The following is a 144,179-nucleotide window of genomic DNA, read 5'->3' as shown; positions in this document are numbered from 1 at the left end:
TAGCCCCGAAAGATATTCAACTAGCAATCGATTTAACACCAAAGACTTTTACCCTTTTTTGACCTGCAAAGAACAAATTAGCAAAACTAAAGTTCAAAAGATTTAAATATCACAAAACTAATGACTTTAGGAGTGCCATTATAGAACTTGCGCTTGTTTGATATTTAAGTCTAAGGACAATTTTGTGTGTGTGACGAGTATGAATTTGATCAAAAAGAAAAATTGACAAGTATGACTTTTTTGGTTGAACTTTGATTTGAATTTAAAGAATCAAAAACTGTCTTAGTCTGGAAGACAGAAGAACTGGTACTTCTCAAATGAAAAGATGTTTGCTAAATTTGAAAACCTACTTTTTGAGCAAGCATAATTTAGCAAATTCAAAAAGCAATGAACCGTGCGTTTAACAGAATCATCAGTGAAATCCAGATTGATGTTTTTACTAAAAGCAACGCTGTGAAAAGTTTATATTTAAATGTTGCAAAATTTCGTTTCCAATTAAGGGTTACATCAGTGAGTTAAGGCCTGGGATCACATTCCTCAAAAAGTGACGATATGACGTTTCGACGTAACTCCGTGAGGACGAAAGGAGGTCGCCAACTCAAATTTATTAGGATCAATTTCAAAATTAAATTAACACAAAAACACAAACATAATAATATTTCAAACTCATAACTAAGTCAAACTGGCAAGATCTTATAAAACAGAACATGAGTTTATTGCTCGCAAATTTCCATCAATTTCTGCACCTTTCTATTCCAGCTCTTGTACTTCCTCTTCTTTGGCTGCTTTTGCCCGAATGAGGCCATTAAAAAGTTTAACTTTTACACCGGAGCATCTTCTTGCAAGTTAGCCAAAATTTCCGAATTCCAGGGTGGGATCCACTGAACAAGGCCTGTATCCTAAAATTCCAGTCCTCAAAATCATCGGTTGTTTCTGCAATTCCCTCAATAGGAGGACGGTTCAATAGTGGACAATTGATAGAAATTGATTGGAAATAAAACAAAAACTCTAATTTTTTTATTGGAAAACACATTTCTAATTTGTCAAAAACGAAACTATCTAAAAGTTGTTGATCCAATCAATTCAAAAAAAATTCTATATGCCCATATTATTCAAAAGCTGGAGCAGGCAAAATTCTAAGTCCCAGGGTCCGTTCACTATTTTCTGACATCAGCTTTTTAAGTCCAATTTCTCCAATTCTTCTAACAAATCTTTGGGTTAATTAAAAACATAAGCCCAATAGCAGTGAAGTTGTATGGTAATTTTGGAATGCATTGATATGGGATATTTCAAAAACTAACGAATTGTTATCGGTTTTACAATCTTGGGCAAAGGTTTCTAAGGCATCAAGCAATCGGTTGTGCGTTTTTTCCGTTTTGTTTGGAAGGAGGACATACAAGCAAGCAGAAGCAACATCGATAATGAATACATGAAGCGTGTAAATGTGGTAGAAGTTTTTGGGTGATAATTTTAGGTTCTATCTGCCAGCCAAAACTCGGAACCTTGAATAACCGATGTCCGAAACAATTCATCAAAAATTAAAATATGCTATTGGTCAACTTTGACGCTGAAATATCGCAAAAAACTGTGAAACGGGTATGTTCAAATGCCGGTCTAAAAGTTCTTGTTTGGACACTAATTTTTTTCTGGTATATTTAATTCACAAGACGAAAGAGATCAGTTTTGTTTATAGATATTTAACAATAGTGATGAACGATCTATTGTTCACATACTTTTTTAATGTTTCACTCATTGTGGAGAGGGGAATTGATAATAACTGAAAATTGTCCTATTGAAACTCAAAAATTGTAATACGCACAAGTTGTTTCATAGAAAACATTCATCCAATGAGAAGTGCATTGCAAAACCTAATGACAATCAACCACCAAATATAAAAAAAAATCTAACTCTAAAAATGGAGTATTCAATCTCGTTTGCATGTGGTGCCGCCTTTTTTATTTAGAGCCTGATTTTTATGCTTCTGTGTTTGCGTGTGCTTGTAATCAGTGGTTCTACTTCTTATTGCCCCAATTCATTTAACCCCCTATAAATTAACCCCGTATATATTCACCACTAAGTCATTTAGCCCCGAAAAATATTCAACTAGCAATCGATTTAACACCAAAGACTTTTACCCTTTTTTGACCTGCAAAGAAAAATTAGCAAAACTAAAGTTCAAAAGATTTAAATATCACAAAACTAATGACTTTAGGAGTGCCATTATAGAACTTGCGCTTGTTTGAAATTTAAGGCTAAGGACAATTTTGTGTGTGTGACGAGTATGAATTTGATCAAAAAGAAAAATTGACAAGTATGACTTTTTTGGTTGAACTTTGACTTGAATTTAAAAAATCAAAAACTGTCTTAGTCTGGAAGACAGAAGAACTGGTACTTCTCAAATGAAAGGATATTTGCTAAATTTGAAAACCTACTTTTAGAGCAGGCATAAATTAGCAAATTCAAAAAGCAATCAACCGTGCGTTTAACAGAATCATCAATGAAATCCAGATTGATATTTTTACTAACAGCAACGCTGTGAAAAGTTCATATCTAAATGTTGCAAACTTTCGTCGCCAAGTAAGGGTTACATCAGTGCGTTAATTCCAGGGTGGGATCCACTGAACAAGGCCTGTTTCCTAAAATGCCAGTCCTCAAAATCATCGGTTGTTTCGGCAATTCCCTCAATAGGAGGACGGTTCAATAGTGGACAATTGATAGAAATTGATTGGAAATAAAACAAAAATTCTAATTTTTTTTATTGGAAAACACACTTCTAATTTGTCAAAAACGAAACTATCTAAAAGTTGTTGATCCGATCAATTCAAAAAGAATTCTATATCCCCATATTATTCAAAAGCTGGAGCAGGGAACATTCTAAGTCCCAGGGTCAGTTCACTATTTTCTGACATCAGCTTTTTTAGTCCAATTTCTCCAAATTTTCTAACAAAAGTTTGGGTTAATTAAAAACATAAGCCCAATAGCAGTGAAGTTGTATGGTAATTTTGGAATGCATTGATATGGGATATTTCAAAAACTAACAAATTATTATCCGTTTTACAATCTTGGGCAAAGTTTTCTAAGGCATCAAGCAATCGGTTGTGCGTTTTTTCCATTTTGTTTGGAAGGAGGAAATACAAGCAAGCAAAAGCAATATCGATAGTAAATACATGAAGCGTGTAAATGTGATAGAAGTTTTTGGGTGATAATTTTAGGTTCTATCTGCCAGCCAAAACTCGGAACCTTCAATAACCGATGTCCGAAACAATTCACTAAAAACTAAAATATGCTATTGGTCAACTTTGACGCTGAAATATCGCAAAAAACTCTGAAACGGGTATGTCCAAATGCCGGTCTAAAAATTTTTGTTTGGACACTATTTCTATAATCTCTGTGGAACGCGGAGCGATGTTTGTATTAAGTTTTGTTGTGACAGCAACAAATACTGGGTCAAGAGAACGTCAATTAGGGGTAAAATTGAGGAAGCTACTTTTGCTGCGGGCGTTAATTTTCCCTCAGGGCTTTAATCTCTTTAAACAAATATCGTATGGCCAGCTTTCCAATCGAAGCAATATGATTGTATTCAAGGTTTACGCTTTTAAACTAGCCATTTTGTGTAAATGCGAAAAAGTGGCAAATGTAGCTTTGATATTTCGAGCATTTCCAGGCAGTGATAAACTTATTTATTCTTTTAATATAAAATTCATGACCTTCTACAACCAATAGTTCCGTGCTCTTAATTGTCCCCATTAGGGACTACTAGATGAGATAACTAATCGGTAATTGTTATAGTTTTGCTTTAAGTTATTGAGTCGTTAGCTCAATGTCCCTGACAATTATGATCCATGAGTTTACAGATTATAATCGGGGTGACAAGATTGAGCTGTGAAAAGTAGATTCTTACAGCAATCATTTCTCCCCAATTTTAGTCTATTAATTAGACTAAATTGAATTGACTGAGACCTAATTATCCTATGTTATAGGAAGCTTAAAACTGGGGTGATTTAATATAGGGGTTAGTTAATGGAGGTGCTAAATGATATAGGGGTTACAAAATCAGGGTTAAAACATAGTGGATTAAATGAATAGTGGTGAAAAATAGGACACTGTAAATAGCGTCGTGTGGGCTTGTTTTGTGTTATGTGTGTTTTTGTGTCTTTGAATGTTTGTGCACAATTTGTTAGCACTCGTGGTTGTGTGTTCTTATTCTCTATATTTTTAGTCTGTTTTCTATATATATATATATATATATATATATATATATATATATATATATATATATAAGAATTTTGTGTGTGTGAGTGTGTGTGTGTTGTGTGTGTTGTTTGATTCTCAGTAGATTTATTTAGGCAACATTGTGTTCTATTATTGCCGGCGAGTTGTTCTAAATGTATCATGGGGATAATTCCGAGAAAATTGTAAAATTGTACACGATTTATTCGTCTGAGCAGGCCCTCTCGTGTGTCTTTCTTTCCTCATAAATCGTGCGATAAAGCACTTTTTGGGGACTCACACGAGAAATTTTATTAACCTCTCTGCTTAATTTGACCTTCTTGTTTCTTCTCTATTCCTCTTTAAGTTAAGAGAAAACCAGGTTACGCATTACTAATTAAATTAACAGTGTGTAGGAATGTGCTTGTTTAAACCCATCACAAATCAAGCTGTTTTCGAGCAAGATCTAATGCAATCTACTTGCAATTATCTTATTCTATGAATGGCTGACTTAACCCTAAATTATGATGTAACTATTTGCAATATACTTTGCAATTTGTTAATATTGTCTGGATATCCTTTTGCATTTGAACATCGTCCGTGACGCCATTGGGTTACGGGTCCAGAGTTGTTGGCGTGAGTTCCAGGATAACAACTTCGCGGAAGCACCCCGAAAAGGGACCGGTTCCATTCGAAAACTCAAAGCATTAACCGGGCTCAGATCATCTTCAGTTTGGCAGCTATTCGCAATACATGAACCCGCAACAACTCAACTGCCGCATGCGTCAAGTTGCACCCTGAAAAATCCACAAGACTGAGTCACTTGTGATTTAACTGTTAGGCCATGTTTCCATTTTCAGACCCTGTAATTTGGGTCGCACTTACCCCCCCCCCCCCCCATATCCAACAGCTGGCTAAAAAAATAGTTTAATGCTAAGTTAATTAGTTTGTAGTCACTGTTTTTTAATAAAAACATTAAAAAAGTGTTCACCTCTAAGTTTCTGATTGGTTCGCAAAACGTTTTTTAAGGTAAAAATAGCAGTAGGACTGAAGAGTGGGAAATTTTTTTATTAAACTTAACCTAAACTTTGGGAAACATAAAAAAGTGCTGGGCATCGCTTGATAAATGTGTTGTTATCTGATCCAGAATTTGTATTTTTGTTTTGTTTCAGTTTAGTAATTTTTGTAGAAAGTTTTTTCTGTTTCATTGCTGAATGAAATAAATTTTTTTTCAGGTAAGTACACCTGAAATCGTTTAGGTAAAAAATTTAACTGAACTACAGTTCAGGTGTGTTTCAGTTGTCGTTACACCTGAATTTCACCTGAACAACCGGTTACCTGAACACGGTTCAGGTAAATTTACTTGAACTTTTTTTACAGTGTATTTTGTACTAAGCCTATGGTCAACTTATGTTGGATGAGTACTGTTCTTATCGTCTTATTAGTTTCCTAGGCCAAAACGCTCTATTTACAGCGGCCTTTCTACGAGCAGTTATATATTTATTTTTTGGCATGTACAACAATGTTTTTTTCTATCAATGTCTTCTGCACTCAATTTATGCTAGTAAAATTTTACAAAATCACAATAGGACCTAAAACTATTATTATTGCAGTTTTTTGCTCCTTTTACTAAACAATTTTGACCTGTTTTAAATTAAAGATTCATGGTTCATTTATATGACCAAAAAAGTAATCAGGAGCTTGACTAGGATTTTTCGTCACAGAAAAGGGCATCACCTCATTTTAAAACTTGCACACCTGACGGTAACAGAATTACCAAGGTCAGATTTTTTACCTAAGATTCTCCAACTTAGTAACAGCGAGGGTCTAATTTGCCGAGGGGTTAAAATTAATGTCACTGTGACTATGCAATAATCTGCAGTGGGTTGCAATTGCATTATGGTACCCCGTGTAAAAAGGGGCTACAATTGTTTCCTCTGAGGATATTTTGAAGAATTGAAAGCCAACAGAAAAAAGTCATTTATACTAGTGAACAGAAATATAGTATTTTTAAACACAGCATCATGAGAACAACAAAAGTACAGAAAACAAACCTTTTTTACATTTCAGTAGTTATTGTTATTTTTGTAATTCATCTTAGGAGCAATATTTGGAAAACGCAAACTGCGCCTACAATTTTGACTGAACAGGTTGAGATATAAACAATCAGGAAAAAATTTGAAATAATTGTGTGCTCTCTATACATGCAGCCAAAGCTGAAATTTCTTACTATTGTGTAGACTGAATTTTGATAACCTGATAAATAAGAACTTTATGATAAAACTCGCATTACCAAAACCGGTACTTATGTTTAGGGTTGTCTCAAATCCAACCAATTGATTAGGGTAACAAAACCTTGAATACCAGAGCTGCTAATAGAGATTTGCTGATTTATTTAAATGCGTATTTAAATTTTTTGATATCTTTTTGTGTCTCCTTGTCAAGTTTAAACATATTGTTTAAAAACATCCAGTCATATTAATTTTTCACAGATCTGAGAACAAATTTGGGTACATAATATGCGGCAAAATCTTGCAAACAGTTTATTTAAGGTAGTAAATTTCTTGAATTGTCATCACCGTAAATTGACTATTTTGGCATTCCTTTTCAATCCAAAAATTGTTAGCTAATTTTTGATGTTCACGTTTAATGTACCTTGGGCGGCAAAAACTGTTGAGGTATCGATGGAATTCTCCACAAGGACAATTGTCATTGAATGCCATGCTAAAAAGAACCCCACAAATGTCAAGGTCAAAGACTTGTTCAACGTTTCTCTCCTGCTGAAACACGTTGACAAATTACTAAATTTTTATTACTAACTAAAAAAATTCCAGAAGAACTACTATCGAATTCTCAGAATTGTTCAAACACAGTATGGCATGGTTTTTGTCACTATATTTTCAATATATTTCAGGAAATTATTATTTAAACATAAAGAACTTAAAAAATAAAAAAAGAACTTTAAAAATCAATTGTCTTTTCAAAATGTGAAAGAAATAAAGTTACCAGATGTTTGAAGTCTCATAGGCTTGCTTCTAATCGATTGAAGAAAAATTTGAAGGAAGTTTAGAAATTGATTTTCAAAAGTTCTTTTTTATAAACTGAACAACAATAAAATCATCAAAGCGGAAAACTATGCTTGCATTGGGTTACGTTTGGTTTTAATTATTGCCGTGTGGTTCATCCCAATCGATTACTAATAGTGATATGGAAGTCAGGAAAAATTACCCAAACTATCCCCAAGATTTTATTATAATATTGAAACTATCAGAGCGATTGTTTAGCATAATATTTAGCTAGTTCATTTGGTCATGCCTTGCGGGACATGGCCTTGCGGTCCATGTCCATGCTTCAGTGGCCGGTGGCCCTTGATAAGAAACTATCCCAACCGAGCAGGTGGTTAAATTATCAACTTAATTATGAGAGCGCTTAACTATCAGGCTTGTAATACCGAGAGTTAATTTGTAATTGGATTATAAATGTTGAGATCAAAGGCAACAAATTGAGTATAATTGCATTGGGTATTCTGACATTGAGCATTTTGCCATCAATCATGTCATTTTACCGAGATGACGAAAAAATTTATCGGCCGATCAAAGTCGAGAACCAATTTCGGCAATCTTATAAAACTTATTGTTTATTAGTATAAGAAAATTGCAGAAAGACAAACATTAAGTAAACAGGAGTAATTGCGGGCAATGGCCATAGCTCAGCGGCCCGTGGGACGTGATATGAATCTATCACATCCGAACAAGCGATCAGCGAGCCCTGAATTCACTGAAGAAAGACTCTTTGCATGTTTTCGGCAGTCTTGAAATAAGTTTCACTTTCGGCACTCTTAAGCGTCGGCATAGTATTACGTCGGCATAGTTGTACGTAATCCTAATCTGCTGAAGCCAGTGTTGGGGCGGGGGGGGGGGGATTGGAGAGTCATAATTTGTCTGAAAGTTGCGAGCAATATCCGAGGTGTAAACTCAAATCAGCAAAAATAAAAATAGCTCAAAGTTTTTTTGTCAAACAAAATGTTATCACGTGTCGCGTAAATGTCTGCACTAATCATTATGATAAGGACCTCCTATAGCATTTGTGGCCAATTTTTGTAACAATTTGCAGCTTATATCAAAAGATCAAAGGATGGTTGTAAACGCAATCCTTAAAAATGAGGAAAATATCTTCCGACCAGTGATTGTTTGAGATATCTGTTGCCACTTCAAGTCACGGAATTTTTAATTGCTTCAAAATTCCGACTGAAATCTAAAATTAGATAGAATCTCCTTTGTTTACAACCTTTTTTCTTGTTGCGATTTTTGTGCTGGAATTTGCCGCGTGTTATTGTAAACAAAGCCAGATTTTGTAAGTTGTACAGTCGTTAGCAAAAATATATTATTAAATGGTAGGTTGCACTAAAAAAAATCAGCGTAGGCTGTTGTTGATTAAAAGGAGACCTAGCTACAAAAAGTCTTGAAAAATGTTGCAACAAAGTGATTGGTTCTATTCTGTTTTTCTATTCCCAGTGTTTTTATGCCCCCACTTACAAATTATGTGTTGTTATATAGCACAATGTAAAAAATAGAACTGGAAGAGGCGGAGGGGATATAGTATATGCCCACTAATCAGGGTGCGCTCGGGGGGGGGGGGGGGGTATATCCAAATGATCATACGCAGAATTCTTCGGGTTTCCAGGCTCTATAAATTTGAACGCACTGCACCCCCTTGTGCGTTCATTTTGGTCGGCTGGATAAATTTGGATCTGAGACCAGATTGGGTGACACTAGAATCAGTACATAACAATTGCTGGTCATTTTAGAGTACAATTTAGGAAGTCTTAGGTGCTGTTGTACTGCCTAGAAGTTCAAATTTGTAGTTGACAAACCGAGTCTTCCCCTCATAGTCACCTCACTAAATTACAGCCCCTCCATTGATGCAGCAAATTTACGGTAACTGGGCGTAACTACACGTATATGAAAACTAAGCTGGGTGGTGTGTGTTTGTGGGGGGGGGGGGGGGGGGGGGGTTAAGGAAAAGATCCCAAAAATCTAACAAGGATACTCCTTAATGTCCGAGCGCAAATGATGTTCTATATAGTTTGCGGATCAGGTTCCACAAAGCCGAATCATCCTGAAACCTCAGCAAAACTTCCCACAAAATAAAGCACAGAAGAGGTAATTTGCTTAAGTCTTGCTAAAGAAACACAAGAGCAAATTGTCAGATGAATGAAAACGTCTTCTGATATTCTAGCAATCCGTTTAATTCGTGAGTTATTAATACGCAACCTTAACTGCTATTTAGAGTATATCTCAAGCTGGCTCATTATAGATTTGCCATGTACTACTTTAATTGCCTACAACTCTGAAAAGAAGTAATTAGGGATCAAGCAAATAATTACGAAAGATTGAAAGGAACTGAGCACAGTTTAAGGGTGTGTTCCATAATAGAAATTATTATGGGGGTTTAATTGTTAAAAAATATATGCTGGATGATTTTCAATTTCTAGCTTGAGAAAAGCAGACTTAGAATTCTGCTACCGCCCAGGTCGAGGTGTCACCGCCATTCTACGCAAAATTATGTAAAATAGGCGGTGAATGTGGAAAATTTTGTAAGATAAGCGGTGAAATTACATAAATCAGGCGGTGAATGCGGTAAACAAAAACTTTATCGCCTGGTAGCGGTGAAATTACATAATTTCACCGCTGAATTTGGCAGTAAAATTACATAAATTCACCGCTCTGAAAAAAGTGTCTCAATTATGTGGGATAAGCGGTGAATGCGGTGAAATTACATAAATTCACCGCTTAAATTAGTCGTCAAATTATATAAATTCACTGCTTAGAAAAAAGTGTTAAAATTGTGTGAGATCATCAGTGAATGTGGTGAAATTATATAAATTTTACCGATTAGCTTAGTGGTGAAATAACATAAATTCACCGCTTAGAAAACGCTTCGAATTGTTTCTTGTCCAACGAAGTTAAGATACATTTATTGAAAGACGCGCGGAAAATTTATCCACGAATAATCATACATATTTTTGAAACTTTTTTTAAGCGGTGAATTTATGTGATTTTACCACTAGAGTAAGCGGTGAAATTACAAAAAATCACCACATTTCATCACTAAAATTTGAAATTTCACCAATGATCTCACAAAAATTCAACGCTCATGTTTTAAAGAGTGTAGAGTCAATTTGATTTAAATTCAAAACAATTATGCTAGAAGTTAGTGAGAGGTCGCGCAGTGGAAAAAGAAGTGTTTGACATTCAGGGGGTGAGAGGTTCGAATCCGTGTAAGTCTGGTAATTCACAGAAAATGGTAAAATTTGGTGCAATTTTGTAAGTTCATTGCTTACTCTAGCGGTGAAAAAACATAATTTCCCAGCATTTCACCCCAAAATTATGTACAAAATTTGCGGTTAAAAAAACTTTTCATCGCTTATCTTACATATTTCTCCGAATTTTCCTCGACGCGGCTGTACTACTGGAGGAGATAGAGTGATGCTGCTTAAAGCAAAAACGCGAGGATGAAGAGGGCGGCCTACGCTTCGCTCGTTTTTGACTGTTTGATTTCCTTCAGCTAGCAACCTCTAGTTTTGTATGTTTTCTTAAATTATATCATTAAAAATTTTTATCACGAGACATGATTAGCTCCGAATCAGCACCTAGGTTTTTCAAATGTGTTACTCTGAAGAATGGTCTGGATAGTTTCAGAAACCTGCACTAAGTTTGCACATTTATGTTGGCAGTGAAAAAGCCCCTATTACTTAGTCAATATTGTTTTAATTATTTCGAAGCAAAATGGCCTAGGAATAATAGTGTTTTGCTCTAAAGTATCAGGAAGAGGAGCTCTTAATTTGAATACTCCAGTTAGCTTAGACTAGGTCTAATATTTTTAATCTAATTGGCGTGTAAATAAAAAATTATTCTACAGTATCGGTCATTGCAGCGGCATTTATTCATTTAGCAAATTTAAAACTCTAAAAGGGAATATATTTTGGCCAGTTCGCATATATCAAATGATAAAAAATTTTTGGAGATTCAATCCATGTGATAGAGAGCAAAACAGATAGAAGAAACATTCAAAGATATATAAAATCAAACTTTACTTCATATTTTGCTGCTTGAATTTAGAAAGATTAATAACTTCAAAAAAAGTCATTTCTAATTACTTTAATATAGCTTAAATATCAATTGGTAAGGGTGCGTCAGCAACTGGTTTATTTGCTTTCCACAGTCAGGTGTTCTCAAAAACCCATTCTAAAACAAAAAGTTAATATCAAAACAAAAAAACTTTGTATGCAACCACTGGACGCAAAAAAGGAAAACTAACGATAATTGCACACCTATCCAAAATTAAAGTTTAAAATTAAAATTTCATGTAATCTAATTTTCTCACTTCAACAAATTGATAACTTGGAACAACACTTTTTTGAATAATTTCTTTGTAACGAGCAACAGCACGTTTAATTGAAATCCAAATTGACAATCACCATTTTTAGTACAACAACTATCAAGGCCAGAGCTTACTGTATATCAAAGTTTTCTACCATGTCATTCGATTTTTTCCAACAGTTAAGTGGAATTTTTTTTTAATGGTGCAGTGGCATCCTGGTTTAGGAAATCTCTGTAAACCCTCACATCCAAAAGTATATGATTGAAATTTCACCAAAATAATTAATATTATGAATTTAAGAAAAACTGAAAAGCTCACAACGGAAAAAGCTCATTTCTTCTTAGATTTTAATGATACCTGTGGTCTTTTTCTTCAGAAAAAGCTTTAAAATTTTTATGAGCCTGAACAAAAAAAAATTGTAAATTGATTAATTGCTATAAATCCTTACAAAAGAACTCAAACAGTGAGAAAAAACCATTAGTATTACCCTGCTCATGAGAAGCCATGAACTGTTCCTTTTCTTAGGCGAATAAGCAATAGACAAGATAAATTAGATAGTTTGAAAGAAAAATAAGCAAAATTGAGAGGAAATGACCGAATACGTCCAAATTTTGGAACCCATATAGTTCTTATGTTCATTTAAATAAGTTGGATTTTCTAAGGAAGAGATTGGATTTAGAACTTGTGTTTCGATCCTCGCTACAATTTGAAGAGATACTTTTATAGGACACTTTATATTTGCTGTAATTTCAAGGCTCGAAGATAACGCATCCAATCATAGAAAACAAGAATCTATCCCCCCCCCCCCCCCCCCCCCCCCAGTGGTTTATAGCCCCACTTTCAAACTATTTACTGAAATTAAACAAATAATTATATAAAAATAGCTTGTAATATTGAGGCAATTTTTTTTACAAAATAATCGAGAAGTTGAAATGAAACAATTAATTGTACGGCCAGTAAATTTCATGAGGAAGTTAGAAATTTAAATATAATGTTTTTTGCCGACGATTACTACTGAACTGATTTTGTCGCTTGTTTCTGTTTTAGCAGCTGCTAAACGTTTAAGTGTTTCTTTGAGTGTTCTCGTAATCCCAACATAAATGAAAATGCGTGTCTAATTGTAATGCAGATGGTAATTGTACTATTTTCTCAAAATAATTTTTTTCAAAACAGTTTTTAGTGGACAACTAATGTACAGCTTATGAATTTTTTTGCGAATATAATGATCTTCAACACTGAAATTTATAGACATCGTATTAAAAAACCATTTATATGACGTCTGTTGAACAAGTTGCTGTTCCTTTTCTACATATTTGACCCATTGCTTGGCAAAACATACACCTGTTGCAGGAAACTTGAAACTAAAGTTATTTCGATTCAAATAGGCTATCTAAACGCTGAAAACCTGAATGACAAAATTGACATTAATGTTGTAAACACTAAAGATTCTGTAATGGTTGAGAATCTAGGTGTTAAATTGCACCAATCCCTCAATTTCTATGAAGAGCTGAAAAACAGTCTTAGAAAAACAGCAGTAGCAATGAAATCTACCAGATCAATTAGCAATGAAATCTACCAGAGAAGATATCGTTAATTTCGCGGCTTTTGCTGTTACAAGGTTTAATGAGGTCTCATTTGAACTTTCGGCCCTCCTTCTGTCCATTATAAGCGATAGGAACCTGTTATACTCAATCTTATTGAATAGTTTAGGATTCGCGTTGCGAATATTTTATCTCAAGAATGTGTTAGCACTTGCAGGGCGAATACACAAGAATTCTGATTATTGGAAACGCGGTGCGGATCCACTGCTAAGTTTAACTTAGGATTATGAAGAGCGTTTGCAGAGTAACTTGAATTCAGATTGACTAAATGAAATTATGATTACTTATAATAAACTAGCATGAACAAAATATGAAATAATTTAGTAGACTTAACGGGAATATTAATATAGGTGAATAAATAGAAGTCATAACTTTTAGTTATAAAACACATGATATAATTATAGATATAGAGGTTAAAAAATTTAGTACACATAAAGGTTTCGATATATATTTAGGTATCAATACGTATCACATTTCCCTCGTGACAAAAAAAATTTAATGTATTTACAATTTTTTAGAATCAACACAAAACATGAAATTGAATGGGATGAACATAACTTAACTCAAAATGTAGAGGTACTACAATTGTTAAATAATTTTGGAAGCGTAAAGCGAATACGCGTCAAATTCTCAACATGTAAACTGAATACATTATACTGAATAATTTAAATGCACACACAGAAATAAATGGATTCGCAGGGCGAATACTGGAAGAAATTAAAGACTAACAATTGAAGAGTAACTGTAATAAATTAAAAGCAAAGTTAACATTAAAATTGCGGGAACAAGACTAAATAAATGATTGTAGTTTAAGACAGTTTTGCTGAGTTTTTGGACTTAAATTTCATTCTCTGCATCCCAAACCGACATTTCCCGTTCTTGCTCATATTCAAAATATCTAACTCTGGGGTCTGGTGGTGAAACTTGCCCCAATTGTAAGTCGGGTCGGGGTGGTGACGGGATTCCTGATTGTTCGGCAGTTTGAATAAGAGCTACCACCGAATCTGTTTGTTTTGATATTTTCTTATCTTTTTTATTCTTGCGCTTCTTTGGTTGAGCGGAACTTGATGACGACAGGGAACTTTTTGGGGAAATGTCGGCATCTGTGAAGCCATAAAATTGGGGTCGATTGCGCTTGCGGCCTTTTGTTTGGTCGTCCTGTGCCTGTGCGGGGGGTACTTGTGATGCAGGTGTAGGTGGAGCCGGTACAATCGAAATTAAGGGTTGGTCTTGAGCTGGTACATCTTCGTGCATATCATCTGTGAGAACATTATGGCGTCTTTTGAGCTGCGGTTTGGTCGGTTTGCGTACCGTTAGCGCACGCGATACATTCGAGTTTACAGATGATACTACCGATGTAGTGTCCCGTTGACGGTGTCTGATTTTTATTTCGCCCTTCTTCTGTTTCTTAAGATCGTTACTATGTTTCGCGATCTTGAATTCTGTGGTCTTTTCGTAGGGAGCAGGGCGTCGCTGAGCATATACCCACAAATTGGTGGATCTTTCGGCTTTGGTTCCAAATTTTGCGAGATCACTATCTCGAACCTTTACTGGGGCTCTGCCAGGCTCGTTGATGATCGTCGTTATTGATGACGACTTTGTAACGAAAGATCCAGGCTTTAGTACTTCGTACAGACCCACCAACTGTCGTTTTGCTCTTTTCTTTTGTGGTAGTTTTCGGGCCAGTTTGACTTTAAGGGACTGTTCTGTCCTTGGTATAGGGTCCGTAATTTGCGGATGAGTAATGAAACGGGACTCTTTGATGTCGGATTCCCGATAGCGCTGACCTGCATCTAAAGAGGCCTGACACATCTTTTGCTCAATTTCAATGTCACTTCTGTTGGCACTGATCCATCCATTTTCGTCCAGCAAGTCCTCCGCAGAAACTGTTTCAGCATCTAAATAGTGATTAACAATTTTTTCATAAGTTAGATTTTGACTTGATGGAAGTTTGCTAATATTCCTTAAAGGATCATTTGCAGGACGACCGAAATGAGCTTCAAAAGGTGTTATCTTTGTTGTTTTTTGTTTAGTTAATCGTAAATCAGAGACTATTTGTTTTATTGCTTTAGCTGTGGAAGATGTATCTTTATTTTCGGCCTTCATGCAAGATAAACGTCTTTTAATTGTTCGGATCATTCGCTCCACCAATCCAATAGCTCTATGATCACCGACCGGAGCGTCGAGAATGTCGATATTATTTTCATTATTTTCGTTACAGTAGTTTGTAACTTGTTTACGTACTAGACAAGTTGCTCGGTCTAAGCGTATTGTTCGCGGGATTCCATGAGTATATGCATAATCACGAAGAAATTTTACTACATTTACCCCATTAGCATTGTCGAATATTCTAACTGTTGGATATTTTGAATAACGGTCAATACATGTTAAGAAATAAATGTCTTTATCTTTATCATTAATTATTGGACCCCCAAAATCAATCTGTATTTCTTCGTTTGGTTCTTGACAAGCTTTGTGTGGGTGCCATTTAGACTTTGGTATGATAGGTTTCAGATTCTTACCAATATCTGTACACGGGACGCAATCAGATGTTTTTGCTAAAATTTCCCTATGCATGTAGGGCCAACATGCATATTGAGAGAGGGAGATCATCCCCCAACTACCCGGGTGCGTCATGTGGATGGATTCGAGCACCGCCTCCTTAATAGAGTTTGGAATGGCCACGCGTTGATCAACACACAGACACCCAGATTTCACATGTAAGTGCTTCCAAAAGGAGTGGATGTATGTGCTCACTTCTTTACAACGGGCCTCATCATCCTGCAGTACACAATCGCGAATCTCTTTCAACACCGCGTCTTTGCTAGTGAGGACCGCCAGGAAAGATTTGGTGAAGAGCTGGTTGAGGTTATTTTCAAATACCTCTTCCCGGGAGAGCTCGATGTCATATTCCCCGGGTGATAATGATGCCTGGGTGTTGCTGGGTCCGGCTCTTGTAGATGAGATGGGGGTAGATTGGGTACGGAATGTCACTCTTGGGGTGTGTGGTGAAGTAGGTGGATTGTTTTGTGGTGCCTCTTTTGCTGACATTTTGATGTGGAGTATTTGCTGTGTGGGGCTAGCTATCAAATGGCAATTAGAATTTTGCGACTGGATTCGCGATGCGAGTGTGTTATCAGATTTAAGCAATTGATTTGCACGGCAATTAAAGTTAGAAATGAATTCAGAATTGTAATTGTTTACTTGTGCTCGAGGAATGAATGGATTAATTGAGGCATTTGAATTATGCGTGCTAATTTTAGCAGGTTTGCAGGAGTGGACGCGCGTCGTGTGTACTTGTTGCTTATAATTACTGGTTATGTGCCGCTTTTGGAAAGGAGTTTTATTCGCGTGACTAAATAAAGATGTAATTGCGTCGTGGATACGGGAAATTGTTGCTACCATGAATTCCTCATCGTATTGATTGACACCTTTAGCGTTTTGATTTGGTTGTCGCGATATATAATCAACTAAGCCCATTCTGGTATCAGGAATATGTTCGATGTTAAAATCAAATGGTAACAAACGGTCAATCCATCGTGTTAATCTACTGTTGTAGGATTTATTAGAGCGGTGTGATTTTAAGACTGAAAGAAGTGCTTTGTGATCTGTTAAAACCGTGAAAGTTTTCCCAAATAGATAATATTTAAAATATTCAATGGCCCAAACCACCCCAAGTAATTCGAGTTCATTTACACTGTAGCGTTCTTCATTGCTATTAAAAAAACGAGATGCAAAAGCTATTGTTTTCCACCCTTCGCAATCTAATTGTTCAAGCGCAGCGCCTAAACCTTGGCGGGATGCATCGCATTTGATGCGCGTTTCCAGTGTTGGGTTATAATGAGTATTTTCTGTAGCGTTTGCAATGACAGTTTTGATGTGTTCAAAATGTAATTGATGATTCGCATTCCAAATAAATTTTTCGTTTTTCTTTAATAAGGGCCGAAGAGGGTGGCATATTTTGGCAAGATTAGGTATAAATTTGCTTAAATGGTGAACGCTACCTAAGAATGACCGTAATTGTTTCAATGTTTTTGGAGCTTTGATTTCCGCAATTGCCGCTGTTTAAGATTCGATAGGTTTAACACCACTCTGTGAGAATGTGAAGCCAAGCCAATTTATTTGATGTTTTGCGAAGTGGCATTTGCTTAAGTTAATTCTAAGATTATCCGCTTCAAGTTTTTGGAGACATTTGTACACATATTTGAGGTGCGATTCCTGGGTGCCTTTGCTAACTACAATTATGTCATCCAGAAAAAAGTATGTGTTAGTCAGCCCAACCAATGTGTAATCCATTGCCTTTTGAAACTCGGCCGGCATATCCGTAAGGCCATAAAATCCCGTTTTAAAACGATACGTACCTGTTGCTTCGCCGCAAATGATATTAAAATTACAATGACGTGCGGTATCCGGATGCAGCTTTAGTAGGCTATAGGCATATTTTAGATCGGTTGTTGAAAAATAGACATTATGTCCCAGATTTGAATTATTAATATGTTGTGAAATTGAATCGATAAGACTATCTATATTTGGCATTTGATACATGTTTTTGTGGATCGCTTTGTTTAATATTTTCGAATCAAGAGCTAATTTTACAGATTTGTCCTTTTTGACCGTACTTACAATGGGAGAAATGATGTATTTATCTGAACATTCTTGTAATTTTTCAATGTGTCCTTGTTCAGAAAGTTTCTTTAGCTCAGCGAATACTTTGTCGAATAAGTTTATAGGAACACGGCGGCCTTTTTGGTGTGATGGGGTATAATGTTTGTGGAATTTTGAACGAACTGTATGTACGTTGGACTTACCAGTTCTGGAGATTAGGTCGGGATAATCAATAGCAATCTGTTTTTTGATTGAGCAATATTCTTGATCTACCTGATTGATTGTTACATGGTTACTTGATTGATGTATTGAGAGTCCAAGAGCTGGAAACAAATCTCTACCCAAAAGAGAACGATGTCCATCCGCCACTACTTGAATTTCTATTGGATTCGCGTACCAATTGCGGCTTTGAATTGAAGTTTGGAGAATGCCCACCGTATGAATAGGCTCATTTGAAAATGTTTTCAATTGTTTAGGATTCGCTTCGCGTATCCACTTCAATTTTGAGTCATGGGAAATGATTGAGTTCGCCAAGGATTCATTTATTATTGTGCATACGCTGCCCGAATCCACCAAAACATTTGTTGATGTATTGCCGAAAATTACAGGAAGATTGGTTGCGTCCACCGAAGTTGCAGAATCTGTTGAAGATATTACTGCTACACAATTATCTTCATCTGAAGAATAGTTTGACTCCAAATCAGGATCAAAATTGGCTGAAATTTGATTGACATCTTCATTTTGATCATCTTTTTCTACGTTATTGACTCGCGGCTTAGGTTTTGGGTACGAATTGGGATCTTTAGGTTTGCGACAAACCTTTGCGAAGTGGTTTTCAATACCACAGTTATTGCATGTTTTTCCCCGAGCGGGACATTTATTACGGTGGTCGGAAGTCCAACTAGATCCACAGAAATGACAGGTTGTAGGCTTTTTCCGTGCTGTTGTATTCATGTTGGAGAAAGGAGTAGCATTCGCGATGCGCATCCGTTGTACTTGGTTAACAGTTGAATGTGACTCGGTTTTGCTTGCATTCATTTTTAGTTGGTTGAGCGTACCCATCTCGATATTAATTGCTATTGCCAATGCTTTTTCCGGGTCTACTGTTTCTTTAAGAAGCTCCTTTTGAATGTCTTCATTTTGCATATTCACGATAAAGACGTCCCGGATGATAGTGTCTCCTTTATCTCCTAGATCACAGTTTTCCGAAAGCTCTTTGAGATGTCCATAGAACTTCTCAATAGGTTCTCCCTTTTGCTGTTTTCGTGTGAGGAATAGGTATCTATCGAAGGTTATATTATGGATCCGAATGAAAGTTGTATTTAGAACATCCCAAAGATCCTTCGTTGAGATTGTTTCGAGGTTGATGGTTGAATTCTTTGAGTTGAATACGCGCCGCCCTTCCATGCCTAAGCTCAAGTACATCAAAGAAGATGCTTTTCGATCACATAACTTCCACGGTTTGTCACCGTTGAGTATGCCGACTGTAATAACACGTTGACATTGATTTTTCCACGCTGTTTTTGCCTGCTCCTTGCGGGTACGTCGATCTCGCTCTGATTGTGCCGTCGGGTTGTCAACTGCGTAGTCAACTCTGCGGGTTGTCAACTAGTCAACTCTGCGGGTTGTCAACTGCGTAGTCAACTGCGTAGTCAACTCTGCGGGTTGTCAACAATATGCTGGTTCAGGAGGTAAGAGAACATGTTCTGGAGGGTCCACCAAGAGAAGGTCCACTTCAATTCCCTCTCGGGCGAGGATTGCGAGTTTCAATTGTATTCTCCAAAACTCCCAGCGAATTGGGGGTTCTAGTGTCGCCTTCTCCCAAAAGGGTTGAATTCCAAGTGGGGATTTGCCGCTGTCCTTTGTCGCTGACTGCGCCATGTTATACTCAATCCTATTGAATAGTTTAGGATTCGCGTTGCGAATATTTTATCTCAAGAATGTGTTAGCAATTGCAGGGCGAATACACAAGAATTCTGATTATTGGAAACGCGGTGCGGATCCACTGCTAAGTTTAACTTAGGATTATGAAGAGCGTTTGCAGAGGACCTTGAATTCAGATTGACTAAATGAAATTATGATTACTTATAATAAACTAGCATGAACAAAATATGAAATAATTTAGTAGACTTAACGGTAATATTAATATAGGTGAATAAATAGAAGTCATAACTTTTAGTTATAAAACACATGATATAATTATAGATATAGAGGGTAAATAATTTAGTACACATAAAGGTTTCGATATATATTTAGGTATCCATACGTATCACAGAACCTGTCGAAATGAAGGCAAACGCATACCTGTCATAAAGTTAAAAATCAAACGCGAAACCACAGCAGTGCAAGCTCAAAATGAAAAAAACAGCATTAGGCATTTTGGCAAATCAATAAATGGTTATTGCTAGCTTTCAGAAGTCTAGACCTACCTGAGATAAATCAATTTAAAAAAAATAGATCAGAACATACAAAATCAGCCTTCAGAGAAAGCATTATAAACGCCCTACCACCAAATCAATTTTCTCAAAAACCATTGCATGGTGGATTGATTTACCTATTTCTTTGAAGTCAGAAAACCTATTTTTCGCAACCTCCTAAGTTAGCAAGCTGCTATATAATCAATTGTTTTGGTTGACATGTTTTCAGTCTGTCATGCGAGATAATTCATGTGTTTATTCGCGGTGCAAATTCACTTCTATTTTTCTAGAATCAGCACTCACTATTAATTTGCGTATTTTTATTGTGGTTAAGCCAAAAGAACAGTTTCAACTTTCTTCAATTCAACTGTACTTGATAACGGTTAAGGCAAAAAGGGTGATTCATTCACAGTTTTAGAGAAAAAGAGGCACGACCAGACAAAACCTGTCAGCGTTATGTACAATTAACAAGAGATGACACAATTGCAATAACTTGATGACAGATAGATTACTGCACAAGAATGAAGTAGGTAACTAAATTTCAGTCCGAGTGGGTGAAACTGCTATAAGCGCAATTGGTCCGAATGGGCCATTAGTATAATAACATGTAGTTTAACAGTGTTTATAATTGTAGTTGAGTCTTGGTTTCCATCTAGAGGTACTCCCGTACAACACTTCCTTCTCCCAAGCATTTTCGACGACTAGTTGTCCAAAATGTTGTTCAATTGTTCAATATCCTCGATGTCGAGGGATGATATGGGGCTTTGTTCCTGGCTTATCCGTTGTTGGATCTCCGACGGGGCCGTACTATGTATAGACATTGGGCTGTCCTGGGGTGTGTCCTGCTTTTGGCAGTTCCTTTCGTCGTCCGAAAAGATTTGTTCTACTGAGATGTTTAGTGCGTTTCCATCGATTCTAGTCAAATCTCTTTGCGTTTCAGCCTGCGGGAGGGGTTGACCATCTAGATGGGGATCTTCCTGATTATCACTATCGGTGGGCTATCAGGAAACGTAATGGCTGTTGACTGGCATGTTGGTTGCCTGCTCCGAATGGGCTTTTGCGGGGATTCTGCTGAGGCAACTTGGTTAACATGCAGTTTCTGGACTATCAGTTCGGGCTTTTCTGAGTTAATAACACGTTGACATTGATTTTTCCACGCTGTTTTTGCCTGCTCCTTGCGGGTACGTCGATCTCGCTCTGATTGTGCCGTCGGGTTGTCAACTGCGTAGTCAACTCTGCGGGTTGTCAACTAGTCAACTCTGCGGGTTGTCAACTGCGTAGTCAACTGCGTAGTCAACTCTGCGGGTTGTCAACAATATGCTGGTTCAGGAGGTAAGAGAACATGTTCTGGAGGGTCCACCAAGAGAAGGTCCACTTCAATTCCCTCTCGGGCGAGGATTGCGAGTTTCAATTGTATTCTCCAAAACTCCCAGCGAATTGGGGGTTCTAGTGTCGCCTTCTCCCAAAAGGGTTGAATTCCAAGTGGGGATTTGCCGCTGTCCTTTGTCGCTGACTGCGCCATGTTATACTCAATCTTATTGAATAGTTTAGGATTCGCGTTGCGAATATTTTATCTCAAGAATGTGTTAGCAATTGCAGGGCGAATACACAAGAATTCTGATTATTGGAAACGCGGTGCGGATCCACTGCTAAGTTTAACTTAGGATTATGAAGAGCGTTTGCAGAGGACCTCGAATTCAGATTGACTAAATGAAATTATGATTACTTATAATAAACTAGCATGAACAAAATATGAAATAATTTAGTAGACTTAACGGGAATATTAATATAGGTGAATAAATAGAAGTCATAACTTTTAGTTATAAAACACATGATATAATTATAGATATAGAGGGTGAATAATTTAGTACACATAAAGGTTTCGATATACATTTAGGTATCCATACGTATCACAGAACCTGTCGAAATGAAGGCAAACGCATACCTGTCATAAAGTTAAAAATCAAACGCGAAACCACAGCAGTGCAAGCTCAAAATGAAAAAAACAGCATTAGGCATTTTGGCAAATCAATAAATGGTTATTGCTAGCTTTCAGAAGTCTAGACCTACCTGAGATAAATCAATTTAAAAAAAAATAGATCAGAACATACAAAATCAGCCTTCAGAGAAAGCATTATAAACGCCCTACCACCAAATCAATTTTCTCAAAAACCATTGCATGGTGGATTGATTTACCTATTTCTTTGAAGTCAGAAAACCTATTTTTCGCAACCTCCTAAGTTAGCAAGCTGCTATATAATCAATTGTTTTGGTTGACATGTTTTCAGTCTGTCATGCGAGATAATTCATGTGTTTATTCGCGGTGCAAATTCACTTCTATTTTTCTAGAATCAGCACTCACTATTAATTTGCGTATTTTTATTGTGGTTAAGCCAAAAGAACAGTTTCAACTTTCTTCAATTCAACTGTACTTGATAACGGTTAAGGCAAAAAGGGTGATTCATTCACAGTTTTAGAGAAAAAGAGGCACGACCAGACAAAACCTGTCAGCGTTATGTACAATTAACAAGAGATGACACAATTGCAATAACTTGATGACAGATAGATTACTGCACAAGAATGAAGTAGGTAACTAAATTTCAGTCCGAGTGGTTGAAACTGCTATAAGCGCAATTGGTCCGAATGGGCCATTAGTATAATAACATGTAGTTTAACAGTGTTTATAATTGTAGTTGAGTCTTGGTTTCCATCTAGGGGTACTCCCGTACAACACTTCCTTCTCCCCGGCATTTTCGACGACAAGTTGTCCAAAATGTTGTTCAATTGTTCAATATCCTCGATGTCGAGGGATGATATGGGGCTTTGTTCCTGGCTTATCCGTTGTTGGATCTCCGACGGGGCCGTACTATGTATAGACATTGGGCTGTCCTGGGGTGTGTCCTGCTTTTGGCAGTTCCTTTCGTCGTCCGAAAAGATTTGTTCTACTGAGATGTTTGGTGCGTTTCCATCGATTCTAGTCAAATCTCTTTGCGTTTCAGCCTGCGGGAGGGGTTGACCATCTAGATGGGGATCTTCCTGATTATCACTATCGGTGGGCTATCAGGAAACGTAATGGCTGTTGACTCGCATGTTGGTTGCCTGCTCCGAATGGGCTTTTGCGGGGATTCTGCTGAGGCAACTTGGTTAACATGCAGTTTCTGGACTATCATTTCGGGCTTTTCTGAGTCACGAAGTCCTTTGGGGAGCTGGATGTGACTATGGTGATTGGGCTCTGCTGAGGTGAATTGGACACCAAGTTGATTACGTCCGCTGTGTCGGAATTATGCCACTGGTAAAGGAGGAGCTTCTGCGTTGTCCTCTTTTTGCCTGTTCCAGGTTGAACTGGGCCAAAGAGGCTTGATTCGGCTTTGTGTGGAATTGGGAGTTTGCTTTGAGTGTGTTTGTGCGTTTTGTTGGCTGCTGTGGCTTCTGTTTGGGGCGGCCTGTAATGCCCTTTCGTGGCTTTTGACGTTGCTTTCCAGTTGAGGTGCTTGCTTGGCTTGTCGGGTCGTTGTCCCATTGGGATGGTCATTGTTGACGATTGCCCGAATGAGACGGTTTCTCTTGTCTTTTGGCCTTTTCCTCCTGTGCTATCTTCTCCTTTTCTTTTTGTTCATCTAAATAGAATTTTCGAATTTTTGCTCTGTTTCGTTTATATTCGCCCACTGTTTTACATGCGACAGATTTGATAAGTCTGGGTTTTTTCTCAATGTTTTCAGTAGCGATTGCGATGTCGCTTTTTCGTATTTTTGCATCCTTTCTCTTTGGGGTGTCAACTGTTATGGTGTTGGGGGATTAGTTTGTTACTTTTCGCCTGGGATTATGATCCACATTCGTTTAAGTGTGACCCGGAATTCTTCGGCTCTGCACATTTTTGTTTTGAGCGCTACTTGATTTTTGTTGATATTACGATAACAGCGGTTTTGTCTTCGAATGTTACGCATAGTTTATCTGGGGTAAGTTTTATAGGTGAGATTTTCTCACGCTTTTGCGCTGTAGTTGTGCGTTTTGTTATGAGGGGCAGTTCGTTGGATTCTGTATCCGAGTTTCTTGGGGATTGGTACTGGATATCCAGCTGTGGCTCAAAGCCTGGGTCTGTTTACAGATTGCAGCTTCATTCAGCATGGCCTGCTTCAGCTTCTTCTTGCCTAAACAGAACTTTTTTATTTTCTTTTACGTGAGATTTTTTGTGTTAGGTTGTGTTAGTTTGTTAGAGAGATGCGTGTTCGCATGTCTGCCGAAGTGTGCTTCAAAAGGTGTTACGCGCGTGGTGGCGTTTTGGATTAGTTTAATGTTTTCTATGATGGATGTTATTTTGTCCGCTAGTGTTTCTTTTGCCCATTTGGGATCTATGTTTATTACTGAAAAACGTCTTTTTAATGTTTGTATTATTCGTTTCACTAGGCCAGTGCCTCTGGGGTCTCCTACTGGTGCTAATATGAGTTTAATGTTGTTGTATTTACAAAAAAATTCGAAGTTTTTTATTTGATTGCCTTTGCTTGGTCGCACCTGAGTGTTCGTGGTATGCCGTGCAATCTCATATCGCTATTTAGATATTCTATAGCTGTTTTGGTGTCACAGTTGTGATATGCCTTCTGTATACTTTAGTATATTTCCGAAACAATTTTTTTGTTCTCATCAACACTCTATCTCCTCAGCTATAGCGTCAAAGGCAAGCTCGTTGGCGAATTCTTTTCACCACTCTTGCGTCAGCAAAATCGTTATTTTACCCTTCAAAATCATCTCATAAAAACGGTATGAGAAACTTGGTCAACTGGTTCCTTGAAAACTGGCTCGAGCTTATAAGTTTCAACTCAAATTATTCAAAGTCTCATTAAATTATACTTGTAATTTATCTGATTACAAGAGGCTGAGTTTACCCAAAACCGTAATTGTGCCACTATGAGCTGCATTATACACAGCATGGTGGTCAATATTTTATTGTTCTTCTGATCTTTATTTAGTAGCCAGATCCGGTTACAAATTTAGAAAAAATGGATCTTTTCCGTTGCCCCCAAAAAGCATAGAGGGTGCATATTATTTGTACCACCAATCAGCACGTGGCATACTTTACATAACTATTTATTTAGTAATGGCAAGTTCTGTGTAACGGGGGCGGTTGTATAACTTACTGGGTGCACAAAAAACGAAGAATCATCAATTATTTTAATTGATTCAAACGAGGCCAGCAATCTAAACCATAATTAGGTGGTTCTAAAAGTCAGTACTCTAATTTAATTAACTACTTAGTTGACTTTTACTTCCAAATTTTTTCCAAGAGTTCAAGACACCTTATCATCAAAGAGTCCCACAATTGTCTTTTGCCGTGGTTTTATTTGGTGGCCCTTAAGGCTAAATGTGAAATTGAGTGCTGAATTTTACAAATTGAGAACGATATCACTAATGATTCAAAAGCTGAATCAGATAACATTTTGCACTGAAATTGTCTGATTCAGACTGTGGGTATTAATGACAACGTGTTATGTTCAGCTTTTTTTAAATAACTGCTACTTTAAACTGAGGTTAAAAATATTGGTTACAAATTCAGTACCGGAAATATTATTCTATCAAATGGCTTCTCCCGTGTTGCCATATAGATGTCTTGTGCTTCTTTGCTTTTTTTCGTTGACTCCTTGTGGGTTGGTTTGGTTAGTTTGGCTAGTTGGTTGGTATCGATTAATATCCATAGCCATGGCAAGTTTTAGTTCATTAAATTGTTTAAACTGTTTATCATTTGGAGGTTTGAAAAATTTTGTGCAGACGCATATTACCAATTCTCCTTGTTCTTTTTACTCTTACCATATTTTCCAAGCCATTTTTAATTCTCGTTCTCGTCACTAGTTTTTCCCAGTTATAGCATCGAAGGTATCGCACGGCAGCATTGAAGCGCATTGCAAAATTGCCAAGATTTTTTTTACCTTTCATAATTCACTGAAATCTGAATTTTTCCCTTCCATTTTATCGCCTAGAAACGATAAAAGATAACCACTTTTAAATGTTGTCACTCAATTCTACTTAAAAAGAGTAAATCAATAAATTTGAATTGAATAGCTCTATAACTAATTTAGTCAATTGAGTAAAAGTGTTCGAACCCAAAAAGTTTGAACTCAAACTTTTCAACGTATCATTACAATATACTTGTAATTTATCTGATTCTAAGAGGCTGAGTTTACCCAAAACCGTAATTGTGTTGCTTCTAATTGCAATGTACATTGCATGGTAGTCAATTAATTGGTCAATATTTAGTAGCCAGATCCGGTATCCAAAATTTCGACGTCAGAGTTACCAATATAGTTCTCAAATTCAGAATAAAAGTCAGCAGGTGATCCAAAATTTCAAAAAGCATCATCAATGAGTTCTGTCATTGTCTACATTAATTGATGGCCCGTAACTATCTCAAAGGGAAATTCAGTGCTGATTTAGAAAAATTGAGAACTATATCAGTACTGATTCAGAAGCTGAATCAGGTCACATTTTGCACTGAATTTGTCTGCTTCAGTCTGGGGGTATTAATGATATAAGCCATGCCGTGTCATGTTCAGCTAGTTAATAACTGCTACTTTAAACTGAGTTAAAGAAATAGTGGTTATGAATTCAGCAATACCGGCAACCCGTGTCGAGGTGTCACTGCTAAAAATTGCTAAAAGATGTAAGATTTGCGGTGAATGCGGTGAGAAAAAATTCACCGCTAAAAACTGCAAATCTTACAGAAATTCAACGCTAAGAGATGCGGGCGCTTTGCGGTGAAAAAATTTTTTCACCACTATTCGCCGCTAATCTTACATTATTTTTTGATCAAACCTCGGCCCGGGAATAGCTAGTAGCGTTTTATTCTATCAAATGACTTGTGTTTTGCGGTCCTTTGTTTGTGTTTGTTTCTTTATTTTGTTTGTTCTTTTGTTGGTTTGTTAGTTTGGTCTCGGCCGGAAGCATCCGATGTACTCCTCTACTTCGCCCATTACTTCGATTGGTTGCTCGATGCAGATACATGTATTTGGAGGAAGGGGGGGCTGACTAGTGCACTGAGAGGTACCACTACCAGGGACGCAACCGGTTCCACTGAAGACGCACCCTGTAATAATAACACATCCAGTACCATTTTAGATAACAGCCAAAAGGGGTATTATAAAATACCCATCATCCGCACCATTTCTGCCAGACCGCGAATTAACCCAGACAGATTCTGCATCCTCCAATTGCGCATTAGTAGTCTCATAAAACTGTTTATATTTATTGGGTACATTTTTTGTAAATATTTCTCGTGTTTTACTAAAAATTATGTTTTACTAATATTAATAATTACTAATTTTGGATCTTTTCCGATCGCGCCCCCAGTACGTTATGCTCCCCGATTTACAGAGCACGTGTCATAGTAAATCCTTATGTAAAAAAATGACACGCCCGTCGTGGTGTGCAAATAATATTCACCCATTAAGCTGGAGGGGGGGGGGGGGGCAAACGGGAAAGATTCCCAATTTTTACTACTTTTTATTAAGTTTTACTACTAGCTTCCGTCACATGCTTTCCACAAGTCAAAATAATTTTTCTCTGTGGCGAAAAAATGATGATCACTAAATTGATAATTTAAATTGGGTCATCATACGAAGAGGGTTTACCCCACGTGTTCTATTGGCGAAAATAAAAGTGCAAATAAAAATGTAATCATTAGGTCCTTCTGAAAAATTTATCAAAAGCAAATAACTAAACACATGAAGTCTGAAAAAAGTTTCAAATGTTCAGAATCCTTAAGATAAAATTAGCCGATCCGCATTGCATCAAAAGTTTGACCGTACTGCAGTTTAAAAAGATCTCAACGAAATAACTGCATCTTAGAACATACATGGTTGCCTTTTTTAACTTATTGAATAACTTTTAGGGATCTCTTGCATTTTACGCAATAATTGATATTTGTGGTGATGTGGGATTTTTTGTGTACTATATGTTTTCTTCAAGGAAAATTGGTATATTTGTTTGGAAGTTATTTGTTACTGGGTTCGCAGTTTGTTTACTGCGGTTTGTATATATGACATTTATTTGACGTTTAACAAAGTTGGAATTAAATGAGCGAAATTATTGAGCTATCTGACATATTCCCCAAACAACTTAGTTGGGCTTAAATTGGTATAGGAAAGGATAACTGTTTTCCTACCGAAAAAAATTAAGATAAAAGCCTTACTGTTTGTCGTGTAGTCATCTGCATGGACGTAGTACTGGCTGACAATGATGCAAACGGCAACTGTGATAATCACAAGCTTCAACATTCTAAACAACCAACAAAATTACAGAACTTGAAAACCGTTGAAAATTTATAAATCTTTTAAATTATATTAAATATAAAAGATGACATTAATTAGCTTTAGAAAACGCTCCTCTATGAATTTTGTGAAATTATCTTTGGACTTGGGGTTGACCTGTGTATTTCTTTTACTGTGACTGAAAGACAATGATAAGATTAGAACTGAAAATAAGATCATATTTATTTTTAAAAAAGACTAAGATTTCACGTTATGAATCCGCGTCATAGCACATCACAGCAGTTGCAGAAATTAAATTCTACTGTCTGTACCATAATGTTGGAATAATCGATTGTTCGAAAAATACCATAACATACAATTGAACATGCATATAAGCAATGATGACAGTGTTGGTCAGTTGAAACGTTCGATTAATTCAACTTCATGGGACACGCTATAATTGCAATATTATAGTCTGTCCCATAGAGTTGAAATAAGCGAACGTTCGAAAAACGCCAAAAACGTGCAATTGAGCATCAATGTGCTCATTTGAATGTCAACGTTTTCTCCATTAAGTTTTCATTCATCAATTTTTTTCAACATGTTTTAGATTTGAACTTTGACCTTTGAACTCTAATCTGTGGCTTTTAAAACGTTCGCTCATTTCAACTTTATGGGACACGCTATAAATGTGCTCTGGAAAACATTTTGTAATCTTAATGTCAAAAAATATTTTTGTTTTGAATATCCGTAGATATTTAAATCATTCGAAAACAGAGCTCCGTTTGGAAAAAAAAGCATCAACAGGAACTTGGAAGCATCAAACGGTAGAACTTTTATTAGATGAGTAAATAAATAAATAACGGTCAAAAAACCGCCGAAAATCAATAAAAAGTAAAAAGTAAAACCTCGCCCGGTAAAAGAAGTTCGATTCATCTTGCCCAGCCATTCGGGGTCTTGATATCCAATATGCATTAAAAACCTGGAGTTTCTTAGAAAATTCTTTTCAGTTAAAATTTTGGTGAAATGGCTTTTTCTTGAAGCGTACAAAGATCTTGCAGTTTTGTGCATTCAATTTCTGACGGAAAATCTTATCAAGATTTTATCAGAATGAATCAGATTTCACAGAGTAGAGGAGAAACCTGAAAGCAATTGTTTTTAAAATTTCTTATAATGATATTAATTTTTACACTTAATATACTTTCTACTGAAAAATCTTGATCAGATTTTTTTAAAAAAAACAAGTGAAATTATTAAAATTTTTCTCAAAAAATAGTATTAACCTGATGGTTGAATAATTTCAACAAAGTTGGATTAATTTTGTGCAAAATTTCAGGCAACTGAATTGAAGGAAGATTTTTGGGAAACTGAATTTTATCAGTTTCAGATAGCAAATAACAACTTTCCTTCGGCGTCATCTGCTATTTCCAGTTCATCAGAATACAAAGCGAGAGGGATGTTCATTTTAGCCGTTCCTTTGAAATTCTGAGGGTACGTGCGGCAGATAGTTCAGCTCGTCCAAAATTGGGGCGTTCCATCCAAGTTTTCTAACTTATCCGACAAAAAGAAAAGATTAAATATCACTAAACTTGATTAGTAGCTATGTTTGATAAAATCAAACAAGTTTGCTGCTGATCCGAGATAAGACGGATAAAATATAGTTTGCTTTAAAAAACGAATAATTTGCTTAATGCAAAATGGTGTAAACTTCCGTGATCAAAAAACGTGAGCAAAGCTAGCCAGACGTCCTTTGAAAGGCAATGTGCGGGTGGGGGATCCAAGGGTGGATGCGATAATTGCCTCCAAAAATGGGAGTTTCATTGTGTCTGAAACTTGCGACTAAGTTCCGTTCGGAAATATAAAAATAGATCTTTAACGAAGAACCAAATACTGTCACGTGTCGTATCAAATCAAAATTGTCGGCCTCGCTAAGTCATGCAAGAGCCTCCTATATTAATTATTGCGGATTTTGTAGCTATTTGCAGATTATATCAAAGGATTAAAATAACGGTGATAAAAAGCAATCCTTCAAAAATGAGCAAAAGATCTTCCGATTTGTAATTGTTTCAGCAGTCTGTTGCCATTTTAAACAAAGTATTAATTATTTGCTTTTTAGAAAATGTCGGTTGAATAATCTAAAAATATCTCAGTATTTTCATAAGGTTGACCACGATTGTAGCACTAGTTATTTTTTAAAGAAAGACTAAAGTTTGCGTGATTTGACCACGTGTCAATAATTTGAATCTCACAAGAATTGAACTGAATTGATGTTTCACTTTTCATTGAACAGTGCTGTGGTTCGACATGTTGAGCCAGAATTTCGAGGTGACTTCTACAGAATCAACTCGCTTAACTTTTCTTAAAACATAAAACTTGCCAGTTTAAAAATGCCGACAGTTCGATAAAGTCAACTTCTTGATATGAATATAGAAATTTCTGGTATTTTAACTTCCTGAACCGCAGATTTCGGCATTTTACAACATGCACGTGCGTGTTTTGATTGTGTAATAGTATGCACCATAAAACTGCAACGCCAGTGAACGTTTCATAATTTATCCAAATCGAGTTCAAAGACCAAAGTTTAATTTTCAAACATGCAGAGAAATGTAGAATAATTATATCGAATGCGAAAAAAAAAACATTGACAAACGACTGATCATTTTGACAATCAATTGCATTTCTTGGGTTTTCGAACTTTATGGGACAGTCTACATTCCACATTGCTCCGTAAATTCGAAACTTCTCGAAGATCAAGTTACTGAAGAACAGATCAAAAAAGATAATTAGTCAGAATAATTCTAAAGCTTTTCATTTACCCCCACCCATATTTTAAAAAAGTCTCAAAGATGCAACGCAAGCAAACGCTAACTTTAAAAAAACGCCAGACATACACATGATCATCAAAATGATCAGTTGTTTGTCAATGTTTTTTTTTGCATTCAACTAAATTGTTCTACATTTCTCTGAATTTTTCAAAATTGAACTTCAAACTGAATTTGGAAAAATAATGAACCATTTGCTTGCATTGCATTTTTATGGAACAGAACATAAAATCTTTTCAACCACACACGCACAGAAAATCGGCAATGCCAGAAGTTATCATGCGTGATGTTCCAATATACATAGCCACAATCTGACCTCCACGAAGTTACGGCGTTCTCAAACTTACAAGATGCGTCTTTTAAAAATATAAGACAACTTTAAGAAGTCACTTACAGCCGCTGACTTAACGTCTTAAACCACTACGCGGTTCTCAACAAACGACAAAAAAAGTTATTTATGATTTCAAGCAGAGTCATATAATCAGTAAATCATTTCAGCTTTGCATCGTTTAATCGCATATGCCAATTATGTGAAGAAAACAAACTCATGGTGAAATGGCAGAAGGTTTAGAAGAATTAAAATGGGTTAATCAGTCGAGTTCGAATGATTAACTTGTAACAATTTATATTTTGCTTGCAAGTCCTTACAAGGCGATGCATCGCCTTGACGTTTTCTTCCAAAAACTATTTCTAAACTAAGCATTCGTCTTACATGGCTCTTGAAAGTTAATCATTCTACTTGCCAGGTTTTTACAATTTAATTATTCGAATTAAAACATATTTTGATACATAGGTTCTTATAACAATCAAGTTCTTAGAAGATAACAATTTTGCGCATAATATCGAAAAAACAATAAAACGTTGCAGGCTAAGAATGTGCGTATATTCTGCCTTCGTCAGACAAATACGATCGGAGAAGTAATCTGACAGAAGGTTGTACAAACGGAATTGAGTGTAATTCTTTTACTTTGAGAAAAATGCTGACATCTGAAAATGAAACTTCAGAACGTTCTTAAAAAAATAATTGTGCTCCAAAAATTTTCATGCAGTGCAATCGAGCACCTATTAACTGAGTTCCAAAAGGACCTTTTGGGACGATAAAATTGAAAAGTAACCGTTTTGTCAACTTAGGTCACATTGTATTGTTACACAAACTGAGCAAATTCTCGCGCGCTTTATACGGTAAATGATAAAACGTTAAATTCAATTAGCCAATTATAGATGACCTCAACCGGAACGAACTTGCAAGAAACTTTCAAGTTAGCCATTCGGGTTGCAAGTACTTACATTTTAACCATCTTCTGTAAGAAACTTGCAAGTTCCTACAAGTTAGCCATCCGGTCTGGACCCGGTGGATGAAGCTAGTCGATGGACAACAGAAAGAATATTCTTCTAACTAGCCTCCTTGTTTCTCCATTTCTCACTAATTTGACTTTCAGTTGACTTCATTTCTTCCTTGAGGTTTCACACCTGAGCAAAACCTGGTCAGATAGACTATCTTAGTTGGTTGGCACTGAGGATGAGAGCAACGCAAGTGAACAGTCTAGATGAAGCTTGGTTGCACAAAATGTCTTTTTCAATTGGTTTTGACCGGTTTGCTTTAATTGTATCTTCCTATATTCAGAGGAAAAAAATTAGCCGATTTCCAAATTCTGAATTTTTTCAGAATAGCCTCCAGTCAATTTTTTTTGAATAAAGAAAAAAGCGAAACAAATTAAACAAATTTGAAGTTTTTGCAAGATCAGATTCATTTTCATGGTAGATTTTACTTAGATTAAGCACAGTGCCTAATTGGTCCCTAAATTAATGAACTTTTAGTAGCAATATTGCTGATATTAGTTGAGCACCTGTAGAGAATTGAAAAACAAAAAAATCAACTGACAAAAATAACAACAGAATATTATTGTTTTTATTGGTTTTTATTGTTATTATTGTTTTATAACTTACTCCTGCTTCATTTGGAAAGAATTTCACAACACGAGTGCCTGAGCTATTGAAAAATCATTGTGCCACAGATCGAGACTGTTAGAAACAAGAGAAGAAAGCATTGGGTTGGAAGGAAGTCATAATAATGTTTGCAATTATGAGTCGGGTTATTGGGCAAAACAAAAAGTTCTGCAAGCATTTAACTTTCGAGAAGACTCAGTCATGAAAATGATATAAAGACAACTTTTAGCTGTATGACGTTTTAGCCTATACTGAGCTGATAAGTGACGTCAACGATGACCTCCACCATGATAGAACACGAAAAACACAATTTCAGGAGCTAATATATCAATCTGTCAAAATTATCAAAACCCGAAAACCAGGTTACCTGTGAATATACACGCTGAGAGATGGCTGTTTGCTTCAAGCTGTAAGCACGCCAAAAAGTGAAGCAGCAAGCGGAAGAACAGGGGAGACCAAACGGAATGACGTAAGCATCGTTTAGTATACCAATGAAAATATCATTCGCGACTTGAGTCAAGAAAGAATAAAGTAGCCGTCAAGAAATCTGGAAAAATTCTACCTTCCGAATTCTACGCTTTCTTCTAGAGAAGTGTCTTGATCATTTCCGTCAACCACCAAAAAGCTGTTAGTATGGGAGGCCAAAAAAATAGAGCTCGACGTTGACCTGCGCAAAAACATTTACAAACTTAGGCTCTAAAACATTCTTCATACAAACTCCTATTTTATCTACTCAGTGAGTTTCATGTTGAGCTAATAAATATGACTAGTTATTTCTTTTTTTAAAAAAAAATCTTTCAGCATAATCTTTCAGATTCGAGGTATACGTCTTTACAGCCGGAGTGTACGTGTATTGCAAGAGAATTGAGTACTTAACATTGAGCAATACTTAGCAATTTTGTGAAGAACATTTGCCGTTTCTGCTCTCCAAGTTCTGTTCGAGCCAGTTAGTTTTATCTTGGCCTTAGAAGGGTAGTCTTACTTCAAGGAACTTTATTACTTTGAAAACCGCTGATATCAGAAATCCGCACCGCTGAGAGAAAAGAACTTTTTTCGCGACAATGACGCATGCTCACTGCTGCAATCGCTGCGAAATTCAAAATACAAAATAGCTTACAGATACTGAAAAGTATAAACCTTGGAGAAATTTAAAGCTAGACAATTCACAATGCCGACAAATCAACAGTAGATTTTTTTGATATTACTGTTGTCGCAAAACAGAGGACAAATATCTGGGACAACACTCTGCTCACCCAATGAGCGGAGCGCTAGACTATACTCGTTTCCATCAATGAACTCTAGCCTTGCCTCCTAATAAGAGAGGTCGGACACCCAATGAGAGGAGCGTCTGTCAACTTCCACGTCCTAATAAAGTGCGAAAAAAAGAAATGTAATCCGGAACAAGGTTTAACCAATCCCGATTGTACCAAACTAAGATTTTAATTCGATTATTTTTTACGCATTCCTTTGCAAAAAACCTCCAAAAACTCTCATTTAAACGTTAGACCTAAACAAGGAGGCTCTTTAATGTGCGTTTGCACATGATGTTCCGACCCTGGCTCATCTAGATTTTTGACTTAATTGTCAACTAAATGAAGAGATAATCAAAAATAGATGTTTGTGTTTAAAGAAATCGCTAAACACCCGAACTACAAATTAAATTACATAACACCATGCCTCATTAGAGCGCTCACTTTGCAAACACAAAACTTTCTTTCACGGCGAAAACTCAATATCTAAATTTAAACGCACCTAGTAACAATTTCAAATTACAACCAGACAAAACCCTAACTACCCCAATTTACGTTTTTTCTAGTTACAAAGCAAATGAGACTTCTATTTAATGAGACTAGGTAACAAATTTACAAAAAAAAGATATATTGATATAAAACCTGTCTTAAGTTAGACATAGCCATAGAATCTGACTAAAGGTGCAGAATGACTAAAAAGTACAAATATGCAAAAACACAAAAAATTTAGGTAAATAAAATCATTAGCTATTATCTTAATTCAATGTTGTTCTTATTTCAACTTTAATTTGTACTAATTCAGTTCTAACAGTATACTGAAAGCTCAAATATGTTCATCTGGGCCTCATTGTATAATCATTGGGATATGTTAAAACTCGAAATTGTTAAGAAAGAAAAAAAGAAACACAAATATTGACCGTCAGTCCATACTCAAATAGAAGCTTTTGAGACCGGTCAGCACTTCAACGGCAACATAAGGAACAAAAAAATCTGGCGAAAACAGCAATTTCAAAAACAGCAAAGCAAAAAATGTCGAAGCCAATGAAAATTAACCTGTTCTGAAAAACCTTATTTTTTCAACTAATTTTATAACAGCAATTGGGTTCTTCTTTATTAGTAAAACGACTAAAAAAATCATCAAAGATGAACAAACATTAAAATCGCAATAGTTCTAAGAAAACCCGTAGTATCAACAAAATTGAGTTCAACAGCTTTCAATGGAAGTAAAACAAAACGTTTAGTTCTGCCTCGATAGGATAAAAAGATGTTTGTTTTCTACAGGCTAGCAATAAGACATCACATTAAGTCTCATGGCTATGAAAACAACTACAAATACAGGCAAAATCAAAATTTCTGTCGAAAATGAGAGATGAAAATGTCGAACCGATTTAAAACAAAGCTTTTCTCTGAGAAAAATATCGATAACCCATTTAACGACTTTTGTAAGCCAATCGTAACTTTTAATTTTGGGACAATTTGATAACAAAAAGGTGATAACAAAGGAAACAAGAAATATCCCAACAATTTTTTTTAAAATTATAAAAAAACGTGCTATTGAAGCCATAAAACCAATAGTTAAAAGATAAAAAAGCTATCAAGATAAACTTCAGTTGCACTAGATTAGAGCAGGTTCCTATTTTTACTGAGATTGACCTACAGTTCAAGAAAATAAGCTTAAGCTGGGTTAATGTTCGAAAAATTTCGATAAGTTGTTTTCAAAGTCTTAACAGCCATTAGATTCAATGGCTTTCAACGGAAGTCAACAAATATGCTAAGTTATGCCTCTATAGGGAAAAAAGATGTTCTTCATTCATGAGACGTCAATAAGACATCACAATAAGTCTTATGACTATGAAAGCAACAAAAAAAACAGACAAAAACCATAAACCCATTAGAAAAATGCGAGAAAATATCGGAGCCATTAAAACCATACACTTTTCTCTGCAAACGTTATCTATGATCCGCTGAGCATCTTCTCTAAGCCAATGGCAACTTTCAATATAATGATAATGTTAGAGAATTTGGTTCCTTTTGAATTGTTATAAAGGTTCAAAATAAAGATTCTCTAAAAATTTTCAAATAAGTTTTAAAAAAATCAGGAAAACCCGTGGCATAGAATTTAAAAAACTCATTAGTTAGAAGATAAAAACTCCGGCCAAAAGATTTATAGATTTATGGTTGCAGTTAAAAAGAGCGGGCTCTTGTTGTGACTTCAACTGAGTTGCAGTTCACAAAAATAAGTTTAAGATCGGATAATGTTCAAAAAAACTTTTGAATTTTTTTAAAAGTCTTAACAGCCATTAAAATCGATAGCTTTCAACGCAATTCTATAAAAATCCAACTTTGTATTTCAATGAGAGGACATACTTTGATAATTTTCATTCATAAGTCATCATTAGGACGTCACCATAAGTCTTAAAACTATTAAAACAACAAAAACATGCAAAAACCAAAAACTCAGTAGAAAAGTGCGAAAGTGTATCAGCCATTTTAACCAATTTTTTCCATGCTTCATTGAACGTCTTCTCTAAGCCGATGGATATTATCAATATTAGGATAATGTAATAAAATTTCAAAAGGAACCGAATTAACGAAAAAAAATATCCAAAAACTATAAAAAAAAAATATGAAAACGAATGGCATTGAAATCAAAAAACAAATAGTTAGCAGATAAAACCACTAACCGGATTAATCTTGGATGCAGTAGACAAACTGGGGTCCCTGTTCTTACTGAGACTGATGTACACTTCTTGAATATAAGTTTACAATCGGTTAATGTTCAAAAAAAATTCGAAAAGTGATTTTCAAAGCTATAACAGCCGTTATTTGTCCACTCGAAGTATTAGATATTTTCACCTAATTCTCATGAAACCTATTTCACTTTTAGTCAACAAATATATGTCATAGGACTCCGAAAAAATAGTAAAATCTCAAAAAGGAAAATCAAAACTTCCTTAAAAATTACGAGAACTCACAAGTCGAAGCCAAAAAAAATCAGCGATTACTTGAAAACAAGTTTGTTTTCCTTTGGTCATCATTTGAATGTAAAAAAGGTTTGTATTTAATGGAACCTCGTTATTGAAATTGGCTATTCTCTAAGCGACTAAGAAAGCAAAAAATGTGAGAAGTTTCTTAAGAAAACAGGAAATTGATATAAATTTTTATTTATAGTAAATTTCGCTCTGAGACCAAAACTAACCTTTTTTATAGCCTTTCATGCATTAGCAACACAAAATTGTTTCAAATAGAATCGCGAAATGTATTTTTAACAAAACACTTTTCTGGGAACAATCTTGAAATTTTTCAAAATTTCGCTAAAAGTGAATAAAAGCATGCCAAATATGCCATGTTCACACAAAACATTAAACTCGATAACTCCTCGAAAAATATAAAAAAAATTTAGATTCCGAATTCTAGGCGAGCTTTCTAATGATAACACTCATTTCTACGATGAAAATATTGATCGGCCAAAATTGTCTGAACAAAAAAACCCATTGTAGTATATAGTTCCTCCCCCCACAATGGAATCGGAACAATTAGCCCTTATGGTTAACAGCTAATACCATTGAAGGGATAAAAGTCATCAAGTCTCTCAACCGCGTACTCCTTTGTGGTGACCACACAGAGGATGGTGGCACAGTAAATCAGCGCTGAATCAGTATAGATACATTCTGTTTTTCAGGATGGCCAGTACTCTGTTTATGTCCTAATTTACACTGACCGGTCTTGATTTTTGAGTAAAATTTACTACATGAAAAATAATAAGCTCAGCATAACTCCCGCCAACAAGGTTTGATTTACTTGCGATTCAAACTTCCGCGAGGGAACTTGTAACAATTAGTTTGCGTACCAGGTTGTAACCCCTAAGCTAAATGGGCTTTTTGGTAATTGCCTGCAAACTAGCTTATATATAAGTAGTGTGTATACTACTATAGTAATTACAAATAAGCCAAAAAATTAAGATATTACTCTGCTCAGACTTAATTTTGGGGTATGAAGAATGTTCAGACTGTATAGGATAAGTTTAGCCTGCGCTAAATCCATGACCTCAGATAATCATAATGAAGAACTGCACAATTTTAAAAAACTCTGGAGATGCAATGTTTCGGACCTGAATTAAGTTTTTACACTTGAAATGTGCTGGTTCAGCGCTGAAAAGTCCGGGCAATATAAAACTGTATAAACAGTTATCAGGAAGTTGTTAGTTTTCGTTTCTGCCATAAGACGTTTTCAAAAAACGAAGAGTTAACAGTACAGGGTTTTTCTGCACACGCAACGTTGCTTTCGACCAACAATTACTTTTCGAATGAAACCGCGCAGTAAACAAATAAACGAGACCAATATTTCTGCGCACAGATAACGCAGTTTGTATTAGGCAGTCACCTCATTGTCATTAAATTGAGTGGTTCAAAACAAACAACACTGGACTTCTTGCACGTCAGATTTTTTTACACATCAGATTTTTTGCACGTCAGATTAGATAGTTCGAACTCTCAAGAATTCTAAAACTGTTTTTTTGAGAAACATTGAATTGCAGTCAATCGAACTATATTGCACATGAACGGAAAATTACTCGCAACAGATTCACATTGCTCAAAACATCGAAAGGACAAACTTCCTTTCAAAACAGAAAATGGAACAAGTAAAAAGTATCACAATTAAAAAGTTCACAGTTATCAAAAACAAGGTTACCGACTCAGCAATTATAATCGACTCAACTCGTAACATTAGGTTAAAGTACAGTTGCAATTTAAAACAAAGTCTTCGAAGTTTGACGAATAACAAGTTTGAAGAAGGGAAACTTAGCCGCTGCACGATAAGCAAGCTTCTCGATTCTCGAGTGAACAAAGCATATCGCTCAAATCCTTTGACGCTTTCGGCTTGGCTCGTCCGGGCAGAACATTCTCCTTACCCGCGTCCTCTTTAGTTTCATTCTTAGACTGCAACTTCTGTTTATCTACTGTAAACTGGATCGGGTTCGCTGCAGGCTTCGTTCGCAAGTAGTACATTCCAGTCTTAAGTCCAATTCGCCAGCCGTAGAAATGCATGGAGGTCAATTTGCCAAAATTGGTGTCCGCTAAATGGATATTCAAGGATTGGCTCTGGTCAATATAAGCTCCTCGATCTGCAGCCATGTCCATGATAGCTTTCTGGGGAATTTCCCAAACAGTTCGGTATAGTTTTTTGATGTCACTTGGAATTGAGCTCACATATTGAATGGATCCGTTGTTGGCAATGATCTCGTTTTTAACGTCGTCATTCCACAGTCCAAGTTCAGTCAGATCCTTCAGAAGGTGCTGATTTATAATTTGGAATTCTCCAGACAATACTCGCCGCACATACACATTACTCGTGTAAGCTTCAATTGATTCGTTGTTGCCCAAAATTTGAGCAGTTGATGCAGTAGGCATTGGTGCCAACAATAAGCTGTTTCTGACACCGTGTTTGGCAATTTTGGTTCTCAGTTCATCCCAATTCCAAAGACCAGATGATGGAGTCACACCCCACATGTCATGTTGCAGGATTCCTTTGCTCACAGGGGAACCCTCGTAGGTCTCGTAAGGTCCCTCACGTTCTGCCAACTCACAGCTAGCTTCAAGAGCACCAAAATAAATAGTTTCAAAAATGTCGCGGTTCAGTTTTCGTGCCTCTTCTGAGTCGAACGGGAAACGCATAAGAATAAAAGCATCAGCCAGACCTTGGGCACCAATTCCGATGGGTCGGTGCCTCATGTTGGACCTCCTTGCACTTTCAACCGGATAATAATTAACGTCAATGATTTTGTTCAGATTCCTCGTAACCACTTTCGAAACGAACTTGAGCTTCTCAAAATCGTAAGTCTTGTCATTTTTCACAAACATGTTAACTGCAATTGAAGCCAAATTGCAAACAGCCGTTTCATCGGGTGAACTATACTCAACAATTTCTGTGCACAGGTTAGAACACTTGATGGTTCCCAGATTCTGTTGGTTACTCTTTCGGTTGCAAGCGTCCTTGTACAGCATATACGGCGTTCCAGTCTCGGTTTGAGATTCCAGGATGGCATACCACAATTGTTGCGCAGGAAGTTGTTTCCTGAACTTTTTCTTGCTCTCGTAACTTTCATACAATTTCTCAAACTCTTCACCCCAACAGTCAGCGAGACCTAGTGAAGAAAACGGGCACGGTAAAAAAAACGGCGTAAAAGCAAATTTATTGATTCGTCAATTTCGACTGTTCTTAATGGTGTAACTTTCACTCAAAATCCTAACGTTTACTTATATTTGATGAATTCTTTTTTATCTTTAATAGGGACAATTCTGCTGCTGTTTCTTATTACTTATTACCCGAAACGTTAGACAAACAAGTGACATCAGAAAACTGATGAACACTGCATCATCATAATGCCCATCAAACTTTTGCACCAAATAAGTCAAATAGCATATGAACAAGTGTTACTAAATGTGGACAAGCAAATGTTTCAAGTGGGAGCTCCAACAGAATATTAAATGAAAAGCTAACGACTGACCTGGACATTCATTTGGACACATGAGAGACCACATTTTGTTCTCCTCCACCCTCTTCATGAACAGATCTGGGATCCAGAGGGCGAAGAAGAGGTCACGTGCTCTGCTCTCCTCTTTCCCATGGTTCTTCCTGCAGTCCAGGAACTCGAAGATGTCTGCGTGCCAGGGTTCCAAGTACATGGCAAAAGCTCCTGGTCTCTTGTTACCTAATTCAAAATCCCAAGTTATCAATGCAGTCAGCAAATTATATAGCAGACTTTCTCAAATTTCATCTATTTGTAACGTATTTCATAATTAATGTATCATTTAGATTTTCATATATAATTGTTTTTAATTACATTCTCATGTCATAACTTTAAAATACTACTTCAATTGTGAACCAAACGACAGCATATTGCCATGCCTCAAATCAAAACTTAGACATTTTCTTTTGCACATAAAAGCTACTTTGTGTTCAGGAAGTTATCCTGCCAGCTATTGCAGTTAACTGAAATAGCGACTGTACATGCAATTCACAAGAAAGCAAGATCTCAGCATAAACCACTGACGTCACACGAATTTTTTTCCAAAGACTTGCTCTCGCTGGAGCTTGTGGGTGCGGTGAGGGGGATATTCCCTAAGTCACTCGAGTTGTCAAAACTGTCCAGCAAAAATTCGTATAATAGAAGCCACAAAGCTACACTAATTGATTCGAACTTCGTTCGATGGATTTTAACAAACTAGACCAATGATTCGGACAACTTTAATGGAATCTTATTTCTGGAGTATAATCAGTCACCTCCTTGGTCCACATATCTGGCAGTGTTGTTGAACACTCTCAACATTGGCAACAGTCCATTGCTCTGTCCATTCGTACCAGCTATGTAGCTTCCTCTGGCTCTGATGCAGTGCACGTTTACTCCGATGCCACCTGCCGACTTTGAAATCAAAGCGCATTCTTTCAAAGTGTCGTAGATTCCCTCGATCGAGTCGTCTTTCATTGTCAGCAGGAAACAACTTGACAATTGAGGCCTGAAAATTACAATTCAACTCTTTCGTGATTTCAGCATCCTTCCTGATCAAGTATATAACAGCTTCGTAGCACACACTCGGTGACCTCAACAAATTGCAGTGGCGGTAAAATTACAGAGGATCAATTAACAAAGCTAAAAAACTTCCCTCATCTAAAATCCGCAGTTAGTTAACTAGGAAACAAATCACTCCTAAACAATTCTAATTTCGGACAGTAGTCGAACGCGCATCAAGCATAATGTGTACAGACAAGTATGAATTTGCTGAAACAGACTGGTTTAATTCACTTTATCCTACGAAATAGTTGCTCCGGACTGTAGCCGGCAGCCCCAAATCGAGACTACCACCCATGGAAGATCCAGACAGCTCAAATTTGTACCTGGTTGTTCCTGCATTAAAGAGAGTGGGACTAGCATGTGTGAACCACTTCTCACTCAGGAGGTTGTATGTCTCTATGGCAGCCGGGATGTCCTCCCCATGGATCCCAACAGCCACTCGCATCAACATGTGCTGGGGCCTCTCTGCAGCCTTCCCGTTGATCTTCAGCAAGTAGGATCTGCACAGAAAGACCAAAATTAACAACTTGAACTGTACACTAATTGATTTATAAAAGTATTAACGATGTTATGCGAATCAAAACCATAACTCTATAAATCATTTGAATCGCGAAAAGTATGTCTGCACTCATGCATGAGATTTCTGTAGAGCCAAATTCACGAAATCTATGTTCACAATTTTTAATAGTCTGAGAAATCGCTATCTTCTCAAACTCTGATTCCAAAAAAGACTAAGCCACACACAGTCCTCGGATATTTTTCAGCAAAAATTAATCTATTTAAAAAGAAGTGGAACAGATATACAAACAATGCTTACATACCTTTCGAGAGTCTTGAACCCGAAGTAGTTGTAGTTGAAGTCCCTCTTGTATACAATTGCAGAGTTGAGTTTGTCTTCGTTAGCCTTGATAATTTTAAATGTCTCGTCTGAGATCATTGGACTGTGTCTGTTGTTTTTCGGGTTAATGTACGTGTGCAAGTCAGTAACCACTTCCGAAAAAGATTTCTTCGTCTCCTGTCAAAAAACGTCTTGCTAACGCTGATACTTTTAAAGCTCTATTAGACTTAACAAGGAGGTCATAAGAATTTAGCTAGTACCAATCTCTCAAGTAAATTAGGTGAAGTAATTTTTTGGAAACTGAGCACAAAAATCGTTTGATCAGGTGATCAAAACAATATTTGGTCATTAATTGTTCAAACAACTTACAGATCAAACATATTATCAAAATTTAAACTTATCTTTCTTTCACAGAACTTTTGTACGAACCAGACGCCACGGACCACGTATGACCAAAAAAATATCACCAAGTTAACATAATTCCAGCTTGATATAGATTCAGTTAAATGATGACTGAGTTAAATTTCTTATAATGACCTCACTCCAATTATTGCAAAATCAGGGTCAAAAACAGTTTTATTGAAATGTAACCTTGTGAAGATTGGAGACTGCAATTCTGGCTGCTAAGACAGCGTAGTCCGGATGTTGAACAGCCATAGTAGCCGCAGTCTCAGCTGCCAGATTGTCCAGTTCCACAGTCGTCACTCCAGCATAGATCCCATTGATGACCTAAATAGCCAAAATAGCCAACACTTTCAAAATTTTAAGCCAGTGCAATTTCCATCTTGCAAATGCGTCAACTGTTGCTCATGGCATACCAACAAAGACCAGAACAAAGACGTCTTACTTCAACACTTCTTGTTGCATTTGCCCGACGTTTTAATGTTGCTACTAATCGAAACTATCACTTTCATAAAAACGGCTTTATAAGACAGTCAACATCTTCTAAGCTGTTACGGTTCCAAATTCCAACGGACGTCAGTGTATCAAAATGGTCTCTATTCTGCGTTCTCATCCTCCCACCCCCTCCTTGGCAAAAAATCCACCACAAATATTAGAACGAAAAAAAAAAATACATTTTGCGGCTTTTGTAGATGTGACAGCCTTCAAATAGATTAAGTTTAGGTTAAATTAAATTAATCTTTAATCCATCTTAAAATTTAAATCCATCTTAAATATCCATTTTGAAATCAAATTTTCTCGGGAGCCATATTGGAAAGCATTTCTTCTTAATCCGCATTTTTTAATGCAAGAGACTCTTATACAATTAAACTAATCTTTCTTTCATTTATGTCTAACTGATGTTTTACCTCTGCTGCCGTGGAAAAATATCGTTGCATGACAAATTCCTGTACTTTTACTGTACGTAAAAAGTACTTTTAGTGGGACGTTATTTTCACGAGAATAATTAAAATTCAAAGCTGGTCATCTGCTACCGAGTCGCGAAAGCAAACACCCCCCCCCCTTCCCCCTCCCCTCCCCATTCTACTACACACGTACCTTCATAGTGATGAAGCTGGGATCCACAAATTCCATGTTGAGGTCATAACACAAGTGTTGAACTCGAGAGGTGATCTTGTCAAACATCACTCTCTCCTTCCTCCCGTCTCTCTTAAGAACATACATCTTACCCGGAGTCAACTGGGACTGAGGGACAGTCGAGGTAGCTGCAAGGTTCAAAGGCATCTCTGAAAAGAATGGCATCCTTGAAATTGTTGGATTTTTAGCTGGGTTGTTTGCTATCTTTCGCTGCTTTTTATCTTTAACTGATTATCAGGGCTAACTTTCTCCGGAGATAACAAGGATTAACGAATTAAATTTAAACAATATCGGATCTTATCGTTTTTTTGGTAGACTTTTCTGAATCTTAAATTTAGTGAAGATATTTTAGAGAAATTTTTATTTTAAAGAATTTACTAATAATGTTAGGGAATTTAGTAAAGATAAGATATTTTGAGAAGAGTACAATAAAGGTTCTTTTCACGGTTGCAAAGTTTTAGTTTCAACAATTTTCTCGAAATGGATTCAATTTGCAGTAGTCCTCAAAATTAAGAATTGTTTAGGTCGAGAAACTAACCTGTATGTCAGGATTTTGTAAATTCTGAGCAAATTTGGCCAAAAATTGTATATTTGGAACTGAAAGTAAGACTAGCAAGAGCGAACTGATATGTAGCAGATTTAGCAAAAATGTGAAGTTCTAAATTCCTCTTTCCTCTCTCGGTGGAATTCAAATATTCTACAATTACCTCCGATTTAGTATAATAGCCGCAATTCAATTCGGGGCCAATTATAGGGGCACTCAAAATACCTTATACACAACATGTAGCATTTGTTTTGAACAATCGTTGCAAATCAACAGTCCAATTATAGTCCAAAATAATGTCGCGAGGCGCAATTTAAATTCGAAATCCGGCGCGCTTTTATTCTGCAATATTGCCTCCTCTATTATGCCACTAGTACTTCGCGTCAAGGAATTATAATAGGAGCACCGTCCTCAAAGCGTGTCCTCAACTGGCACAAATTCCTTTTCAACAATAGAGGTGACTCCTAATAAATGTGTTGGTTTAACATTTATATATAAATAAGTGTTTGAGCACCAAACCTAACTCGACCTTAAGTTTTTGAAATAATTATATTGACTCTAATTATAATTGATAACTATGAATTGCTGTAATAACAATTGTACACTGTCAGTCAAAAGATACACAAGCATTAGCATTAAGAAAATGAGCAATGATATGTCCTAATTCCAGTGACTCAAATGAAAAAGACTTTAGTGACAAAATGTCATTGAAACAATCAATTTCAATATATCTAACAGTAAAAACATCCGAAGCTCTAATTATTTCAAAGACGCTAGCTTTTATAACTGCTCCTCATTATAACCGAAGAAACTGACTTCAATCACACACAAAACTGATTTTCAGCAGTAAAACATTAATTAAGACACAATTCAACATTTCGAGCCAACATTTCTATGAAATAAATTAAGAATGAACGTCTTGCAAATACCACAATCCGTCACACATGACATTAAGATTCCTAATTCCATGCCCTTTATTCTGTGTTCTAATCTGCTCGGAGTCTAGAATCATTTTGCCCACTGCCATCGCGTGCTGTTTGCCCTCTGCTGTGATGGCCACTACATCGTCAATTTTTGTGTCTGCTAGAGATCCTCCTGCAGAGGTCAGACCAGGACACATAACGTCAGCTCCTGATAGGACGAACGGGATAGCACCTGTTGAAATTCAAATAAACAAATTGAACTTGAAGTATTTTATAAAGAATTGCGTTCAACATCCATTTAAAACAAACGGTTTAAGACCCCAGGTCAGAACTATAACCTGTTGAATCTTGAACCCACCGAAGAGTAGTGAACTTTAAACTCTAAAATCATACCCGGCTGGTTGCTGGAAAATTGACGTCATTGATTCCCATGACCTATTTGGATTGAAATAAGAATTGATTGTTTTACGAAAATGAAACTGCGCACATTCTGATGGAATTTTGTAGTTAGGCACAATCATAATGAGTGGATCCAGGAATTAGTATCATTAGCAGTAAGCAGTAGACATGGTTACAAAGACTGAATAGAACATTCCGTTTTTCGATATCAATTTTAAATTGCCTCGCTGGGCAACTGCTAACTAAAGGCACTTAGAGCAGAATTAGCGAAGAGGCAATAAACAGTTTTCACGCAAAATGGCAAAAAGCGACAATTTTTTTTAAAAAAAAAATGGGTAGAACCGAAAAAATAGAAAAGCATATAGAAAAGCAAATATTAGAGTTAGAAAAACAAAGCTGTGAAGACTCCGGAAACGACTTGAAGTCAAACCTGACTCCACCGTAGCAAAAAAAAACACTTGTATCACCCATTTGTTCTATAGAAGAACTCAACTCGAAGACGCGAGAGTTAATAAGAAACAAAAACTAACATCGGGCGAATTGCTCGTGAAAGGGGATGATCCAGGATCGCTCTTAAAATTATGCGTATCTGCCGCCTTGAGTATCCCCGAGGTGGATAGGGAACCGTACACTTAGTGCCTAAAGCCCTCAGAGCTGCTCAGACATTTTTGAAGCAGAAGTCAAGTTCAATAGTTGGAGCGAGCGACGTCATTTTTTAGAATGTTCTAGCTAAGAAGTCAAAAACAATGCCAATCAAAATTTTATGCATTAAGAGACACGTTTGCACTATTTGTTTCCAACTTTGCACGAGAGCAATTAAAACTCTAATTCTGAAATCTACTTCTTCGATAACTCATAATCAGAGACCAAATGATTCTGATTTATTTTTCAATGAATTACCCAAAGATAGGCAAACAGAAAAAGCAATACACGCCGGAAAGTGCAAACAATCTTCAAAATCTGTTCAAAAAATCCGGTTAATAAATTTCTGTACAAGTTGCGATGTCTGAAAAATTGTTCTTGATAACTTCCGGTGCGATCTTCGCCCAATCTGTGGCTGTAACTAAGTATCTAGTACAGTTGGTAACATAATCCCTCTAATTGACCTGAATAACCTCACAAAAAACAGAAAAGGGAGACATCAAAAACTGACAAAACTTTATGAATCAATCTTCATAAATTAAAACAGTGAAAACAGTGAAAAGTGAAAATAATACAAACAACAGCTAAAGAGCGTCTAAAATTAACTAGCGAACTTCGACGAAGATAAAGTCAATCCGGCCAGCACAGTTAAAATTCAAAAACTGCTTTGAAAACGCCTCCTGATAAAAAATTCGCTCCCTTAGCAGAAAACAATAAAAAACTACTTTCCACGCTCCAACTCCAAAAATTGCACGAACAAAAACGACCTAAAAGTTGATTTTATTTTTTCAGCATTCCCACCAAAACCCCCAAAAAATCACCATCACATCAAATTGTAAAAATTACGTAAAAAAAGATAAGTGGCTATTAACTAAACAACAAGGAAGATCGGTAATGTGAGATTGCACATAAGGTTCCGACCCCACTCATCCACAATCTTGGCATAATTGTCTATCAAATGAGGAACAGGTAGAAAAACCCAATATTCAAGTCTTTTTCAAAAAAATTGGTGTATGAACGAAAAATAGCCCCCAAAGAAAAACTCAATGGAGTAAAAAATGATGCATTAGATTGATGAGATCTGCCAATATTAAGAAAGCGAGTCAAGACGAACAGCAAAATCAAACAACAACAACAAACATTAATTACAAAAATTTTATTTCCGTTTTAAAAAACAAAAACTTAATAACAAAGTCAAAACAGCGGCGGCTAAAAATGACGTTAAACAAAATAACTTGTAATTCACTAGAAAAGATATGGGGCGAGTTCACAATAAGGCTTGGTAACAATTAGACAAAAAAGATCAAAAACAGTAAAATTGAAAAATTCGCTTATTTAAAAAATCAAAATCAAAGCAATGAATACCATAAATCAACTAAAATATCCCTTTTTTGCAATAAACAATTTCTCAATTATAAGAATTAAGAACTGTCGGTGTTCAATTTTTTATGCGGTTAAAAAGAACAACAAATAGACAACAAGCAAAAAATCAATTAAAACTTGCCAGAAGAACACTCCAAGCCGTAAAGCCATACTTTGGCCCTCAAAATATGTTCTTTTTTCATAGAACCTTCTTCAAACAACAACAGTGTATTATGCATGCGTCTTCTCATTAATGAAACTAGGTAACATGTAGACAAGGAAAAAAAGGCAAAATTAAGTAACTTTTTTTCGAAAAATACTTCCAAAGACATGAAAGCCATTCATTACACAATGAATTATTTAAATAGGTTTGTTTATTCTTCCAAAGGAAGCCCTTGAGACCTGCAATAAACCAGAATATGTCGTACGTCTAAAAAGAACGTCAAATATGACCAAAATCAAAAATTAATTTACGTTTTTTGTTATCAACCCGCGTCGAAGCCATTAAATTCATAGTGAATTCTTTGAAGACATTAGATTTTGTGATACCAATCCCTTTTGACACCGTCTATTGGCAACAATATTGTCATATTTGGCCTTTAATTAACGAGACTGGATAACAAACAGACAAAGGGAACAAAAATCCGAAGTGTTTTTTTTTGGAAAACAATTGTTTTCAAAGTCATGAAAGCCATCAGCAATCTTCTAATATCGGAATATCGGCTCAACTATTCTTCAACGAAAAGCCAATGAGACCGGGTCATCGTTCAGGAAATTTCATACGGTTAAAAAGACAAAGTAAAAAGGAAAGTTAAAGACAAAATTAAAAAATTCAATTAAATTCTTCGAGAAAGTAGTGTCGAAGCCGTAAAAAACCCGTAATCTATATGGATTTTAGGAATGGATCTTTAAGGATTTCAATGTTATCAATTTGGCTTTATGTGATATATGAACTGTAAATAACGTGATAGGATGACAAATTTAGAAAACATGAAAAATAGGCAAAAGACTAAAAATTAAAAAAAAATGTGAAATCTAGTAGTATCAAAGCCCGAAAACCATCAGTTCAGGCGTAAAACCGCAATAAACATTGAATTTGAATTCAATAGAAAGAAGAAGCTTTCTTTCATTGCTGACGCAAGAAGTCAAATATTTTCAAAAGTCAAAATGACCATAAGTTTTCAAGCAATAAACAAGATAAATTAATTTGGAGCTAATTAGGAAGCCACTTGTACCTATCACCAGTGAGCTTGGATTTGAAATGTTCTGTTACTTAATTAATATAAAAAAGATCGAATTTTTAAAATAAAGACCGACTGATTACAATCGAATTATTTTTGGATTGTAACAGTCCTAGATTGGTCCAAAACTATCCCTTCTAATGCTGTTTGTCCATTAAGAGCAGTTAATTTTTCGAATGTCAAATACGTGTTTCGTTAGTTAAAAAATCAAAAATAAATGCTGCGTTTTTGATAATCAACGAATAAAAACGGCAAAATTTAAATTATAGAGCACTCGCAACGGAAGTTGAATTCGAAATAGCCCCTTTTTGAGTCCAGAAAGTTTGTGTTAGTGGTGTTGCGTGTGCACTTCCTGCAAATTTAATCAAAGAAAACTAACTCTATTTTCTCAAAAGTTTAAACATCGATAACTCCTGTAAAAAATGAAAATCAACAAAATCTTTTCAATTCCATATTCTACGCTGGACAAGCTTTCTAATGATACCAGTCTCAACTCTCTACGATGAATATATCGATCGGCCAAAATTGACTGAACAAAAAACCCATTTGAGTATATAGTTCCTCCCCCCTCAAGAGGGGTCGGAACAATAACGAAAACAAAAAACAAAGCGAGAAAAAATTAAAATTTCTTTCTAAAGAAACTTAAAAGCAGATACTATTCTCACTTTTCAATAATAATGATCTAAGAAGGGGCTATCCTAAGTGCAGTTTGATGTAGGTGTAGTTGAGATGAGGGTTCGTGGAATGGGATGAGTTGCAGTTCGAGGGAGGTACTAGAGGGGTACATCTAGGTGCGGGGGCAAGGGGGTTGATTAAAGGAGCAAGAGAGGGTTAAGGACCTTTGACAAGTTTTCACCTCCAATCCAATAATTCCAACGGTGAAAACTCCAATTACTATACATAAGAAAAATCTTAATTTTATTGCAAAAGGTTCCAAAACAAGGTAATGCTAGAAGACAAAGTCAAAGTTAATTGGGGAACAGATTCGGATAACTATAACGACAAAATGGAGTATGCCTGATTAGTCAGATAAAAAAAACCAATTTTAGGCAAACTCTCTAGTCTCAAAATTCAATTACATTAAATTTCCCCTTTAAATATTTACGGATATATGGGATTTTCAGCATAAACAGGAAAAAGAATATAAGAATATAACTAAGTATTATTATTATATAGCCTAATTGTTGTGATAAGTAGTCTCCAATCTCACCCCTTATAATTAACTATGTTTCAGTTCTCATTCTTCATTACGTAACCTTACAGGCCGCCCTTTTCCGGTAACCCTTATTACCGTGGTTTTAGATTCTGGCCAAAGACATTTTTATTCAAAATACGGTGACAAAAAGACATCAACATCAACAAAAAGACATCAACATCGACATCTTAATTTTTCTTGTATTTTGCCCCACTGGTTCCATTGGTACAATTTCTTTCATCCAGTAGCAGCGGCACTCGTTTAAGTCTAGCGTCCACTAGCTACGTAACCATACAAAGCTAGCAACATCAAAATGGTTGAAAAATTGATAACATTCAGAGCAAAATTTGTTCACCGAGCTATTACTGCTAAGGTCATCGAGGATTTGGAGCTGCAAACAAACAAATCTAGATCTAGACAAGGCGGCTCGGTAATGTGCGATGGCACATAAGGTTCCGACCCCGCCCATCCACAATTTTGACATAATTGTCTATCAAATGAGGAACAGATAGAAAAACCCAAAAATTATTTTTTGCGAATACCAAAAAAGCCCGTCTTTTTCAAAAAATTCTGTATGAACGATAAGATAGCCTCCAAAGCAAATAACTCAGTGGAGTAAAAATTGATGCATTAGATTGCTGTAATATGTCAACATTAAGAAAGCGAGTCAAGACGAACAGCAAAAACAAACAAAAACAACAACAAACATTAATTACATCAAAAAAATTTATGTCCCTCTTAAAAACTAAATTCAATAACAAAGTCAACATACCGTCAGATAAACCTAAAACTAAACAAAAATAACATATAAATCACCAGAAAACATATGCGACCAGTCCATAAAAAGGTTTGGTAACAATTATACAAAAAAGAACAAAAACAGTAAAGTAAAAAAATTAACTTATTTTTTTTGAAACAGTTAACTTCAAAGTAATAAATACCATTAAGAATCAATTAATATTACCACAAATTTACGATTACCACTGCTTCTATAGAAGGGCATTAGGACCTGTCCTTATTAATTTTTTAAAGCGGCTAAAACGAACAACAAAGAACAAACAAAATTTCAATTGAAACTTGCCAGAAAACGCTGTCAAAACCGTCAAGCCAAATTTTGGCACTCAAAATATATTTGATACCGCCTTCTTCAAACAGCTATAATGTAGTACGTGGCCATTCATTAGTAAGACTAGGTAACAAGTAGACAAAAAAGCAAAGTGCTAAGTATGTAATACTTTTATTTTTTTTTTTCGAAACAAAATTACATTCAATGTCATGAAAGGCATTAATTACAAAAAGAGCTATTTAAATAGGGTCGTTTATTCATGAAAAGGAAGCCCTCGAGACCTGTAATTATCCAGAATATTTCTTGCATCTACAAAAAGAACGTCAATATGACAAAAATCAAACTAATTTACTTTTTTTTGTGAAAAACCGGTGTCGAAGCCAGTAAGGTCATAACAAATTCTTTAAAAAGATTTTGGGACACCAATCCCTTTTATTCCCTTGACACCCATAATGTCATATTTGACCTGTAATTAACTAACGAGATTAGGTAACAAAAAGAAACATGAAAAGAACAAAATCGCGAGGTTAAAATTTTTTTTTTTAATTTTGGAAAATCATGGAAGTCATGAAAGCCATCAGCTATCTACTAATATCAGAATATCGGTTCTTCTATTCTTCCATGAAAACGATTATGTATATCTTTCAGGATTTTAATATGTTCAATTGTGCCTTATTCTGAATGCTAATAAGGTGACATGAGAACTGTCAATAATGTCATAATGTGACAAAATTAGAAAACGTGAAAAACTGGCAAATATCAAAACAAACAAAAATCTGAAATCTTGTAGTATCAAAGCCAGAAAACAATAACTTCAGGCTTAAAACTGCAACCGAGAATAAATGTTAAATCAGTAGAAAGAAGAAGCAGTCTTTCTTTGCTGACACTAAGCTGGAAGTTGAACAAATTAAGAAAAAAATAGAGGAAAAGTTAATTAAGCCATTATTTATTGAAAAGTCAATTATTTTTAAAGAAACGACCGTAAACTTTCAATTAAAAAACTAAATGCATTAGCTTGGAGCTGCTTAGCAAGCGAATTGGTTGGACCTATCACTCCTGAGCTTTGATTTGATATGTTCTGTTCTTTATTATTAAAAAAAAGTCATTTTTTTTTTAAAAATAAAAAGACCGACTGATTACGACCCGAATTTTTTGGATTGTAACAGTCCAAGAATAGCCCAAAACTAGCCCTGCTAATACTTATTGTCTGTTAGGAACAATTGATTTTTCGAATGTTGTAGATATAGATAATTTGTCAGTTGAAAACTCAAAATAAATTCTGCATTTTTGATAATCAACGAGTAAAGTTAGCAAAAAACGGCAAAGTTTTAACTACAGTGCACTCTCAGCGGACTCTGAAGTAGAAGTAGCCCCCCTCTGAGTCTACAAAGATTGTATGAGTGTTGTTTGGGGGTGTACTGTCGGCAAATTTAATCAAAGTGGACTAAAGTAGCTTATTTCGTGCTGTTTTTGATGAAAAAGGCTAAATTTTAAAATGTTTATCCAGATTTTTTGACCAAAAAAATTAAATCAAAACAATCAACAATGCTTGTTCGTCTTCAAAAATAAAATCAACGACACTATTCTTAAAAATTATAACAAATTTTAGCAAATTGACGAAAATTTAGGCAAAAATTCCGGAAAATGTGAATAAAAACAACGTGAATTCACTCTTCTTTTCTGAGAAGTTTAAACCTCGATAACTCCCTGTAGAAAACGAAAATTAACAAAATCTTTTTAATTCCATATTCTACGCTGGACGAGCTTTCTAATGATACCAGTCTCAACTCTCTACGATGAATATATCGAGCGGCGAAAATTCACGGAAAAAAAAACCCATTTGAGTATATAGATCCTCCCCCCTCAAGAGGGTCGGAACAAAAACCCATTCGTCAGAGGCAACGACGGCAACTAATAACCGGCAGCAGGCACGCTCAACAATTTTTACCAAGTTAACCTGGAACAGACTCGTATAGCCTACAAAACGACAGCTGCTTCTAAAACTGAGGTTTCACTTATTCACGAATTTCTAAAATCAATATGCTATTAAGGCCAATAACTTTGAGTAAAAATAATTGGACAGCCCAATTCTACTTAAGGTGTGCAGGTTGTCTTGCTCAAATTCAAGGCACAGCAAAAAACGGAAAAAGCTTATTCGGAAATCTAAGAAAGCTGCGTCAGTTTCCCGATGTCTGCAAACAAGCCGCGACCAAACAAGCCGAACGCATTCAGCAGTAATCTTTGGCAAAAAACAACCGCCAAAAATTCTGTTACAGTGTAGGATATGAGGCCTAGTATGTGAGAATTGACTAAAAGTGCGAGAATCTTCCTTCACCTCAATATTTCTGATTGCTCAAAGCATCTTGTGCTAGTGTGATTTTGCTATAACATGTCTAACCTACTTATCTCGTACAATAACCGAGGTCTACCTAGCTTAACCATGACTTACCAGGCTTTATTTCTCGATAACCGAAAGTGCGTCATCCTTACACTTGTCCAGACTTCAAAGAATATCTCACGTTGATGAAACTGCTTCCATTACTCCCGACACGATCCGAATGACAACCTTTGATTGCTATTGACCACAAAAAAATCAACCAACAGGAGACTCTTTAAAGTGACCTTGATTGCGCTGTATTAACAAGAAATTCTAATTTACATTGACATTAAACAGGAGAGGATCAGATAATCTTTGATTGTTTCAAAATTCAGCGTCTACACATTTAAGCCATTTTTAGTTCATTTAACAATAATTGTCATAGTTTGCTGTTAAATTGTTGCGTAGACTTTTCATCCATGATAACAGCTAGTGCCAGATTAAAGAAAATTAGGTTCCCACCAAAACTTTCCTGGCGGATGACAAAAATATCTTTCTTTTCCCGACCTCATAAAAAATTTAGTTCTTGATCAGATCCGCTAAGTTATTGTAAGTTCACCCCTTGCGTAAATAGCTCTACAGGCCAATTGTTATAGGAAAAATTCCCCATTTGCGAATAAGATGCAGACACAAATTTTAGTAGAGGGTCTTGTTTCTCCACCTCTTCTGGACACAGAGGTAGGTATTTAACGAGACATCAGTGGCATACTTTCGAAAATCCGAAAAACGCATGATTCAATCAAGCACCTGTTAGTTGTAAAAACGTTTCCTGAAAAGATTGCACAGTAAAGAATAACAAAATTCAGGTGCAGCAATTATTTCTGTCAACTGCAAATACGGAGAATCTAAATGAAAAGCAATAGGAAGACACGAATTTTTCGCATAGAAGCCAGAAAACAATATTCAGTTCATGAAATAATGAAAATGTAGAAATTACGCGAAAATTTGAGACAAATTACTACACGCATTAAATACTTAATACGATGTTAATCAGAATTTTAAATTTCTTAGCGATAGCTGAAAGTTTAAAAATATATTTTCTGCGATGAGACCAGACGATCCTATGAACACAATCACAAGAACACTTGATTGCAATCGGTCAATGCATCATTAAAAACGTGCTGCCCCAATCTACGTTTACAAGATTTCATTACGCTAGTAAAAAAAAAGCAACATCTCTAAAAAAAAGCTACATTGGCTAAACTACTTCGGCATTTCATGCCCGTTAATTGGGATCAACCATGCATATAAAATGGACTCTGGCAAAATATACTATAACACCTGTCCACCTAATATTGATTTGAATATATGAGGCGCCCAGCTATAGGACAATAAATACAGAATACCCACCTTTATCCACCTGTTGGTGTGTGAGAATGCATGGATACTGATGGATTAGCTTCAAAGTTGGAATCCACCGTCTGTCTATTTTGAATTCCTGTTGAACTTCTTTTGACACTCGCTCGTCTTTACTCGTGAAAAATGCCGGCTGTCCTGGAAAATAAAAAAATATGTACTTCATTGGAAACTAAATGCAGTAAAGACGTAAAATTTCGGGGATGAATCAGCCATGTTGAAATCGGTAAAGACAATCATCGTTTAAACATCAAGTTACATCAGCGGAATGTTTCAGTCAAAATCACAAAAGTAAGAAGTGTACAAAATATACATATGTGCTGGCCGAGACATATGAAGGTGTAATATTTTGTGGCAATTTAAGAAACAACTAATTTTTAAAAGCTGATGTGTTCTATAAACACAATTCTCTCTTAAAAACACAAACCAGTCGAATATTTTTTTGGCATTTCGAGCCTAACATGCAAAAATTTATTCATCACTATTCTGAAAGAAAACGACATGCCAGAGAAAAATATCAAAAGCGAATCCAGACGCAAATTCTAATTATTTTTATATCTTTAAGCCACTCATGCGAAGTCGAACCTTCAGAAAGAACAAAGCAGCAAATATTTCAAAGCAGCAATATAACTAAAGAATTCAAAGCAGCAAATATTTGAAAAAGTTTTCATTATACACTTTAGCTATTTTTAACATTAAATTTTGTACTCGTGAAAACGTACGAGGAACGTAAACCGACTAACGTTGGATGAATTGCTCTCAATAATAGGCGGGGCTTTTCAATTTATAAGTGGAGTGCCTTAAAACGTTTTATGGGTGCAAGAAAAAAATGACCCCACAGGTGTTCGAATACCGGACCTCCAGGATGCCAGTCGGACATCTTACCCACTAGGCTACAATGGCCGATTCACTTTCTCGCGTAATCACTTTTTAAAATTGCTACAATTAAACAAGCTGCATTTCAGTATTGGAGCTACTTGATCACTAAACAAGAACTGGAGCGTGAAATAGAAACCCAAAAAATTAAAAAACAAGCGCAAAGCTAAGTGAAAGGGCCAAAACGTAAAACTTGCTGCCAAACTATATTCCTCAATGCTTCTAAATAAGAGCCTTTAAAGACAGCTTTTCGCGTTCCTGTAAATGTTTCTTTAAATTGAAGACCCAATTGTTTCTTGAGCTTGAAACTATACTTCAAAGTTTTTTTGAAAGACGAAAAACTTTTTTTTCAGTTCCTATCAGTTCTTTAAAATTTGTTAATTTCCTCTTTATTAAATAAAATACTTAGAAATTAGAAATTAACAAATTTTAAAATGAACTGAAAAAAGTTTTTCGTCTTTCAAAAACCTGTTTTAAATAGTTTCATGCTCAAGAAACAATTTGGTCTTCAATTTACAGAAACATTCAAAATCTGGAAAAGATTAGTTCGAAGAGCAATTTCGAAGTGGAAACACGAAGTGAAAAATTAAAAAAAAGAAGTGAAAATTATAAAGATTTGTAAAATTTGAAAACGTACAAGGAACGTAAACCAACTAACGTTGGATGAATTGCTCTCAATAATAGGCGGGGCTTTTCAATTTATAAGTGGAGTGCCTTAAAACGTTTTATGGGTGCAAGAAAAAAATGACCCCACAGGTGTTCGAATACCGGACCTCCAGGATGCCAGTCGGACATCTTACCCACTAGGCTACAATGGCCGATTCACTTTCTCGCGTAATCACTTTTTAAAATTGCTACAATTAAACAAGCTGCATTTCAGTATTGGAGCTACTTGATCACTAAACAAGAACTGGAGCGTGAAATAGAAACCCAAAAAATTAAAAAACAAGCGCAAAGCTAAGTGAAAGGGCCAAAACGTAAAACTTGCTGCCAAACTATATTCCTCAATGCTTCTAAATAAGAGCCTTTAAAGACAGCTTTTCGCGTTCCTGTAAATGTTTCTTTAAATTGAAGACCCAATTGTTTCTTGAGCTTGAAACTATACTTCAAAGTTTTTTTGAAAGACGAAAAACTTTTTTTTCAGTTCCTATCAGTTCTTTAAAATTTGTTAATTTCCTCTTTATTAAATAAAATACTTAGAAATTAGAAATTAACAAATTTTAAAATGAACTGAAAAAAGTTTTTCGTCTTTCAAAAACCTGTTTTAAATATAGTTTCATGCTCAAGAAACAATTTGGTCTTCAATTTACAGAAACATTCAAAATCTGGAAAAGATTAGTTCGAAGAGCAATTTCGAAGTGGAAACACGAAGTGAAAAATTAAAAAAAAGAAGTGAAAATTATAAAGATTTGTAAAATTTGAAAACGTACAAGGAACGTAAACCAACTAACGTTGGATGAATTGCTCTCAATAATAGGCGGGGCTTTTCAATTTATAAGTGGAGTGCCTTAAAACGTTTTATGGGTGCAAGAAAAAAATGACCCCACAGGTGTTCGAATACCGGACCTCCAGGATGCCAGTCGGACATCTTACCCACTAGGCTACAATGGCCGATTCACTTTCTCGCGTAATCACTTTTTAAAATTGCTACAATTAAACAAGCTGCATTTCAGTATTGGAGCTACTTGATCACTAAACAAGAACTGGAGCGTGAAATAGAAACCCAAAAAATTAAAAAACAAGCGCAAAAACGGTCCAAAAATTTTGCTTGAAAAACAGATTTACAATAATTGCTATGTTTAATAATTTTTCAAGTCAGACATTAAATGCCAATTCAGGCCAGCGAAAAACTCAAATTTCATTAATACTTGGAATTATGCTCCATTATTGCACACAAATTGCACAGAAAACTTTTTAAAATTCAAAATCTGAACACTGTTGTATAAAGGTTGCACAAAATTGTTAGTAAAAAACTAAGTTCACTTTCTGTGAACGTGGTTTTCACTAACAATGTTTTGCAACCTTTGTACAACAGTCGTTCAGGTCGGACTTTAAAAGGACGAAGTTACGATGATACGGTAAACGATGATACCCTTGTATCCAACAGAAAGCATTTCAAAGTAAACTCCAAGCGTTGCCAACTTTTAGGAGCAAAGTTTGCTATTTCTCATAAGTTTTTTGTTCACTAAGTTCTTGTTACCAATGATAAAACACGGTGACTTGTAGACAAAATTTATAAACAACCCTCGTATTGACAATGTCAGGTTTTTTTATCGCAACCAATTAAATTGAACGTAAGTTTGCAGCACACCCTCGATTGATTTCTTTGATGATACAAAAAAATTATCGATTCGGATCACAAATAGCACAAACAGACAAGAATGTTGAAATCCTTCATCAAATTAAACATGGAAACCCAAAAATTGCTAGCGGAAAAATGATCGATATTCTTTCAAATACCAAAGTTTCAAAACACATTATCTACAGAAACTTAGCAAGACACTGTCACTTTTAGACTAACGCAAAAAAAACTGTACGCATTAGCCTATAATAAGCAGAAAGTGACATTACCCAAAGAAAACATTTCACAAAGAGTAAAGCTGTTATCAGTGTTTCACATATCCAGACACTCGGCGTTGACAATAAAAAAATTTATTAGTGGCCATTTACAAGAGTAGGAGCAATGGTGGTTTACTCTTTGCTCCACAAAAGATATTTTTTGAAAATTTTCGAAAACAGCAACAACATCGCGTGTTTCCTCAATTGAAACCCATAAGTGGCACAACCAATCTGATTGTCAAATTGGCTTTGTGTTGTCCATTGGCAAATATCAAAAACGCATAGAATTGCGCAACGGGCGACAAAAATGTACTGAAATAGAATGAAGCAGTTGTAAGGCCATTGCTGCTGACAAAAGCCATTGCTGCTGACAAAGGCCATTGCTGCTGACAAATTTGGACAAAATGGGCACACATTTTTCCGAAAAAAATCGTCAATTTTGATATTTCATTAGCATTGTGGTACAATTAAATCGCTAAAAAATCGCAGATGAGCCATCAGCGAGATTTTAAACGTACTGTTTTGGTCTTGAACTTTGTAGTCACAATTCGTGGGTAATAATTTATTTTTTTGAGTTATTGCACTGTGGCTCCATTTATGTCTAACATTAAGAGGAAATAACTCCGTTTCACATACAATACACAAACAAACACTCATTCTTACACCAATACGAGCACACGAAGTACACAAACAAACAAAACAAACATTTGCCACCAAAAATGTCTTTCGGTCATCCTGTCTTTACCCAAGATTCGTTACTGTTCAAATAAATCAGTCTTCATTGTTTTTTTTTGGAAACCTAGGTGTGGACTTCCTAAGACATATGTATCCTAAATTGTAAAAATGATATTAAGACTTAAAATGAACGATTAGGTATTCGAAATATTTCACCATTATTTTGATGCTTCTTGAGCATAATCGGCCTATCCGTTGTTAAAATCTCGCCAGATGAGTTATCAAGTAAATTTAATAAACACAATTTTGGTTTTGAATTAACGCACACTACCTCTATTTTCGCGATCGTGTTTCAGCGAAACTCAATTACACGAGGTTTTGGACTTCTTTAAAATCGCAATTTGTACTTTAAAACTGCAACATTTTTAAAACCGCAATACTTTTCTACTTTTAATGACTTTTAATTCTACTTTTCCACAAGGAATGTTTCTAAATTGCCATGATTTCACAGTTTTGCACTGTGACTATTTGCGTCTACCAGGTACAGGAACGCGAAAAGCTGTCTTTAAAGGCTATTTAAAAGCATTGTGGAACATAGGTTGGCAGCAAACTTTACGTTTTGGCCCTTTCACTCAAATAAAATACAAATACTCCTAAGTGAAAGGGCCAAAACGTAAAACTTGCTGCCAAACTATATTCCTCAATGCTTCTAAATAAGAGCCTTTAAAGACAGCTTTTCGCGTTCCTGTAAATGTTTCTTTAAATTGAAGACCCAATTGTTTCTTGAGCTTGAAACTATACTTCAAAGTTTTTTTGAAAGACGAAAAACTTTTTTTCAGTTCCTATCAGTTCTTTAAAATTTGTTAATTTCCTCTTTATTAAATAAAATACTTAGAAATTAGAAATTAACAAATTTTAAAATGAACTGAAAAAAGTTTTTCGTCTTTCAAAAAACTGTTTTAAATATAGTTTCATGCTCAAGAAACAATTTGACCTTCAATTTACAGAAACATTCAAAATCTGGAAAAGATCAGTTCGAAGAGCAATTTCGAAGTGGAAACACGAAGTGAAAAATTAAAGAAGTGAAAATTATAAAGATTTGTAAAATTTTCAACCTGGCGATACATAAACTTTCTGTCCCTCAAATGCTTATCTATTTCATTATACTAGAGGAAATTAGTTCGAACGATCTGCTCAAACGATATAAAGCATGCAAAAAAGATAAGATTTCCATCTTTACGTCTCAATAATGAATTTGGTTGATTTGTGACCATTTCATGCAACCGCTTTTTTCAAGTCTCCAAGATTTTGTAACTAGTGAAATGGTTAGTTCTGATAACCCTATAAATTAAAAACGAATAGTCCTCTATAGTCCAAAAACTCTTATCAATAGAGAAAAAAGGTTCAAAAATTTTTACTCAGAAAACAGAGTGATTTTTTTTGGCAATTTTTCGGTCAAGTATTTTTAATTGTTAAGTTTAAGTCTTGAAACTGTAAAGTATTGCTTGTGACAAATCTACATTTATCCTAACTATATGTACCACAATTTTTTTCCGTTTGTTTTATCGTAAATTTCCACAACGCTATCCGTCCCCCCTCCAGCGATGATTATTTTTCCTTCCCAATTTTGCCTTCGAAATTTTAACGAGTTCCCCTTTTTCATATTTCTGAGAAATTTTTGTATAAATCAAAACTAGATCCTGAGGGCTACAAAATAATGTTTTTCATATTTCTCTACGATAACAAAAAGTGAAAATTTGAAAGAAAAAGTATTTTCGCATATACATTCCCCCCATTTTAAAATGTTGGAACACTAAGCCACAGTTTTAGCAGCAGAGAGCAATTGAGTGAAACAAAACCATTGTAACGCTCCTTTTAACTTGAAGGCCAAATTATTAGAATAAGCATGCAAAATTATGCTAACTTGATTGAAAAGTGAGGAAAAAATGAACAAAATCGAGGAGCTGAAGAAACTGGCCGAGAAAAAAGCTTCGGAGCAGATATTTTATAGTGTACCATCCTGATATTTTCACATGTCCCTCAGCTGGGCTCAAATACACTGTAGTTAAAATAAAATGTGGTTCCTGACATAGAGAGGCCCGAAAGACAATTCAAAGCTTCATCCGAACAGAACATTCGGATGGTATCATTTGTTTATCACAATGGGCACTTGAACGTATAGTCCCAAATGAAAAGGGGTCGGATTAATTATACCTTTATTCAGATAATCCTTGTAATGTAAACCTTACGTGTTGAGAATGTTGGTTTCAGATAACTTAAGAATCAAGAGGATATTTAGCAAATTAGGTTTTTGAGTTAAAATATTTAATACTAAGTAAATGATTATTTACTGACCTTTAATCGCAATAACTTGTGCTTTGGCGTCACTATTCCTGACAGACACGTAATGAACACTGTCTTCATTCTTCGGCCAAATGTCATTCATATAGGGCACAATGCCTGGATAATGGGCCTGGACATAAGCCCTAATCCGTTTCCTATCACTGCTGTTCAGTTTTGTGTCAAGAATGAAGTCTTCTAAGGAGTTCTTTTTGAAAGACATTTTTTCAAATTAATCTGAAATATCTAATTGTTTTCCATATGAAAAAGAATGGATATCTGTTTAATAATGCACATAAACAAGGAAACAATTGCAGTTGATATCTCCATAAAATTCGAAGAAAAACGAATAGAACAATCGTTCGGAAAACTCCCAGACATTCAACAAATAATCAACTCTTCACGGCCAATATTTTAGACATGTCACAAAGTTGAACCCCAAGCGAAGTCTTGAAAACATTTAATGGTCTATGTTCAAACTTACGGATAAGTCTTGCAGATATGGAGCAATGCGGAATAAACATTGCCAAGGATATCAGCACAATAGATGCTCAATTGCATGTTGGAATGTTTGCTTCATTTTCATCATTACGGGACAAAGTGTAAAATTTTTGTCCCTTCAAGTTAGAATATAGTCTCCCATAAAGTTGAAATAAGCGAACGTTCAAAAACGTCAGAAACAGGCAATTGAGCATCAAATTGGCCATTTTAAAGTCAACGTTTTCTCCATTAAGCTTCTACGCATCATTTTCTACATGTTTTAAATTTGAACTTTGACCTTTGAAATCTCTCCAATGGCTTTTGAAACGTTCGCTTAATTCAATTTTATGGGACACGCTATATAGTCTGTCCCATAAAGTTGAAATAAGCGAATGTTCGAAAACGTCAAAAACAGGCAAGTGAGCATCAAATTGGTCATTTGAATGTCAACTTTTTTTTTATTAAGCTATCATTCATCAATTTTTTGTTTAAAAATTGAACTTTGATCTCTAACCTGTGGCTTTTGAAACGTTCGCTTATTTCAACTTTATGGGGGACACGCTATATATAGTCAGTCCCATAAAGTTGCTAACTATCGAACGTTTCAAAGGTCAAAGTTCAAATTTAAAACATGCAGACATCTACCAAGACCGCCCATTTGCATGCCCCGAGCTTTTCGAACGTTCACTTGCGTTGCAGCTTATGGGACTTACTATAATCAAACGTTTCAAAAACACTGTCCACATTTGCTCATTTGAATGCTCAATTGCATGTTATTTGTTTTTCGAACGTTCGCTTATGTTTAAATTTATGATAGAGTAGTATGTTTACTATGAGTTCTCTTCCGCTGTTCAAGTTTTCAGACACGCTCAAACAGATCAGACAGACGCTAAAAACGTGACGTCTGCACAACTCACAGGTCATTTTGCCAGTAACCTAGTAGCTTGATGATAGTACAACGCATCATTTGATTTCGATTTTCAGTCTCCTGGTGCTCAAGTATATTTCAGCAGATAACTTCATAAAAACTTCCCGCTGGAGTCATAAGTTTGCGAAACAGCCACACAAAAAAGCCTTGAAAATCAGTTTAAAGTTGGAAGCCCTCAAAACCATTAAAGTGATATTTGTCCATCATAATAAATTTGTGAAAAAAACAGCGAGCAGGAAAAAAATTCAAAAACATACCCTAACATACCTGCGCCAAGAACCTCACTATAATGTAATCAAGCTGCCGGGGTGAATCGGTGCGGGACATGCGGATCGATGGGAATTTGAAATCAAAGTATTCTGCTGAGGGGACCAGATGATAGGCGTGTATACTCCGTGTCCTGTAGCAGTTTTACTGTTCTGAAGTCGGAATCTTATCCGGTCAAGTCACTGCAAAAAGTTTTTTTTTAATATTTGACAATGAAAACAGCCACCAAGCGGGGATTGCTCCCTGGCATAAATGATATTAGTTCAAAGCCTATCAGATTGAACTAGGGAGACAAGATGGGTGTACAATTTATTCTTACCATAATCTAAAGGAGGGTAGCATACTTATAGGTCAGCCCAATAGGTCAGTCCGGAAAATAGAGGCTACGAGGGGTTGATCCCTAGTGTAGGATATATTTAAAAATCAATCAGTATTGGACTACTTGGACAACATATGTTAACTGATTATGTCTAACATTGTTGTTGTGGTGTCTAAAATTGCTGTTCTACTTAATTTTGCTGTCTAATATTGTCTAATTTTGCTGTTCTACTTGCGGTAAACATTTCCGTTTTCGATCAATAAGGCTGAGAGGGTATTGCTCCGGGCATATGAGAAATATTCCATTGAATCCCACTCGATTTGTCAATTAATCAGATCTTCAAGTATGCATTAAGTTCTGCTGCAGTTAGCTGGAAGATTGTTTAAAGAAGTTCAGCCAAAGTCTAACATGGATTGGTCTCGGGCATTTGAGATATAAAAACAAAGTTTAAAGCGTTGAACTAGACATGCAGTGAAGATCACATACATCTTGGAAAGGAGCAATTTTATGCTGTATGGGCGAAGAACTTCCTTTGCATTTGGAAAGTTACTGTTGTTCTGCGTTAGGCAGAGGAATCGTGTTGCGTTCAATTGCTTGTGTTACCTTTGTCTATGTTTGTACTACAGCAATTAACCTTAAGGCGTCACCTAAATTGCCATTTCGATTTAAACATCGGATATGTTTGGTCAATTGAACTATACACATGCACACTATGTGATTATGAAAGTCTTGAATTAAACCTGACCATGTAAATAGTTAAAGCGGAGCAAAGTATGAGTTTTTAAAACGCTTGCTCAACAGGTACTCCTTGATGTCGCTTTTGAGTCTTTGTCGCCGACCTCATTCGTTCAGCTTCCGTGTAATATGTTATTAACGTGCAAAATATTTCACGTCATCTGAGACTTTGTTGTTTAATATCTTCTGTTTCTACTACGGTAGCCTCGATAATCTTCACAAACCGATAATCACTGGCCAAGTCTTGTTAAGATTCGGCGCAAGTTGATATGGAATCAGACAGGTGAACAGGGCAGTATAGAAAAATAGTTTTGGTATTGAGGAAATTGCAGTTATAATACACAAATAGTTATGGAAGCCTTCAGCGAGGTCAAAAAACGGTTCTCAAAATTAATACTTCCGCTCTTTATTTTTTGAACTCAATACAAATCCAAAGAAAAAACGCATTGATGAACTCGTCCTGGGAAAACCAGAAATCGCGTTCCGAAGAGTGGGCAGCTGCTGCAGCAAAACAAAATGAACAGAATGCAAACGTCAGTCATAGGACTTGCCGATGAACTATAGCTCTTGGAAATTTGGAGTGAAGAAAAAAGAGCCGGAAAACAGATTCGAAGAGGCAGCCAATAAAGGAGACGCCAAAAAACCATAGGACTGCTGTAATGGTGATACACTCTATCTCTAAATTGAGAGAAGCAGTTAAGAAAAGGGATAATTTGGGCGGTGAGAACCAATGAGTGAAAGAGAAATTAGGTGAAAAATTGTCTGCATCAGTTTCTGTACTTGAATTTAGCTTTCAGGAGGGAGGAGAGATATTGGACTAAGTGTGCCCTAATCATTTGAAAGTCAAAGACTTGCTGCTGGATTCTATATGTCAACAGATGCATTTTTATCTCTGATTTGAAGGTATTAACTATCCAATGACAGTATGTTTCATAGATTTACTACAAACAGCATCTGTTAATTGAAAACTTCAAAAAAGAACAGCATTTTGAAGGATATCCCTTTCTATCGAACTTTCGCATTAGCATAATAAAAAAGAGGCATAATCGCAGCTTCTCTGGTTTATTTATGTTTTCACTGAATAACAAGGCTGAAAACGCTTTAGTTTTCAACTTCTTTGAGAATGATGGGTCATTCATCTTGACCATAAGAAATTTCATGCTGTAGGAGCGTAGAAAATCTTTTGCAATGGGAATTTTAATTTGTTATGTGCTACGCCAAGGAATCGTGTTGCGTTTAATTCTGTTTTTTTAACCTTTTTCTATGTGACGGTTAGCGACTATAAAAATTATACTTAAAGTCGTCCTAATTCAATGTTTGTCACCTAAACTGCCATTTAGATTCGAACCGGGGATAAGTCTGCTGAATTGTACTATACACATTCATACAAATGATGTCTCTCTTGACGTTAAACTGATTTTTTCCTTTGTTTTTGTTGATTTAAAATAGTTATTCACGTGGCAAAGAACGTGTTTCTAACACTATTGCTCAACGGGTATTCGTTGACGGTTCTTTTGGGTCTGTCACCCATCTTACTCGTTCAACTTCTGTGTGAGTTGCCACTTCGGTGTATACTTTTTTTACATGAGCTGGAAAATTTGTTGTTCAATGAATTGTGTTTCTACTACGGTGGCCTTGAACAATCTAACAAAACAGAAAATAGCATGCCAGTCTTTTGAAGACGCTGAGCAGGCAGTTGATGTGGCCATCAGTCACGTGGACAGGTCAGTGAATAGTGTTGACAGTGAAAAATTGCAGTTATGAGACAAGTTATGGAAGCCTTTGGCGAGGTAAAAAAAACTGTTATCATATTTAACACTTCCGCTCTTTATTTTTTGCACTAAAACAACTCCGAAAAACTCTCTCACTGATGAACTAGTCTGCAAAAAAAACAGAAGTCAGGTTCCGAAGAGTGAGCAGCTGGTGGAACGAAAGGTTATTTAGAGAAAGCATACATCAGTTCATATGCAAACTAAAAAAAGATAAGAGACCTCTAGTTAATGAGCACAGCGAATATGGAGCAAACAGAAGGGCGGCCATAGAAAACTGTTTCCAGGAGCCAAGCTCAAAAGACTGGTGAGACCTGCGAATCATGGGCTCCCATTCCGTTGCGAAAGAAAGCATTGGAACTTGTCACCGCGGTTGTCGACGAACAGGCCAAAAAGACACCCGAAACTATTATTTCTCGAATAAAGGCGGAGTGAAGAACAAAGTTGAGAGAAGCAGCTAAAGATAGTGATATTTTGGGCCGTGAGAAAGATATTTTGAGCCGTTGAATGAAAGAGAAAGGAGGTGGAACATTGACTGCTTCAGTTTTTTTTAACTAAATTTGGTTTTCAGGACGGAGGAGGGATATTGGATTAAATGTGCCCTTATCAGTTTGAAGTCAAGAATTGTGGCTCGAATCTATATGTCAAAAGATGCGACTTGATCTTTGATTTGATGTTATTAACTATCAGATGACAGTGAGTTTCATAGATAACAAACATTTTGTGTTCATTATTATAACTGGCGTTTTTAGTGAAAACTTTACTAGAACAGTATTTTCAATGAAATCATTTCCAATTGAAGTTCTTGCATTAGCATATCAAAACATAGACATCAATGCAGCTTCTCTCGTATACTTGTGTTTCCACTGAATAACAAGACTGGACGCGCTTTAGTTTTCAACTTCTTTGAGAATGATGGGCCATTCATCTTGTCCATGAGATTTTTCATGCTGCATGAACGAAGAAATACTTTTGCATTCGGAGTCTTAATTAGTCGTTATGTGCTACCCAAATCAATCGTTTTGCGTTCAATTCTGTTTGTTTTTACCTTTGTCTATGTGACCATTAGCGACTACAACAATTATACTTAAAGCCGTCCAAATTCAATGTCTGTCACCTAAACTGCCATTTAGATTCGAACAGGAGATAAGTCTGCTGAATTGTACTATACACATTCATACAGATGATGTCTGTCTTGAATTTTAATTGATTTTCTTTGTTTTGTTAATTTGAAATAAACATTCACGCGGCAAAGAACGTGTTTCTAAAACTATTGCTCAACGGATATTCGTTGGCGGTTCTTTTGGGTCTGTCGCCCATCTTACTTCTTTAGCTTCGGTGTGAGATGTCGCTTGGGTTTAATTTTTTACTCGAGCTGATTCAATGACTTCTGTTTCTTTAGCTGGTTCAATGACTTCTGTTCCGACAACGGTGTTTTGAACAGTCTACGAAAACCGAAAATAGCAGGCCAGTCTTTTGAAGACGCTGATCAAGCAGTTGATGTGGCGATCAGACAAGTAGACAGGGCAGTGAAAAGCATAGAAGGTGAAAAAATGACACAAATTATCGAAACCTTTGGTGAGGCCAAGAACATTGTCATCATTATTAACACTTCCGCTCTTTATTGATCGAACTCAATACAAATCCAAAGAAAAACGCGTTGATGAACTCGTCCTGGGGAAAAACCACAAATCGTGTTCCGAACAGTGGGCAGCTGGTGCAACAAAACAAAGAGAACACAATACAATCGTCAGTTATAGAAACTGGGAAGAAAGATAAGAGATTGCCGGTTAATATGAAAAGGGAGCAAACAGAATGGCGTCGACAAAACTCTTTCCAGGAGCCAAGACTGACGGGACTTGCAAAACACGAGCTGCCGTTTCTTCGCGAAAAAAGCAATGGAACCTGTCACCGCGGTTGTCGACGAACAGGACGAAAAAACACCCGAAACCATTATTGCTCAAATAAAGGTGGAAGGAAGAACGAAGAGGTGCTATAGAGGTTTGAAGAATTATTCATTAAATGCGAAACCAGAAACTCACAGCGCTGCAGTAATGATGATAGGCCCCCTCTATGAGTTGAGAGAAACAGCTAAAGATAGTGATAATTTGGGCCGTGAAAACCGTTGAGTGAAAGAGAAAGAAGGTGGAACATTGTCTGCTTCAGCTTTTTTTTTAAACTTAAATTGGTTTTCAGGAGGGAGGAGAGATATTGGATTAAATGTGTCCTTATCAGTTTAAAGTCAAGACTTGTGGCTGGATTTATGTGTCAACAGATGCATTTTTATCTCTGATTGGAAGGTATTAACTATTAAATGACAGTAGGTTTCATAGATAACCTTACAATTTGGGGTTCATTACTATATACAGCATCTGTTTGTTGAAATTTTCAAAAGAACATCATTTTGAAGGATATCCTTTTCTATCTCTGATTTGAAGGTATTAACTTTTAAAGGACGGTAGGTTTCATAGATAACCTTACAATTTGGTGTTCATTACTATAAACAGCATCTGTTTGTTGAAAACTTCAAAAGAACAGCATTTTGAGGGATATCCCTTTATATCGCACTTTCGCATTAGCATAATAAAAAAGAGGCCTGATCGCAGCTGATCTGGTTTATTTATAATTTCACTGAATAACAAGGCTGACCCCGCTTTAGTTTTCAACTTCTTTTAGAATGATGGGCCATTCATCTTGACGATAAGAACTTTCATGCTGTAGGAGCGTAGAAATTCTTTTGCAATGGGAATGTTAATTGGTTTTTGTGCTACGCCAAGGAATCGTGTTGCGTTCAAATCTGTTTGTTTAACCTTTTTCTATGTGACGGTTAGTTACTACAAAAATTATACTTAAAGTCGTCCTAAGTCAGTGTTTGTCACCTAAACTGCCATTTAGATTCAAACCATTTAGATACAAAGTCCGCTGAAATGGACTATACACATTCAAACTGATGACGTCTGTCTTGACGTTCAACTGATTTTTTCCTTTGTTTTGTTGATTTAAAATAGTTATTCACGCGGCAAAGAACGTGTTTCTAAAACAATTGCTCAACGGTTATTCGTTGACGGTTCTTTTGGGTCTGTCACCCATCTTACTCGTTGATGTGGCCATCAGTCAAGTTGACAGGTCAGTGAAGTGTTGACAGAGAAAACTCCCAGTTATGAGACAAGTATTGGAAGCCTTCGGCATTGTAAAGAAGATTATCATATCTAACACTTCCGCTCTTCATTTTTTGCATTAAAACAACTCCGAAAAACTCTCATCGATGAAGTAGTCTGCAAAAGAAACTTAGAAGTCGGGTTCCGAAGAGTGAGCAGCTGGTGGAATGAAATGTAATTTAGAGAATGCAAACATCTAAACATGCAAACTAAAAAGATAAGAGAACTCCAGTTAAAGAGCAGAGCGAATATGGAGCAAACAGAAGGGTGTCCATAGAAAACTGTTTCCAGGAGCCAAGCTCAAAAGACTGGTGCGACCTGCGAATGATGGGCTCCCATTCCTTTGCGAAAGCAAGCGATTGAACCTGTCACCGCGGTTGTCAACCAACAGGCCGAAAAGACACCCGAAGGTATTATTGCTCAAGTAAATGTCGAGCACAAAACAAAGAGCCGCAAAAGTTTTGGCATTAGGATATTGCAGTAATAATACATAAATATTTATGTAAGCCTTCAGCGAGCTCAAAAAACGGTTCTCAAAAATAATACTTCGCTCTTTATTTTTTGAGATCAATACAAATCCAAAGAAAAAACGCATTGATGAACTCGTCCTGGGGAAAAAACCTCAAATCGCGTTCCGAAGAGTGGGCAGCGAGTGCAACAAAACAAAATGAACAGAATCGTCAGTTATAGAAACTGGGAAGAAAGATAAGAGATTGCCGGTTAAGATGAAAAAGGATCAAACAGAATGGCGTCCAAAACACTGTTTCCAGGAGCCAAGCTCAAAAGACTGACGGAACTTGCAAAACATGGGCTCCTGTTTCTCCGCGAAAAAAGCAATGTAACCTGTCACGGCGGTTGTCGACGAAGAGGCCAAAAAAACCCGAAACTTTTATTGCTCAAATAAAGGTGGAGTGCAGAACAAAGAGGTGCTATAGTGGTTGGAAGAATAATTCATTAAATGCGGAGCCAGAAACTCACAGCGCTGCATTAAGGATGATAGGCCCCCTCTAGAGGTTGAGAGAAGCAACTAAATATAGTGATATTTTAGGCGGTGAGAACCGTTGAGTGAAAGAGAAGAAGGTGGAACATTGTCTGCTTCAGCTTTTTTTTAAACTTAAATTGGTTTTCAGGAGGGAGGAGAGATATTGGATTAAATGTGTCCTTATCAGTTTAAAGTCAAGACTTGTGGCTGGACTTATGTGTCAACAGATGCATTTTTATCCCTGATTGGAAGGTATTAACTATTAAATGACAGTAGGTTTCATAGATAACCTTACAATTTGGGGTTCATTACTATATACAGCATCTGTTTGTTGAAATTTTCAAAGAACATCATTTTGAAGGATATCCCTTTCTATCTCTGATTTGAAGGTATTAACTATTAAAGGACGGTAGGTTTCATAGATAACCTTACAATTTGGTGTTCATTACTATAAACAGCATCTGTTTGTTGAAAACTTCAAAAGAACAGCATTTTGAGGGATATCCCTTTCTATCGCACTTTCGCATTAGCATAATAAAAGAGGCCTGATCGCAGCTTCTCTGGTTTATTTATAATTTCACTGAATAACAAGGCTGACCCCGCTTTAGTTTTCAACTTCTTTTAGAATGATGGGCCATTCATCTTGACGATAAGAACTTTCATGCTGTAGGAGCGTAGAAATTCTTTTGCAATGGGAATGTTAATTGGTTTTTGTGCTACGCCAAGGAATCGTGTTGCGTTCAAATCTGTTTGTTTAACCTTTTTCTATGTGACGGTCAGTTACTACAAAAATTATACTTAAAGTCGTCCTAAGTCAGTGTTTGTCACCTAAACTGCCATTTAGATTCAAACCATTTAGATACAAAGTCTGCTGAAATGGACTATACACATTCAAACTGATGACGTCTGTCTTGACGTTCAACTGATTTTTTCCTTTGTTTTGTTGATTTAAAATAGTTATTAAATGCGGAGCCAGAAACTCATAGGGCTGCATTAAGGATGATAGGCCCCCTCTAGAGGTTGCGAGAAGCAACTAAATATAGTGATATTTTAGGCGGTGAGAACCGTTGAGTGAAAGAGAAGAAGGTGGAACATTGTCTGCTTCAGCTTTTTTTTTAAACTTAAATTGGTTTTCAGGAGAGAGGAGAGATATTGGATTAAATGTGTCCTTATCAGTTTAAAGTCAAGACTTGTGGCTGGATTTATGTGTCAACAGATGCATTTTTATCCCTGATTGGAAGGTATTAACTATTAAATGACAGTAGGTTTCATAGATAACCTTACAATTTGGGGTTCATTACTATATACAGCATCTGTTTGTTGAAATTTTCAAAAGAACATCAGTTTGAAGGATATCCCTTTCTATCTCTGATTTGAAGGTATTAACTATTAAAGGACGGTAGGTTTCATAGATAACCTTACAATTTGGTGTTCATTACTATAAACAGCATCTGTTTGTTGAAAACTTCAAAAGAACAGCATTTTCAGGGATATCCCTTTCTATCGCACTTTCGCATTAGCATAATAAAAGAGGCCTGATCGCAGCTTCTCTGGTTTATTTATAATTTCACTGAATAACAAGGCTGACCCCGCTTTAGTTTTCAACTTCTTTTAGAATGATGGGCCATTCATCTTGACGATAAGAACTTTCATGCTGTAGGAGCGTAGAAATTCTTTTGCAATGGGAATGTTAATTGGTTTTTGTGCTACGCCAAGGAATCGTGTTGCGTTCAAATCTGTTTGTTTAACCTTTTTCTATGTGACGGTTAGTTACTACAAAAATTATACTTAAAGTCGTCCTAAGTCAGTGTTTGTCACCTAAACTGCCATTCAGATTCAAACCATTTAGATACAAAGTCTGCTGAAATGGACTATACACATTCAAACTGATGACGTCTGTCTTGACGTTCAACTGATTTTTTCCTTTGTTTTGTTGATTTAAAATAGTTATTCACGCGGCAAAGAACGTGTTTCTAAAACAATTGCTCAACGGTTATTCGTTGACGGTTCTTTTGGGTCTGTCACCCATCTTACTCGTTGATGTGGCCATCAGTCAAGTGGACAGGTCAGTGAAGTGTTGACAGAGAAAACTTGCAGTTATGAGACAAGTATTGGAAGCCTTCGGCATTGTAAAGAAGATTATCATATCTAACACTTCCGCTCTTCATTTTTTGCATTAAACCAACTCCGAAAAACTCTCATTGATGAAGTAGTCTGCAAAAGAAACTTAGAAGTCGGGTTCCGAAGAGTGAGCAGCTGGTGGAATGAAATGTAATTTAGAGAATGCAAACATCTAAACATGCAAACTAAAAAGATAAGAGACCTCCAGTTAAAGAGCAAGCGAATATGGAGCAAACAGAAGGGTGTCCATAGAAAACTGTTTCCAGGAGCCAAGCTCAAAAGACTGGTGCGACCTGCGAATGATGGGCTCCCATTCCTTTGCGAAAGCAAGCGATTGAACCTGTCACCGCGGTTGTCAACCAACAGGCAGAAAAGACACCCGAAGGTATTATTGCTCAAGTAAATGTCGAGCACAAAACAAGGAGCCGCAAAAGTTTTGGCATTAGGATATTGCAGTAATAATACATAAATAATTATGTAAGCCTTCAGCGAGCTCAAAAAACGGTTCTCAAAATTAATACTTCGCTCTTTATTTTTTGAGATCAATACAAATCCAAAGAAAAAACGCATTGATGAACTCGTCCTGGGAAAAAAAACCACAAATCGCGTTCCGAAGAGTGGGCAGCGAGTGCAACAAAACAAAATGAACAGAATCGTCAGTTATAGAAACTGGGAAGAAAGATAAGAGATTGCCGGTTAAGATGAAAAGGGATCAAACAGAATGGCGTCCACAACACTGTTTCCAGGAGCCAAGCTCAAAAGACTGACGGAACTTGCAAAACATGGGCTCCTGTTTCTCCGCGAAAAAAGCAATGGAACCTGTCACCGCGGTTGTCGACGAAGAGGCCGAAAAAACCCGAAACTTTTTTTTCTCAAATAAAGGTGGAGTGCAGAACAAAGAGGTGCTATAGAGGTTTGAAGAATAATTCATTAAATGCGGAGCCAGAAACTCACAGCGCTGCATTAATGATGATAGGCCCCCTCTATAGGTTGAGAGAAGCAGCTAAAGATAGTGATATTTTAGGCGGTGAGAACCGTTGAGTGAAAGAGAAGAAGGTGGAACATTGTCTGCTTCAGTTTTTTAAACTAAATTTTGTTTTCAGGAGGGAGGAGAGATATTGGATTAAATATGCCCTTATCATTTTAAAGTCAAAACTTATGGCTGGATTCTATACGTCAACAGATGCATTTTTATCTGATTTGAAGGTGATAACTATTAAATGACAGTACCTTCATAGATAGCCTAAACATTTGGTGTTCTTTACTATAAATAGCATCTCTACTGCAAACTTCAATAGAACAGTATTTTCAATGAAATCCTTTTCAATCGAGCTTTCGCGTTAGCTTATTGAAAAAGAGCAGCCTCTCTGGTTTATTTTTGTTTTCACTGAATAACGAGACTGAACGCGCTTTAGTTTTCAACTTCCTTGGGAATGACGGGCCATTCATCTTGTCCAGGGAACTTTCATGCTGTATGAGCAAAGAACTTCTTTTGCATTCGAAATGTTATTTGTTCGTTCTAAGCTATGCGAATGAATCGCTTTGCGCTTAAGTCTGTGTGTTACCTTTGTCTATGTGACGGTTAGTTACTGCAGCAATTAAACTTAAAGATGTCCTAGTTCAATGTTTGTCACCTAAACAGGCATTTGGATTCAAACTTGGGATATGTCTGGTCAATTGTTCTATTCACAGGCATACAGATTATGTCTGTCTTGAATTAAACCTGTCTTGAAATGCGGAGCCAGAAACTCACAGCGCTGCATTAATGATGATAGGCCCCCTCTATAAGTTGAGAGAAGCAGCTAAAGATAGTGATAATTTGGGCCGTGGGAACCGTTGAGTGAAAGAGAAAGAAGGCGGAACATTGTCTATTGTCTGCTTCAGTTTTTTTTAACTAAATTTGGTTTTCAGGAGGGAGGAGAGATATTGGACTAAGTATGCCCTAATCAGTTGAAAGTCGAAGACTTGCTGCTGGATTCTATATGTCAACAGATGCATTTTTATCTCTGATTTGAAGGTATTAACTATTAAATGACATTGTTTCATAGATAGCCTTAACATTTGGTGTTCATTACTATAAACAGCATCTGTTAATTGAAAACTTCAAAAAAGAACAGCATAATGAAAAGGAGGCATGATCGCAGCTTCTCTGGTTTATTTATGTTTTCACTGAATAACAAGACTGAACGCGCTTTAGTTTTCAACTTCTTTGACAATGATGGGCCATTCATCTTGTCCAGGGAACTTTCATGCTGTATGAGCAAGGAACTTCATTTGCATTCGGAATGTTTTGTTCGCTCTAAGCTATGCGAATGAATCGCCTTGCGTTTAAGTCTGTGAGTTACCTTTGTCTATGTGACGGTTAGTTACTGCAGCAATTAAACTTAAAGATGTCCTAGTTCAATGTTTGTCACCTAAACTGGCATTTGGATTCAAACTTGGGAAATGTCTGGTCAATTGTTCTATTCACAGGCATACAGATTTTGTCTGTCTTGAATTAAACCTGACCTTGTCCTTTGCATTCTTTTCCGAAAGCAAACACTCGAAGATTTGGAAACAGTCAATCGATGATTTCATTCATTTCTCTTCAATAATTTCACAGAGCATTATCTCCACTGGAAACTCAAGCTCAGAAAGACAAAAAATTGTTACCTCACTCGACTTTTGAAACATAAATTGTACTTTTCCCAGCTCAAAGCCTCTAAACAATATAATGAAGTTGATCCGTCACAAGTCGTTCCTGAGCAGTCTGTTGAACAATTTCTCAAATTTTAATTCTTCAGAAAAAAGAATACATCCCTAAGTCTCTCTTGCCTTCAATAAACACACCGCCCTGTCTTATTTTTCTCTAATTAACGTTTGCACCTGAACCTGAATTATTACTACGCCTTTCATTGCATAATTTCAATTCTTGAAGTCAATTTGACATCAATTTTGAGTATGATCAGTGAGCATGCCACCTAGCTTCAAAACAAATTATTTGCGTGAGCGTCTCTAAAACATTGTCTTTAAGCGATCGTCTTTAAGCGTCTATCGTTTAAACAGTGATTTATTGAGAGCCTAAGATATTTTGCAGCAGGTATAACCTTTTGGATAACTGCATACATGTCCAAAATGACCTACAGAAACCTGAATGCTAACAACTGCAATTGGCGTGTTTATCTTTCAGCTCTCGTTTGAGTCAGCAATCCAAAATATCCCAGTTGCTAATAGCTTAAAAGCAGGAATCGTCACCTTGTCAAAATCGCAGACAAATTGAATACAGAACATATTAGTTAAACGAACGCTTTTGCCAATCCTTATAGCTCCAAAAATTATGATACGGGATATCTAGACTTATGGCAAATTCTTTCGGTTATACCATTATGATCAATGAAACAGTACCGTTGGTTTGCATATCATTTCGTGCCCACTTTTTTTCCGTTACTTTTGTAAAGTATTTAACGTAATAGTGGAGAGATGAAAATGTTGGCTAATTTCTACCAGGAAGAAAGCTAAATTGGTTTTAAGAACGCATTTATGAAACCTAAGGTTGAGTAAAACAGTAGTCGTAGTTCTTTTCATTACATACCCCGATTGAAATGTCGGACCAAGTCATACATTCACAACATACAGCAAAATATTCAACTAACGGCTGACCAATTAACAAAGTTAAGCCAAACGTGACCAAATCTACAACAACACTAACAGAACTCATGCTAACAAATATTCAATTCTCAATCATAAATCAATCGAAAACAAAAATCTATCTAAAATTTTTATTGCCAATCATTCAGCAACTCATCTTCAAACCCCTTCCACGGAATAAGCTCTTCTGGGAATTTGAATTCATTTCCACGAAATCCTTCACAGTCGGGATCAAAACACTTCTGATAAAAGATACTTTTATCAATATCCACACAAATATACACCTTATTACTCTTGTGAAATCGCCCAATATTTTCACAATATCTGTACGTGTGTCCTAATTCGTACATCACTAAGCTGCTATTTGGAATTGTCTTACAAGTTCTGAAAAATAATTCATCGCAAATTGTGATTTCCAATTGCTGCATTCTTTTCCGAAGGGTTTTCAAAATGTACAATTCTAAGTCGTGGTAAAGAAAAGCTCCACTTGATTTATTTTCAATTATCGTAGGAACTGATTTAGAATGATACTTGATGACATTTCCACCACTGATCGATAGCAGATTATCATCAACCAATTTTTCCTCCGAAAAAACTGCTTTTGGTTCAAAGTCAATATTCGTAATTAGACTGTCTAAAAATGTGCGATAAAGCTCGGGGTTAATATGCAAACATTCCCTGTAACCTGATTTCAATTGTTTGTCGAAATTATAATCAGATTGCTTCAGCTCAGGAACGTACGAGCAATTAGGCGCCCTGTTAAGAAAAGTACTTTTTCCGAGCTTAGTTGATTTAAAAATTCGGAAGTTTCTGTTTTTGGAGTAAACTGCCAAGTCAACAAATATATCTTTTCGGTCATTATCGCAATCAGTACGAACGAACAAATCTTTCAATTTTCCAACAGGCCAGCTTTTGTTAAACATTCTCAATTCACAATTTTCTAGGGGTACATCTTCCACGCTACTAATTGCAGCCTTCAACTCAGCACAGAAACTTTTGACAAAACTTCCAGCATGGTCGTTATTTTCGAACACAGTTTTTGTGAAAACAAGATGACACGAAAATTTTTCTCGGGTAGTTGAATCTAAGTACATTATGTCTTGTCTACTCTGTTCTTGAGAGTGTTTAAATTTGCTCGCTTCACAAATCAAATCTATAAAAGTGGCGACCATTTCAGATCCATTTTTGTCCGGATTGAGACAACGTTTGAACTCCAAATCGAAATACAATTTACATGGCTTGTGTTCACATATGACCTCGTAGTGGTTTCGTCTCCTTTGAGGAATTTGGAAGTAGTAGAAAAATAGCTCAACTGCAGAACAAGAAATATATCTTCTCTGTCCATTCTTTCCAAACTGACCTCTTTCGTATGCAATCACAATTGAATCTTGATCTCTTTCGTCAACCTAGAATGCACAAGCCAGATTACTTATTTAAGTTTTCTTGGATCCTCGATTTGTGCCCCCAAATTAGTGAATTTTATTTTGCACGTTTTTGGGGGTGAAATACATAGGAGGTGAACAATGGTAAAGATCCGTTTTTAGATACCGATTCAGTAAACTTATTATCTCGTTCGTTACATTCTGTTCTTCTTCTATTCTGTATCGCCCTCCACTCACAAATTATGCGTTTGTTATATCGGCACGATATTAGGTAAAAAAATTGAAAATTTAATAATTTAATAGCACGTGCGCCTGGCGGCATAAAAGTTATACGAGAACTAAGCGCGGGGGTGGGGGAGGCCAGAATAGATCCAGATTCACAATCAGTGGTTTTAATTTTGACTATAAAAATTGAGGAATCCACCTCACAATATTGAAAAAATAATTAGGTTAAATAAAAATCGATAAATAGAATACAAGATCTTTATCTTAAGAAAAATTCCTAAATATATATGAACGAAATCTGAGATATAGGAAGAAATATGAACGAAATAGAAATTCGAGCTTCATACGCCTTACAAAAAATGGACCAGAATTTTCGGGTAAGTGTTTTAACGCTCCAGTAGACGGCGGCCTGAAACAACAACGATGATCGATGACCATGGATTAGCTAATAGTAACTCACTTCTGAACCACCTTTCCATAATGGGCATGAAAACTTCATGAAGCCCCGTTACAGTAACTCCAAATATATTGCGCGCTACAATGTAGCTAATTCTCGACAAGCCGTACGGCTGGGATAGATTATCAAGGTGTTTTGTGTTAGTTACCGATTTAATTAATTAAAGAAATTAAGTATTGTAACGCTCGCGATTGATTTCAACTTGAATGTACACAGTCACTTGATCCTAAAAAGCTACAACTACCTAAAAAAAACCCTCAAATTCCCCTTTTGACGGATCCCACCTTTTAGAAATTAGTTCTTGCATAAACTTAATACTTTGGCACACAAAACCGGTACCTTTGATCTATTTGTAGTTGATTGCACACCCTTATTGAAGGACCACATATTCTTTTCGTTTTCTATTTTCTTTAGCAGTTTGACTTTTACTGCTTAATTTCCGTAATTCTAACTTCACTGTTATCACTAACATTTATGTAATCATTCACAAAATGAAGCGTTAAAAATGTCGCCATCTTCTATTAAAAAAAGCTACTTGCTAAGTTAACTAAGCCAATCGGAATTCATCAACAGATGGGGCATGGTTTACTAGAATAAGTTGGAGAGAAAAACAACGCCGGCGTTAAGCTAAAAAAAAACCAAGCTGAGAATATTACCAGAACCAACACCTTTCAGAAACTTAAATCACGCAAAATTTAATCTCAAACATTTTTGCTAGAAAAGTTTTTTGCAACATATTTGCATTTTAGGAGTGCTGGTTTAAAAAATGAAGATAATATAGAATAGAAACTTCATAAGCGTGTAAATATTTATGGAGATTGACATAAAACCTCACGATAAAGGTTTTCAGACGAGGTCACGTATACGAATTTTAAAAAATCAAGGTGATATCAAAAATAGCTCTTGCCCTCGCAATGCCACTATAAGAATAATTGCTATGAACTGCGTTCAAGAGCAATTAAACATAAACCGAATAACGTCGAACGAATTATTCTCGAACAACTGGCGACAAGGCGAAAAATTTAGAAGCAGATATAGACCAGAAAAATTTTATGATGCAAAAACTTCTGACCGGGGAGCGGTTAAACCCACGACCTCTCGAATGCAATTCCGGTACAATGTCCTCTCCGCTACAGGCGCTATTTACATGCATCGCTCACAATTGAGTTTTTAATGCAAGAATTAATTTCTGAATGCGCACAATTCAAATTACTTAACAAAATCAAAAAGTCGATTGTGAAAAAGTCACTCAAAAAGTGAAATCGAAAAATTGTTGTAGAAACCGATCAAGCAAAAATTCGGCATTAAAAAAGATACACGTCTCCAATATTTGCTTTTGGACTTCTTTGAAGAGTAAATAAAAACTGAACATAGCCGTCAGATTGCCGGAAAATAGCCGCGGTAGACGACTGTGACCTTCCATAGAATTGAAACAACTAAATAAATAAGATAGACAGATTGACCACCAGTCCTTTAAAAGACCACTAGACTTTTTGATTTAGATGCGGACTGTCATTTTTAAGACACATACGCTCTATAAGGAAAAAATCATAATAGAGCTTTTTCAAAATTCATATTCGAAATCAAAAACATAAGACTATAGAATTAGAGCACATGCGTTGGTACTACTTAGATGCACACGCTATTGATCTTTAACTAGTAAATGTTCATAAAATTTAAAGTTTATCAAGTGAAATCAGAAGTCAATTTTTTGAGTGAGGTAAGTCACTCAATGGACCTAAAAAAAGAACAAATGACGTCCTGCACATAGATTTGAACTCCAAAGCAGTAGAAATCACTGAAAATGAAAGACAATGGTCGCAAGAATCACCGATGGAGACGACGAATTAAAAAACATTAAAAGAACATTTATTGACTAAACAAGACCTAGCGCGAAATTTAAAAAAGGCTGAAAATCAATGTCAAAATGCCGCATGTGAACAAAAAAACTCTGGCGAAAAGAAAGATATTTAGTTCATACAAAAAACTAGTCCTAGATAGAACTATGAATGGATTGGGAAAACCATTCAGAAAAAAAATGCGATCCAAAAAATTAAAAAAAAAAGACGAAAATCAAACTGGAATTGCCGCATGTGAACAAAAAATAACTAGCGAGAAGGTGAATTTTCGTTTTCTCAGTTTATTTTGAAATTATAGTGAAAAAATTTCACGCCACAAAACCGCTCGCTTTTTCGTTCCACTTCCTGTTTCGGCGTGACCAAAATCAGTACTACAATCTGACTTCAAAAATCATGAAAATGTGTGAACAGATCTTACAAAAAAGACACCCCAATACAAATCAAATTTTTAGAACTGTAAAAAACCACGATGTCCTCAATAATAGCCGCTATCGCTTCCCGGCTATTAAACATACCCGGCAGATTGCCGGAAAATAGCCGCCGTTGATTCCAATAAGCATGATTGGGATTGAACGAATAGAATATATTGAAAAAAAAAAGATTTTTGTACAAAAAAATTTTTTAAGTCCGATTTATTATGATGGCATTTCGTAGTTGAACATACTTCTGTTTCTTAGAGAGAGGCTACAGGGGCTACTATCAACACCAATAAGCATTAGAGGTGGTAACTAAGACTTATAGGAACGGCGTTCAAATAGCGGGCATCTTAAATTGGGCTTTATGGGTTTATCCCGTTTCTATTTCTGACTTCAATTTTTTATACCGACTCTGTTCATTTTGAATTGCTTTGCTTAGCAACTGATGTTCAAATTCACTTTTAGCAGAATGAGAGAAGAGAGAAACTAGCCTAGAGAAGTCAAAAAGATTTCACGCAAATGTCGAAAAAGCGGCAAAATGGTAAAGCGAAAAAAAGTTTGACGAAGTAAAAAAAAAAATACGAGCGCAATAATAGCCGGCTGAGAAGATGAGGGCGGCTATTAATAAACATTCAAAAGCCTCAAAATGCAATCATAAACCTCGTAAAACGCAGATTTCCAGCGGTCTTCAGATCGAATTCACGAATGGCCTCAGAACGAAAAATGATTATATTAAGATTGAACCTAGAAATGAACTTCAAAGGTAGCTAATCTGCAAGTTCAAAATCCAAGCGAAAAAATTAACCTGTTCAGTTTATCAGAATGCAGTAAATCGAAACAAAAATTAAACTGATGTCAACGAAAATTGTTGCGGCTTTGAATGGAGCCGTGCTGCCTTTTTCTTTATGGCTTTATGGGAACTAAAAATTGGTCTTATATATTTCCCATTTTTAAAAAATTGGAACAATGAATTAATTCAGGTAGCGAAGATGCAATACGAAACAGCCAATTGAACCAATATTTCTCCAAAAAAATTGGGCAATTAACAATTAAGCGACGCGCGAATCTGGTTATAATGTGACCATCAAATGTTGCTAAAATAGAACTTGATATCAAATTACAAACTGAAGTAACCTGTCGGATTATCAATTTAGAAAAAACAGCTTCGAGAAACAATTTACTCTAATGTTTACAATAATAAAACAGACAATATCTCCAAATAATACCAAAGACAAAATATAAAGACAAAATATTTGCAGCTTCAACACGTGCACATTAAGTTGGAAAGAAGTTTGTATGTACGACAAAAAGCAGATAGAAAAGAAACAAATGAGTTTACAATTGCTAAGCTACACAAAACAAATGCACCTACACGTTTTTTGACATTATCGCAAAAATAATTCAGTTACTTGCTTTTACTCAAAAATATGGTCTGCAAAAATAAAGATGAGAGATCTGTTTTGTTCCGCTCGACGATCATGCTTTATCGTTCAGATCCACGTTCACTATAATCTCGCGTTGACTCAGTTTCCGCGTTTTCATTTTCAAGGTGGAATCGTTACTCGATGTTGGGGTAGAAATGTTGTCCGCTTCTTCGATTGACGTCTTTTGACGATTGAAAGTTGGGTTGGCAAGGGAACTCTTACTGGGTAAACTTTTGCTCACGTTCAATACTCGAGCAGGTGATGATGACGTATTAGACGAACATCCTGTTGAGCTTTCTGCAACTGCTGCGGGGTAAACTTCGACTAGCGAAGGTCGTTTGACTTTGAGTTTAATGGCGTCTTGTTGGACATTTGTAACTGTTTTTCCGTACAAGTTTTCGGCTAGAAATCCATGCATTTCACTGGTTATTGATCCTGAAACAGGGAATCGTGAAAGCCGGTGTAATTCATTTAACCTTTTAGGAACCAACGCTTGTTGAACTCGGCAAGTCAACAATTTCCTTCAGGCAAGGGTCCAGATTTTTGAAATGTATAACTATGGGCCGTTTCAAAGAGATTTTCGCTTCGGGAAGTCCTCATTTTCTAGATGCCTTGTTTGTGTGCTACTTTACCAGAACAGCCTTATGTTTGATTTGAAACATGCATTTATTTAAAATGTGTACGTGTGATTTGGTTAAAAAACGTAAATTGACTATAGTATAGCTTGTGGTCTGTAGTGCTCTGATACAAATTACAAAAATATTAGTTGTACTTTTCTTCTAGTCAGTTGTGTCCAGACGCTTTTAGTGACACATGCACCATTTTGAATGAGATTAAAACTCCATGTCTTTCCATAAAAATTCTCACTTACATTTCAGAAATGAACTGAAAATACAAACCGTTTAATGACCGCATAGATATATTACCGCTTAACAATACCTCGAGTATTTTCTGCAATACGGGTCCAGATTATTGTTTAGGCACATTTTACGTTTCTGAATTTTAATGCTGTCCGGACTACTTTACCCGGACAGCATTTAAGGCGCAAAACATTCAACATAGTCGTCAAGTTACAGGATAATAACGAACCAACCAATTAAACCTTAAACAGCAATTCAGTAAAAAAAATCATGAGACTATCTGCGTCACTTGAAAATTCAAAACCTCTTAAATTTCGAAGATACGAGCAAATAATATAACCGACTAATCGTCGAAAGAATTGCTCTCGAACGACTAGTGGGAGCTCTAATCAATTGCAGCCTGCTTCAGTCGGGGCGGGGGGGGGGGGGGGGTTGAGGAAGAGCCTAAATGAAGAGACTAGGAAGCTCAATAGTGGGCTTCAAATAACCACATCAGAGGTTAACATATACCACTATTAAGATTTAAAGTGGAAAATGGCATCAGTTTCGGCGCACTTTTCATTTGACTTTTAGTATTACATTGCCGCCAATTCAGTTCAGCTGCTTGAAAGTGTGATTGAGAGAAATTTTAGATCACGCGAAACGCCAAAAGTCAAGGGCGTAAAAGTAACTCGAAAAGTCAAAACTGTCAAGCAAAAATTTTGCATCAAAAAGACACACACGTTTACAATAATTGCCATGAACTTCGTTCAAGAGCAGTTAATCACCTATATAAATCTGTCAGATTGTAGAGACCCGTTAAACGTTAGGATCTCAGTTGGAGTTTGATCCTGAGCTACCTTTAACAAAAACAACTGAGCCCGAAAACTACCAAAATGATAACTGGACATTGAATGTATAAATGTAACAGAAGATACACAATTGAAGAAAATTAAGGTGTCGAGCTTATTGAGAATTGCACAAGAATTACTAATTCTCTGATGAAATTGGCAACTCAGGGGGAGTATGCATGGTGGACTAACAATATTGCCCTTTAAACTGATTTTATTTCTATGCTAGAGACTTCCAAGGTGGAGATGGGCGGCGCGAGGTGGTTCTGAAACTCAAAGAATTGCCCTTGACACCATGAAATTATGTCTATTCAGCGGTTTCGATGAATCGATACTAAGAGACTAGCAAGGCTCTTAGAAACTGCTCAGCAACTTAACAACCTCATGCTCTTTCAGTTTATGCCGTTTCTTTATACAAAAATTAAAATTTCTTGATTAAACGAAGGTAGACGAAAAATAGAAAAATGGCCAACAACACTAATATGAATGCTACAAATTTTGTTTGAGAGCAATTAAAAGCAATAAATTTATTTAATAGCGAAGAAAATACAAAAAATTTAAGCTAAATAATTAATAACACAACGATTAGAACAAACAAAAAAGGCGACTGATAACCAGGAGGCAGTGAGAATCAGCGTGACAGTAGAACTGACCGGGATTTTAATTTTTAATTTGTGAAAAAATCTCGCCGTTTTCTGTAAAACACTGTGCCTCTACCTTATTTAATTGAACTAAGTTGATTTTCAGTTAGTTGCTGTCTTCAGTAAAACTCGAAAGCAGTAAATTCTCAGCAAATAAAACATGGTCAAAAACAAAAGCAAACAATAAATAAAAAAAATGACATAATAGCAATCAATTGAATAAAAAGGAAATGCGAGAAGGTGACTTCAAAGGTTTGAGGAATAAAACTGCACAAGCTATCAGAGTTGAGTCGATGGAACACGTAAAAACCATTAAAACAATTTTCCATTCTTTATTATCACAATTGTGATCATTTTTATAATTTTTATCATGAAATTTTGATCATTTTATGATCAAAAATTTACTAAGCAACTCAGCTTAAAAAGCTTCCAATTAGTTAAAGATATGACTTCACACATAAAACCAAAAAAAGAACTGAAAGAGGCATAAACACGAGAAAAAAACTACTCTTCTGCGGTTCGCATTTTTGAAAAAAAATGTTAAACGAAAACTGTAAGACGAAACAAAAAGAACAGCAGAATAAGTCCTGAACTAAATTCAAAGAATTTTCATCAGTAAAAATCACTACACTTAGAATTTGACTTTGAATGAATTGGAAAACCATTGTAAAAACTTTAAAAACTGTAAAATAGAAGTAAAAGAAGTGCCACACATGAATAAAGAAACCACTATCAAGAAAGCAAGTTTTTGTTCAATCGCCGTTTATATGTTTAGAAAACAATTCAGGTTACAAATCAACACAATTTTTTACTCCACTTCTTTTTTCGGCGTGACGAAAATCACCACTCAAGTTTGACTTCAAAAATCATCAAAATGGCAACCGTTAAAAAAATTCTTTGAAAAAGATCTTTAAAATTCACGCCGCAAAACCACTAAAATTTTCCACTTCCTGTTTCGGCGTGACCAAAACCATCACTTCAATTTGACTTCAAAAACCATGAAAATGTGTTAACAGATCTTTAAAAGACAGAGCCCCAATACAATTCAAATTCATTGAATTTTTAAAAAGGAGAGCGCCTTATTAATAACCGTTGAGTAGCTAACGGCGGCTATTAAACATCTCAAACCACTTCAAGGGTTTCAAACAGCTTAAATGTTTTGATTTGTACAAATTGGTGTGTCAATAGGTTTTAGATTAACTTTGTTAACAGCAATATTTTTGCTGCAATAAAACAAAATAGTAATGTTTAAAATTTGCAGGGCACCATACTTAAAGCTCAAGATCATTTAATGACATGCTCCAAAGTTTATGGACAGCGTGAAAACCACTCACCAATTGTCAATTCATTTGCACTGTCGTATCCATCTTCAATTTTCCCTGGTTGATCAGTACTCGAGACCTGTCTTGTTGGTGGGTAGCGGAAAGCGTTGTTGGCCGACCCACTCGTCTCATTTGCCTCTGACTTCATCAAAAGAATCCACCTGAAAAACCCACTATTATCAAAGCCACTAATATAGCCACATTTTTTTCAAAAAAAAATTCAAGACGTCACAAGCTGGTTAGGGACATTTTTCCAAAACTCTATATTTATAGATCATAATTAATAATAAGCTAAATAATAGCAACAATAATAACTTGAATTGCATAATTTTAGAGGTAAAATAGTAGTGATTTTAAACCAATGTTTCATATATTCAGATAATCAGCGTAAAAAGACGCATTAGTTCGTTCGAACATTTTAATGAGGACAAACATTTTGTTCACGGATTAAAACGGAAAAGTTCCAAAGATTAATTTAAGACGAAATCACACTTTTGCCCAATGGTTCCAATTGACGCTTCGGGCAACATTATCAAGGACAGAGTTATTATTCTACGTGATAAACCAACCTTTCAAGCCGGTTAGGAGTGTAGAACTCGACATTATGTTTGTGACGCAATTTGTGCAGCGCATGGTCACTGACGAAGTCCTCCTCTACAAAGTTGAACTCTATTTTGCAGCAGCCCAGTTTAGTGGCAATGAGGATGACGGGGATTGAGAGTGTAGAGAGGGCAGCCACTATTCCACAGAGGAATTGAGCCCACAGGGGCAGAATGTGCTTCACTGACTCTCCCAGCTCGCCGTCCCACCTGTTACAATACATCATTAGTCTCAATATGTAACTTAAAACTATTAGCAAAATAAAGAGGGTCGGAACAATTAAATAATGACATGCTTATTGAATTCCATATCAATTGAAATATAGTAGTGGTATAATAATTGTCGCTCTGCTGTCCTTATTTACACAGAAACGGTGGTAGCTCTATTATTTTGAAAACTATCCAGATGCCGACTGTTTTCCAAGTACTTCTGGAATAAGTAGTTAGAAATCTCGCCCCTGATGAAACTTGGTACAAAGGTTTAACAGCCTCCAGATAAATTGTTAATTCTGTCAGTACAATTGTTGCAAGCCCTTTTAATGTTAAATAGACTTCTGTAAATTTTGTTTGTAAAACTGAAAAATACAACTTAGATCAAACCTTTTAGAAGACAGAATGCGGGTAATATGCTCCCTAGAAATAACAACATTAATACTTCTTCTACTACAACTACTACTAACAAGTCCATAATATAATTATTCGCCAAGCATTTTGTCAGCAGATACAGATACAAACCCATGCAAAAAATCCTCATTTCATGCCCCAACACCCCCAACTTGATTTTTTTCAGCAATTCATTTAAACATTCAACCAACAAATACAAATCTTAGTTTTTAAGAGCTATTTGTATGTTGCCAACAACACTGTTCAAACACGTTTGTATCAAACAATCAAGTTCAACATTTTTTACAGTCTTCATATTTATATCACTTTTTTTCTGTTACTTAAAGACACTGTCATTACCCAAATTGTTCTCACCTGAAGTAGCTCTCTCCCCCCTCGTGTATGACGGAGATGACACTTCCAAGGAAGAGGATGAACATGAGAGTGGGAGTGATGTATCTCCAGCAGAGGAGGAAGAAAAAAGAGGGTCTCTTCCCACACATCAGGTGGATGTCATCCGCAACCCGCTTCATGCCCCAGTACCTAATAAACACTTATCTCAACGATATTCATATGCCATTTTAATATCAACAATATAACTACCGCAAACATTCCCAGGTGTCACGAAATTGGCGCATTAAATTAAACAATCTAAATATATGTTAGACCAAAAGTCTTAGCGGCACGGGGGACTTATTGCCCTGAAACGAGGGCGCTTGCGCCCGAGTATTGGATATATGTTTTAGTTCCTTACTTTTTTTAAGGGAGTCGGAACAATTAACCAAATGGATATTTCTATTTAAATAACTTTTCCACTGTCTACTACGTACTAGTTTACCAATAACTGACGCAATAGCTAAACTTACTGGTTTTAGGTTCAGTCTCTCCGACTTAGAAACCCGTGGCGTCACCCGAAACCAAACCATTATACTTTTATCTTGTTCAAGGTATTCTTTTAAAATACAACAGGAAACTATAAACAATAGACATCCACTGACGTCAAGAAGTGTTCTCAAGCAGAAACTGATGCCTTCCTAAAATAGATCGCTTAAAAAACCAGACGCCTAACTATCCAACGTCATAAAAAAGATCTCGTAACGACAAACAAGTGCTCAGCAACTTTTATGCAGCTCGAGGAGAATCGTCAAAACTGATGAATGAATAAACAGTGGTGGATCTATTCTGTTTCAAGCCCTCCCCCCCCCCCCCCCACTGTTTTTTATGACCCCCAGTTATAAATAATATGTTGTTATATAGCACGTTACTATGTAAGAGAATAGCACCTGAAGATTTGTGCTCACTAAGCTGGGGGGCCGAAACAGTAGATCCTTAGATTTCTGAGAACTGCTCTCAAAAGGTAATCGAAGGGGATCTCTGTTGACATTTGTAGCCTTTTCAGCCAGGTGGGGGGGGGGTCTACAAAAGACAACAGAAACCCCGTCCAGCTTCCTTTTGAGAGTAATTTAAACGAAGTATATTATTATTAACGCTTCTTAGGATTTTACGATTTTACATTGAGACTATAACTTTCAAGCTTTCTCATCTTTCAACTTTCATTTTCTTTAAACCACCCGAAAAGCAAAAGTATAGGTAACTTGACTATTCTAGAAATCACTGAAAACTTCTGGCGTTTACCGCGGAGCGGTTCGATATGTTAAGTCAGAATAGCTAAAAGATTTCAGCACAGTCTCCTAAAATTCCTTTAAAGATGCATTTTGCAAATAATGCAATGCGAAAAATGCGTATCATTGTAACTTCTGGCCATGTACATAGGAACTTCTGGCACCGCAGACATTCTGCATTCTCAGAATCTGTACGTGTGTTTAATTAGCAAATCATCGTGCATCTCATATTCTTAATCGGATATAAAGTTGCAAGAAAATCAATTAAATCCTGCGCTTTGTCATATTTTATTTTTTGTCCTGTCTTTCATTTATTTTTAGACAACTTATTTATAACTTACCAGTTTACAGCGAGGAGTTCTGAGAATGTGATGATGAGAAGTGGTAAAGTGACCGCATATTTGTCAAATATCTGCATGAAGTACTCTCCATTGGTCAGACTGAATATCTGGGACAGTGCTAGTGACGTCAGACAAGTCGTGATTGACACCATCTTGGGTGTGATTGTACCCTTAACATTCAAAAAATTCAAAGATCCATTCCTTTTCCCTTAAAATTGATAATTAACAATACTAGAACTGATATTTCGACAGGAATAACCATGGATAATTAAACAAAGTGGTTATTAATATTTTTGGGCTTTACACAAAGAACCTAATCGTTGCAAACAGCCAAAATTTCACGTTCTTAAATAGGTTCACAGGTTCCAAGAAAAACAAATCAAGTAAAGTCCTTTGTGAAGGTCTTGAGTTTGATTGTAAGTAAGCCAAGAAGCCGTCCTATTATTGTGTCATTAAAATCGGACTACCTTATCTAGTAAAAAAATACTAAATTGCACCCAGGTTATGATTTAAATACAATTCAAAATAATCATACATTTTTACTCTCATGCGCATGATCACAATAAACATCAAATCAGGCATTTTGGTATTTCAACCCATCTATGCAGATCTTCGCAACATTGCTTATATTAGATAGCAATTGCGACATTACATATTAAAGAATAACTCCGAATGACGCACACAATTTCAACAGACAGACCACATAGTGTCGACAGACAGTACATGAACTCTATTTACATAATAATACTGTCATATCCAACGCTTAAGAGCTACCCAAGAAACAAAGACTTCGGATATGAGAATGCTATGAAAAGATTTTCTTTCAAGTAAGGATCAATTCAGCCTCAGGCAATAAAAAAGGCAATCAATCTATTTTTGGCAACATTTTTGCCACATTATAGACTCTTCAAACTAGATCACTCTTTGATCTATCCTCGAAAGCCGCTATTTTCCTTGGGCAAACGACAAAGCAAAGAAACAAACAACATATGTTCGAAAAACAAACTGAAATTATTTTGGTTCACATTTGTTCACTCAGTTCAACCTTATTAACCTCTAACTTATTTCCCTTAATACAATCTACAAAATTTTCCCCTTTAAATAAAGCAGAGCCCCTACCCTATTTTTTGTCATTAAATGAAATACATTTATTCCTCGGTATTCAATTGTAAGTTGTTCAAATCCCTCAACTAATAATCTTTCCTAGTTCACACTAACCTTCAGAAATACGTCATAGAGAGAGGTCAAAATGCCCTGAAGGGTTCCAAACATTGACCCAATGCCCAGGGTCACCAGCATAAGAAAGAAGAGGGCAGCGAATAGCGGTGAAATTGAACCGAAGCTGTTCATAGCCTCCGTGAAAGCTATGAAGGCTATTCCCGTTCCTTGGGCCGCGTTGTCCAGGAATTTGTTCAGCTCGCATTCCGTGGGTATGGCTGAAATACACGATACTTAATTGAGGCAAGGGTGCTATTAGATTAAAGATTTATTGAGTTAAGGAATTGAACTCTCAAAGAGCTGTGGGGTGAAGGATATCAGCTAAAAGTAAGATTAGTAGATGTGAAACAAGAAATAGTTGGTTCACCTCGTTGGGCTTGAGTTATAATCGTATTAAAAACCAATACACAATGTTATCGATTTTGGCATTGCTCCATTGCTGACTCTAAATTGCTCCAAAAATGCTTTATAATTGAAAAATTCATACGCAATGAAGGCTTCTTATCTCTACTTCGCTTCTGAGATTCCGTTAAGGCATCGTAAAGAGAAGAGCGACAATCTTATTAGGTTCCTGGAAACTAGTTCCAATTTATATAAACATGACCGACTGTCACGCACCTATTTCGTCCCTCATAGTTACGCGATGATATTCCTTAAAATATCCATAATTAAGTGCTTTATATTAATTAATATTCAGTTAGTTTCAAGGCCATATATAGCCAGTATTTCCATCTAGGCCTGTAACGTCTAATTTGTTTATGTTTACGAAAAACAACCGCAGATTGACAGTTTTACTAGCAAACACTTCAAGTGCCTAAAAGCCTCAATACTTACTTTTTTGAGTTTCTTGATGATAAATTCACATAATCAGTAAATAACTTCATGAGAGATTATGTACTTGGTGAAGTAATTATTCTGATAAAGTAGGTGCTAATACGGAATTGTATATGTACTGAACAAACACCAAGAGACGTACAAAAGCCGGAAATTGCCCAACTTTTAAATCAGTAAATATTTGCGAAGGACCAATACAACTCAAGGCACAATCTTGCGGAACTTACGATCACCAGAACACCGGAGAACCAGCCTGACAATCAGTTGCCTATCATCTTATAAAAACTTGATAAACTTGAGAAACTTCTTGTTAAAATTATTAAATAATTCTTGCAAAAATAATTAAAGATTGAACTGGAAATTCTCTTGAAAACCTCCAAGTTTGATAAATTAAGTTACAGATGAAATAGCGACTAACTTAACACAAAAATGCAAGGCAAACTAGTGGATATATCACGCATCTGAACCGCTCAATAAAAGGCTATTACTAGCTAATTTTATTCAAAATATATCTGCTAAAAATCGCACTGTGAAACACCAAAATAAGTCCTTGTAAAATGCCAATTATTTAAGTTAATTACTTCTAATATAAACCTCAATAACACCACGAGGAATAATATTAAAAATCAGTGCGTAACATGGTGACAGGAGTTATTAACTGTTTTCCAGTTTAACGGACCGATAATTCGATTAATTCCTTGATATTTTCGATATTTCCTTTCTTTATTCTGTTGTTTTCTTTCTTTTCTTCTTCTTCATTACCTTAAGAGCCTCCAATCATCCAGAACCACATCCAGCACTTCCTTTCCGAGCAAGATGATAACACAAAAAGCAGTAACAAAGGAAAGAATGGGTGGAAACTGTGTTTGTGTCTTTCTGGACTAAGTGTAACAATAATTCAAAAGCGTTTGAGTGGACAATAACTGGAACAAACTCAACCACAGCCGCCACAACGGACAAAAACAACACAGGGTATTTGCAAGCGAGGATATTGTGAGTAAATGAATTTGTAAAATTAATTTTGGTGCTTTATTTATGTCAATTTATAAAGAACAAATTCTCCCCGCTATTAATAATTGCCGAGCTTCCCCCAATTTTGTTGAACATATTGAAGGAAATAACATCAATTATACCCATAACAGCAATAAAACACAAGCTCAGATAGTAAGCGCTTTTTCCTCTTCAGCTTATAAGTCCATCGCTATTTATGTGCTAGATAAAGATGATAAACGTGTAGCAATTTATTGGACAGCAAAAAGTTTAAATCAGAAATCTCGCAAATTTGGCCTTATCCGTCACAAACTTCAATCTGATAGAGATATTAACCTTGACAACATCATCACTGATTATCAGATAACATCAAAATAAGCTAAATTACTGAAACCATCACTTAAATATTAACTAAAAGAGGGCATACATATTCAAATGTTACCACACGTTCACACACTTCACAGCTGCTCGTCCCAACAGTCAAAACCAATTAACAAAGCTACAATTGACAAATAATAAGTAAAAACTCACCTATAGATGAAACTAAACTACATGATGAATATAATTGCACCGACACTAGTCAATTCTCATCGGCGCTATCCTCAGCTACGGTACCACCACCACTAGTACACTGACCGGACTGACCCCTTGTCCTAGTAGAACGAGTCACGTACCGCTCAGCATCGTCCAACCTGTTTAAATGTCATTATAATAAACAAAAAGCCTCAAAAGTATATGAAAAACACGATAAATATTCACAAAAACAGTTAAATACTCACTTTGGAAAGTCCACAATTGGCTCACAATGGTACCGATACTCATTGTCGATGAATTTCCCGATGCACTGGATCAGTACAGCAGGAGCGGTGGTTTTAGCATTGATAGAATGCCTGTAACACACCCAGCCGCCCCCCATTTCCTCAGTATACTGCCAATAAATATTGACGTTGCATCCCAGGAAAGAAGCCATACCGACAAACTAAACAACAAAACCTCAAAGAGTACCTACCTACACACGCACAAATCAAAATTAACAATAATTATGATAAAACTTTACCCAGAACTCGGCCAACGACCCATTATCTTCACTCTCAGCAATCTCATACTCCGACACAAAGTACCCTAACTGGTCCTTTACAAGCTCAGAGAATCCAGGCGAACGCATCTTGGCCACAATAGCCAAGCGTAGAGCGCGAACATTATGCTTGGGAACCTTCTTGTCTGCAACAAACCAAGCAAACGTGAATTAAAGTAACAAAACTTAGTGAAAATTGCGACAAAACACAACAAATACCTGACTTCCGACCAGTTAAAGTGTAGTACAGAGCACTGAGAACACACAAACAGAACAAATTACGCAATAATTGCCAAGGACATTTAAATACCATGCTATAATGACCGCTAATAGTTAATAACACATGCTGCAAAACACACAACAACGCTTTGAACACACAATTACACCCTTCACTAGCATTCACTTATTTACTACGCCTCTTTAATTCTTCCTTTTGTCCCCTACTTATATCCTCAACCCCCCCACAAAACAAGTCTTGATATATTAATTACTACCATATTACTAGCACCATGTACGAAGTATATTAGTAGCACCAGTCAATATTACATGTAAAACTACAATATTACAGTCAGTCACAATAGTCCTTACACAGTCATATTAATATTACTATTACACAATATTACAACTATTAAAATAGTTAAATAAAATAAAAATAAATAATAAGTCACACTGAATCTTCCTCGACAGCCTCCCCTGATCTCCCCACTTCCCTCCTCCTCCTCCTTCGATTTGCCCACACTCCCAACAATCCAGATACTAATGATAATAATAAAAAGAATACTAATATAATAATAATCCACCACTCAGTCCCACCACCACTCCCATTATCAATAACTATATCATCTACTGCTGTCATATTGCACTTTGGATGTTTCAATCTTGACCAGTGAACAGCGTTCCTTCCAACAAACCTGGTCCCATTCACACAGCACCCAATAATTATGGCAGAAACAGTGATATTAAAGCACATGGTGCAATATTGTGGGCAAAATAATCTGAAAAACTCGAAAAAACATGTAAAGACTGCATAATTCGACCCCCCCCCCCCAACCACTAGTAATATCAATAAAAACACACATCAGCACACATCACCTAAAAGTAAAGTACACCTGAAATAAATAAACATCACATAAACAAGTGCCATATTGAGAAAACTAGATCTAGAAGCCCGAGTAAAGTAACTAAATGAGCAAATAAACACCGGAAGACCAAATAGAGCCAGTTGAAACACTCAGAAGAGCCCATCAGTAGAAGATTGTCCTGAAACATAGTCGATATTATTGAAATATGAAAATGTTACTCACCATTGTGTTGAATCTCTTACTTTTCGGCCCCACTTTTGAAACCCCGATTAATACAGAAGCAGCTCTGGATAAAGGTATCATCTTCCACAAAGAAGGAAAGATTCTGATTACCGAAAAGTTCATAAATGTGGAATTTTTAGTACCGTTTCCTCGCTATAATTTCACTATCAGACAATAAGTAGAGACTCTACTTAATGAACTCTCGAAAAAATGGATGACGCACTCGGAATTTTGCAACCTTACCCATAGCACTACTTACCGGAACCAAACAGCTGCCTTCAATGTTGATTGGCTTTACACGAAAATACTCAATGAAACCATAGAAGCCGAAATTGAAGTCCTAAAATTGTGCAACGAGACTGAAAAACTCCTTACTAGAGTCGAAGAAGACCCTCACACTCGACAAAAATGAGCCGCCCCGCTTGCAATAGCAGCCGCAGTTGCTGGAATTGGACTCTTTGGTCCAGGAATCGCAATGAGTAGCGGAGGATGCGGTGGAATTACAGGAATCTTCGGATCTTGTCAGCGAACGTCCCAAAATGCTGAGAACATCGACAGATTAGCCAACAGTTTCAACAGCCTCAATGACTATGTAATGGAAATCGGCGCACAAACCGATGAGAAATTCTTCCTAGTTGCTGACGAACTTGCAAAGGTTTACAAAGTTCAAAACGAAATGCAAGAAAACCAGAACAGAAACTGGAAACTAGTAGAGGAACAGTTTGCAATTATAGATCACAATCTGAACGCACTAGCAACCTGCATGGAAATCCAATTATCACAGCAACAATTGAATTTTAACTTTGATACAGCAGCTTCATTACTTCTCACTCTTTATGCAGATATTAAAAGTTACAGAGCAGCCTTATATTCTTTTAGAATTAATGTTATAAACGAAATTCCTACTTTGCTTGACAAACGTCTTCCAATCTCCTTAGTGCCTCGTAAATCTTTGATAAAGATCCTTGATTCAGTCCATGATAGCCAAAAGAACGCCCCAGATCGTCTAACTTTGGCAATACCCATGACTGACATACTTTCGTACTACGATGCAAAATTAGTACAAGAGATTTCGACAGTTGAAGACGGACTTTTACTGACATTAGCCATTCCCCTAGCCTCTAGCCAGACAGTGTTCGAAGTTTATCGTGCAATAGTAATCCCTATGCCTCAGAAGGACTCCGTAGACGCCTTACGATATGTAATAGAGGGAGAATACTTAGCAATCTCAGAAGGACAGATGGAAACCACAGTACTGACGAAAGCTCAGTATGACAACTGTCTTGGATCGCCACGATACCGAATCTGCCATGAGACAATGGAAACCCACCTTGGATTCTGCTCGTGTCTAGCAACCCTCAAGTTTCACCACACAATCTCAGCATTGAAAGTATGTGATACAGAGAAGGTTGTGTTACCCAACCCAGAACGAGCACAGAACCTTGGATACGGAATTTGGCTCCTAACATCAGCTTCAAGTGATTATACCCTTAGTGAGATTGGTATGGACAAAAATGGCCGACACATCAATGTTCCTCACAAAGGTTGTAACATCTGTTTAATCACATTAAAATGTGGACATACTATGTTCAGTGACAACATTAAGATTCGAGCTGATTTACAAAGTTGTCAGTACCTTCCAGCAACAAGAATTAATTTTAAATTACCAGATCCACTTGCCCATTTAATTGATTCAGTGCCTAACATACATGAACTTCCGAAATATGACTCTCCCACCGAAGCAAATCTCGATTTATTGAAGAAAGTTAAAACGGAATTTATTTACTCGAACAGAAAATTATCAGCAGAGTCACTAGATGCCATAGCAAAGCCAATTACCACTGAAATGAAGACATTCAAGCCAGCACTAATTGATAAACTTGAATCTTACGTACCGATCAAGCTTTCCCTTTCATTAACCATTATTGTTTTTATCGGAAATCTAGCGTTACATATTCTCTTCATGTTCTTATACCATAAAGTAGCCTTTGTACGACGAATGGTACCAAATTTCATGAAGCTTAACGGAACCAATGTACCGCTAAACCCAGTAGTTTCCGTACCCAAGCATCTGAAAGCAGATGTAGTCACAACTCTTGCCAAACAACTCAAGCAACCGCCAACAGTCATCTCTCCAGAAGAACTTGGAACCCTCAAACGACAACGACGAAATTCCATGCCTGCAACTTCTACCATATCACTCAACACCATGGACCGATTTAACACAGACGACGAACTGGACCATCAAGCTCAATCCCGAGAGGAGAGTATGCTTTAAGCTCTTGAAAGTCTTATATAAGTTTGACAAGTATTATTCCTCTCACACATTAAGTATCTCTTCATTCATTAAGCTTAACTAATCAGTGCATCATAAGTTCAAACTAGTACCTCAATTCACAACCTAAACCAGTGCTTTAAACCATTCATTCAACCAGTATCCTTCTTATCCTGCTTCTAACAGTTTAGAGCCATTATTCAAAGAAATAACCATGATTATTCCCAGTGCTAATTCAATGTCTCCTCTTAATCTTAACTTTCAACTTATGTCTTCACTCTTTTCTTCTGAATTAGCGCATTTTATCTCCCCTAAATGTTTCTTTAAAGCCTTTAACCTTGTCTCAACCTTCTTCATTTTAACTTTATCTTAACTTAACCTTTATTTCTCTTAACTTTTTTAATTGTCTTTAACTTAAATGCTTTCGTTCCAAAACTCTTTTCTAAGAAAACATAAATTGGGTGGCTCCAACAAAAATATGTTTATATCCTCATACTCGTGCAGATTATATGTTTTATAGAAAAATTGTAAAACCCCAGTTCTTTCACTAAAATTTTCATGGAAAATTTTCATAAAGTCGGGTAGTGTCACGCACCTATTTCGTCCCTCATAGTTACGCGATGATATTCCTTAAAATATCCATAATAAAGTGCTTTATATTAATTAATATTCAGTTAGTTTCAAGGCCATATATAGCCAGTATTTCCATCTAGGCCTGTAACCTCTAATTTGTTTATGTTTACGAAAAACAACCGCAGATTGACAGTTTTACTAGCAAACACTTCAAGTGCCTAAAAGCCTCAATATTTACTTTTTTGAGTTTCTTGATGATAAATTCACATAATCAGTAAATAACTTCATGAGAGATTATGTACTTGGTGAAGTAATTATTCTGATAAAGTAGGTGCTAATACGGAATTGTATATGTACTGAACAAACACCAAGAGACGTACAAAAGCCGGAAATTGCCCAACTTTTAAATCAGTAAATATTTGCGAAGGACCAATACAACTCAAGGCACAATCTTGCGGAACTTACGATCACCAGAACACCGGAGAACCAGCCTGACAATCAGTTGCCTATCATCTTATAAAAACTTGATAAACTTGAGAAACTTCTTGTTAAAATTATTAAATAATTCTTGCTAAAATAATTAAAGATTGAACTGGAAATTCTCTTGAAAACCTCCAAGTTTGATAAATTAAGTTACAGATGAAATAGCGACTAACTTAACACAAAAATGCAAGGCAAACTAGTGGATATATCACGCATCTGAACCGCTCAATAAAAGGCTATTGCTAGCTAATTTTATTCAAAATATATCTGCTAAAAATCTCACTGTGAAACACCAAAATAAGTCCTTGTAAAATGCCAATTATTTAAGTTAATTACTTCTAATATAAACCTCAATAACACCACGAGGAATAATATTAAAAATCAGTGCGTAACACCGACTAAACTAGGACAAATAACGCTAGGTTCATTTATAGCCTGCTTGAAATTGCTATTATAAGACCATATTATCATAACAATGACTCAAATTGAAAAATGAATCACTTTCGGCTCATTTCTGGCTCGATTCTTGACAAAAATGCAGCTGATGGATATCAACTTCCTAAATTATGAATGGGAACAATTAAGATCACACATAACAAGATGCAAATGGTGAAGGTCAAATGGGCTAGACAAAAACAAGTGATAAAAAAGAATACAGAAAATAATTTATGCAAATTTCATTCGAGAGCAATTAAAAATCTTTTGGAATTTTTGTAACAGTTTTCGGAAATGCGGACACTAAAATTAGAAAAATTGAAGGAAATCAAGTTATTAGAACACAAAAGCCCGCCGTCTGTGGGGTTGCATTAAGATACGCCCGCAATACTAATCGTTTTATTTTTCGAAATAAAAATAACACAAAACCCATAAAAACTGGAAAAGGAGCGTTTAACAAAATAATTAAATATTCTGAAACACGCCATAGAAGTGAGGAAAATACTATCAATTGTTTTTCTTCCCGACTAAAGTTATTTTCGTTTGTCGACTAAAATTCATTTGTTCTACAGCAAGTACAAAAATAAACTCGCGAATATGTCCAGTACGTCTTCTAACAGTAGCTGTTCAATGTTAATCAAAAATTCACTGATTCTAATCAAGTTCAAAATTTTTTCAGCCTGCTCAAAGTGCCATTGATTTACCCTCTTCAATAAATGCATGTTTAAAAGATCTTTGCATTGGTAATCATTTAAAACGTTGGCATCATTCTATGAAATGATTCGGTTTTGAAATAATTCAATCATAAAATTGGAAAATTGTTACTCCAAAAATTTGCTTGCGAATTTGTGCTTTTTAAATATCAGGAAAATTAAATCCGACGTTAATTGTTAAATTGATTCCACGTTTGAACCTTCTCAATTTGCAGCTGAATTTCCTGCAAAAGATCAAAAGAATTAAAACATAGCCGGCAGATTGCCGGAATAGCTGCGAAAGAATAGACCTGCGTGCCATATAATAGAGATAGAAACAGATACAGATCTAAATTGGAAAAAAAATCGACGCAGCTCAAAAAACTAGGCTAAAAAACATTCAGCGATAAATTAATAAAGCTTGTTAAAATTCATTCCACAGACGCCTCTTATTAGGGAAGTTTACTGCACATAGGAGTTCCTTTGACCTTAAACAAATTCAAATTAAACTTAAGTTTTAAAGTGCAAATGTCATTTTATTGAGTGAGGTAAGTCACGTATGATCAAAATCTAATCACGCAAATAACCTTAAAACTTTTGCTAAAGCGAGTGAGAAATGACGTCACTCGCGCAAATGCCGTTAGTGAGAGGAAGAAGTCATTCAGAAAATTTACTTTCAGCTTTGCTGTGTGAACAAATGTAAAACGAAAAAAGAGCGTCAGACGAAACAAAAAAACATAGCAGGACAAGTCCTGACGTACAATTCAAAGAATTTTCATTGACTAAACAGAACAACTAGACCTAGAGTGAACTATGAGTGAATTGAGAAAACCATTTTTGAAAAATCAGATCAAAAATAAGAAAAAAGAAACAAAAAATCAATGTCAAAATGCCGCATGTGAACAAAAAAAACCATTAGCGAGAAATGAAAATTTAATTGAAATAAAAAACTAGGCCTAGAATGAGCTGTGAATGGATTGGGAAAACCATTTAGAAAAAAATCCGATCCAAAAAATCGAAAAAACAGTAAAAATCAGAGTGAAATTGCCGCATGTGAACAAAAAACCACTACCGAGAAACCGAATTTTTGTTCAAACACCATTTTTGCACTCTACTTTAAAATTAGAGCGAAAAAAATTCACGCCGCAAAACCACTCGCGTTTTCGCTCCATTTCCTGTTTCGGCGTGACCAAAATCACTACTCCAATTTGACTTCAAAAATCATGAAAATGTGTGAACAGATCTTAAAAAAAAGACAGCGCCCCAATACAATTCAAATTCTTTGAATTGTAAAAAACCAAGAGCACCGCAATATAGCTACGCTCAGCTTACAGCTTCGCAGCTATAATAAATAATTCAGATGACTTGCTTCAAGATGTTAATGGATGTTGTCAGATAAAACTATTTTCTAAGAATTAATGTTGGTTTTGAAAAGTATATAAAAATAACCCATTCACGGCGGACGATTTCCTCTCAAACGACTGGCTAGCCTCGTCAGAAGCTAGGCCGGCTTAAGCATACTAGCTTCGGCTTATATGTAGGCGAATTTATCTCTCTTTAACAGTGTCCATGAATCACATAATTCGTGATCAGCAAGGCGTAAGGATCTCAGAGAACTTAATGCCGTCCGGGATACACCTGTTTATCCTATTTTTGACGACGAAATTCAAATGGTCAATCGAAAAAAATGTTAAGACAAAAAGTTGTTAGTACGAAAAATAGCATAAAGACTAGCGGAACTATATAATTGCAACAAACTTTGTTTGCGAGCAATTAATAACATTCAATGCCAAGCAGGATTTCTTTAAAATCTAACTAAGAAGTACCTGTCACATTGTCCAATTGCTTTCGAAACAAGCAATCCTCATATTGTTTTGTAGCTCTGAATCCCAGAACACAAAAGACAACAATGCTGACCATAATGGACGTTGCACAGTTTATTAAGCCAATGAGAATGCAGTCGAAATAGCAATTGTTGTCCAATGGCATGTAGCTTGAGAAGGCCATGTAACCTCCGAATCCGATTGACAGCGAGAACACGATTTGGGCTGAGGCCTCCAGCCACAATGTCGGATCCCAAAGCTTCGACATGTTGGGTGAGAACATTCGTTTGAGGCCGTTTTCAAAACCATCTAGTGTGAAGCCTGAATAAAAAATAATTATCAGTCTGAAACCAATTTAAACCATCTGCAATATAATTTTTGGAGGGTTTTATTGTAAAAAAGAATTATAGCTAACAAAAAAGAAGCTTGAATAAATACCTCTTCGACCTTATAATTGCTCATGTCTTAAGAAAAGAGCTTTAGTAAATTGAATTCAGCATAGTGGTATGATAAATTTATATAGCTTCAAGACCACATGCTGAATTCTTCCACGCTATGCACAATACAAATTCAAATACATAAATGCATAAGAAGAGTTACGCAAACGATTGAAAGATTTACCTCTAATCAGAAAGATTGCCAGTACGAAGTAGGGAAACAGAGCTGTAAAATACGACAGCCTTCCTGATCTGCGGATTCCCTTATTCAATGAGAGGAAAATAATGGTCCAAGCAAACACCAAAGTCGCACTGATTTTGAAATTAAACGAAACATCCTCGTCAATAGCTGGCGAAATATCCAGGGTATTCCGGTACCAAAAGTAGCGCACAGATCCCCAGTTTTCACACTCCGCAAGTGGACCCTCTTTATTGCGCAATTCGGAACAGTCGTACCAGGGTGCAGGGTATCCGAAGGATTTCAGGGAGTAGAAAAGACACCAGCTCACTACAACACTGTAGTAAACTGAGTTGACAAATGCTACGATCATACATGCTATTCCAATTCCACAAGCTGCAGGGTTCATCGCAGCCCAGACCAGTAGAGGACCTCTTTGCATTCGTTGACCAATAGACACTTCCAGAACAAACATCGGAAGTCCGACGAAGCAGAAACACAAGCAGTATGCAATTAGAAAAGCTCCTCCGCCGTATTTCTGTGCTAGCCATGGAAACCTCCAAACATTTCCCAGTCCAATCGCGAAAGCTACACATGAGAGTAAATACTGAGCTTTGTTGTTCCACTTTTCACGATTCAGTATTTCTTCATTTTGCGCAGATCCATTTTTGTTAGATTTCTTTTTGGAATAACGCGAGTTAATTTTGAGCAATGATTGCGGTTTCTTAATCGCCTCATATTGCTGCATGTTTTTGCCTTTCTGTACAGCTACTGTGTTCGTGCTTCGACTTTTGTAAAAGCTGTCTTTGTGTTCATAGACAATCGTTCTTCCTTTGAGCCGACCTACGTAATAAAATTCATGGGGTTTTTCTTTGACCAAATTCTGAGATTGGACTACTTGGTCTTCGAGCACACAAAGCATTTGGTCACCCAGACCTCCGTATACAATCCAGAAGTCACTGAAACAAGAAAGCCTTCTTACCAGAAGAGTATTTCTAACATAAAATTTCAATGTCGAGTTAAAAATAAAAAGGAACTTAAATGTCACAGAATCAAAATAGATCCAAATGTTATTCAATGTCAACAATCGCACTACTGCAAATCTAAGCAGAATTTGATTCAACGACTATCACAGTTGTTCATTAAAAATATATAGTTTAGTTTTACGTCATTGACTACGTCATCAAAAAATTTCTTGAACGGAACAGAGCATTAAAGAAAACCCGATCCCCCAATGTCTTAAATTTCTTCACCCAAATGGTACATAATAGCATTTTATAATGTCGCCTCCTATTGCTCACATAAACCATTATCAGTGCAAAATACGCATCAGGTTGTCCACACAGGCCTATGAAACCGGATTCCTAGTCAGCGTGCTAAAAAGTTAAACTCGAAAGATAAAGTTAAACTTCGTTTCTAACCTTCGTTTCTGGGACGGATTGTGAATTATGGAATTGATTAGAACCAGAGTGGCTGGAAATTCCACTTCAGCGCCCTCTTCCAGCTGATTGTAATCCAGAAAGGGAGTGAATTGTATCAACCTCTTTCGCTCTCCCAGAATATTAAACTTGATCCTTCCTGTAATGTTACCGATCTTAATCACTTCGGATCCCGTTATGTCGTTGCCACAATTCGCCATCGACGCATCCGATACCAGTCGCGCTTTTCCATTGGCTATAGGCGGTGAATGGCTAACAGAAGGCGAGCTAACTTGAGCTGATGTACAGCTATTTGAAGATCCTGACATAATGACCCCCAATAAATTTCAAACCAAAATGCGAAATGGAATACGTAATGAAGTCAATAATAGAGCAAATTTTATAAATTACTTCTAATTGAAGGTTTGAAGCAGATCTACTATATTGATAGATTGATGAATAAAATAACGCCAACTTTCTTATCAACGTCTCTTAGGTTTCTGTTGTTTCTTCGAATTAAACAACAGTCAAGTCACATGGAATAGTCTACTACTCGCATTCAGTATTTATCAAATGCCAATCACGTGATCAATGATTCGACTCACAATGAGTACAAATGACAGCAAGAATTTAACTAACTGCTTTTGAGGAGTTTCTTCAAAATCTCGGCAAACAAAAGCCACTCAGTGCAAAGTTAAAAGAGAAATTGAGTTTTGCAATTAGTTCTGGATAAATAACAGATGAGCGATAAGCTATGATGAAAGCAATTTTAGTTGATTTAATCGGGCGGGGTTCAAAACCAAATACATTCGTCAGAATTCGGACGAACGAAACGAAAGACCACTCCAATAAAATCAACTTCAATCCACAATGAATTATTCTAAAGACCGACCTGTTGTTTCTCTTTCAATATTCTTTCACGTAATATATAGATCGTATCAGTTTAAATAAACATAATCAATTCATAAAGAACAGAACAAATAAGTAATTCTGACTTCATTGCTGTGAGTTATTGCCATGCAAGTATCAAGCTCTGCTACTGAGATTAATTAGTCGGATGAATACAGAAAAGGTCTGAAACGTACAAAAATTTAACCAATATAATGTGCACACCAGTTAAAGAATTTGTTAGTTTTTGAAGAAAAATATCTACAGAAGATTCTCGGTTCAAGCCGTGAAACTAATAGTCCTCAAAACTTATCCGTGTTCACAGTAATTTTGTGAGAATAATTTTGTTCAAGGCGATCAGAGAAAACAACAAAATTTTTGCTTTGAATTCTGAGCTCAGAGCGCAAAAATTGATTTAAGATCAATCGAATCCCGAGCAATGTAAAACAGCTTATGAATGAAAATTTCAGTTCAACGAATTTCCGTTTCAGTTTGATAAATTTACATGTTCCACGCCACGTTTTTTGATACAACCTTTTTAATATCAAGGTCTAAATGCTATTTTATCCATTAAAGGCTAATACCTCAGCCTTCAGAGGTGAATTTGCCACTAACAGCAATTGTATCAAAGAAAACCCATTTATTGTAATAGACACTTATAGGTTTTGCCAGTACTGACGAAGAAAAATAAGGATTGAATGGAGACACTTTGACTCAGAAATAACCCCAAAAAGCGGACTTCAAAACACTAATGATACCTAAAAAATGAGGAAGCTTAGAACAATATAGGCAGGCAATTTAAACTGATTTTAGTTCATTTTTCTTCATTTCTCAAAGAGCGGAAAAGAAGAACTAACAATGATGCTCATAAGTTAGTAAACGCACGGAGATGAATTAGGAAAAAGCTTTGACGGCTTTGAAATCTTGAAAAGATTGCTATAACAAGATTACAACCACACGAGATTAGGCTGCGTCAATTCAAGAACACTTCGTCCAATCATACCACCATCACTCCAACCCAATGCAAAAAAATAATTTATTGAAGAGTGAAAAGAAAGAATGAAGAGCGAAAAGTAGACTAGAGGAGTCCAAGAAATCCAACGCTAATTGTGGCAAAACTGCAGATATTTGACTATAAAAAGTGCAGCAGGGCAGGTACCTAATTATAAAACTGAAAAAGCCAGCGACCCGCCTCATTTCATTCAATAAATAAAACGAACCTAAACAATTCAGGATAAAAAAAACGAGTATAATAATAGAAATAATAGAAAAAACAGATCGAAGTAAGCGTTCCGCAAAAGCGCACAATCCTTTTCTCCCAATAATTAAGTACGAAGAATCTATTGTGACATCATAATTACCTTTTGATCTGAGAGTAACATAACTAACTGAGAGTAAATTGTATCACAAGGACCAATAGCCACCTGCAAGAAAGTTCTAAGAGAAGATATGACAATATGAATAGTTAGGGATTAAGTGTGGCCTATCAACGAATTGGGGACCAGACAATAACACGATAGAAAATAGGTAAAACAGTCTGGAACATTAAAAATTAGCTATTCTTTAACGTCTAAAGTTAATCAGATTTTAATAAGTGAGAAGCCGATACTCGGGTGGAACAATGGGGGGGATGCAAGTGTGTGATATCAATTAATCAATTAATAGGAACATGGTTATTCAAACATATTGCTTCAATATTAAATGCCAGCAGAGAATTGACATTTTAACTTATTCTGATAATCAGAAAAGCAGTTAACTTCAACCGAACAGTAATCACAATTTAGCTGAAATCAATGAAAGCTTTTGCTTTTATTAGCCCACAAACCTTTCCAAAAATGAAATGTGAAAATCTAACCAAACTAGGTTGCAACGCTTATAATAGCCATTAAAGGTAAAGGCATTCAGAATACGGATTGAATTCAGAATGGGGTGGGTTGGTGATTAAAATATTGAAAAGGTGACTGTCAAAACCAGAAGTTTCCATCTTCTTCAGCTTGAATTTGAATGCGAAAAAGTCTATCAGAAGCACCTGCTAACATGTTAATGAATCTCTTGACGTCAATAACGTCTCATTTTCCGGTCACGACGTTAAAAATTTAGCTCAAGAACAAGTGAAATTTCGTCAATTAATTTTTTTGCAGTTTCTTCCACGATGATCAAAATGAGTTAACCCATTTTAGAAATATAGGAAAAAATCCGAATGATCATTATCGACGTTTACTGGTATCGACTGTAAAGTTCAAGCACGAATCTTTTTCGCTCCCTATATCGAACTATACGGTCCTTCGATATGGTTGCCAATACAATTCATTACGGAAGTTAGTCGTTCGTAGATTACGATGATGAAAGCAATTGCCTTTTAATTTTCGACCTTACGTAACTAGCAGCCAATTATGAATTTTGATCAGCAGATTTTAAAATTCTATTATCGAATACAACAACCGTACTCTTTAACGGGTGTAGTGATGGCTATCTAATTGATTTTTTTAAAAAAAATGATAAAGTAGCAAGTACTTCACCTGGTTTAGACGAATCAAAGAACATACTTTAATTCAAAACAACAAACAACGCACATTTGCTCAATATGAATATGCTCAAAATGCCAAGAGAGTTACGAACTGTGAATCAAAACAGCGGCAAGCAAACACTAAAACTGCCAACTAGAGCAATGTTGTGCTTCAGGGGCGCAAATCGTGGTGACAAAATAGCACATAGAATAACAATTTGAGCACTTTTAGGGAATGCATAAATAAAAAGGAATAGTAAATACTCAAAAATGCAACGGGGCTCAAAAATCAATAACAGCCACAAAAGCCAATCCCTTTCCACGCGAAATATCAAGAAGACTCTTTTACGTCTGATCTGTAAATTTTAGAGCCAATACAAAAATGGTTGCTCTATGAGGGGAACGGAATTATAAAAGCTACACTACAAGTCTTGCAAGGTTATATTTCTTTCCAATTAGTAATTGAGGAAATTGAATTTCTTTCTACCCCAACAACAGTAGTCAACTAGTAGTACACTTTGGAATGTGTGTACATTCGAGGTACCACCAAAACAAGCTACCGTTCCTTTAGATTCGGTAGCTACATTATGTACTAAATGAAAAATAAGTAGAGGAATTAAATTTCCCCAATGCTTCCTTACAGTACATGTAAAATAGTTGTCTAATGTAATCAAAAAACATTGTGAACGCGTCCCATTTTACACTACTTTGGGAAGAGCTGAACAAACAGATTTCTTGTCTCTTTTGTGAACTTTTGTATTCTCTTTTGTTTTACTAGAACGGAAACGAAGCACAGGACGCTGAAAAATTCAATATTTTTTAGACCTCAAAACAATCAGCAAAAAGTCCCCAGGCTGAACTACAATGAAAAGATCGTAGTTTGATCTGAAATTGTCACGTTCTGAGCTCAGCTAGCAAGCATTGCAATAATGAAAGCAACGAGTTCAATCTGATAAGAGAACTAAGCTCCACAAAACATCAACATATGTGTTATGGAGGAAGATTAGGACAATTGACTAAATAAATGGACAGAGAGCAACTATCGAAAAAAAAAAATTTCACAAAAAAACAAAAGAAGGGCAAACTTTGTTCTAGATTAATGCTAGAATGAAATAAAATTTACGGAGATGAAAAAAATTAATTAAAAACTTGAAAACCAGTATACAAGCTGACATCAATCAGCCTGATAAATGACCTAGCTTTGGTTCATCTACATTAATCATGCTTATTCATAAAAGTTTCTCCATTTTATTCATAAAATTAGTTCAGAGGCGCTAAGTCCTGTTCAGAACGAAGTATCGAGAGAATGACTGTGACAAAAATGCTACATAAATAGCAATTGGAATTAGCTTTTACAACAGTGTCCATTAATCAATAATCGAAAGATCTAGGTAGTTGGTATGGTATAAAAAATACAGCTAGCCGAACCAGAAAATACATTTAGCCGCACCAGATGAACATTAGTTAAGCGTTCAAACTCAACATAGAGAACGCATGTTTGGGCAGAGTAGTTAAAGCTCCATATTTCATCTTTGAGGCATGCAAAGCACGCAGCAGGGGAAGCAAACCATGAAGCAGTCTCAGACACCCTCTTTAAGGCTGTCGTACACAATGGCTTGCCAATGAGGTATACAGGCAAGCTTCTACCCCGTGGATACATGAGACGAGGAATAGTGGCGGCTCTTAACCAGTGAAGACAGCAGGCATGCTAGAAAACAGAGGTTGTAGAGATCACATAGTAACAAACATTGATGAGTTCCTGACCATTAAATCAGTGGTCAGAAATCCCAACGGAGAGGCTTCCAGAATACTGGGCAGAGGTTATGTGAGGATCAGCATACCCTAAATAGAGGCGAAATCTGATGAAAACTCAAGAAAAATATTTTGTGCGTGCCTGACTATTCTTCAAACATTCTATTAGTCTCAAGATGCAGTGAAAGGGGCCAAAGCTTTAATTTCGAGAAAGAAAATAGCTGCATGAGACTCCAGAAGGGAACTCCGGTAAAAATATCCAAAAACTATTGTTTCACTTACCCTGCCGCGTTCCATCTCAAAAAATGTCCCTTTTCGAAGTGACGGTCACCTAAAAAGAATCCTTCAAGTGCCTTAGGTTCAAGTATGCCGACTTCTCTTTCTCGTCCTCAAAAAGACAGCAACCAAAAAAAGATAATTTGTTAATTGAAGGCTTAGGTTTTAATACCTCGCATCAGCTCTACTGTGCATCTGTCTACCCCTCGTCGTACAACCAATTTGTGATCCTCTCTGCGTGCAGAATTGCTTCTGGCTCATCATCTTAGGAAGTCAATGAGCAAACATCTTGGCATCTCTAGCATTGTTTTGTTGCACCTCTCAGCTAAACAATTGTTGTGTCGTCTCTGACATGGTCTTTTCCTGTCGAATACCTGTATCTAAACGGTATGTCCTGAACTTCTCTTAGAGAAACTCCATCGCATTGTCTTCTCTCCAATTCGTGGGCGTCCCCACACTTAGAACAAACTTCCGCGGGCAGGTCAGTGCACTTCTTTCAGTCCTTTGTCCCTGATGCATTCCTAGCAACATCCGCTTGATTTAGTAACTCAATCGTCCTATTTTTGCTTGCAGTGTCAAGTATAACGCTGTTGGAACTCATCTTGAGCTCTAGCACGCTGCAGGGTAAGTGAAACAAATAGGAGTTCAAGATGAGTTTCAAAAGCGGTATACTTGACACTGCAAGCAAAGAGAGCGATTGGGTCATCCAAATCAAGCGGATGTTGTTAAGAATGCACCAGGGACTGGGGGACTCGAAGAAGTGCAATATGTGCACTGACCAGCCCGAGGAAGTTTGTTCTCGGTGTGGGGACGCCCAGGAATTTGAGAGAAGACAATGCGATGGAGTTTCTCTAAGAGCAGTTCAGGACATACTGTTTAGATAAAGGAGAAGACCATGTCAGAGACGACACAACAATTGTTTAGCTGAGAGGTGCAAAAAGACAACGCTGGAGATGGCAAGATGTTTGCTCATTGACTTTCTAAGATGATGATCAAGAAGCAATTCTCCACGCAGCGAGGATCACAAATTGGTTGTAAGACGAGGGGTAGACAGATGCACAGTAGAGCTGATGCGAGGTTTTAAAACCTAAGCCTTCAATTAACAAACTATCTATTTTTGGTGTCAGTCTTTTTGAGGAAAAGACAGAAGTCGGCATACTTGAACCCAAGGCACAGGAAGGAATCTTTTTAGGTGACACTGAGGTCGGAAAAGGATATTTCGTAATCATACCAAACTCACGCAAGGATATGGCAGTTCGAGATGTGACTATCGAGGCGCCCGAAGAGGGCTCAATGCCTGACAACACAGAGGATGCAGACCTACTTGCGGAGGGTTCATGGCAGCCTGTCAACCATCTCTTAGATCGAGGATACCTTCATCTGGGGATCCGACACAGATGATGGTCACCGAGACAAGGACAACAAAGAGGAACAGAGCACATCTATTGAAAAAAGAAGGAGTGCCATGAGGAGTCCAAGAGACTGTCACTGGTAGACAATAACACAGGCTACATCTCAGTCTGGAGCAGGCGGACACAAAAGCACCCAGACGAAGGACAGGAGCAAGGAATATTCCAGAACTATTGCGGTGACTACATGGAACCAAAAACAGTCTACAAAGCCAACGAGGTGGTGATCGGAACCCGTGGCACCGGGCAGTGTAGCTAGGACAAGGTCAAGGCACTCCAAGAAAAAAATTGAGATCTAGTGAGACAATCCACTGACAGACGTAATTCCGGGAAACTTGCTACATGAACACAAATTAAGACCCAGTAGTCAAGTTGACGAATGCAAAGAACGCTATCAGGCTTCTAACAAGTGGAAGGACTGGACTACCTTGGGAATTTTGCTCCTACATGTAAGCCAGATACGTTCAAGATTCTACTTCAGCTATCAGCAAAACGGGGCCATAGGATGCACCAGTTTGATGTCAAGACAGCTCTCCTGACCTCACTTATAGGGGAACAGAATTATCTGAGCGGCCACAAGCATTTATGAAACCGGGAACAGATGGAGAGAAGTTAACATGCCGACTGAATAAATCAATTTAGGTTCTGAAATAGGCTGCTAATAACTGGTACAGGTTGATGAATTTTTTATTTAGGCAGGGTCTCGAGAAGCAGGAACGATCAACGCTTGTTCGCAAGAGCGAGACAGTTGGTCACACTTTCATCCTGGTCTGGGTTGATGACACCATAGCAGCATCAAGAAGCGTGACAAAGATCTCCAATGTCAAGAGGGCACTCGAGGCCACCTTTCACAAAGAAATCGGGTTTCTTGGCCGCAGAATTAGACGAGAAGAGGGCACAGTGATAGTTGCTCAGGAATGCTACATAGAAACAACGCTGGAGCGGTTTCAATGGGATTAATGCAAAACCCTCAAGGCTCAGCTGACTCGAACTTGACACTAGAAATTAATTCTTTTACTTAGTTAAAAACACTTATCATTCCATCTGGTTAAGTCCATAACCCAACATTGAGGAACAGTCAAAATCATCCTCCAATTGAGGTATAACTGAAAGGTGATTTTAAAAATCATAACAAATTTAATAAAATTAATCATAATAAATTCAATAGAGAACAGCTACAATCAATAAAGCAAATATCCCTCAGAAAAACTTTTGATACCGAGCTTGTTCATTCATGGACAACTGATTGCGGTTGGGGTTGAAACCGCCAACAAAATGAAAACATCATTGGGAAAACATTATTGGCAGCCATTCCTATCAAAATATTGAAGATTGATGATCGTTGGCTGCAGTTTAAGAAAATACGCAGTTATATATTGTTGCTCCATCTAACCAATTGATGGATTGGCAATAGATACTCAGTCAGACCATCTCTATTGGCTGATTTGATTCTTGTGCTTTTAATTTTTTACGAACATGACAAGTAAACAACTTGAACGAACAAAATACTGATTAACTATTTAAACGAAATATAAAATTGAATTACATATAAAAAAAATTAATCGCATAGTTTTAAGGTTTTATGGGCACCGTTTTTCATTTTCAAAAGCTTTTGAAAAAATCATAAGTGCTGTAGTCCAACAATTTCCCTATATCAAACCAAAATATGGGAATAAAAAATGCTCTTTCACAGTTTATTTTAACAAAGACTTCACATAGATTTCACACCATTGCATTCTGTGATTATACAATCTGTGAGGCATTCTCAACAAAATGTAAACGTAACTTACACAAATTATGAAAAAAATAATCATTTTACCGCTGCAGTTATAACATTTTTTTCAGCATTCAGAAAAAGTCTCCCTTAAAAGGATGCAGATTCATTTCAATGATACTCAACTGAAGCATCAAATTTTGAAAAGAACCAATTCAATCTGTAAATCGACCAAATATGGTACTAAAATGGCAAAAGCAGAATTTTCATTCGATTCCATTTTATTCAGGAAACAACATTCCCAGTTTATGAACCTCATTCACTCTTTCTAAGTAAACAGTTTTATTACAGCTGCACTTTATTGGCTTTGAGTTAGATAGCATCAGACGCTGCTGACCGAACTTAAGTTCGCAATTGAGATCAATCAAAAGTTAATTTCAAAGTGAAAAGTGACACGCCTGATAAAAACAATTACAAAAGAGAAAAACTCAATGAGAACACATAATTACATCAAGTACGCCAACTTAGTCACAATTTTCTGCAACTTGATAACAATAGAGCTGCTGAAGCATTGGATTCTGTCATCGGATAAAATGTAACAGAAATTGTTTCTTAAGACCAAAATAAACCATTCGAAAGCAATTAGATATAAATTGAATTCAAAGACTAAAAAAATTATGCCATGGAAGAAACAGGCGTGGCATTGTCTAAAAATTATAGCAGAGTACGTGGAGTATAACTGAAATTTTTGATAAAAAGTGGTCTCGCTTACATCAACAGTAAAAACTTTCAGAAAAAAATCAGAAATTTGATAAATATAATAACCTTGAGTAACAATTTCAACATATGAGCTACAGGAGCCATACAAAAGTAGTTGTTGTGGTAGCTGCGTAAAAAAAAGACCAGCATAGGACAATTTGACCTCAATCAAACGATTATTGTGAGGCTCTTGGTTGAAGCTAGTTTTCGTTATATTGAGTCTAGCCTCACTTACAAGGCGGCTCGATATTGTGCATTTGCACATAATGTTCCGACACCACAAATCTACATTTTGACTTAATCGTCAAACAAATGAGGAAGAGATAGGAAACATTAAAAAAATTGACAATGTTCGAAAACAATTGGTGTATGAGTAAATGTCACAAAATCAAACTTCTAAATGAATTAATTGATGCAGCATTACAGGACCATGGGGGCCAACCGTTAATTTTTAGACCTGCTGTTGGGACCTACCAGACCACTGTGCCCCACAAGGCAAGAAAAACACAAAATAAAACAACAAAAAACATTGATTACGGACAAAACTCAATATCTTTTATTTGACAGAACATTTAGCAATAGTCAAAATAGTATCAGATACAACCAAAACTTAACAAATCAAATTGTACTATACAAAAAATCAGATTCAACTTGCCTTTAATGAGAGTAATTAACAAAAAGCAGCGAAGCTCAAAAACCCATTGAATTTTGAACCCAAATAAATTCAAAACTCATAACAACCATCAAATTTCTCTACAAAATAGATGGATTTACGTGTAACTGCTTGAGAAGCCAACATCACATGCCTTTAGGGGCACTAAGTAGTAAGAACACAAAATGACAAAAAGGGAAAGACTGATAAAAACACAAAAGATTGCGAAAATATAACGCCATTAACGAAAAAAGTCTTAAGTATCCACTAGTTCCTAATGCGAACAACATTGAGGCCTGTTTTAAAAATGGCAATATGAAATAACAACAAAAACAACAAACTACATTGACAACTCCCAAAAATTAAAAGGTTTATTGAAACCCAGTGCCACAGACGAAAGAACAAAAACCAGTAGAGATTATTGTTTACAGGAAAAGAACGTGCAAAGGAACTAAAAATTATGAGTTGCCAAATAGATGAAAAATTAAATTGATACAGGTATATTCAATGTCATTAGAATTATCAACTGTCAACAGGAGGAGTTCAAAGAAGTTCAATTATACCTCAATACGTATCCAATTCAAATTTTCATTATTCAGAAAGTGCCATGATACGACCAAAACAACATCAGTTACACGCAAAAAAAAACAGCTTAAAATGCTAGAAAAAATACCAGAAAAGTGTCGAAGTCATTGAAACAATGGGTACACCATCCACTGAAAAAGTTATGTTCGCCTGGGCCTCCTTTCAAGAGCAAAAGGACCCAAGTTTGTGTGATATTGTGACTCGTGAACGAATAGGAACCGCAAAAATAGGCAAAAAGCAAAAAAAAATATGAAGCTTTTCATGAACACGAAGCATCAAAAGGATTAGAGACAGCACAAAAACGTTAATAGATTATTTTTTGCTTTGCTCCAAACAATGTGGTGCTAAAAGCAAAAAATTCCTTGATATATTTTCAAACAAATATTGAAAACTTTCAAAGCCATCAATTAAAACAAAACCTCCATACAGTCTAAATTTTCCTGCACTAAGGAGCTGTGTCAGACATGCATCCAAACCACGAGGGAGGAGGGGGGGTGATATTCCCGCTGAAATTTTAGAAACAAACGGTAACATTAGGTTAGTAGAGATCTTAGCAATTACTTCCAGTTTCAGGCCTAAAAATTAACAATTTCAACAACATGACGGAAAAACGTCTCAGTCCTTTTTCCTGGTTAAAAACTATTCAAAGCACCATTTGTCCCCTGCATCAGGAAATTTTCTGGACAATTGAAGACTTTAGGCAATTCAGAGCTCTCAAACTAGCAAAAATCACTTCTGAAAACGAAAAACTAAAAACAGAGAATGTATTCGTTTCAATTCAAAAGTGATTCTGTCATTCTCAACATTCTCACTTCATTAGAACTAACCATTTGAGTTTTTTCAAAACTTTGGAGACGTAAAAAAACCGGTTTCACGAAATTTGCATTTTTTATAATGTCAGAGCAGATAGCTCGCACTAATCTCTAGTGTAACGATATACAGATGAATTTGAATTGGATTAGAGTTTAAGGATTGCCAGGTTGATTTATATAATGCACTCTGTATTTTGAAACTGCTCTTCGAACTGATCATTTCCAGCCTTTGGACGTTTGTGATAACAGAAAAACCAACATGTTTATTAATTGTGAAAAGGCTCATATGAAAAACTCATTTTTCGAAAAATAAGAAAATTCTTTTTAGTTCACAAAAAAATTAAATTTCCCGTAATCTTTAGTGCCCAAAGGAACAAAACCGCCTAAACACAAAAAATTTACTGATAACCAATGTTCTTCAGAGCTACAAAATAAGAACCTTCAAGAACACATTCAACGTTTCTTTACATATTAGACACGACTAGAAGACATAAGACAAAAAAATTGAAAAACAAAAAAAAATCTTTAAGTGTCAGTTTTAAGATTTCCAACACAATTGCCTCACGAAGTCCACACCGAAAGTTTCTAGAAAAACGATCAGGACAAAATGAACGGTGAAAAAATGAACGAGCAATAATGAGTAAAGATCAGAGGCCAAAAAGAAAATTTTAAAAACGTTTTTTTTTGGGCGAGAGCTGAATTTCTGTGTGTGTGTGTGTGTGTGTGTGTGTGTGTGTGTTTGTGTGAGCATATATATGGATGTTCGTATTTGTACGGTGAGCGGTATTTGTTCAAGCCAGAGAAAAAGAATTATTGTGAGAAAAATAGTATATTTAAAAGTTAGACACACAAAATTTAAAATTCTACAAAATACTGTTTTTTTTAAAAGTTGCTGATAACACGTCTGCGAGATTTTGAAAAGTTATTCGTACCAACATGCTCTAAAATCAAAGATGAGAACAAAATTCGAGAACTTTCAAAAAATTTGTCTCAGATTTTAGTCTGATTTTTACAATTCAGGATACAAATACCTCATTAAGTCTAACCTGGCTTTCCAGAAAAGAACAATCAAAACATGAGTAAACGTTGACGAACTTCGAGTAAAGATGAGATGCCTAAAAAAAATAAATATTTTTTGTTGTTGCGATTACTGTATTTGTGTTTGTGTGTGAAAGTATCTATGGGTGTGCATTTTGTAATTTGTGTATTATATATGTCTAATAGAGTTGAGAAAAAGAGAATTAGTATGAGATAGTTCATTCAAATGATAGACACAAATAAGGCATAGCGCAAAACATGTAGAAAACTTCCTTAAGATTTGCTATAGATTGAGGCTTTCCAGGGGGAAAAATGTGGTAACGCGTGAGATTTTGAAAATTAATTGTTGCAGCATGCCCATGAAACATGAAAAATAATCAGTTTCGAATAACTTCAAAATGTTCATTTCAAATTTCAGTGTCAATTTTACGATTGCAATGGCCTTGGTAAGCCCACGCCAGATTTTGCACGTAAATGAACGCCGGGGAAATTTGAATAAAGATCAGATGCCAAGATATAAATGTTATGGCTTTTTCGGTGTAGGGGTTTGTATTTGGATGTGCGCTTTTGTATGTGTGCATAAGTGTCTTGTATTTGTAATGTGCGTGGTATGTGTTTGTGCGAGGGAGAGAAAGAGAAAATAGTCTGAGATAGTTAGTTTTTTAGTTTCTGAGGTAGAGTGCGAAAACATCACAAAATTAGGAAAAACTATATTAGTTGCTATTAAATTTTTTCAAATAAGTCCAAAACCAAAACTATGTGCTTTAAGTCTCCATGATCAAATATCTGCGAGATTTAAAAAACTAATTGTCCAATTATTCTCATGAAAAGTCAAAATTGAAAAAGTGTCAAAATACAGTTCAGCGTCAAAATTACAGTAACCGATACAATTGCCTTAAAAAGTCAACGCCTAATTTTTAGAAAAAAAAAACAAAAAAGCTAATTGAACAGTGACAACCCTTCAGTATTGACCAATTTCCAGAAATAAAGTTTTTTGGGTTTCTCTAACAGCATTTCAAGATTGCAGAGAGATACGCTGGAACATTCTGTGCTATGCACAGACTCGCACGAGCCGTATTGTTCACAATTTATATTAGGTCGTTCTTTCTTGGCCTTCTAACATCAAAGTAAGTCTCACGTTCAGCGTATGAAAAATGCTATTCAGAAATTATCATTTAAAGAAGGGTCCTTACCGCATTTGTATTTGATTGTAATCTCAAAAAGCTTCAAAACTAAATTAAAACAGCAAAACAAATTGGCTCGATCCCATAATCGGCAGACAAAACTTCAATAAAGTCTTAAAATATGCTGAGGCTACGCCAAAACAAACATGACGACCGTCAACTTCAACAAAAACAAAATTCATTTCTGGCACCTAGTGCCATTTCATTCACAATAAAACATACAGACGTGAATGGAATAATTGGTTCCTCCCTCTGAGACCAAATTAAGTCAATATTCCTCAAATCAGCAATAAATTACATCTAATTGTAAAAGGAAAATTAAAATGCCTTTATCCAATCTTAGAAAAAGGTTTAAATTGCTACAACAAATAAATCACGTTAATCAACATTGAAAAATAATTGAGAAGGGACAAAAAGCGTTCAAATAGTAGTTTTATCTATGAGAGCAACCAGCCAAAGTTGCAATAATAATTTCGACACTTAATAAGTAATTCCTGATATTTGTGAACATGTAAGTCTTTAACCTAGCGGTTATTTTTAATTTATATACTTTCGCCAAAAAAAATCAGAACTATCTGACTTGCCAATCAACCTGATACTGAACTTCATAAATAAAGATACTTCTATATGTAGTAACTGTTATGTGGCCGCAGTAATCAAGATATGATTGCAAAGGAAATTTGCGGCACGTTGACAATTAAAAGCTTCACTAAGCGCAGCTTCAATGAGCTCTTTGATACTAAAGTCAGTTTATTTCAGTAAGTTCTTTCCATTACGAACAGCTTTCAAAATATATACGCATCAACAAAAATTTTTTAAGGTGAAAACGATACAGCGAGAAGAACAATAGTTTAGCATACCGTTTAACATTTAGGTCAGCTTATACGAATATTAAATGTTCAATGAATGAATGGGAATACGCCTAAACTGTTGGCAGCATAGCATATAGCAATTAATTAGAGACATTTTTTTTAAAAAAATGAATAACAATGTAGTAAAGAGAAAAAATTAGCAAGGAATTCCTGCTTACTGTTACCGTAGCCATAAATTAATAAAAATCAATCTTCGGTGAAAAACTTTGGCCAAGGATCTATTAAAAGAATATTAACTAGAAGCCCAACGATTCAGTTCAACGAATAATTTTGTTAACACATTTGTGAAACGCTTTGAAAACGTAGTACATCTCTAAATTAAGAGAGACTTATCTCCTCAATCGTCAACGGAAGATAGACAACCTAAAAAAGACATAGCTGAAAAAAAATTAAATCACAGATAATATCGCATACCACAGCTATTAAGTAGAAAACGCAGACGAATAATCCCGGCTATTTTGGGCACAATTAACTGCGTATAATAACTTCAGCGACATTTAACGTGATTAACTCGTAGCATTGGTAATATGGTGAATGTTTGCAAAAAAACTCATTACATTCTGCTATCTATTCAGTTCAATACATAATTCTGCCTCAAGAACAGGTGTTGGAAAACTTATATCTGGCTCCTCAAAACCAGAGCACACTACTTCAACAAAACTGATGAACATTGCTGATGAAAATTCCTGAATTTGCTGATGTTTCTGAAATAGCTAATAAAGAACGGAGTTCCGATATCAAATATAGAGAAGTTATTTTACATTAACAAAGAAATAAACTAATTATTTTGAGGAAAACAAAATAATTAATCTGTTCACTTGATTTAATCATAATAGACTTTGGTACCAAAAAGCTCCGAAGAGCACAATTTGTGCCCTTTAAGCTTTACTATAGCTCAAAACGTTTGATTTGAGCTAAGGCGTGAAGAAATGCATAAAATCTTGAACTTTTAAACGAAATTTCATTCTCATTTTCTCGATTTACACAGAAAAGATAGTTAAGCTGCTTTGTTATTTTACTGTTTGCCACGCTTCTGCGATTCGAAATGTCCAATTTTCATGGCCAAAAAAACAAGAACAGCTCAAGATTAAGATCTAGTAAATATGAATTCAAACGACACCAAATAGTAACCGGCTAACAAAAAGAGCCGGATGTACCTGAATGGCCACAGCGTACCGATCTGAATCTAATCAAAAATTTAGAAAAAGTGTCGGAAAATTGAATCAGATGTCACAAGAAACATGTACAAAAACTACACAAACCGTCTAGTTGATGGTCTAGTTGATGATAGAACCTATCTAACGTAATGACTCGTTACAAGAGAACTGATTTGAACTGAGTAGCAGATCTAAATCAGGTTTTTAAAATTAAATATTATAGTTTAAAAAAACAGCAAAATTTGGGTCTACATAAGTTAGAATATAACCATGCGAATCCTTCGGCAATTCAAGCTCAGCACCGATTGGCAAAGCCTTCGGCTGAGTTCTAACTGCCTTAGGCTTCCCAGGACTGTATTCTAACAAATACTTTTGACCACGGCATTTCAACGTATCGAGTTATTGATAAATAGAAAAGAAGCGAGAGTCCATGTGAAACCATTAATTAGGAGTATAGAAAAGCAGTAGTCTAATGTGCTTAATTTACAAGCACACATTTCAATCTATTATTGGCCAGTTGAGCTACTAAATAGTCATGTTTTTGGATCACGTATTTTCATATTTTTTATTTCTGAAAATTATTTTCTTTTTATTTTTAAAAAGTAACCCAGCACGTGACCGAAAATCTGACGCAGTAAGTGTAGAAAATAACACGCAAAAGGGTAGAAAAATAATGCACATTGCTTTATAAACAATTAAAAAATTAAAGTTCGATTAAAAATAAGTTACATTTATTAAAATCAACATGCATTATAACCGTATGCTCAAAATAGACGTAGCCGAAATCTGATTCTACCCAAAACTATGAACCCGGAAAAAAACTTTCAAATGAAAACCAAACAGATTCATACTCGATATTTTTATTAAATTTAAAGCTACCTCAAAATCATTTTACCGTGATAAAAACTTGTTCTACAGACGACACAAGTGCCAATGATTCACCACATGAACACAGTTAAGTATTATCACACTAATCAAAACCGATACACGCAGAATCACAAGAGCTGAGCAAAAAAAATCACAACTGAAATTCAACTAATTAGCGGTAGAAGTCAAATTACAAATTACTAATTAGAATTTTTATAATCACTAAGACTTATTGGTTAGATTCTGATTGTCAGATTTATGAGACACATACGCTCTTTAAGGAAAACGCCATAATGGAGCTTTTTCAAAATCAACATTCAAAATAAGAACCCAAGACTCTAATAATCCAGAATTAGAACATATACGTTTGGCACAACTAAGATGCACACTATTGACCTTTAACTAGTAAATGTTCATAAATTCCAAATTTCATTAATCGAGTTCAGAAGTCATTTTTTTGAGTGAGCTAAGTCAAGCAATTGACCTAAAAGCAGAACAAATGACGTCACGCACACATAATAACTGCAAAGCAGTAGAAATCACTGAAATTGAAAAATTCAATTCAAAGAAGTCAGTTCGCAAGAATCATCAATGGAGACGACGAATAAAAAAATAGCAGCTCTATATCAGGTTTTTCAAAATATAGTTAAATCAAATAGGAACAGCAACACAAAAGAATAGATCTGAATCAGGTTTTTTAAATATTATAGTTATATCAAATAGAAACAAAATTTGGGTAAACGCAAGTTGGAATATAACAGTGCGACTCCTTCGGCAATTAAAGCTCAGCACCGAGTGACAATGCCTTCGCCTGAGCTCTTACTGCTTTAGGCTGCCCTGGACTGTATTATAACATACTTTAGACCACGGCATAGAAACGAAGCCGAGAGTCCACGTGAAACCATTAATGAGGAGTAGAGAAAAGCAGTAGTCTAATGTGCTTAATTTACAAGCACTTATTCTAACCTTTTATTGGACAGTTCAGCTATTGAAGCCATTTTATTGGATCACGTGTTTTTCTATTTTTTATTTTTGTAATTTTTTTATTTTTCATTTTGTATTTTTTCCAGCCGGCAGTGATCAGAGCCATAGTGCTGATCATAAAAACCCTCTTCAACCAGTTTTCGTCCTATGAGACCGCGTGAAACAACACACAAACAATAAAGAGCAATTAAACCGCAAAGAATACAAAACTGCAACCAAAGCATCCATCGACACACGGTCCATAGTCAGTTTAATAAAGACAGCAAGCAACTAGGTACACCTCCACCAAAGATAGCAGAAGAACAAATGCAGCCACGAATTGTACGTATCTGATTAGCACAACAGAGCTGAATACTGTCCCCTGCTAAACTCTTAAGTAAGATCTGTGACAATGTTGCTACCCGCTGCCCCAAACGTGATGTAGCACCACATGACGTAAACCACATTTTCAACTGCAGTAAGAACACCACGGACCTGAAAGTGATTAACATGTGGGAAAGTCGAATAGAGCTAGCTAAATGTCTGGACTTAATCAATGTCCTACACGACCACACTGCACAGAATAATTCGCCTTCCTTGCCCCTTCCCCTGATGTTGATGATACCCCTCCTGCTCATCTAGCCCGGGGACCGCATGTCATTCACAATGGCGTAGATGCAGAAAGGCCACCGCACCACAAGCAAGTTGTGGATAGGCAGTCACACACTACTGCTAGTTCATCTACTACTATTATTATTATTAAACAAGAGCAACTAGGTTACCAGTTAAAAACAAGCAATAAGCGCCTATATACAGCCAAAAATACCTGCGAATTTCAGCTCTAGGGCAACAGCTACATCAACGAATTAAAAAAAACCATAGCAGGACAAGTCCTGAAATACAATGCAAAGAAATGAATGAAATACTTAGAAGTACTCTCCCTGGCCAGCAGATCAATTGAACAGTGCCAACCAAAACACAAACAAAATCATCAAAAAATTTGAGAAACTAAATCAATTAATCAAACAAACTAAACAAAAATATACGCATTGCTAAAACTAGGGAACCTTGGACCCCGAAGGCGAAATTTGATCTTTATAAAATAGATACTTATTTCAAAATATGTTCAAAACCAATTTTTGTCTCTGAAATCGGTCCAGTGTTTTATCTGCAAGACCTGAAAAAATTAATTGGCCCTTGAAGATCGACAAACAGAAAGTGACAGAAAAATTCAAAATTCCAACCACCTGCAAATTTTAATGAAATGTTGCTGAAAATCGTAATATTGATATCTTCAGAACTATTTCTGCGTCTCTGGAGTTTATCCAGTGACCCAATTACAAGCCTTAAAAAATTATTGCCTCATGAAGATCGATAAACTAGTTAAAAGACAAGAATTATTAGAACAAATTACAATCTTTATCAAAAAAAGAACTTCGTCCTATTAAAATGTTAAAACCAATCCATTTCCCCGAGCAACTATGAAAAAACGTACTACCATAACCTGGGGGAGTTTACCTGGCTATTGAGGTAAGAAAAATTTGATAAAAGACAAAAGTCAGACCGTGGAAAAGGTTTTTGGCCCTTGATGCTGGACAAAAATCAAAAATCGACAAAAATTTTAAGGAAAACTTGAAAAAAAATGAAGATTTCATCAAAAAATGCTAAAATTCGAGATATCAAAATTTGGAAGACATCCGATTGTTACTAAAAACTAAGCAGTTCGCTACTATTAAACCTTAAAGGAGATTCCCTGGCCCCTGAGTGGCAATGGTATAACAAGTAATTTTGTCACGCAAAATACCTTCATCGACTTTTAAAACTTAAACCTAAGACTAATTCAACAAAACACTCAAAAATTTTTTTTTGAAAAACGAACAATTGCACCATTTTGAGCTCAAAAACTCCTAAAATGACTTTTTAACCTTAAATTAAGGCCTAACCAGCAGATGAACCACTCTAAGTACTTGAAGGACTACTAACGCCCACTTTGGGCCTGTAATGAAGCTTATTGCCCACTGGTCTTTACCTGTTTATCCTGTTTAGAAAGATCAAAGTCATTGGAAAATGTGTGAAAACACAGCGCACCAATACAATACAAATTCTTTGGATTATAAAAAACTACGATGTCCCCAATAATAAATAGCCGATATCACTTCGCGGCTATTAAATATACAATGTTGACTGAATTCCCAATTTCGATTCACTTTTCATTAGACTTTCACTAGTAAACTACCGTGAATTAATTATCGGTATAATTTCTGAATGACCAAAACCGAATTAATGACTTGCTGATTTTCTGATTGACTTAAATCGGCTGCCCAGGAAACTTTTGATCGGGGGAAAAACAACGCTGAAAATTATATTTACTTAAAATAATTAGTTTTTCACTGATTTAGTATGTATATTCGTAGTTATAAATTTTCTCTCAAACTCGATTCTTGCAAAAACAAATAACGAAAATCAGCCCAAAATTTTTCAGCTAAAAATGTTTTTAAATTGTTTTTGAGAATGTGCATGTGTGAACCCAAAGTGGAGTAAAGGCTCGAAAAGGCCAGCTTTCATTATATGCTGTCTCGCCAGATCACAAAAGATAACCCTCCGAAATTGACGGGGGCAATTCTACCACAAACAATGCCAGAAAAGTAATTATCTAGAGTTGAATAATTAATTACTGATTGTATGGCGTCATTCTGTCTGTCGTGGGTTTTCCATCTGGGAGAGGGAGCCCATCCACTCAGCCTGGGCTCGTACCTCATCACCACCTGTGGCTTTTGCTGAGGCGTACGCCCCAACTCCTCGCACCTGACATTCACCTGAACATGAGGAAAACAAAGTCGCTAACGAGTACAGGCCCCCCTTCCCCCAACGTGGCCAAAAGTACAAAAACGCGTGATTCAATCAAGAATTGATTTCAAAACATGCGCATAAACCGCAACACGGTTCTCGAAGAGTGCCTGCCCGATTTTCTCACTTTCATAGTGACCTATTCATAAAAATCTCTTCAGCTTGGTTGCCAAATGTGAGTTGACGAAAAATTCTAAAATTGATTGCCTTGACATTTGTTAAGCCTTTATCATCCAACTTACTCAAATTTATTTCTTCTCTGAAGATCCAAAGTTTTCGATTTCTCTTGATGTTGGTAATAAGAGATTTCTGTTAGGGAAACTTAAAAAAACTGGTTTACCGAAGGATATCAAAAAATAATTGCACAGTTTAAGTTTTTGCTTAAAACTATGCTGAATCTACAAAAAAAACATTTGTCAAATTATTGTTCACAGCTTTTTGAACTATCGAAGGTTTCCTACGTCATACCTCTGCTTTAAATCAAGTTTTATTTAACCAACGCTTTAAAATCAAAGCAAAAAGTCCATTAACACAACTGTCTAGCGTCGGCGAATTGCTCTCAAGCGGCTGGCGATTGTTGGGCTTTGACAGTAGTTGGCTGACGCTTAGGGAGGCTAGCTTTACTCAGGGGGAAGGATGGGCGTCCCAGAGGGGGGGGGGTTGAGCGTACGGGGTTGTACAATGAAGTGGAGGCACAAAAGGGGCAGGGATTAATTGGGGGAGGGCGCGCAGTGTAGAAAGAGGATGTCAAAAAGGACAAAAAATCGAATTACAGAAAGACTACGGGACTAATATAATTGTTAGAAACTAACACTTCAATATTCGCAGTCAAAGATTTTAAAACGAATAATTAAAAATCGATTAAGACTAATTACTTATATTTATTAAAATCTACATGTATTGTAACCTGAATCAATAACCCGAAACTATTAACCTGTTCAATGAATGGAATGTTAGCAGGTAAACTTTAAAGGTATCTTAGAGGTATCAAAATCTCAAACGAAAAAATACATGATCAGACGTAAGGTCGAGAGTACAAGAAATATGCAACATAGCTGGCAGATTGTCAGAAAATAGCCGCAAAAGCTTTGTAGATCAGCGGTCTTAAGCCAAAAAGAAATTTCTTTTTGATAAATGCTGAGATGGCATATTTTGATTAAAGGCTGCTCTCAAATAACCTTCAATTAGAGTGACATACACTTAACCGAATTTAAGTAAAGAAGAGTCAATTTTAGAGTGAGGAGGTCAATTTTGACAGTGAGGTAAGTCACGTATGACCAAAGACTCAATCACACGCATTATCAAAGAACTAGCTCCACTGAAATGCAAAATGACGTCAAGCACGCAATTCAGTTGAAATTGTTCAAACGGATGAACAAAAAGCAGATTTGAAGAGAGTGATGCTATATTCATATGCTCGCAACAAAAGTCTTGAAGACAAAATAAAAAACCAGCAGGACAATTAGCGGCACATTTCAAAGAATTTTCATAGACTAAACAAAAAACAAGACCAAGAACGGAATAAGAAAAGACTGGAAAGCCCTTCAGAAAACCAGACTAGAAATCGAAAAAACAATAAAAAAAACAAACTGACCAACGTCGGAAAAATTGCTCTCGAATGACGGGCAGCGCAATTTGATTCACTGAATAGCTAAATTATTCTTTATGGGTGCAAAAACATCATTGTAGGTAGGATTCGAACCCCGACCTCCTGAGTACGATTCCGTCACCTCGGCTATCAGGAGAGTTATAAACCAATCGGCTATCAAGTCCTTGTCACCGCCTCTCTAACAATCGGTTTTGATAGAACAACAAACTTTATTTCGGAGTAAGAGCAATTGAAACCACTCAAAAATCAAGAAGTGCGTGAAAAAGTAAACTTGAGAAGTCAAAGATCATTCTAGAAAAGCACAATACGGTCAAGCGAAAAAAATTTTGCATAAAAAAGACACATGTTTACAAAAAATGCCTCTCATTCGAGAGCAATTATTTTCAAAAAGCCGCACGTGAAAAAAAACCGCTAGACAAAAAAAAACTTCTTGTTCTGACGCCATTCTCACTCTACCTAAAATTAAAGCAAAAAAATTCGCTCCCATAAAAAACAGCGCCCCAATACAACTCAAATTTCTGTATTGTGAAAAAATTAAGAGAAGGCCTATAAGCGCCCCAGCTATCGCTTTGCGGCTCGTAATAAAAGAAACAAACAAGGCTAACATAATTGCAACGAATTCCGTTTGAGCGCAATTAAGCACCGCTCGTATGGTTGTACAAAGTAACTTCCATAGCTTCGTAAAACTGTAGTCTCAAAAAACAGTAAATTACGGCCTAAAAACACAGAAAGTCCATGGTTTCTCAGCTTGATTAGCACTTAAGTCTGCTTTTCAGACGCGTCCCTCGAATAACTCTAATATGATTGATATAACATAACCAACTAACATCGGGCGAATTCCTCTCAAACGACCGTCGTGCGGTTGGCTTCTCAGTACCTAGTCACGGTTTAGTGAGGCTAGCTTTAGCTTAATTGAAGGGCCGTGAGGTCAAGTTAATAGATGATAACACCACGACACATAACAGCCGCTGAAGTGCGGCATAACGAAAAGAGTTAAGGAAAGAGAGAAAGATAGATTGTGCGAGATAAAACCTGAACGAGAGAGAGGAGAGAAACCCCAAACGACAGAGGAGAGTAAGAGCTCTAGGAATATTTTGCATGATGAAATTCGACCCTGCAACTTCTAGTTTTCTCGCCTCGTTAGTAATTAAATCATATAGAAAAGAAACTGAAAGTGCAAAATTCAAATAAGCTTCCACATTTCGCAGTGAAAAATTTGTTGAAAACCATTCTTGTCTATGGAAAAAGTCATGTAAACCATCTGCAAGACTTAAAAAGTTTCGTTGGCCAGTAATGATCGTTAAACTCGTACCTGGGCCCCTGCTGCCGGAAAAAAATTAAAATATTCAAAAACCTGAAAAAACTGAAAATATTTTTATTTTAAAAAAGCTTAAATTCGTTATTTTTAAATCTTGAAAAACATTTCATTACATCTGAAAACTATGCAGTAACCTATTATCAAACCCTAGATTATGTTCCGTGGCTCTTGAGGCCGGAAAAACCCAACAAATCACAAAAATTCTCAAAAATCTTAAATGCAAGTTGAAAAACATAAAGATAAAATTTGTGATATTGAAAATCGAAAACAATTGCATGACCAATAAAGATTTTCCTGTAACTTATTATGTTTACCTCAGGGGTTTTTTCAAAATGATAAATGTCAAAAAAATGAAAAAAAAATTGCAAATTTTGTCAAAAAATGCTAAAAATTCATGATGTTAAAATGTTGAAAGCCATTCCATTACCACTAGAGACTATTGTGAAAATTAGTATAAAATTGCGTGTTTTTGCTTAAAGTACCAAAACATATAGCTCTTAAAATGGTCATAAAAAGTACTGATGTCTTGCCATTATCAACTTAAACCGAACTCAATTTTAGACTGGTCCAACAAAATCGAAAAATGACAAAAAACACAAAAAATTGCAACATTTTGGGCTCAAAGCTCCCAAAAGTGACCTTTTAACTTTAAACTACGGCCTTCCCGGTAACTTCATCACACTAAGCACTTGAAGGACTGCTAAACGCGGTTAAGGGCCTCTAATGAACCTTAATGCCCGCTGGGCGCTACCTGTTTATCTCGTTTTTAAGGACGAAAAGTCAAATGCGTCAGACGAAAAATCGCATTAAAAAAGAAGGACTAACAGGACTAATGTAATTGCTACAAATTTCGTTTGAGAGCAATTAATAAAATCTTACAGTAGTCAAGATCAAGGGCATATGCGAAGTGCAGCTGAGAATTGATTTAAAAAAATGGTTTAAGACCGCACCTCTTCTACAATGGTTTTATTATACGCTCCGGCAAATGCACAGCGACGCATATATATATATATATACGATCAACTAAGCGTTAATTTCGACTTGCTGAAAAACCTCGCTGACCTACCGATTTCAGGAAGGCGTTAAACCTTTGAGTTCGGCGGGCTTTTTTCTTTTCCAGAAAACTGGTTTCCAGAGGTGCCAGTGTTCTTCTCCGTTGTGACATTACTGGTTGCAACGACATTTCACATTTCTTTCATCCAAAGGTTTAATTAATTCAAACTTTCAGTCATTTTTGGACAACACTGAAAGACACATTTTTCACCATATCTGTTCTAGCGCACAATCTTTGTTTTATTGTCAATTTGACGCATAAAAGTATGTAGTTCAAGATGCTGGTACGGCAAGGTTACGCGCTTTTAGAGAAGAAGCCTTAATTTGTGTCAACTTATTACACATAATTTTATAAATATAACCTATCTCTCAAGAATATAGATTCCCGCTAACGAATTCAGAATTTTAAAACATTGAGGGTAAAGAGTAGTAGTAGTAAAAAGAACTAATTGCTTCATGAGGCATTATATATCAAAGGAAATCAGAATAAACAACTAAAATGATTACTATCAAATTTTTCATTAATAAAAGCAAGTGAAAGAGTTTTAAGTTTGCTTTTAAAAAGACAGGAGTCCATAACAATATTGAGACTCGTACAAGTTTGAACTAAATTTCCCAGTCTCACAGCTCTAAACAAAGTTCTTTTCACATATGGATTTCTTTGTTCTAGTCAAAATCAAAATTGGTTTGGACGAGCTTCGCAAGCGTTGATTGTACTGAATTTGAATGAGTGCTATAATTTGTAATAAAATTAAACAAGTCAAAGCTTACGTATCATTTTACGTACTAAAATTAATCAAGTCGAAAATTAGGTACCTCAAAAATTAGGTATCAAACAATTAGCCAAGATATCCTTAGTAAAATGGATCAGATTATTCACAGCACCAATTTCAAATTAATATGATTTAGCGTGGAAACAAGTATTACGTAAAATTACGTAAATAAATGAACACATTCGCCGATATTAGTAGTGAAGAAATCTTCATTTGTCAAATTAGCTGCTCTAACTTCTCTAGCTAGATCATCCTTTGGTTGCATATGGGCTTCGCGACCCAGAGTAAAAGTTCCCCAGTGTATTCCAATACTCTTCTTTGCTTGCACGTCCTTGTGTATTTGCACCGCTTGCTTTGGATCTACGTGCTGTAATTCTAGAAACTTTCTAGGGTGATAAGCTCCGATCGGGATAGCGGCTAAGTCTATTGGTCCAAACTTATCACCGATTGTTTTAAACGTTTGACAGTATCCTGTATCGCCGAGAAATAAAAATTTATAATTAGCACTTCTAACCAACCAGCTTCCCCACAAAGTCCAGTTGGTATCAAACGGCGTTCGCTTTGACCAATGTTGCGTAGGAGTGAAAACTACCGTGATATTTTCGTTAAGTTTATGCTCCTCCCACCAATCCAGTTCATAAACGTTTTCAATTCCCATATCTTTAAACCATTTTTTCAAACCAAGGCCGACAAACCAACTAACTCTGGAACCCTGTGATTCGTTTAATGCTTTGACGGAATGATAGTCCAAATGGTCATAATGGTTATGACTTATAACCACAATATCAATAGGTGGCAACTCCTCAACTGTACATGGAACTTTTCGAAGCCTTTTAGGCATTGTTTTAAACTGAAACGGAGCACAGTGGTCGCTGAATAGGGGATCAGCCAAAATTGATATATTGTCAAACTGAACTAAGCACGATGCATGACCAAGCCATACGCATCGCATTCCTTTATCTGGCGCCTTGGCATTCTCTGCAGTTCTGCCATCAAAATTTAAGACTGGAAGCCGTTTGTCCAAAAATTCTTGTTCGGATAAATTTTCTTCACCTGGTGCCAATGTGTCGGGATTCTTATGCATGCGCATATACTTCAGAAATTCCCATGTAATGCCTGTGAAACCCAGGCCTTTAGCTTCACGAGACCAGGGATTGAAAAACTTTCCGTTACTATAACGATGGTTATTGCCATAGCCATCGCAGGTTGGCTGAAACTCCCTATTCATTAACTCTGAAATTGATTCAGTTTCACCTTCTATGTTTCTGCTTGTGGAAGATAAACCACTATTTATTGCGAGAACAATGCCTCACGCTGCCAAGCTGCTTCAGGATGCAGAAGGCGTCAACAGAAAAGGGGGTCTTTCACATTATAGCGTCCCCCCGTTTAATGGGGGGACTATATTGGGGGGGGGGGGGGGGGGAGGGTATAATTAGAAAGACCCAACTTTTCTCAAAGCAAATCGAGGGCGTTGCCGAACTATATTTACGCGTTACCAAAAGTAAACGTTAAATCTGGTCATCTCGATAAAAAAAACTCAAACTGACAGTTACTATGCAAGAACTTCAAAAAAACAATGGAGGCATGCTCCAATTGAAGAGATTTCACGTGGAACTCGACTAAGGGTTTTATACAGAACGCTGGCAAAAATTTTAAAGGAAGCAATTTGGTCCTTTTTCAAGTTTAGAGCAACCAAAAATTATCGATTTTCTGTCGACTCATAGAAAACTTAATAGTATCCAGTCTCAGGTCACTTCCCTGGGCTTTCCACATATTCAAACCTGCCAATTTTGTTTTAAGCTGGGTTACGTGACTCCGCTGAAGTCAATGGTTGTGATAAACTTATTAAATATGTCTTCAAACGCGTGGTGTGGAGTACCTTCAATCGAAGTTTTTTGGAGACCTGCGTGTATGTGATATGAGATATACCTTCAAATCATCTAACAACAAAGGTCTCCTAATTGGAGATTCTTAAGTGAAGCACATCTAATACCCTGAAATCAATGTCCTATAGCTGCCTGCTGCCAGAGTAGAAAACGTCCATCAATTTCTTCCAGCTCCTGTCCAGTACGACCGGATTGCTTTGCTAATTGTAGTAGTAGTATTAGTAGTTCAGGCTTCTGCAATGCACGGGTTGAAGCACCCTTGTTGATCGTTATAAATGAGATATTTTCGAAATGGGGTTACAGTTTTTGCACAGGCAGCAAATTCTCCAAGTGCACATGTCAATTTCGTTAAAACTTCTAAAAAAGAATTTCCAATAAATGTCGCTGATCCGATATTTTATATTTTTGTTGTCTGTAAGGTCTGTCTGTTTGTTGACAATATTATAGAGATAGGCTGTTCTCGACCAGAAATTTTCGTCGCTTTTGAATAATCGTTTTTTCGTAAGTTTGATTTCACATTTCGCGCCTTGTCTCGTCCGATTATTGTTGTTGAAATGTATAAACTTTTCTATGGCAATGTTGTATTTATTGTTTATGATATCACATAGTAGTAATAAGCTGTGAAGTTCGAAGTAAAAAGGCAGAGGTAGAATTTTCAGTTTGACTAAACGCTCCTTATATGTGAGAGAAGAACCTATTATCCATTTCGTCGCACTTTTTTGGATTCTTTCGATGAGTACTAGATCGCATTAAGAAGGATACCACACTTGGCAGGCGTAGGATATAATTGGTACAATGTAACCCGTGTATGCGTTTAATTTAACTTGAGGGAGAGTTCTGTGGTGAAGATTTCTTCGAGGTACCAAAGTGCTTAAAGAATTTTGGAGGCTCGTGTGCTTGCGTTTTGATGCCAAGTGAGGTTATCACAAACTTGTATTCCGAGATCTTTTGATGAGACGAGATGTTGACAATTTCATTTTTTATTGTAAAGAGTGAGTTTTTCTTGAAACAGAGGATCTTGCATTTGTTTTCATGGAGGCGCATTTCGTTGTTATTGCACCATTCATTTAATTTCTGGAGATCAGTTTGAAGTTCATGTTTGTTATTAGAGAGCAATTTTTAATCATCTGCATAACCGTAGGTTTGACTGTATTCGATTTTTTGTGGTAAATTATTTATGTAGACGAGAAAAAGTAGTGGCCCCAGGATTGAACCTTGCGGTACGCCGCTAGTGACGTCACGAAGGCTCGACGTTGAGGTTCCAATGCGAACACGTTGTTTTCTGTCGTCACAGTAGTTGGCTATTAATCTGAGCGCTTTTCCCCCGATCCCTGATTCCGACAGTTTTGCATTAACGCGGTGGTGGGGTACTGTATCAAACGCTTTCTGGAAATCTAGGTAGAAAACGAAAAGTTCATCATGTTCAATTGAGTCGACTTCTTTGTACAGTTGGTCTAGAAAGCATAACATTTGAATAATTGCTTAACGTTGAGGCCGAAAACAAAAATGGGAATCGTGAAGTGTTCCTTTAACGTGCTCATAGAGTTTGTTGAAAATAAGTTTCTCGAAAACTTTTGGGAGGCAACATAGGCAAATAATTGGTCTATACATTTTGATTGTGGCTTTATCGCCCTCTTTGTGTATTGGTGTTATGTCACTTTGTTTCCAATATGCTGGAAATTTACCTTTGTTAATGAATGTTTGAAAAAGTAGAAGTAAGGATCTGCTTAATGTTTTAGATAGATTTTTCAAAAACAGGTTACTTATATCATCAGGGCCGTTGGCTTTACTAGTATCAAGTTTGTTTAGTATACTTTCAATTTCTTTTTCTGAAATATCAAAGTGATTAGGATCTTTTTCTTCAAAATTGAACTGGTTCTCAATATTTGATGTTTTTGAATTGAAAACACTCTGGAAAAATAAATTGAACAACTCGGCTTTCTCTTCATTGGTGTTAGCAGTTTGTTCATTTAGGTGCATCTCGCTTTGGAATGGTGTGACTTTTTTAATTGATCGTAAATATTTTTGAATAAAGCTGAATTGACGTGTTGCGAAAATCTTGCTTTCATAGATGACTTGATCGTTTTTACAAAGTGTGTTGACTTTTTCTTCGAGACAATCTATTTTGTTTAGTGTGTTTGGAGCAGGACTTGGATGGGCAATTGCTTTTCGTTTCAAAGTTGATAGTTTTTTCATTTCATGGGATGTGCATTTTGACACCTACGGGGGGAGCTGTGATCTGTGCTGAGTTACTTTTGGGACCTTTTGATCGAAAAGGCGATTGAACCATTCATATCATTGTTTAAGAAGTTCGTCAACGTTACTGTAACAATAGGGGTTAAATGGGTTTTTTGAGATGTTGCAGTTGAATTTAATCCAATATATTCTTTTGTAAGCGTATTTTGGTCTGCTGCGATCGGTCGCTTGATCGTAGTTGCATTCGTATCGTGTTATGTAAGCGTAATGATCTGAGCATTATTTGTTGTTGAGGGCATAGTTATTACTAATTTTGGCTTCGATTTTCGAATTGATCTAAAATTGTGGTTCGTTTGTTAGGAAGACATCTAGCCGTTTTTTGTACCCCAAAAGGTCAGTGAAGTTTAGCATTTGTTCAAAATTTTCATCTACGAAATAGTTGAGCCAGGTGTTGTCAAGTTCATCTGGTGACGACATTTGTTTCCAGTCAGTGGTTGAGAAGTTGAGATCTCCTGTAATGATGATTGATTTTGGCTTTGTTTTCTTCTCTAAAAACTTTAGCGTTTGTGTGAGGTCTTCAAACTTCTGCTTGCACCATCTGTATGGGCTGCTTTTAGGTGGGTTGTAAATACAGACAATAGGATTGAGTCATTTTTAGTGTTAATTTTTACGATTAGGCAACCCTCACATGTGTTCTTAACAAACAATTGTTTAGATTGAATGTTGTCTTTTACCGCCACTAGAACACCTCCATGTTTTGAGACACCGCATTTTGAAGTTGTGTCATTTCTGTGAATGACAAAACTTTTGAGAAAGAGTGCTTCGTTTGGAACTTCTTCTGTGAGCCATGTCTCGGTTAGGCAAAGAATGTCTGGATTGTAGGGGACAATAGCGTTTGCAAATGCAAATCTACGTGGTAGATCAATGAAACTATGTAAATTAAACGTTAGAAATGATACCTCTTGTTTTTTGTCTGTATTTTTTGCGAGTCAGGTGGAATACCGAGCATTGTCTAAGTATTCGACCCAATTTTCATCTTGTTTTTCGTATAATGTCAGATTCATTACTTTCAAGTTTTTTCTGGGGAAACCTGCGTCTATTAAGTCTTTTCGCTTTTTCAGACAGTTATTCAAGTGCTCTTCTTCTTGTAGGGAGTAGCCTTTGCTAATGTACACTGTTTTGCTATATCGTTTCAATCTTGAGAGTGAGAGTAGTAAGATGCGTTTGTCATACATGCATGGCATGGTTGCAAGAATGGTACGATGCCTTCCATCTTTGAAAGCACCCATGCGCCTGCAGTCCGTAATTTGGCAGTCTAGCTTGAGGAATTTGAGGATTGACTGTATTTCTTGTATATCTTCTTCAGCTCTTTCACGAGCGGTTTCTTTCTTACTTTCATCTATTCCTCTTATTCTGATTGCCAGGTCATTTGCAGTTCTAGCCTTTACTGTGGGGTTTTTTCAATGTTGTTGTTAGCTGTTGGCAGTTTATTCCCAATTTCATTTATTTTGCTGCTAATAGTTTCTTTGATTGTGGTTTGAATGTCCTATTTGATTTCTAGATTGTTTTGTTTTTGTGGTGGACTTTTTTTGATGTCCAGAATCACATCACGTTTGTTCTGCTGTACGCAAGCGTTGCATAGAAGCAGAACGTTTTGATTGACCTGTTGAAGTGCATTTATTATTTCGATGCTAAGTTTTGTGCAGCTTGGGGACATGTGCATGATTGTGGCAGAGCATACGCAACGGAAGATTGCTTCTTTTTTACCAATTGGCTTAGAACAGGTTTCACATTGGATACTCATACCCTCTAATTGAATTTGTTTACCAGATATTTTGGAACTCATTCCGTTGTGTGTGTGATTTATAGAAAAATTCGAAGTTTAAACGGGTGGAAAATTGGGGAAAGAAAAACTTATTTACCTTTGGAACCAATTACTGGTACCGTTGGTAAATCGTGGGGTTGTACGAACCACACTCGCAGTTCCCAGCACAGTGGTATTCCTTTGGATGGTCTTTTTTGTCTATGTTTGCGCTGAAAGTTGTGCGTAGGATTTTGTTCTTTAATTTGGAGCAGATTCCTCCAAAGGCCTTCCCGTTGAGGTGGACGGCGTCGTTACTCAAGTGTAATTCCGGGGAATAAACTTCTTCAGTGATGCCTCTGTATTCCCACTTTTTACTCTTTTTTTGTAATTTGTTGATGAATTCGTTTGTTGCTTTGGCCTTCTTTTTACTCGCACTGTCGCTTCCTCGTGATGGGATGCCAATTACAAATACTTTCTCTGTCGCAAGGGGCAAAAGTTCTTCGGCTAGTAAGGCATGTTACTTCTGGTTCTTTGTTCGATGGTGTTGAGCCGGTGAAGATGTCGTTTCCACCAATGAATAAAACTATATTGTCGTATTACCTTTTTTCCGGTAAGATTTCTGATAGATGTCGAATTTGCGCTCCTGGAAGTGATAGAATGTTAAAATTTGGAAATCGGAGATGTTTCAATTGGGAATCTGCAAAAATTATGTTTCTGGTCTTGGAAGTTTTAAAGATATGAAATCGCATTCAGTCTTCTTTTATTCACCCGTCCAAGCTAGGAACGGACGGGGCTTGAAGGAAAGATAGATATAAACCGTTGGAACCAATAACTGGTACCGGTGGTCTTATTGATATAGTTCCTAGCTTCAAATGATCTGAAATCACACGGTTTGTAAATTTGTTCGGAGTCATTCGGGGCGTTGGCTAATATTGACTCTATTTAATAAGTTTATCACAACAATTAGAGGAAACGACCTGTACAACAGTTACCTCCCTTCCAAATTGACCATACAGGAAGTTGTCGATGATAGCCGACTTAGCAAAAAAACATTTAAAATTATTGAAAAGGTGTTTGTCTTTGGCATCCCCCCACGTTGGCCCCCGAAAGATGAACTTGAAACGTTTCAAGCTAATTATCAGGACCACGAATTGTTTCGCTAATTTACACTAAACAAGCGATTAAGCGAGAAATCAGACAAGTACAGTTGGGATTTTCGCGGCATAAGTTACGCAGTTTGGTCGAATGCCCAGTTGTTTGGTAACTACTACGTGCACATTAACGATAAAGGGAAAGGAAACCTCGCATCGCCAAATAAAAACAAGGTCCTGTATTCGAACAAGAGTGCCAGCAGAAGCCATCCCAAAGATTCTGAGCGTCCCCGGCAAAGCAGTTGTCGTTGGTTCTTTCTCTGGTTAGAAAGCCATAGGCCCCGTGCGGCGGCCACGGTCCTTCTTGCTGCCCTTCGCCGTTCATTTCTATATCCCTTAATCCCCCTATTTCGGTCGTCAAAGTAATCCCAGTTAAGACGTATACAATAGATCCCTGGACAGCGATTAAGGTATTATCATGCTTGAAGATAATACCTTTCAGATAAATACCTTTCAGATAAATATTGATAAATAGAGTTTCAGATAATTATTGATTTACTGAGATAGCCGTGGTTATCCCCTATGACTACTGTGAAAAGATCTCACACCTTCAAAGATACATCTTCTAACAACCTTTTGATAGCTGACTCTTAAGCAAAAGATCTGCAATTTTCTAAATTCAATATTTTATCTATCCCCGGAGCCCGTATTGGAAACGTTACAGCTAATTTCTATCCTCGAAAGAACCAATATAAAACTATTGTACTTTTCGTTGGTGGAAACGACGTTTACGACCGACGGACACCTTTAACAGTACCAGCTTTAGACATAGCCAAAGAACTAGCTCTTCTTGCCGATTCCTTGTGTGACCTCGCGAGTTCGGTATTTGTACTTGGTATTCCTCATCGCGGAGACGCCCGCGCACGTGCATCCACGGTGAACGCTGAAATTCGAAAGGTTGCTCAGTCAAGTCGATGGAAGTATCGGGGAGTGTCTGAAAAAATCTACTGCGAGGACCATTTGGGTAACAACGGTTACCACCTAAGTGCCGAAGGTCGCGAGGCATTCAATCAAGAACAAGAAGAAGAAGGTGATGAAGAACAAGGTGATGTACGATAAAGGTGCAGCGATTGAAAACAACGCTCAGGTGTTCGAGTGTCTCTACAAACACTGTAACTGCACATTCAAAGTAAGTATCCGCAGGTCTCCTCTAGTAGGTGCCACAGGGTACTTGCTGGTTTGGTGATTTTTCTTCTTCCTTCCCATTTTAAAAATGACTGAACACCGTAACCGTTCAACCTCTAGTAAGACTATTACCCCACAATTAGCGAACTCCTCGCCGCTGCCCCAAATGAATTATCGATTTTCACATCAAAAGCTAAAGAGAGTACCCTGGAATGTTTGCTTCGTGAAACCCTGTCGCAATTGAATGACTGTAAAAAAATGGAAAAATTTAGTGGAATCATCTCAGAAACTGCTTAAGCAGTCAAATTCATTGAAAGGAAACTTGTGAATATTGAAACGGTTGCCCTGAATCATCAAGGCCTGAGCTCCAGTCAACACACCAACTAAGCCGATGCCGTCAAAAGAACCCTCGATGAGCGGGATTATGACATCAAAGCTGAAGAGACTAATGTTCTATTCAACATTGCCGAGGTCAGATCCTCCCAAGATGATTCTAATGTACAAACTTTTTGCGATAAGCTCAAAATTGTTCCTGAAAAAATAAATAACATTGTCCGCCTTGGCAAACGCAAACCGGAGGCATAAGTTAGGCCTCGCCCAGTGAAAATCCAGCTAGCCTCGATCTACGGTCGCCGTATAACTTTATCCAACTGTCACTCGCTATACCAAAACTCTGCTGCAAAGATCGGCTCACAGAAAAAGATCTGCTTCACAAACGATTTGAGTTGATTCAGCTTGGCATAGATCGGGACTTGCTCAGACTCAGAGATCTTAAGTTATTTCATAACGGCATGCAGATTGACTCTGCTGATTTGGACGACCTCTCTTGTCTGAGAAACTGAAATCATCGGCAAATTCGGTAACCACAACTGTGCCAAACGAAAGACAATCTTTGAGGTCACGCATACTACTACTTACTGTTCAATAATTTAAATCTATGGACAAACAATCAGCTTTACTGAATTACCTCATACTCAACGAAATAGAAACAGCAATCCTGACAGAAACCTGGCTCGATTCCTCCACAATGAGTGATAACTTCAAACTTTTTGGTCAGTATGAGCTAGTACGAGAGTTGACAAACTCAAGGGTCAACATGGGGGATTTGCTGTTCTACGTAAGACTTCAAATGACTTAGTAACGCGACAACTTAAACTTCTCAAAAGTGACTTTTGAACTGCTTTCGCGGTAGACAATTCGTCTGAAGCTCTTGTTTTTATGTGCGTATATCTACCATTGTCCGCAAGCAAAAACAAATCTACAAGGCAACAAATCTCAATAAATTTGTTGAATCTTGGACTTATTTCAATTTTGATTCCTCGTCGATTAGCAGCGACGTAACAACTTTCTATAATTTTCTGTGTAACAGCATCCGAACTAACTTCCAGCGTAAGCGATCAAAACGCAAAGCAAATCCATTCTATTATAGCTTGTTAACTATGCACACTTTAAACCAATTGAATACGGTGCGTAAACGAGCTGCCCGGAACCCAACAAAAAGCAACTGATCTCAAATATTTCGACTTGCCTCGGAGTTTGAATCGTTTTTCGAAATGGATAAGGTTTGCTTTTTTAACGGTTCAATGACCACATGTCTACCCGATTGTTTTGATTTACTACATTGCCTGAAAACTTCATCTTATCCCAAACAAATGTTGTGTAAACACAAAGCGCTTGAAGATTCTATAGCTATCGCAAACTGCTTCAACAATTTCTTTAAAAAAAATCAGCGCAAACTCATATGTCCGCAATCCACTTGCTCCAGCCGAGTCAATCAAAATCAAGTTTTTCAGTTCATCCATAAGACCTGATTTGTTCTTAGATGAGATATTGAACACAAAAACAGCAACTTACGTGACGAATGATTTCTTGCCTTGTTCTCTCCTTTAGTTAACTCCACATCTGTCTGCAGATTTGCTATCTTATCTCTTTCACTCAATTGCTGAATCTCGATCTTTTTCCGCTATTTAGAAAGTAGCCTATGTTAGGCCCTTGCACAAAAAGCTTTTCAAATCCAACATCGAAAACTACCGCCATATCAGTTTACTTCCAATAGTCTCTTTGATTTTTGAACGCTTACTTTTCAATTATCTTTATGAATTATTTAAACACCAAATCCATCCCAAACAGTTCGGCTTCCAGTCACGAAAAAATGCAGTTCTGCAATTAACCGACTATATGGAAACATTGTACAGCAATAAATCCCATACCCTTTTTACGATTTACTTGGACTATGAAATGGCCTTTGACAAAGTTCCGCGTGAAAATCTAATCGCCAAACTGAACCTTTTTGGCTTCGAGGAGGAGCTCTGTACCCTATTCTTCTCCTATCTGGAGAACCGTTCCCAAATTGTAAATCTTGATGGTTATTTTTCTGATCCGATTTTGGTCACTAGTGGAGTACCACAACGTTCCGTACTTGACCCGTTTCTGTTTTTCATCTTTTTGAATGACCTTCCAAGTATTTTTCTAGAATGTCAGGATGAAATTACGAGACCTCAAAAATTAGCATCTCAAAAAATGACGAACCTTTAAGCAAAAAATCGCATAAAAAATACCGAAAGGACTAATATAATTGCTACAAACTTCGTTGGAGAGCATTTAATAAGGTTCAGATGCATTCCTGAACTGAATTTCAAAAACAGCCGTGAAAGATATGAAAACGATCTGAAACAAATAAATTTCATCACAAAGCAATTTAGTTTAATTGGTAACGTAACTGATTTTGAAAAACATGTTAAATTTAGTGAAGGAAAAGATCGCACCTTCATAGCCAAAATTGATGGCGATTATGCCAACAGATGAAAATTCCTATGACTGAGGAAAATGGATGACTACAAAATCCCTGTCTTCATTAGTGGAAAAATCAATTCCGATGAACGAAAAACTGAAAATGAATTACTGCAAAAACGTCGTAGTATAATAAATAATGGCATCAGAACAACCAAACAAGATTCAGAAGCTTCAAAATGCAGCAAAAAATTGTCAAAAATTGCATCAATACAGAAACTACCCTTGTTGATCAAAACGCGAACCACTAAAATGAATGACTAAAAATTATGATGAAACAATTAACGTTCAAGGTAGGAAGTTTACTTGATGCGAAAAGACGAGCAATCCTCGCGAACTCTAGAGCAGTTGAACAAAAAAATAGATTTTTTTTCAACGGAGACAGGGCTAAGAGATGATGTACCGAAAGAGAAATTCATAAATATTATACGATTCAACAAAAGGTTAGAAAAACACTTGATTATAAATCAAAACATGGAGGTGTACTTGTGATGGTAACAAAGTTACGTCATGAAAGAATAGATCTTAAGCTGAAAATTGACTATGTTGCGATCATGGTTAAGCCAAAGAATGCATCGATTGTATTGAGTCTTTAAAAACCTCCAAAAAACAGGTTTTTAGATGCAGTGACTAATCAACGACTTCCCTCATATAAAAAACCAGGAAAGCGCCAATAACAAAAACTGTCAAATATTTACGTTTACTGGAGACATAGTCTTCAAAAGCACTAAATGTTAAACATAAAGCTCTAACTTCGAATATGAAAGTAAGATCAATGAAAACTATTAGGCGTTAAATTTCCTTGAAGTCCCAAATAAGAAAGATTACAACAAACTCAATGTCTTCTTAACAAATTTCTGTATTTGCAATCATCAACAAATGTGAAAGCAATGAGTTCATCAAAACTTTTAAACCTGACCACACAGTTTTTACGGGCACTCTCAAACTGGAAACAGAAATCAGGAAAAGATGTAAACAGCACAGATATATATTCAAAAAGTGAATTAGGAAAATTTAAAGAGTTACATCGAAGAACATCTTTTTAACCCATACTGCTACAGCAGTGTTGATGAACTTAAGAGAAATTGATATAAATGGCTCGAAGAACCTCTTAAACACAATATCTCTATAAAAAGCTTTCAAAGATCCAATCTTTCTTTTTGTTTCACAAAAGGGACTTCTCAACTCATGAAAATCACTTCAACCCAGAGAAGAAAATTGTAATAAGTTCTGATCTCAGCCTGCAAATTAAACTAAAGCGGACTGAAAAAAGTGAGAGCATTGCGCTTAATGTAGACAATCCGAGTTCGACAGCCATTTTTTCGAGATAGGTTCTCTGATCGTCAGAAAATACTTAAAATTGTTACATAAGTCCGTAAGATACCCCGAAACCTTGACATATAACGAGCAAAAAAATAATGACGATCTAGGTCAAAACAAATTATTCAGCATTTTTTTCAAGCGTATTCCTAAAAGGTCACTAAATTCAACAATAAATCTATGAAAAAAAACGCTTCGTTTGATTTGAAACTGATGAAATAAAGATACGAAAAATCTGAGAAAGCTCCAAACAAACAAAGCTTGCGATCCCCATCGAAAGAAAAGCAAAGTTCTAAATAAATTGCCCTAAATCACTAATGCTGATTTTCAAAACAAGCTTAAATAAAGATACTTTACAATATATTGGAATATCAAAGAGCAGATACTTTTTCTTCCAAAGACAAAATTAGATCAACGATTGAAAAACACCGTTCTATAAGTTTGCTCTGCAGCTTGTCTTATGTTGACGAGTAGTTCGTAAAATGATGAGAAACAGTAGCGACAATAATTTCAGAGAAGTTGGGTCAAACGATAATTTCTGAATTCAGTTCCTCTATATATAGGTTGCTCTATGCAATCAGAGAACAGCAACCAAAGATGGAAGATTTTACTGGAAAAAGTGACGTTTAGCTTAACATTACTGACAGAACAAAAGTTTAAATCCAAATTTGGGAAAGATTTAATAACGGGGTATGAAGTGAAGGATACGTACAAGTTTCAGACTACGCTTTTTACTTAAAAAATTCTAATGTTGTTGAATTGAGGTTACATAATTTACCTAGAAAGTCAAGCGTTGATAAGCTTTTTCCAATTCGTCCATTCTCAGATCAATTTCGGAAAATGTTTCATTTTTGGAATCAAATTTTTGTGTATATGCGTTAGCCAAACGAATTCCTAATTAGATCCGTACTCCCATTACACTGTAGTTGTTTTAACAATGAAAATACAAAGCTCTCTGTATTAGAGAAATTTTTGTTAATGGGTGTGGGGGCAGAAAAAAGTTTTTTTTTGTGAAATATATCTTTACTGTTCCAATAAATCGGGTACGGAGTTCAAAGTGACGCAATTCGTATTTGCTTACATGCAATTCTGAGGATAAATCGAAAGACTAATTTGCATTAAACTCCTTACATTCAAGTTTTTTAATTAAGAACGTTGAATACTCAAAACCGTTGATAAATCGGATTTTTTCGTTGGATTCTTTGAAAATACCCAAGAAATTGTAAAAAAGTAGGAATCTACATCAAATTCGTCAATTTTGTTTGCATCAAGTAATCCTTCTCTTCTCTTCAAAATCTTCTCCGAATTTTGTAGGTAGTTTTTCGACAAAATGCTTCACAAATACGTTAAATTTTACGTATAATTCAATTAAAATAGAAAATGTTATAGGAGACAAAGAGATGAACAAAGCGATATCATTAACTATTTGAACAAGTTTTTCAAAACTAAAACTTGATTGGTTTGTTGTTTGTAACATAATCACGTTAACGTCAATTGTATATATTTACCTTCAATTATAGTAGGATCACCTTGTGTTTGTTGAAATGCTATAAAACATAACATTTTCGTTTATGACATTGAGATTGCGGACGCGGATTTTGTAGGTGAACCTGCAAGAACAGGCATTGAGTTGTACAAGAGACTCAATAATCTACTGCTATACAAAAACCACATTTGCCTTGTTGGTGATATCAACACGTTTTTCAAACGATTCCGGTGTCCTAACTATGATATTTTTTAGGCGTGCTGGTAATTTCCACCGTCGCATGAAATCTTGCAAAGATAGGATACAGCACGCTAATCCAAAGAGTAATTACGCTTTAAGAGAAACTTTGTTCGATAAACTTGGTGGATCTGGAAAATATGTGGAAGACCAAAAAATTTTCAAAAACTTGGATGTATTTGACTTGCATGCAACTACTTGGATTTGACCATACAACAATTTGACCATACAACTACTTGGATAGAAAAACACGAACCAATCCGTTTGTCAATTTTCTCTAATTTCTAAAGAGAACCCATTTTCGTATGCAACAGATACCCCAAGACACTGATTGTACAAGTTGTTGAAACTGTAGAAGAACTAGCTAGCAAAAGTAAAGCAGAAATGTTGCAATTTTTTTCACCATTGAAGATGCAATTAAAACCTGAACAAATACCATTTTCGGGAATCTAATTGAATGGAAAATTGAAAGTTCTCCAATGCTTGATTTTCAATATATCGAAGATAAAAATTGACATGTCAACTCATTTCCTCCCAATTCAGAGAATTCAACTTCTCAAACTACAACAACATTTTGAACATTATGTTAACACTTTAACTCTATTTGGATTCAACAGCAGAAAAAGTGATTTGAATTTAATTTTGCAAGTCTTCTTTATTGCCCTACCCTATTCACGAAAAAAATATTCAGCCAACCGTTATTAAAAAAAGGCAAATCATTTTGTATCTTTTTTTTGATAATATACAACTTCTCTATATTTTAAACATTCTTGGAGGAACAACGTCACAGATTCGTTCGTCAAAGCCTAAAACACAAGTGAGCTCAAAAGGTTTTCTCTTATGTGGTTCGACTCACGTTAACGTCAATTGTATATATTTACCTTCAATTATAGTAGGATCACCTTGTGTTTGTTGAAATGCTATAAAACATAACATTTTCGTTTATGACATTGAGATTGCGGACGCGGATTTTGTAGGTGAACCTGCAAGAACAGGCATTGAGTTGTACAAGAGACTCAATAATCTACTGCTATACAAAAACCACATTTGCCTTGTTGGTGATATCAACACGTTTTTCAAACGATTCCGGTGTCCTAACTATGATATTTTTTAGGCGTGCTGGTAATTTCCACCGTCGCATGAAATCTTGCAAAGATAGGATACAGCACGCTAATCCAAAGAGTAATTACGCTTTAAGAGAAACTTTGTTCGATAAACTTGGTGGATCTGGAAAATATGTGGAAGACCAAAAAATTTTCAAAAACTTGGATGTATTTGACTTGCATGCAACTACTTGGATTTGACCATACAACAATTTGACCATACAACTACTTGGATAGAAAAACACGAACCAATCCGTTTGTCAATTTTCTCTAATTTCTAAAGAGAACCCATTTTCGTATGCAACAGATACCCCAAGACACTGATTGTACAAGTTGCTGAAACTGTAGAAGAACTAGCTAGCAAAAGTAAAGCAGAAATGTTGCAATTTTTTTCACCATTGAAGATGCAATTAAAACCTGAACAAATACCATTTTCGGGAATCTAATTGAATGGAAAATTGAAAGTTCTCCAATGCTTGATTTTCAATATATCGAAGATAAAAATTGACATGTCAACTCATTTCCTCCCAATTCAGAGAATTCAACTTCTCAAACTACAACAACATTTTGAACATTATGTTAACACTTTAACTCTATTTGGATTCAACAGCAGAAAAAGTGATTTGAATTTAATTTTGCAAGTCTTCTTTATTGCCCTACCCTATTCACGAAAAAAATATTCAGCCAACCGTTATTAAAAAAAGGCAAATCATTTTGTATCTTTTTTCTGATAATATACAACTTCTCTATATTTTAAACATTCTTGGAGGAACAACGTCACAGATTCGTTCGTCAAAGCCTAAAACACAAGTGAGCTCAAAGGATTTTCTCTTATGTGGTTCGACTCACGTTAACGTCAATTGTATATATTTACCTTCAATTATAGTAGGATCACCTTGTGTTTGTTGAAATGCTATAAAACATAACATTTTCGTTTATGACATTGAGATTGCGGACGCGGATTTTGTAGGTGAACCTGCAAGAACAGGCATTGAGTTGTACAAGAGACTCAATAATCTACTGCTATACAAAAACCACATTTGCCTTGTTGGTGATATCAACACGTTTTTCAAACGATTCCGGTGTCCTAACTATGATATTTTTTAGGCGTGCTGGTAATTTCCACCGTCGCATGAAATCTTGCAAAGATAGGATACAGCACGCTAATCCAAAGAGTAATTACGCTTTAAGAGAAACTTTGTTCGATAAACTTGGTGGATCTGGAAAATATGTGGAAGACCAAAAAATTTTCAAAAACTTGGATGTATTTGACTTGCATGCAACTACTTGGATTTGACCATACAACAATTTGACCATACAACTACTTGGATAGAAAAACACGAACCAATCCGTTTGTCAATTTTCTCTAATT

General features: G+C 36.2%; 5 protein-coding genes across 9 annotated transcripts; all 5 read right to left on the bottom strand.

Moving 5' to 3' along the window:
* Positions 1 to 38,979: 38,979 nt before the first annotated feature.
* LOC142342616 (ribonucleoside-diphosphate reductase large subunit-like) lies at positions 38,980 to 134,561 on the bottom strand. 3 transcript variants are annotated; one of them, XM_075394033.1, is made up of 8 exons: positions 134,536 to 134,561; positions 44,380 to 44,569; positions 43,471 to 43,608; positions 42,863 to 43,056; positions 42,365 to 42,541; positions 41,753 to 41,985; positions 40,977 to 41,180; positions 38,980 to 40,613 (listed from the first exon to the last, which is right to left on the bottom strand). In XM_075394033.1, exons 2-8 carry the CDS (start codon positions 44,563 to 44,565, stop codon positions 39,271 to 39,273), a joined length of 2,475 nt encoding a protein of 824 aa, XP_075250148.1. In that variant the 5' UTR covers positions 44,566 to 44,569; positions 134,536 to 134,561; the 3' UTR covers positions 38,980 to 39,270. The 3 variants fall into 3 exon arrangements, with proteins under 3 accessions (XP_075250148.1, XP_075250149.1, XP_075250147.1); XM_075394034.1 differs by lacking the exon at positions 134,536 to 134,561 and adding an exon at positions 44,957 to 45,071 and having other exon boundaries at positions 44,380 to 44,567; XM_075394032.1 differs by lacking the exon at positions 134,536 to 134,561 and having other exon boundaries at positions 44,380 to 44,923.
* On the bottom strand, positions 45,867 to 62,196 carry LOC142342948 (malignant T-cell-amplified sequence 2-like). Its single transcript, XM_075394627.1, has 3 exons — positions 61,989 to 62,196; positions 55,518 to 55,661; positions 45,867 to 46,117 (listed from the first exon to the last, which is right to left on the bottom strand). The coding sequence occupies exons 1-3, from the start codon at positions 62,194 to 62,196 to the stop codon at positions 45,867 to 45,869; spliced, it is 603 nt and encodes a 200-aa protein (XP_075250742.1).
* LOC142342947 (DNA-directed primase/polymerase protein-like) lies at positions 76,491 to 79,576 on the bottom strand. Its single transcript, XM_075394626.1, has 2 exons — positions 79,496 to 79,576; positions 76,491 to 77,765 (listed from the first exon to the last, which is right to left on the bottom strand). Exons 1-2 carry the CDS (start codon positions 79,574 to 79,576, stop codon positions 76,491 to 76,493), a joined length of 1,356 nt encoding a protein of 451 aa, XP_075250741.1.
* LOC142342615 (sodium-dependent neutral amino acid transporter B(0)AT3-like) lies at positions 81,863 to 122,917 on the bottom strand. 3 transcript variants are annotated; one of them, XM_075394028.1, is made up of 10 exons: positions 122,785 to 122,917; positions 102,679 to 103,749; positions 101,264 to 102,216; positions 100,646 to 100,963; positions 90,159 to 90,376; positions 88,941 to 89,110; positions 87,353 to 87,520; positions 86,345 to 86,584; positions 85,788 to 85,936; positions 81,863 to 82,557 (listed from the first exon to the last, which is right to left on the bottom strand). In XM_075394028.1, exons 2-10 carry the CDS (start codon positions 103,002 to 103,004, stop codon positions 82,175 to 82,177), a joined length of 2,925 nt encoding a protein of 974 aa, XP_075250143.1. In that variant the 5' UTR covers positions 103,005 to 103,749; positions 122,785 to 122,917; the 3' UTR covers positions 81,863 to 82,174. The 3 variants fall into 3 exon arrangements, with proteins under 3 accessions (XP_075250143.1, XP_075250144.1, XP_075250145.1); XM_075394029.1 differs by lacking the exon at positions 122,785 to 122,917 and adding an exon at positions 106,083 to 106,905; XM_075394030.1 differs by lacking the exon at positions 81,863 to 82,557 and adding an exon at positions 82,982 to 83,007.
* On the bottom strand, positions 127,367 to 128,969 carry LOC142342618 (N-acyl-phosphatidylethanolamine-hydrolyzing phospholipase D-like). The gene has a single exon (XM_075394036.1). It carries the CDS (start codon positions 128,935 to 128,937, stop codon positions 127,870 to 127,872), a length of 1,068 nt encoding a protein of 355 aa, XP_075250151.1. The 5' UTR covers positions 128,938 to 128,969; the 3' UTR covers positions 127,367 to 127,869.
* Positions 134,562 to 144,179: the final 9,618 nt, after the last annotated feature.

This window comes from Convolutriloba macropyga, chromosome 7 (assembly GCF_964194025.1).
Source record: "Convolutriloba macropyga chromosome 7, txConMacr16.3, whole genome shotgun sequence".
NCBI lineage: Eukaryota > Metazoa > Xenacoelomorpha > Acoela > Convolutidae > Convolutriloba > Convolutriloba macropyga.
Note: the sequence above shows the minus strand (reverse complement) of the source record. Positions and strands in the feature narration are given on the sequence as shown.

Bases quoted from the DNA above. Each gene is read 5' to 3' on its own strand.
- LOC142342616 (XM_075394032.1), bottom strand. From the start codon at position 44,583: ATGCCATTCTTTTCAGAGATGCCTTTGAACCTTGCAGCTACCTCGACT. The intron at 43,057-43,470 runs GTTACATTTCAA...GTTTTTTGACAG, and splicing joins CAGTCTCCAATCTTCACAAG to GAGACGAAGAAATCTTTTTC. The intron at 42,542-42,862 runs GTATGTAAGCAT...CTTTCTGTGCAG, and splicing joins GGGTTCAAGACTCTCGAAAG to ATCCTACTTGCTGAAGATCA.
- LOC142342948 (XM_075394627.1), bottom strand. From the start codon at position 62,196: ATGTCTTTCAAAAAGAACTCCTTAGAAGACTTCATTCTTGACACAAAA. The intron at 55,662-61,988 runs GTCAGTAAATAA...TTTATTTTCCAG, and splicing joins ACAAGTTATTGCGATTAAAG to GACAGCCGGCATTTTTCACG. The intron at 46,118-55,517 runs GTGGGTATTCTG...GAATTTCAACAG, and splicing joins ACACCAACAGGTGGATAAAG to GTGCTATCCCGTTCGTCCTA.
- LOC142342947 (XM_075394626.1), bottom strand. From the start codon at position 79,576: ATGCATGTAAATAGCGCCTGTAGCGGAGAGGACATTGTACCGGAATTG. The intron at 77,766-79,495 runs GTCAGAAGTTTT...TGTGCATTCTAG, and splicing joins GTGGGTTTAACCGCTCCCCG to GTTGACGAAAGAGATCAAGA.
- LOC142342615 (XM_075394028.1), bottom strand. From the start codon at position 103,004: ATGTCAGGATCTTCAAATAGCTGTACATCAGCTCAAGTTAGCTCGCCT. The intron at 102,217-102,678 runs GTTAGAAACGAA...TTCTTGTTTCAG, and splicing joins AATCCGTCCCAGAAACGAAG to TGACTTCTGGATTGTATACG. The intron at 82,558-85,787 runs GTGAGTGGTTTT...TCCCTGTTTCAG, and splicing joins TGCAAATGAATTGACAATTG to GATCAATAACCAGTGAAATG.
- LOC142342618 (XM_075394036.1), bottom strand. From the start codon at position 128,937: ATGAATAGGGAGTTTCAGCCAACCTGCGATGGCTATGGCAATAACCAT.